Genomic DNA, 143,240 nt, shown 5'->3' with positions numbered 1-143,240 from the left:
CCTCTCAAAAAACAGTATGAAGAAAATGACTGATTTAGTCCAACTCCCTGTGCCTCATCCTACAGATGTCCCTGAAGCAGATTTCCCTGAAATCCAGGGAAACAGTAACTAGCTGCTGTCACAGTGTTCCTTAGTAGCTAGAGCGAGATCTACAAGGGAAGTTTCTAACTGTTCTGCTATTCAATGATCTAGTTTGAGAGTCCCCCTTCATCCCCTCCCATCCAACTCCCTTGAGGGCAAAAGCACTTACAGCCTCAATCTCTTCTTCTTCTTCATCAATAGTAGACACAGTCACAGAGCTGAACTTGCCCATGTCTTTAGTCCGCTTGGTCATCATCACCTGGAGGTGCAGGAAGAGGAACCAGTCTAGTTCACCTCTCTGAGCCATGTGTGCTCGAGTGTGTATGAGTGTGAGTGTGCAAGTGCCCAAGCCTGGGTGTTGGGGGAAGGAGAGGGATTGTTGGGGAAATATCCACCTCTTTGGGACAGGCTGGCCTATCTAAAAATGCCCGTCTTTTAATCTGCCCTATCATTTCCTAATATTTGACATCAAGGGTTTTCAAAATATATTTAAAGATTAACTTTCTGCATTCCATCTCTAATTGCTCACATTGGAAAAAGAAGAAATTTCAAAGGAAGTACATGTGAATAAAAGCCATACAATTTCCAACTTTACTCATAAAGCAGACTGTAGGAAAGAAAAAAGAACACACGGTAGGTGTTAAAATTTTCTAACATCTGCTTATACAAAAATGGCATCCTCTTAATAAAGAGAGCATACTCATGCACCATAATCTACAGTTTTAGGACTGCATCTGTAGCTCCATTAACCCATCTGTCTCCTTCAGTGATAATTACCTTCTTAGGAGGCTCTTGTTTCTGAGTGTATATGTTCGTTTTCCCAAAACCCTGGCCAAACTTGACCACTGCTCCATCCACAATGAAGGTCACAGGAGCATTCTTGGGCTGGGACTGGTAGAAGAGCGGCAGCCCACACCTACAAATAGCAGAGTGAATCTCAGGCAGGCCTCAGGATCCAAACCCCCAAAACACTGCTTCGTAAAGTGGGCTCAGACTCTGCAACTACATGTGTTTGTGGCATCAACTAATGATCAGCTCTTCCCGATGTTCCCCCAAAAACTACTTGATAAGAATCACAGAGGGCACTTGTTACAACTGCCAATCAGATTCCAAGGTCCCGCCCCCAGGGGATCCTGACTGAGCTACTCTGGGGGCTGAGGCCCGCAAATGTCTTTTAGCATCCCATGCAGTTCTGATCATTAGAAACACTAGTGGCAAACCCTGGCTCTTGCTGCTGATTGCTTTCCAGTCAAAACTGCTGCCATTCTTCCCAGAAGTCTGGGGAACTAGTGTGGGTTCTGTCTTGTTCTGTTTTAGCAGGGTCAAAAAGCAGCACAAAGGCTCCACTGTGGCTGGTCCACCAACTAAATTCTGAGCAATCAAAACTAAGTTCACAGCATATTTTCTGTGCTTGGTCACTTCTACTATACTTTTTCAGCTAAATGAAGTAGACCCACACCCATAAGATATGATTAAATTCATCCAACAAATCTAATGTGGCTGTAAACTAAAACGTCCTCTTAGCCAGTTCCCTGCTTTAATTCTCCTAGTCTGAGTCTTCTGAGAGCCAAGTTCAGTTCAGTTCAGTCACTGAGTCGTGTCCGACTCTTTGCAACCCCATGAACCACAGCACACCAGGCCTCCCTGTCCATCACCAACTCCCGGAGTTCACCCAAACCCATGTCCATTGAGTCGGTGATCCAAGAGTGAACTGTAATTACATCAACGAGATTAAACTTGTTAAAGTTTAATATTCTCACTGCTGACAACCTAAAGCTGGAAATCATATGTATCTTTAAATAATACTCTCTAAAGTTCTTGGGTCTGTGGTCCTGTAATAGACTTTATAGACAGGTTTGGATTACACTACACAATGTTAGACTGAGCAACTCCACTCCAAGAGAAAATACATGTTCCCACAAGATTTATACTGGAATGTTCATAGCAGCTTTATTTGTAATAGCCAAAGCCATTAACAACTCAAATGACCTTCAATGGGTCAATGGTTAAATGAACTGTGGTGCGATGGAATACTACTCAGTGATAAAGAGGAACAAATTACCGTTACACATAACTTGGATGAACCTCCAAAGGATCATGCTACATGAAAGAAACCAGATGAAAGAGATACACATTGTATGTAGCAGAACACACACTGCAGAGTTTATGTCACATTTTAGAATAGGTAAAACCACAGCAGCAGAAGGTAGGCCAGTGCTAGCCAGGGGAAGGGGGACTGACTGCAAAGGAGCCCTGGAAATGTACTATGTCACAGGAGGGGTGATGTTATGTGGCTGTATGCTTTTGTCAATACTCATCAAACTGTCCACTTAAGAAGGCAAATTTTATTATATATAAGTTACACCTCAATTAAAAAATAATACTATGTTTCAAAACCCATTTTTTGTAGCCAGTTGGTCAGAGATGTAATTTGGCCAACTGCAGCTCTTCAAGAAGCCTACCTGCATAACTGAAGTCTGAAGGCAGGTTACAATTATAAGGATAAAGATATAACAGAGAATTGTCCCCAAATGATGCTTTTCCTAACACATCATTACCTCCACTTTCTTATGCTCGCGGAAACCCACACTGTTAATACTTACTTTGCACATTTTTTCCTGTACTGTCGTTCAATGCCTTCAGGTCTGCACAGAAAATGGAAGTTAAAAAAGATACGAACAAATCTCATAATCTACCAACCTCACTTGCCATTTCCTCAAATGTTAAAATGGCTTTTCAAAAGCTTTCCTTTCCTAGATCAGCTGTTGATTTACACATGTATTTATTTTAAAGCACTTCTTCCATCCACAGGCACCCTCCTGACAGACGAGGCAGTGTGGTAGTAGTTACAGTCACAGAAGCAGTTGGGTTCACAGTAACAATAACACCAACAATAACAACAGTGGTAATCACTTGTATAGCTTTTATTATGTACCAGGAGCTGTTCTAAAGTGTACGTGTATTAAACTCTTTAATCCTTACAACCACCCTATGAGGTAGGCCACGTTATCATTCCCATTCTACAGATGAGGGTGAAGAAGCACAAAGCAGTTACACAGTTTGTCCAAGGTCACAGAGCTAGGAAGTAGAATAGGTTGAACTCAAGCCCTAGGTTGAACTAAGGTGGTCAAGATCAACAGCCCACACAACACTGCCTTAGGTAATCAACTGGGGGGTAAAGACTCTTCCATTCATGCGGTTGCTTCATAGAAACCTGGGACTCGTCTTCTCTTTCCCTCGTCTCCCACAATCTACTTCATCCACAAATCCTGTGGGTTTTAGCTCCAAAAAAGGTCTTGAACTTACTTTTCTCCACCCTCCTGCCACCATCTCAGCCCAGACCACTAGTATCTCTTCCCCAGATTATTGTCCCAGCTACCCCCGTCTCCTCCCTTCCCCATCCTGTTTCAACTTTTTAAATTAGCAGTATGTGCAGATGGTATAGAAAAGAGTATAAAGTGAAAGGTAAATATCCTCTCCACTCATCTTCCACGCGCCCGGTTCCCTCCCCCAGCCCCAGAGGCAAATACTGTTACTGGCAAATACTGTTCCTCCCTTCCTCCCAGAGTTGATAACACAGCAAAGTTTTCTCTTCCTTTTTAGACAAATGTAGCCCACCTGTTCACTTACAGTGAAACAGCCTCTCTGTTCACTTAAAAATGTATCTTGGTTAAAAAAATATGTGATCCTTCCCAATCAGTTGAAAAAGAATTGCCTCATTGTTTATAAGGACTCCATTCTATCTATTTGTATGAATGAACCAAAATGTCTTACCTGATGGGTAAATCCTCCGAGTGTATCCACTTCGGATTCTGATAGATAACAGCCAAATTACTCTGCACAGAAGCTGAACCACTGTATACCCCACCACCAACGTGAGACTTCCCGTTTCCCTACAGTCTTACCAACACAGTATGTTATTAAAATATATGACGACCAATCTGGCATGTGAAATATGAGATCTCAAAATTTGCATTTCTTTTTTTTTTAAAGAGTGAAGTTAGGCATCTTTTCATATATTTAATAGACATTTGTATTTTCTTTTTTTTTGATGAACAGTCAGTCTATTTTTGACCTACTGAGTTGTCATTTTATTCTATTTTATTCTTATTGTTTTGTGTTGTGTTTTGACGGAGCTGTGCAGCACGTGGGATTTTATTTCCCCACCAGGGATCAAACCTGCGCCCCCTACAGTGGAACCGTGGAGTCTTAACCACTGGACCACCAGGGAAGTCCATCTCTTTATTTTATATTAAGGAAACTTGCAAATGTTAAGGGTTCTTGCAAATATTTCTTCTCCAGCTGGACATCTGTCTTTGACTTTTCCCCCCACGTGGAAATTTTAGACTTTTGTGTGATCAAATCAGTCGTGTATATGATACTTAGTTAGGACTTCACCACTCTAAGTTCATAAAAAGAAAAATTCTGAGCACTTATTCTAGAACCTGCTTCCATTACTATCTCATTCTTAATCATTCTCCAAAGAGAGTCAAGAGTGGCTTCCCAGGACAGCTAGAATAAAACACAAACTCCTCACCGTGGCCTTCTAGGCACTGGCTGGGCAGAGAATCCGGCCCGGCCGCATCTCCTACTTTCCTCCCCGCTCACTGTGACCTCTCCACACCAGCCTTCCTCTGTTCTTGGAATAAACAAGTGCTTTCCCATGTCTGATCTTTCACACTCACTCTTCTCTCTGCCTGGAATGCACTTCTCACCTGTTGCATTCTCATCTTTTTTGGTGTCAGTTCAAATACCACCTAGTTATAACAGCCTTCCCTGAACACCTTTTTGAAGAGGTTCTCATGTGATCCTGAATGAGCCCTTTGTTTCATTCGTATGACTTTCCATAATCATAATTACTTTAGTTTTTTGTCGTCCCACTAGACTGTAAGATCCATGAGATCAGAGATCAGCAGAGACCATGCCTGTCTGTCTCACACTCTATTCCCAGAGCTGAGCACAGTACTGCAATAAATACTGACTAATTGAATTCTTAAAAGAATTTAAGTTTAGTGAGGAAAATTATAACCACAGAGGTAAGTTCTTAGATGGAGGAAAGTGAACAGGCTGACAGGAACACAGAGGTGGCAGCACCAAATCTGTCTGAGGCAGTTATGGAAGGCTTCGTGAGGTGATGTCAGCAGTCCTGATAGAAAAATGGGATTTCAAGCAGAGGGGCAACTCTGTGCAAAAGGTAAAACAGCAGAGCATATTCAGAGAATTACAAATAGTCTAATGTTCTCGGGACCTAAAAAAATCAAGGGAGTACTACTGATCCGGTAAGACATAAAAAAAAGATTTTAAGATCATACTATGAATAACTCTACACCAACAAACCAGATAATCTAGATGAAAAGGACAAATTCCAGGAATGATAGAATGACACAAACTACCAAAATTCACTGGAAAAAGAAAATCTGACTAGACTATGACAAGTATAAGGAGATTGATTTAGTGATCAAAAAACTTTGCACAAAGAAAAGCCCAGGACCAGTGGCTTCACTGGGGAATTCCTCCAAAAGTTCAAAGAAGAATTAATACCAATGCTTCACAAACGTTTCAGAAGAGGAAGAAACACTTCCCAATTCATCCTGTGAGGCCAGTATTACCTGAACGTCAGACAAAACTATCACAAGAACAACAAAAACAACAAACTAGAGATCAACGTTGCTTAAAATTATACAGACAAAAATCCTCAAAAAAAAAAAACAAAAAAAGAAAAAACCGAATCAAGCAGCATATAAAGGATTGTACCACATGGCCAAGCAGAATTTATCCCAGGAATGCAAGATTGGTGCAACATACAAAAAAATCAATCAATGTGATACACTATAATAACAGAATAAAAGAGAAAAAACACATGATCATCTTAGATGCAAAAAAAGCATTTGACAAAATTCAAAGCCCCTTCAATATGTTAGAAAGAGAAGGCAACCTCCTCCTCCTTATAAAAGGCATCTATGAAAAATTCCTATCTACTAAGCCACATAAATGAACATCATATTCACTGGTAAACAACAAACCTTTCCTCTAAGATCAGTTGACAATTCCAGTTACAACAGCATCAAAAAGAATACAATACTTAGGAGTAAAGTGAACAAAAAAAGTGCACAACCTGTGCACTGAAAACTACAAAACATCACTGAAAGAAATTAAAGAGCTAAGTAAATGGAATGAAGTTCCATGTTCACGGACTGAACACTTAATGTTGGTAAAATGGGAATGCTTTCCAATGAATCTACAACTTCAACATAATCCCTAGCAAAATCCCAGTTGGCTCTTTTTTGGCAGAAATTGACAAGCTGATCCTAAAATTCACATGGAATCGTAAAGAATCCAGAATAGCCCAAAAACAGTCTTGAAGAAGAACAAAGTTGGTAGACTCACACTTAATTTCAAAACTTAATACCAAGACACCATAATCAAGACAGGGTGGCAGTGGATGTGGAGAGTGACAGGTCACAGGGCACGTGTTAGGCAGACCGCCATATTTTCAGGAACCAGGGCCCCCACATTCAGCTGGCTAAAGAGCAAGGGTACGATCACACTGAAATGTTGCCCTGGCTAGGAAGGGAGCATGCTCAAGTGGGCCCTTGGAAAGACTGTTCATGATTAGAGCAAGAACTATGTCAACCAAGGGGGAAGTCTACCATGCCTTGTTGGTAAACTCTGAGAACTCTGGCCCAAGAGAGGCACTTGGCCAGAGACCACTGGCCTGGGCAATACCGGGCACTAAGGCTGGACCCAAAGCTGGCTCACTCCCAGGATCAGGCTGATTGGATTCCAGAGTTGCCACTGCAGTCTGGGGCCACCCAGTTTTCTGGCCTAGAGGTGAGGGCATCTGCCTTATAGTGCCACAGGAGCCTGTGGCTTAGTTGTGTTGTTAGATTACTGTCTGCATTAACTAATATAATACATGTAATAAATATTTCAATAATCCTAAAGACAGTCAGTTAATCATTTTCAAAATCAGAAACCCAAATAAAGGTTAACCGAGAGAGAAAAAGCACAAGAGAATGAATTTGCTTTAGACAGAGCATGTTATTTACAATCTTCCCCAGTGTTACCTGGGGGGCCTTCTTTTGTGAATTTCATATGTTTTATAATCTGCACCCTCCATTTGTATATTGTATATAACCGGTTTTCTCTTCAACTGCATAAATCTAGCCTGATTTGGCACTGAATGTTGCCTAGCAATAGTTTCTAACTCTTTTCATCAGTGTGGGCTGGTAACAGTTCGGTTTCTTAAATACACATAGCTAGATGTCAGCTGGTAGCTTTTTCTGGTTCAACACTAGAATATAAGCTCTGTAAGGGCAGGGTTCTTTGCTTGTTTACTGGATGTAGTGTATTGCCTATAGATAAAATCCAAACTTGTCTACTTTAGCATTTTATTCTGCCCCTACTCCAGGCTCCATGAACCCCTTCTGGTAAAGTAACCTGGGCTCTAGCCACAAGGGACTATTTAAATTTCCCAAGCACACCATATTTGATGCTTTTAATGCTTCCATAGTCCTTCCACTGGGAATGTTCCTCATCTACTTGGTGAAATCCTAGTTCAAGGCCAAACACAAACGCCACCACCTTCTGGTGTCTTTCCTGACCACCAGGCAGGCAAGATGACCTGCTTCTGTCTGTTTTCCCAGAGCCTTCTGTTCACACGAGTATTTTATCATATAACAATAGGTAGTCCATTCCCTTGTTGAGCTATGAGCTCTTTAATGGTAAGGACGGTGCCTTACTCATCTTTGCAGATCCAGTCCTTAACACAGTGTGCCCTGGTCTGCTCCAAGAGATTACAAGTTGAATAAACTCATTTTACTTGAAAAAACCCCAAATTACAGCTATCAAATGACAATAGAATCACATTTCACCATTTCACCATAGCACAATAAAAACATGTATTCTGTATTAATAGAAGTTGAGAACCACCACAAATGTCAAAGTATTGGGCCCCAAATACATGACCTATTCGATACTAGATGGGGTATTTATACTTCTCAGAACTAGACCCCAACACAAGCAGAAAATCCTAGACAGAACATCAACGTCTTACCTCCGAAGATATATAGTCTCCTCGTCTTCGGTGTTACAAAACTTGTGGGCGTGTTTGGCACCATCAATCACACGGGACCGGTCCCGGGGCCTCATGGGCAACTTCTCTAACTGACAGTCTAAAGGAATGAAGAAAGATTTGGTCACAAGAATCACTGAAAAATTCCCTGAGGCAATCAGAACTTTTCAGGGGAGGCCCTTTGCACTGTAATTTTTACTACAATTATCACATTTATTGAAGGCTATTATTAAATTTTCCAACAAAAAATGACTTGGTGTCAGAAGACCTGGATTTTAGCTCCTGCTGTGATACTGGTGATCTTCGGCAAACCCCTTCCTCTTTGGGAGTCTTTCCCCTTATTTGATTATATTACCTCAAAAGTCCTTCCCAGCACTGCCTTTCAAGTTTTCTATGGGTCTTTCTGTTCCTGGAATATATGCTTAGGAAAGGAGGGGCTTGGACTAGAGTGGTAGAAATGGAGGTGGTAAGTAGTAGTCAGATTCTGGATAGCTTTTCAAGGAAGCACCTGAAGAATGTACTGATGGGCTGAACGCAGAAGTCAAGAAAGATTCTGAGATACTGGGTGAATAGTGGTACCACTGATGTGATAGGGAAGTCTGAGAGGAACAGTGGAGATCAGAAAGTAGGGGATCAGGAAGTTAATTTTGAACACGGTCTCTTTTTAAAAATTTTATTTAAGTATAGTAGATTTACAGTGTTGTGAGAACATGGTCTCTTTTGAGAGGCCTATTAAACATCCAAGTGGAGATGCTGAATAGGCTGAAGTTTAAGAGGTGCAGGTTAAAGAGGAACATTTGAGAGTCATCAGCATACAGATGGTATTTAAAGCTTGGGAATGGTTGAGATCACCTAAGGAGTGAGTACAGATTGACAACAGGGAAGAGGAATGAGCCACAGGGCCGTGCAATGCCTCAAAGTCTGAGACAGAAAAGAGGAGCCAGACACTGAGAAGTGTGAAAATCGAGGTAGGAGGAAAATCAGTAGAGTGCAGAGTCTTGGATGCAAATGAAAATGTTTCAAGAAAGACGGACTGATCATCTCTGTAAAATGCTACTGAGAGGGGGATTTAAATGGGCATTGATAACTGAGCACTGAAACAGGTAACACGTTCGTTAGTACTTTGACAAATAACGTTTATATGGTTAAGTGAAAAAGTGAGGGCAAGAAGGAATGGGAAATGATGCAGAGACAGCCCACAGACGCAATTCTTTTTAGAAATTTTGCTACAAAAAACGCAAAGAAATGAGGTTATAGCTCGAGGAAAACGTAGGCTCAATGGGGAGGAGTTCTTTTCACTTGATAAAAGCTATTACAAAATCCTTGTACCGGGCAGAAAGGTCACAAAGTTTCTAGAGGCAGAGAGGGAGAATAGGGAGTATATTTTTTCTAAAGGAGGAATTTCCTTTTGAAGGCGGTCTGCATACAGAATTACAAGATGAAGCACAATACAGAAAAGCTCCCTGGAGTGAGGCGGCGATGGGTACGGAGGATTTTAATGGAGGGGAAAATCTTCAAAGAGACGCGGCTCTCAGATCACAGCCAGGGGAAATCCGCCCTCGAGAACCCGAAGTTGCACTCCTTGCAGACTACTCACCCAGCACCAGGACCATCTGGCCGCACAAACAGTAGTAGACGTGAAGGGGCTTCTCGCCGTCGTCATATTCCTCCCGGTCCCGGGTGTCAGAGCAGACGACGGACCGGGACACTACTTTAGGCATACTTCAAAGCGGCAGCCAGGAAACGCTAAGCCAAAATTAAGGGTCGCGCAAAAGTGACGTCACACACGCGTCACAGCTCTCTCCAACGGAAAAGTTGGTCACGTGTCAATGGTAGTCACGTGAACTTCCGGGCCTTACCATTAGTCTAAGATCCACGGGGGGGTTCCAGGTGTCTGCCAGAACCTCCTTTGCCTTGACCTAAGTTCTGGGGGGGAGCTTCCCTGGTGGCTCACTTGGGACACTCTTAATCATTTAAATTATTAATTTATATTACTATACACATTATATATGTATATACATATATGTAACTAGAAATAAAAAAGGGCTATTTACACATTATATGCATAATACATATTTTAAATGTGCCTCTAAATGTGATTTGATTGGCCATCTAAAGGAGCTCAGTTCTGGGTGTTCATTGGAAGGATTGATGTTGAAGCTGAGACTCCAATACTTTGGCCACCTGATGCAGAGAGCTGACTCATTTGAAAAGACCCTGATGCTGGGAAAGACTGAGGGCGGGAGGAGAAGGGGACGACAGAGGATGAGATGGTTGGATGGCATCACCGACTCAATGGACATGGGTTTGGGTGGACTCCGGCAGTTGGTGCTGGACAGGGAGGCCTGGCGTGCTGCGGTTCATGGGGTTGCAAAGATTTGGACACGACTGAGCAACTGAACTGAACTGACTGATTCAGGATGAGTACCTAATGAAGTCGAGGAATCTTAGAACTTGAGATCTAGTTCACATAACATATAATTCACCGTTTCAAAGTGTATAAATCAGTGGGTTTTAGTATATTCACGAAGTTTTGCAACTATCACCACTACCTAATATTTTCATCATTCCCCAAAAGAAATCCCTTAGCCGGCACTCTTTCCACCTCTTTCCCAGCCCCTGGCAACCACTAATCTAGCTTTCTGTCTCTCTGGATTTGCCTCTTCTGGAAATTTCTAATGAATGAAATCATACAATATGTGGCTGTTGGTATCAGGTTTCTTTCAGTTTTGTTTCCGAAGTTCATCCATGTTGTACCATGAATCAATCAGTTAAAATAATGAATCACTAAAAAGGAACCTCATTCCTTTTTATGACTGGATAATATTCTGTTGTATGGATATAGCACATTGTGTATATTCATTCATCAGTTGGTGGACAATTGGGTTATTTCCACTTTTGTAATATAATGAGTACAGCAGTGCTACTATGAACAGTGGTGAACAGGTTTTTGTAAGAACATATGTTATACTATTATGTTTTGTGAGGGCATATGTTCTCTCAGATGTTTACTGAAGAGTGGAATTGCTGGGTCATATGATAACCTTATGTTTAACTTTTTGAGGAACTCCTAAGAATGTTACCCAAAGCAGGTTTATTATTTTACATTTACCACCAGCAGTGTATGTGGGGTTCTGATTTCGTCATGTCCTCACCAATAATAATCTTTTTTTTATTATTATAGCCATCCTAGTGAGTGTGTGGTGGTATCTCATTGCCATTTTGATTTGCCTTTCTCTGATGGCTAATGATACTGAGCACCTTTGCATATACTTTTTTTTAACATTTAAATATCTTATTGGGAGAAATGCCTACTCCAATCCTTGCCCATTTTTAATTAGGCTATTTGTTACTGTATTGTTGAATCATGAGACTTCATTATATATTTTTGGATACTCTATGCTAATCAGGTGATTTGCAAATAGAGACACCTGAATGATCCCGTTTGCCACAGGTTTAGGGAACATCTTCCCACCCTTCTTTCCTCAACCCAGAAACTCCCCCAGAATGCTCTTTGTGGAGGACCAGAACCTGGGGCCACCCAGAATAAGGACATTTAGACAGCTTACATTGGATCATTTCAAATGATGACACCAAAATAGTGGATTTTTAACAGAGAACTTACTGAAGAAAGCAGGAGCTGGTGACCAGAAAATTAACAGAGTAGATGGAAGAAGAGTAGTGTTCTAGATACACAAGATGTAAACCAATGGAAATTTAAAGCCATCTGCTAGCCTTCAAATGAACCTGAGTTAAAGCATAAAAGAAGTATCAAGTCTTTAAGACTCACAGCATTTTCTCCTTAGGTCTTAGTGCAATGTCATCCCTATAAATCTATGTTATTTAGTATTTCTTTATCTTCTACTGTGTGCAGGCAATGCGCTTATTAATACATACTGTTTGCATAGTGATCAGTTATAAATAGTCTCCCTCCCTCATGTGGCTTAGTCTAGTTCAGGGATGGGCAAAGGGCTAGAGAATAAATATTTTAGGCTTTGAAAGCCAACAGGCAAAATCAAGAACATTATGTAGTATTTATATCACTAGAGAAGACAAATTTTCACAAATGTTTTATCAATGGAATTCAAAATATAATAATTGAGTATAATTTTTCATAATACAGATCTGCTAGTGAGAGGAATGACATTCTTTTATGAAGAGGATAATATTTCACTTAATTAGCATTCAAAGTGAGTGTTTCCTATTATCAAAATCAGTTACACTTTTTTTTGTTTTTTGCCACACCTCGCAGCATGTGGGATCTCAGCTTCCAACCAGGGATGGAACTCATGCCCCCTGCAATGCAAGTGCAGAGTCCTAACTACTGGACCACTGGGGAATTCCCTTTTATTTTTTTAATACATTTTTAAAGGTTTATAAATTGTTTCAATTTGTCAAGATTGCTAATAATCTCATTTTTAATCTGTAATAAAAACTTACAACTTGATTTTTTCAAAAGAATCGACAAATTGCAAGCAACTGTTAATAAAGCTCTTAATAAAAAATCAGCTACAGATATTTATCTGTTAATGCTTATCTGTAGTAATGAGATTTTATGTATTTCATCTTTGAGAAAAATCTTAACACAGATAAGTACTGCCACATACTAATATCAGTCCACAAGCATCTGAGTTTTAATCGAGCATATTCATCTCTTGGGGCTTCCCTGGTGGCTCAGCGGTAAAGAATCCACCTGAAATGCAAAAGATGCAGGTTCGATCTCTGGATTGAGAAGATCCCCTGGAGAAGGAAATGTCAGCCCATTGCAGTATTCTTGCCTGGGAAATCCCATGGACAGAGGAGCTTGCTGGGCTACAGTCCATGGGGTTGCAAAAGAGTCGGATGCAACTTAGCTACTAAATAACAATTCGTCTCTTAGATAGCACTTACAGAATTCTATCAGATACTTCTCTTGATATTTGCATTTTAGCATGTTGTTACACTGTAGAATGATCACTTCCAATTGATATTTAAGTGGGAGTTCCTCAATCCCACAGTTAAACTGCTTTTGAAATACAGAAATTTCCTTTGCACTCACATCAGGGTCCATAAAACACCATGGATTTTATGCTCAGAAAATATATCCACAGCAAATTCGTGTGGGAATGCAAATCTAGTCTGTTTTAACTTTTAACAGCACAGGAAGTGATTAAGTAACTAGACATTACTTGTGGTTCAAAAAGTGTCAGTTGTCATTGAAATGATTTCACTGCAGCATAAATGTCACATGTAAGAAGCATTTTTGCTTTGTAATTTTAGGTTAAATTTATTAAGTAACATTATTAAGTCTCCAGCAAAAGCTAATTCCATTCAGTATTCAATAATAGTGGTTGAGGGTGGTTCTTCTGGCTCAGAAAAATTTCCCAATTCCAGCCATGAGCTATAAAAATACAAAAACAAACAGATGAAACAACAACGACAAAAAACCCCTTACAATCACTAAGCTGTTGAACTGCTGTTGGTGGGTCAAGTTAGAATATTCAGCCTCTATATCTGACGAAAATTCCTGAAACTGACAATGTTTAGTCCATGAGAGTGAATGAAGTTCACTGTTGACACGAATGGTTGAGTAACACAAGATAGACTAAAATATTTTCCTGTGAAGTACCTATTGTTCAGTAAGATAACAAATGACTATAGGATTTAAACAACTTCCATTTTTGCAAGTTTTGTACATTTGCCCAACTTAGCCTTTTTCTCCTTCATACATAGTCGAAATGCATCTTAGCAGATTCTACTTCAGGTTGTATTGAACTAGTGCTTTCTTGACTTTTTTGAAAATATTCTCATCTGCAGTCATCTACAGGCTATCTGTATTCTTGGGCTTCCCTGTGGCTCAGCTGGTGAACAATCTGCCTGCAATACTGGAGTCCTGGGTTCAGTCCCCAGATTGGGAAGATTCCCTGGAGAAGGGAAAGGCTACCCACTCCAGTATTCTGGCCTAGAGACTTCCATGGACTATATGGTCCATGGGGTCGCAAAGAGTCGGACACAACGAGCGACCTTTACAGGCTATCCATACAGGCCAATTCTTCCATCATTTTAAACTCAGCATTGACCCTCTGAGTAAACAACAACAACTGAGGAGTATTAAGATCTGTCACCTTATCAAGAGCCAAGGGAAAACACTTGAAACCATTTGCCCTGTTTTTTAAAACTTACTATTGGTGTTACTTCTAATGTCCTCAACTTCTGAGCCACTGTTCTTGGTGAAAGCTGAAAAAGTTTATTTTCCCTCGACACATTTCTCTGGCTTTTGCAATCAAACACAATTTAATTAACTCACCACCAGTAAGTAGATGGTTTTCTTTGCTTGGCTAACAATCCAACCACTCAGAAACTTACTTTGGCAGCAACCTCATTTTCATTTTTCACTTTTGTGAAGAATTCTTCTATGATAAGATATTCTATTTTAAACTTTCTAATTTGCCTAACCATTGCTTTCCTGTGAACTGGGAACATTGTGATGAGTACTTAGTTTGGTAATGTCGAGGTATATTGTATTCTTTTAGCCATGCTATAGCATCACTGTGTAATCAACACAGTGTTTTGACATCTAAATTGATGGCCAAGTCATCTACACTCCACCATGCCTTGAAAGCACAACATTTAAAATCCACTTTCTTATTTTCTTGTTTTTACATGCTAGGCATGCAGTTGTAATTTTTTTAAAATGCCAAAACATGGTGAAAGAAGTGGTTCCCAAAACACTGTTGCATTACAACCATGTCACTGTGATTTGTAGTGGACTGACCAACAGTGGGAAGTGGTGAGGGCACCACACACGCTTTCTGTCACAGCTCCTCAACTCTTTCATTGCAGCACAAAAGCAACCATAGTGAAACTTTATTTACGGACATTGAAATTTGAACTTCATATCATCTTTATGTGTCATGAAATATGATTAAATACTATCCTCTGTCCATGGGATTTTTCAGGCATTGCTAACGATGCATGCTCAGTTGCTCAGTCATGTCTGACTTTTTGTGACCCTATGGACTTTAGCCCACCAGGCTCCTCTATCTATGGGATTTTTCAGGCAAGAATACTGGAGTGGGCTGCCATTTCCTCCCATAGGGGATCTTCCCAACTCAGGGATTGAACCTGTGTCTCCTGTATTGCAGGCAGATTCTTTACCCCTGAGCCATCAGGGAAGCCCACATCACTGACAAACTTGTCTTTAAATTGAAAAAGACTTCTAGTTTCTTGACCCCTGTTATTGGGAGGGAAGAGGGGATACTTGCCTGTGAAGAAGGTATTTCTTCAAGATATCAAGGTGGGAAGGAGGGTGGAAGGAAGGCTTGGCCGTCTCTGCTATAGTTAGTACATTCCAGTCCTATAACCGTCTGTGCTAGAGAACGATCTTCTGTGTGCTGCTTGCTATGACAACCCTGCTTCTGATGTGGAATGTGGGGGCACAGTGTTCCTGCAGTGCAATTCCACTATATAGTCAGGCAATGCTCTCCCCACACCCTGGTGCCCTGGGGCTCCCAAAGAGCTACTCCTTAGCTATACAGCAAAGGAGTTTCAGAAAACAGACAAGCCCACAACACACTCACACGCATCTCTAGCCTTCAATGAGTTTCAGACATTTATCAGATCAGATCAGATCAGTCGCTCAGTCGTGTCCGACTCTTTGCGACCCCATGAATCGCAGCACACGGGGCAAGAGGAGAAGGGGACGACAGAGGATGAGATGGCTGGATGGCAGACATTTATACCCAGTCCCTTATATCCAGAAACCTCCCAGACCTCACCTCCTCTCCAGTATACTATATACCATTTCTCAGTGGGATGTTTTCAGTACATCTCTCTCAGGCTCGAACACCTATAAAAGCTGCCTAGCAAGCCTGAATTCCTCATCCTCATATTTGAGGGAATTTAATCAACTTCTGTCATCCTCACTTTTCCAAGTCAAGGTCTTGTCAGTCTGCATTAGCCTCTCTAATCTGCCCACTATCCCCAGATCCTGGTTAAGCTCCATGTCCACGTTTGTGCTGTTTAGGAACTACTTGTGTTCTTCCCTCCCTAGCCCTGCTTTCATCTTTTCTGAAGCAACATTGAAATAAACCCATTTCAGGAAGCTTGCTCTAACCCCACCAGATTGATGATTCCCCTGCTGTACAGATTCTTCAGCGTCTGTTGAATCACTTGTTTCTGCTCTGCAATTTGCTGCTGCTCTGGAGGCAGAATTCTAAGATGCCACCCTCTTCCTCAAGATTTCTGGTCACTTCTTCGAGCTATTCAGTCAAATAGTAATCTGAGTTCTGCTATCAGGCAATTTTGCAGATGTAATTAAGGTGCCAAATGAGATGATTTGAAGATCAGGAGACTATCTGGGGTGGGCTTGACCTAATCAGATAAGGCCTTAAAGTGAGCTGGGCTCTTCCTAAAGAAAGAGATTCAAATTGTGAGAGGAAAAGAAATACATTTTTAAAAAGTGTGACAGGGATTTGATGGGAGAGAAATTCTCTGCTGCTGGATCTGAAGATGGAGTAGGCCACATGGCAAGGAGTGTAGGTAACGTCTAGGAGCTGAGACTGGTCCCTGGCTGGCAGCCAGTAAGGAAATGGGGCCTTCAGTCCTGCAACCACAGGAACTGAAGTTGGCTAACAGCTTGTGGCAATTTGTTAAACATCAATAGAAAACTAATGCACTTGCTTTCATAAATCTTGCCTTTGTTGATTCCGTATGTGTATATTAGTAGACAGCAAGCTCCTAGGTGAGAGGAAAAGGAAGTTTTTAAATTTATTTTTGTATCCCCTTCCCACCACAGCCATAATGTGATGGTATATTAGGGAGATTTGCTTTAACTGATATATTAGAATTAGTGAGAGATATAAATCCTTGGCCATGAGAGTACCTGTTGTAAAGCAGCAGGTAGAATCATTACCATTGTCAAGTGCCTCCTGTCTCCCATTTTAGAAACAAATTCCTGCACATCTATATCTTTTGGACATCCTCAGGTAGATGTCTCACTAGTCCCATGAACTCAGCAAGTCCCCAGATTTTCTCTCCCCAAACTGCCATTCCCCTCTCTTTTCCCTAATTCAGGTAATGGTGCTTCAAACTCCCAGTTATCTTGGGGGTTAGAACTTGAGCCATTGTTTAGCCACACGACACTTGGAGGCTTGTGGGGATCTTAATTCTGGGACCAGGGGTTGACCAGTGTCCCCTGCATTGGAAGCACAGAGCCCTAACCCATGAACCACCAGGGAAGTCCCCAGAACTTGAGCCTCCGTAGACTCCCTCCTCTCTCTTGTCCCCACGTTCTGTTGGCAAGTCCTGTCCGTTTTTATTGTCGTTACCTGTCACTACCTCTCACCTAGAATACTTCAAGAGTCTTCTAGTTGCTGTCCTGGGACCCGTCTCCAGTGAGTACAGCTCTGATCATGTTGCCTTTCTGCTCAACCAACTTCCAAGGAAGCCATTAGCTTGGCATTCAAAACTCTCCCTGCATGAACCTAAACCTACTTTTCTCATATTTCCAAAAAATTCTTAAATGAGTATTTTGCCTACCTTCTATGTTATTTGGAGTTGACCTTTTTAAAAAACATTCTTTAAAACTGTTATTGCTTTTGCAGGTCCACATACTAACTGTGACTCTTCCCTGCAACCTACAGCTTTTTCACGTGCATCTTACCGTTCCTTTTACTTCAGACTCACTGCTCTTCCAATTCTCTGCAATCGGATATTCTCATACCTTTGGACTCTTCTGAACATATAGTAGCCACTTGGCTTGTTGAACTGTCAAGGGGAAATGTGGTTCCAGAGCCAAATTGTGAGTGTCCAAAGCTAAAGCCTCATTCTGCTTGCCTCCAGCTCTCATTCCCTCCTCCAGGACACACACCACCATTTCATTCTGCTTTGGGGGTGATCATCGGCCTAAATGTTGGGGCCCGCACATTCATCCCATAGAGAAGGGACCCTCGACCTCACCGTCGAGGTCGATTTACTCTTTGGATGTTCATTGATTTTGACCAGTCACACAGCTTCCTCCCCAGTTTCCCGTGTCCGTAGGAGGTGTACCCCCTAGAGTTTTGGCTTTAGGAGAACTGGTTTCGCCTTCTTCCACTCTGTCCTCATTGAGATTGAGACTTCATCCTCAGCCACTGTGCGCACTTTAATAAGTGATCTGATCTAAAAAAAAAAAGAAGAAGAAGAAAAAGGAAAAACAGAAAAAAAGCTTCCCATGGTTCGTCTTAGAAATGGAAAGTGAAGGTGGACCGATTCCACCACCGGATCCTATTGAGTTCCCAGCAATTACATGAGGCCCGCAGCTTGCTTCTCACCCTCGCTCCCAGCGTCCCTCAGGGGTTTAATGACCTAAGCAACTTTCGTCCCCCCCCGACCCCTGTCCCGTCTTGGTACGGCCCGTCCGGCGTTTGGCATTCCACCCCCGTCTTTTCCTCTCAGGTTGGTTCAGCCCCGGTCTACTCTGGGGTGGTGCTAAGCCGGCGCCAGATCGACCCTCGACTGAGGAGAGGCAGTGCGGTTCCTCTAGGCGCTTCTCCGTTGGTTCCTCCGGCTTCCTCAGCCTCCTCACCACCCGCGGGGACCCGAGAGCTCGGTGTATGCCCCACCCCTGACCCCGCTAGAGACATGTCCACCCCGGCTCGGCGGCGTCTCATGAGGGACTTCAAGAGGTAACCCGCCCGGGACTCTAGGGGCCGGGGGCGGCAGCCGGGGTTCAGGGCGGGGCCGTCAGGGGACCGGCGGGCGGCGGGTACAGGATAGCGGGAGGTTCCTCTGCTTTTCCCTGTAGGTTGCAGGAGGATCCTCCAGCCGGAGTCAGCGGGGCTCCGTCTGAGAACAACATCATGGTTTGGAACGCGGTCATTTTTGGGTGAGTCTGCGTTCCGGATGGTGGTGAGGGCTGGGGGACCCGTGTGCCCGTTGGGACCGACCCGGTGCGGAGGCGGGGACTGAGCGAGAAGGTTTGGGGCTCGTTGGGCCTAGGCGCCTCCCCGGAGCCTGTGCCTCGATTAGCTCGGTTCCCGCTGCCAGGGGAACCGTTTGGGGTTCGGAGGGGGCGGGGCGGGGAGCGGTGGCGCTTCGGCCTGCCTGGGGTTTCTGAGCCCCAAAGCTCTATTGGTAGTGGCTTTTCAACCCGGGAAGCGGTGGTTTACCAGAGGTGGGGCGAGCAGATGAACCGGGGAGAGAGGAGCCCCCATGAGGGAACTGACTTGTTTCTCTCTCTGTTGTAGGCCTGAAGGGACCCCGTTTGAGGATGGTAAGAGAGTTTCTTTACCCACCTTCTGGGACCGTGATCTTCTGGGGAAAGGGTTTCCCAGTCAGCCTAGAAGTGCCTCCTACTTAATAACCCGCTTCTCCCTAGCCTCTGCCTGCTAAAGGCTTGAGAGGAGTCCAGTCTGTGGCAGGTTGTTCTTGCTATTGTCCGCTTGACTAGAACTGCACCTTTTTTCCTGCTGCTTAAAAAAATCTGAGTAAGGCAGTCACTTTTTAAAAGGAGCATGATACCACTGATGTTAAGTGTTTGTGAGGTTTGGGTTGTGATCCTGCTAAATTCAGCACCACCACCCCCTCCATCAGGACACTGAGTTAAGATCAACCCAACCACTTGCTGATCCACTCGGAGACCCCAGGGACTGTCTGGTTCAGAATTCTGTCCCAAGGGTGGGAACTGTGTTCAGCAGGTGCTTCATGTGTGTTGTTGGATGTTGAATGGATGCAGGCATCCCTTGCACACAACTGTCTGGTTTCTACAATCTGACATTGAGTGCTTTTCAGCCTCACTGCTTTAAGATGGTCTTTAATGGCACCTTCAATAGCCAGTTTATTGTTTCTTATTTTTAAATGAGTTTTCAGCATGTGCTTTTATCAAGACTTTATGATCAGTCATCTCAAGGCAGTTTCACAATCGAGGGGAGCCTTAATGTACTCTCTTACCAGTGTCCAACCTACTTCAAGATACTACACATACTTATAGGTACATGATTTTTAGGTTTAGGTTTGACTTTTAAAAACACACTAAGTTGCTTTTTAAGGACTTTTTAAAGCTTCTTGTTTTGATATAGATTTGTGTGGAGTTGTAATTAATAATACAGAGAGACCTTGTGTACCCTTCACCTGTTCCCCCCTCTCCCTTGGTAACATCTTGAATGACTATGCACAACCAGGAAATTGACATTGATATAGTTTTATGTGCACTCAATTGTGTGTGTATGTGTGTGTGTAGTTAATTGCTTTTGAAAGCTTAATGCATTTAAAAAGATGATTAAAAGTATTTGAACTGCTGATTGACATCTTTAATATTTGAGGTATTTTTAAACAGAAAAGGGCCTTTCTGTTATTTATTTTCTTCTCAATGCCTTATATTCCTTTGGTCATATAGCATTTGAGGGAGATCTGTACACATATGCACACACATATGCATACACCTCCATTTGAAGGTGGCAACAGAAGCATTTCTACAAACTACTCAGTACAAGCAAAGTTGTCAAGTCAGATTGCCTTTGGATGTTACCAACCACAGCATGTTGTGAGGTAAATGAATACAAACCAATTCTAGGATTTGTCTCAAACACTCAGATTTCCCTAGCAGATTGGAAACAGTAACCTAGATACTTTGTTTCTTCTCTGCCTTCACCTCCCGGGTAAATATCACTGTTCTTCAGTGCTTTGATAAAAAGAAGTGACAGCAAGGGAGTGTGATCCTGAAGGCATACTACTTTGGTGCGCGAGGTAAATCGTTTGAACTGATCCTGATCCATACAAAAGCTAGCTAGGCTTAGTTTTCCTCCATTAGATTGGTTGCTGGTTCTTCATACTTAAGCTTTATGTGCAGATTAGCTGTGTATTTGCTTTAGCTCCAGCAGCTTTATTTTCATTGGCTTCCTTTCTCCTCCTGATTTTATTCAGACTGCTTTATGCTGGGCACAACTTTATTAATAGTACATCGCTTTGCTAGGGGTTGGCAACGTAAATATTTCAAGGGTGCTTCTCTCGCTTTAAGTGGTATGAATTGGAAAAGTACTTATGGAATCCATTATCTACCTGGACCTTCCCCCTTGACATTACTGGTTCTATTTTTGATGATGTGTCTCTCCAACCTGACATTACTGAAAGGAATTACTCAGGCTGAATGACAGTACCCTTTACTGATTCATTCTTTTGAGCAGTCTGCTATCCATGAATGCTTCCTCAGGTGTCTCGAACACTAACCAAGGTTACAAGAATTTTTTTGACCGTTTAAAAATACCTCTTATTTACACCTAGGAAATTTACTGGAAAGGCCCAATTAGGAACAAGTGGCATAGTTGATTTTGCTGTTGCCAATGTATGATATAAATCAACAGCTTCAGAACTACTTTTGCTGATTCCTCGTAACCATCTGGAGCAGACGTTTCCAGAACAGTAGCTGCTGCTGCTGCTGCTGTCACTTCAGTCGTGTCCGACTCTGTGCAACCCCATAGACGGCAGCCCACCAGGCTCCCCCATCCCTGGGATTCTCCAGGCAAGAGTACCAGAGTGGGGTGCCATTGCCTTCTCCGTCCATAACAGCTAGGTCCTAGTTAAAGAGCTGAACTTTTAAAAATAGGAACTCTTCAAGGTATTTCGATTTAACTTCACACAATTGAAGTAAGAGAGCTATGTTCCCAAGAGCTTACACTACCAAACAAAACACTGGGGGTAAATGCATCCTCATAAAATATCTTAGCATGTATGCTGAATATGAAGGTTAAGAAGCAATGTATTCTCCAGCGCATCATCTGAAAATTGTTAATAGAAACAGTAAGATACTAGTATTTGATTTTTACAGTGGATGTATTCTTAAGAATTTGGTGTCCTTTTTTAAATGAATCACTTAAAAGTCCACAAGGGGTGTTCTTAAGGTACATAAATCCTGTAATGAAGGTTGGTTATTATCTTAAAAGTCAGACTTTTTCAATCATCAAAAAAATTTAAGTGTATGTACTTTGCTTCCTCCTCAGGGGTCACAAACTGGTGGCTAAATGGCAGAAAACACCTACAGAGGTGCTTTCTTTTGCCAGTACAATATTTTCAAAAGTTGAATTTGTGACTGTTTTTAGGCAGAACATACACTAACCAAATCACTCCCTATTGCTATACACCAGCCATTTAACACATTTATATAATTGTCCAGGTCCCTAGGTATAGATGGATTAATTCCTACTTTCCTTACAATGTTGTGGCCTCCTCAGGAAGATAAAAAATCAGTACAGATTGTGTACAACAATGGTGAGGCTCAAGTTTTCAATTATTTTAAAGCCTAGCCTTCTAAATATTCAGAGGATAAGCTTAGGCTCAATTGCATAACATTAATTCTAGGATTTTAAATATCCTTAATGTTCGTTTTGGATCTCATTGCATTGAAAGTTGTACTGAAGAGGTTCTCATTGTTTAATGCAGCTAAAAGTATGAAGAAAGAAAGAAAGAAAAAGTAGCTCAGTTGTGTCCGACTCTTTGCAACCCCGTGGACTGTAGCCCACCAGGCTCCTCCATCCATGGGATTCTCCAGGCAGGAATCCTGGAGTGGGTTGCCATTTCCTTCTCCAGGGGATCTTCCCGACCCAGGGATCGAACCCTGGTCTCCCGCGTTGCAGGCAGATGCTTTAACCTCTGAGCCACCAGGGAAGCCCTAAGAGTATGAAACATCCCTTTAAATGTGTACTTTGAGTAAGATGTGGGTAAGTCCTACTAATTTATATTAATATTGACATAAACAGGTGGTTTCATTTCTCAAGACATTAAGTAAGCTGTTCTAAAAGACTTGATTAACTTCTTTGGTAGCTAGCTAACCACCTTGTTGAACTTTTCAGCAAGCAGTAGGCAGAAAGCTCAAGTCAAGGGTTTTGTGAACCACCAGCATATGTTCTCTACTTGCGTTTCACTGTGCATGTTTGATGTAGGTCAGAAAGAAAGTACTATCTAGTATTTGAATTCATTAATTGTATTTTTCTTACTGATAATGGTTTGGATTTTGGGGTTTTGCCTCCTTCAACTGGGTCTAGAGATGTGAAACTGTAGAATTATTGTAACTAAAGTATTTATGAGGCACTTGTTTTATATCACTATGCATCTTTTTCTCTTTTAAACCTCATAACAATGTTACGTAGTGGGTATTATTATTAACCCATTTTACAGATGAGGAACTTGAGGTATAGTCAAGTTAAGCACGGAGAAGGCAGTGGGCACCCCACTCCAGTACTCTTGCCTGGAAAATCCCATGGATGGAGGAGCCTGGTGGGCTGCAGTCCATGGGGTCGCAAAGAGTTGGACACGACTGAGCAACTTCACTTTCACTTTTCACTTTCATACATTGGAGAAGGAAATGGCAACGCACTCCAGTGTTCTTGCCTGGAGAATCCCAGGGACGTCGGAGCCTGGTGGGCTGCTGTCTTTGGGGTCGCACAGAGTTGAACACGACTGAAGCAACTTAGTAGCAGAAGCAGCAAGTTAAGCAGCTTCCCCCAAGGTTTCATAACGAGCAAGTAGCAAAGCAAGGATTTGAACCCAGATCTGACTTTAAAGCTTCTGCTTTGCCCCACTTTTTGACAGTGGAGCCTGGTGGGCTGCTGTCTTTGGGGTCGCACAGAGTTGAACAAGGCTGAAGCAACTTAGTAGCAGAAGTAGCAAGTTAAGCAGCTTCCCCCAAGGTTTCATAATGAGCAAGTAGCAAAGCAAGGATTTGAACCCAGATCTGACTGCAAAGCTTCTGCTTTGCCCCACTGTTTATACTTATGCTTGCCTTCTGTGTGGCTTTACCACCTTTAAGAACCATATTTAATGATCGTTTTAATTTAAAGTACCTGGGAGCTCTGCATACTATTAAATCTGCCCAATTTTAGAGCAATTTCTTGATGATAAATCTCTAAGCTATAATTTAAGTGTATATCAACACTGAGCCAAATGTGTTTATACTTGAGATACATAAGGAAGCTCAAAGTTTTGAACTAACTCTCATTCCCACTTTTTCTTGCATATTATAATATTCAGTTCAGTTCAGTCACTCAGTCGTGTCCGATTCTTTGTGACCCCATGAATCCCAGCACACCAGGCCTCCCTGTCTATCACCAACTCCCGGAGTTAACTCAGACTCATGTGCATCGAGTCGGTGATGCCATCCAGCCATCTCATCCTCTGTCGTCCCCTTCTCCTCCTGCCCCCAATCCCTCCTAGCATCAGAGTCTTTTCCAATGAGTCAACTCTTCACATGAGGTGGCCAGAGTACTGGAGTTTCAGCTTTAGCATCATTCCTTCCAAAGAACACCCAGGGCTGATCTCCTTCAGAATGACTGGTTGGATTTCCTTGCAGTCCAAGGGACTCTCAAGAGTCTTCTCCAACACCACAGTTCAAAAGCATCAATTCTTCGGAGCTCAGCTCTCTTCACAGTCCAACTCTCACATCCATACATGACCAATGGAAAAACCATAGCCTTGACTAGACAGACCTTTGTTGGCAAAGTAATGTCTCTGCTTTTCAATATGCTATCTAGATTGGTCATAACTTTTCTTCCAAGGAGTAAGCGTCTTTTAATTTCATGGCTGCAGTCACCATCTGCAAATGATTTTGGAGCCCCCCAAAATAAAGTCTGATACCATTTCCACTGTTTCCCCATCTATTTCCCATGAATTGATGGGACCAGATGCCATGATCTTAGTTTTCTGAATATTGAGCTTTAAGCCAGCTTTTTCATGCTCCACTTTCACTTTCATCATGAGGCTTTTTAGTTCCTCTTCACTTTCTGCCATAAGGGTGGTGTCATCTGCATATCTGAGGTGATTGATATTTCTCCCGGCAATCTTGATTCCAGCTTGTGCTTCTTCCAGCCCAGCATTTCTCATGATGTACTCTGCATATAAGTTAAATAAGCAGGGTGACACTATACAGCCTTGATGTACTCCTTTTCCTATTTGGAACCAGTCTGTTTTTCCATGTCCAGTTCTAACTGTTGCTTCCTGACCTGCATATAGATTTCTCAAGAGGCAGGTCAGGTGGTCTGGTATTCCCATCTCTTGAAGAATTTTCCACAGTTTATTGTGATCCACACAGTCAAAGGCTTTGGCATAGTCAATAAAGCAGAAGTAGATGTTTTTATGGAACTCTCTTGCTTTTTCCATGATCTAGCAGATGTTGGCAATTTGATCTCCGGTTCCTCTACCTTTTCTAAAACCAGCTTGAACATCTGGAAGTTCACGGTTCACGTATTGCTGAAGCCTGGCTTGTTGAGCATTACTTTACTAGCGTGTGAGATGAGTGCAATTGTGTGGTAGTTTGAGCATTCTTTGGCATTGTCTTTCTTTGGGATTGGAATGAAAACTGACCTTTTCCAGTACTGTGGCCACTGCTGAGTTTTCCAAATTTGCTGGCATATTGAGTGCAGCACTTTCACAGCATCATCTTTCAGGATTTGAAATAGCTCAACTGGAATTCCATCACTTCCACTAGCTTTGTTCGTAGTGATGCTTTCTAAGGCCCACTTGACTTCACATTCCAGGATGTCTGGCTCTAGGTGAGTGATCACACCGTCATGATTATATTAGTAGGACTGAAAAAGAAGAACTATGCTTTCTCCCTCAAAAATAGGAAGAGTTATGACCAGGTGGTGATAAAGGTGAGGTGTGTTCTGATGGACTGTAGCATGTTTATCCATTTCAAAATACTATACCGTTTGTCCTTAGTTATAATTCATAGTATCTTTAGATCTGACTTTAAATTTTAGGGAGTAAAAATAGTTTGAAGAATACGTCTCCATATGTTGCGTTTTACATTATTCTGAAACTTTGGGACACACGTTCATACCAAGGGCACCTTTGTTAGCAAATTGTACTGTCAGTTTGCTGGTAGAAAACACATTTTGGTATTGTTATATGTAACATCTAGGAGTAAAATGATTGTGATCTTTTTTCTTAAGTGGAAAGGCAGAATGGAAGCAAGGAAGAAATAAATTGCTAACTCTGAAGGAACCAGTAACAGATTATAATCTTATCTGAAGTGTGGTCTATTGTATTAGAATAAGTAATGTATTAAATGGACCAGAGTAATATAGTGGAACATGTATCACCTTATACCAGATAGTAACTGATTCCTTAAGATTACTTGAAGAAATTTCAGTCAGGAAAAAACAGTTGCCCAGTTGTTTTCTTGAATTTATTAAAACCAACTAAAAATAACATCTTGAAGGAAATAATCTCCCCAAATCACAACTTCCAACAATTCTTTTTTTTTTTTTTGGCTGTGCCTCATGGCATGTGAAATGGCAACCCACTCCAGTGTTCTTTGCCTGGAGAATCCCAGGGACAGGGGAGCCTGGTGGGCTGCCATCTATGGGGTCGCACAGAGTCGGACACAACTGAAGCGACTTAGCAGCAGCATGTGGGATCTTAGTTCCCCAGCCAGGGAATGAACCCACATCCCCTGCTCCCCTGCAGTGGAAGCATGGAGTCTTAACCACTGGACCGCCAGGGAAGTCCCACAACAATTCTTGAATTAGATCCAGCTTGTCCATTTCTTATAAGTTTCTAACCTAGTATGTTTTAGGGCCTCCCGCGACCTTAGTTGACACATATTCAAGAAAAATAATTTGTTTCAGTGGTAGCGTAAACAAACATCATTAGAAAGAAATTTACTGGAGACATGAATGCAATCTAATGTGATTTTTAAATTATTTCTGCCATTAATTCCCTCCATTAGTGTGAATTATTGAGTTGGTTTTATAGTTAAGTACCTTGTGAGTCATACTTAAGGGTTTTTAAGAGAGACTGTGAAGTTTTTTCTGGCTTACATTCAATTATGTTTTCATCATAGAGTTGCTATTACATGAAAAGGAGCCAGGGAACACTTTTATACTTTTTCCCTGCTGTTTTAAAAATAATTAGATTGTTGATTTGTATTTCTAGCATTGGTTTTTGAACCTTTGTGCTCATTCTTTCTAGTCCATTTAAGAATCACTGGAGAGTTTAAGATGACAGCTGATGAAAATTGGACTTTATTAAGGTCTTTCAGTCTTCTAAAGGAGGAAGGCCAAACTTTGGCTGTAGTTGCTTGTCATTTTAAGGATGTCTTCAAAATGTACAGGGGCTAAAGTTATCCCGCAGGCAGTAGTTTTGAGTTTAAGATAGCTGTATTTAAGTTTGGGAGAGAATAATGGAAAAACAAAAAATGAATCACTTTTGAGTGGTGGTTCTCACACTGTTCATTTTTAGGGCAGTTCCTAGAGCTGTACCTCTTACCTGGTCTCTTTCCTACTCTGTATCTTTGTATTATTTCATATAATACTTGAAAAACAAGTCATGTAGCATTAAAAGCAAAGTACTACTGAACAAAATGATAAATGTCTTCTTAACCCTTGCTCTTCTAATTACAGGAACCTTTAAGCTTACAATAGAATTCACTGAGGAATATCCAAATAAGCCACCAACGGTTAGATTTGTCTCTAAGATGTTCCATCCAAATGGCAAGTATCACTTTTTAATAGAGTATTCTAAACTGCTGTACTGTTTATTCCACATTTCCTATTTATTTGTCTGTAGTACATGAGTATTTGTGTAGGAATCTTGCTGTTTTCTGAAAGCTGGTCTTGCTCATGGTGGCCTATTGCTGTCTTGGTTTAGGTCCTAGAATGAAGCCGGGAAGGGACACTGCGTTTGTTTGGAATCTGAGAGCCTTCTGGTTTTGATGATTTTATAATTTGCTTAATAAACAAAAATAAAGGTGTCCTTGAGGTTTCCTTTTAATGTAAGGCCAGATTTGGGTAGTTTTGTGTTGTAATTATATTCACTAGCATTTAAAACAACCGTTCTCAGCTTTGGTTGCATATCAGAATTAGCATGGAACATTTAAAAGCTATGGATGCCCTGGCCTCACTCCAGACCTGCTGAATATCAGATTCTGGTTGAGGTTCAGGTATACAGTGTATTAGAAAGTACCACAGGTGAGTCTAACCTAGTACTTCACTTTTCTCCCTTCCTAGTAGCAAGCCTAGAACAACTTGCCTTTTATTCAGGTTAATATTTCCAGGGCATCAGATATTTTTATCTTCATGCCAAAACGAAACTTTGTGAACTCTGAGCTATCTTTTGTTATTTCAGAGAAGAGGTAGTGTTTAGAAATTTGGTGGAATGAATTTCCCATACATCTGTGGATGACTAGGAACCCTGTTTAAAAAATATGTGTGGTTTCCTGGATAACAGGACAGTCTTTTCAGAATAACAAGCACTAAGTATCTTCCAGTTTTACACAAATTATATTTGACATTCTCTGATCATCCCAGTTGTTTCACTAGTAGTGATTATGACACTTCTTTTAGGAATATAATTGAGAAGCAGCTTAGGAATCTTTTTAAACCTCCAAAGCAAAGTATTCTTGACTCTATTTGTCTTGACTATGATGTTAAAACCTTAATGGTTTTATTATGTTTAACATAACCTACTTCTATGCTTTTAGTCTATGCAGATGGTAGCATATGTCTGGACATACTTCAGAACCGTTGGAGTCCAACCTATGATGTGTCTTCCATTTTAACATCCATACAGGTGAATTTTCCTTAATGTGACTATCCTTTGATACATTTATATTAGCAATTGTTTTTTGAAAGTCATAAGTAAAAAGTAGGTCATTAAGACCTAAGCCACCAGAAAACATATTTGCCTAGCTATAGCAGACTAATGTAACTGAAGATTATTATGCTGAGAGCAAATTTAGCTGCTACCTAGGATAATTCAAGTGATTATATCTAGGCTTGTTACAAATTGTCTCTATAGTCTCTACTGGATGAACCCAGTAGAGGAACTGAGGAACTGACTTGTTACAAATTGTCTCTATAGTCTCTACTGGATGAACCCAGTAGAGGAACTGAGGAACTGACTTGTTACAAATTGTCTCTATAGTCTCTACTGGATGAACCCAATCCCAATAGTCCAGCAAATAGCCAGGCTGCTCAGCTGTACCAGGAGAACAAGCGGGAGTATGAAAAACGTGTTTCTGCGATAGTAGAACAGAGCTGGCGTGACTGTTGACCTGGGTGGAAGAAAAGCAGCAGCAGTCATAAGGAAAATATGTATTGATGTGTCTGTTCTTCAGTGTCATTACATTTACTTTATTAAAAGCAAAATAGCTGTTGTGCTGTTTCCATTGTCCTTTGCCAAGCTTTTCCTATCCCTTCTACCTTCTCCTTAAACATCAGAGAACACCCTCTATGAGATCAAATGTACTGTACCTGGGTTACGTGCAAAAATTACTAATGCTTACTTTCCCTTCTCTTGTATCTTATTTCCAGTTTTAGGGCAGTTTTGTGTTATTCTACTTTACACTAAGCTTTTAAAATTGTTTTACAAGTGGTGCTTATGCATAGCTTGATGACCGGAATGTTTTTAACAAAATGATTGCTGAAGCCTTCACCCTGGCTGGTCCTTCACTTGTGTTAGATTTAGAAATGAATTTTTGGAATATGGCATGTAGAAAACAGGGAAACAAATCCTTGTAAACATCCACTTTGAAAGAGCAGTGGCAGCTTAAAAGGCTATGATACTAAGAGTTAATCAATATGAACTATTTTTTACTGTAGGAAGGAGAATTTAAAAGACTTGGCCAAAGGAGTGCCACAATTATGATAACTCACACATTCTCTCCTTGCAAGATACTCACTGGACACACCCAAAGTAAGTTTCAGAATACTGCAGTCTTCTGGATTTTCACTTTTTAAAGAGGTGTGGGAGCAGAGGAATGGAAACAATCATTAGTTTTTAATTAAGCTAGGAAGGTTGGAGAAACTTTAATCTTTTTAAAGGAGCTGTTCTGCCCTATGTAAACAAATTTATAATCCCACATTGTTTTTCTTTTAATTAACCCAAGGAAGGGAACATATCTGTGGCAAACTATTTTCCACTCAAATCCTCAGTTAATGCTGCATGCTTTAGTTTCTTCTTCCCTTTCAGTATTATAAGAACATTAAAATCAATGTTTGCAGTCTTTTCTTTGAATATTTATACTTTTAGACAGACAGTACCCTTACGTAGCAGTGTGGGACAAGGCTTGTAAATGTTTGGTCTGATGCTCCATTGACACCTTTTGTGCATTTATCACTCTTTTAAATCTAACTTTGCATAAGTAACCCATGTAAAAAATGTACATTTTTCAAAACTTGTAAATAAAAATAACCTTAAAATTTTGTAGTCAACGTATAATTACGTTTTAGCTGAGTATGAATACAGATCCTGGGAGAGGGAAAAGAGAAGATATTGCTGGAGAGGACCTTTATTCTTTTCAGTCTTAAGTATTTCATGCTTTTTAAAACATTCTAACAGAATGTAAAACTATTCAGAGTTGTTTCAGCATATATTATAGGCAGTTAAGGGAGTGAAACTGCTACGTGGGGAGAATTAACCTGGAGATTTACCATCATCCTAAGAGACCAAGGTCTAACATTGATCCTGACATTCCACCTCTTAAAAAAAGCCTTAGCTTAAAAAAAAACTACTATAAAATGGTATTTTAAGTCTCAAGTAAAGTTTGGGAATACAGGTATCATCAGTGTTAACCTTGTTTAAACAAACACTTTCTTCTGAGGAGCAACCTAGTTCATTTTATAGAGACGAGGACAATGACTGGAAATTCACTTCTTCACTTGGTGGGAGGTGGTGATAAATGAAATCTAAGTCCTTCTGGTGTATTTAAAGGAGCTTCAACATGAGGGGGCTCATCCTACACTGAACACACCAACTGGTTAGATTCACCTGGGAACAACATCCTAAGAAGCAGTTCATTTCTGCTTCTTAGTAGAATGACATTAAATCAGTCTTTATTTGGCAGAGTAGTTTTACATAAATTTCTTCATCCTACTGTGGCTGGGTTGTTTTTTTTTTTTTGACTGTGCCACATTGCTTATGGGAGCTTAGATCCCTAACCAGGGACCGATCATGGGCCATGGCAGTGAAAGTGCCCAAGTCTTAATCGCTGGACCACCAGGGAATTCCTGTGGTTGGGTATCTTGAACATTGACACTGTTACTCATACTTGAAAAAATTAAGGTGAGATTGGGAATATGCATGTTTATTTTTTTTTCTTTCGTATACCTCCTGAGAAACACTATTCCAGTATCTTTCATGGGATAATCCTTTTAAAATCTTACAACAGCATCAACAAACTGACTTCCCCAAAGCATCATATCCATGGTCAAAAGCACCACAAATCATTCATTTCAAAATTTAATACAGATTTGCCTTTTTTCTTTACAGTTTTTTTTAAACAAATGCCACAGGCTAACAACACCATACACTAATTTATAACAATCATAAATTTAAAACATATATGTGAGGTCCCCTTTCAAATGGCAGATTGAACTTGAATCTTCAATTCTGCACCTGCATGTATGGCAAAGGGGGTATGATGAAGAGCTAGAGTTGTAATTAAGAGTCCCTTATTTAGAACCCATCTCCAGCTTCAAGAGTTACTCATAGCACAGTGAATAATGTACTGTATACTACTTTTAAAAGAATCCCAACAATGCATGAAATTTCCATTCATTTTGTAATCAAAGGGGAGGGAAAAAAATCTAAAAAGTAGATCTGTGAGCCTTAATGCTATAAATATATATGTAACTGAAAGCAGAGTTAGTTCCTCAGTATAATTTATTCAAACAAAACTTAGAGCTGCTCATGTACCTGTGCAGGTTTTATAGCAAGGTAACAGTACTGGGTTAAAAATGCCTGCTGTCTCATGTCTCAAAGAAAGGGAAAATATAAGAACCAACAAAAAGGGGACACAATAGAACAGCAAGGTTGTCAGCAGCTCATTCTTGCCAACCCCATTTCTCAACATATTCTCAAGCAGAGTTAGATGATTTAAATTTCATTTATCACCACCCCTCCCACCAAGTTAAGAAGTGAATTTCCAGTTAGATGAATTTCCACATTAATACCAAGGCTGATCCTAAGAAGTTAGGAAATCTGGACCCTCAAACCGAGAACCAAATATATACTTGGCCCCATTGTTTCAGAGCTTAACTAACTACACTGATATTCTATTCGTTTTAACTTATACAAATAAACCAGATTTATATAACATTACCCTACTCCTCTGGCCCCTGAATCATTTTGGGAAGAGGAAAGAAACGTAAAGCGAGGAGTTTTTACACTCAACCTCCAAAGCCACCCTTACCCAAGAGAGGTGAAGGTGGGCTTTTCTAATACACTAATTGAACCATAGCTTCTCAAAGTTGGCATGAGACTAGGAGGTAAAAAACATAATCCTAAAAAATCTATGAACATTTTAGGTTAGTTCCCTTTGCCACTGTTAAAAGATTAAGGGCCAAAATAAAACGCACACCTCATTCCTCATCCTACTAACATGAAAGGCCAGACACTGTAGGACAAAAGTTGGTGGAAAGCAAACATCATACACTGTGTTATCATTGTAGGTGACTGAAAGCCATAGAGATCCAGGCATAAAAGAAAATCCCCTTCTATTTTTAACATATTGATTTAAGTACAGTGGACAGCTTCTTAATGCAAAATATACCTAAGAAGGGAAAGGAAGTTGTTCATTGTGGGCCAATGTCAAGTTTGGTGCTAAATGTTTTAAGTCACTGTAAGCACCCTAACTGTTCTAAATATGAAGTCACTGGAGGTGTTTATCAATATTCACCTCTGAATATTAATACTTGATTTACCTGAGATACAAAAAACAAAATCATGTAAAAGCAAACAGCCTAAGGTTTGGCTGCAGCCAGCATGTTGGTCCCCGGGGAAAACACGATGGGTCGCTGACTGGCTGTTCCTATCTGCTAAGGCATCATGTTCATCCACATGTGTTCTAGTGTTGAAATGTTTTGTGCAAACACCACTTCTCTTCTCCAAAGACTCAAAGTGTTGCTACCAGGCTGCTTCCCAGAAATGAGCACACCACCACATTGATCAACTTTGGCTCCTTTTTATTCAGGAAGCATACGCTAATTCTTTTTATACATTTTTTTTACATTCCAGAAATAAGCGAAAATAGCAGTTTTAAATATGTTACAAAGTTGGCTTTGGGGGCTAAATAAGCTTTTCGAGAGAGAACCAGCCAACTGACCTTTTCATCAAAGCACCAATGTATCTTCAGTCTTTCACCAAGCTCTGCCACAGCTGTGGCCACCCTGGATGTGTTATACATCCAAGCCACATGAAAGCTGTAACGGAGAGTTGCTTCGAGTCTCTCTGCAAGGCACCAAGAACAGACAGTTCCAGCTTCCTTTCTTCAGACTGAATCAAAATTTTGGAAACTTTTCAATTGCTCTCTCAAGTAGTGCTCTCTCAGCGTGAAGACTAGAATTGGTTAAAACCCCTATCACAAGATACAGTAAATCACTTCCAATATTCTGGAAACCACATGGAAGAGTTATAAATAAATGGACACTAAAATTACTTTAAGAAAGTTTTACATCATTTAGTTGGTAAGGACATTTACACATACAGCACAATTTACTGTTAAACATTCTATAACTGGCTTCACATAAAGATGAAAATAGATAATACAAAACGATCTGACATTTTCAGTTAAGTTGGAATTAAGACTCTAGGCAACCCACTCCAGTACTCTTGCCTGGGAAATCCCATGGACGGAGGAGCCTGGTGGGCTGCCGTCTATGGGGTCTCACAGAGTCGGACATGACTGACGCGACTTAGCAGTTTTATTGTAGTCAACGTCAATTTTACATATTGTTGCAGATTGCTGTGCTATGCCCTTTAAAATGGGAATTTCTTTCTTGGGGTGAAATTCCATTTGGATATGTGTTCTTGCTTTGTAGAAACCACTAAAATCTGAGGGACACAGCAATATCAAAGACATAAACAGTAACTGCACAATATTATCTGCTGGATTAAGCTAATACAAGTGGACAGTATTCTTCAAATTGCAATATCTAATAAAGCACTATATGAAATGAACAAGGTGAAACATCGTAAGAATGAATATACTCTGCAACCAGTACATGTAGCATCACTTCTTTAATTCACAAATCTGCCTCAGGCATCTGCACAATAAATTAGCAAGATCTCAATTTGCTTGAGGCATCACCAGCTCATAATGCCCTACTTGGCCTTCCTGTTTGAGCTGGTCAAGTAAGTCCTCCTTCCGTCTTTTTCTTCCTACCACCAGGTACCTGTCGTGGCCCACCCCATGAGACTTACTCTTAAGACCATACTTCTGGGCGATCTGATGTATTTGCTTCCTCTCATCATTAGTCAGCTCTGTAGAGAAAGTTAAATCCGTGTGGCTCTCGGAGCGGGCATAGTTTCTGATGATCTGTTCAATATCTCTCTTGGCAATTTTATTTACCCTCTCTACATCAAGGCCAAGCCCTTCCCGCTTATGCTGCTCTTTGACGGAGATTGGCTCCCGAATGCCCTCGCCAGATTTACCTAAACCACCACCTGTCCAACCCATCTTTCTCAGCAGCTGATTCCCAATGTTATCTTCTTTGATTTGTTGTTTATAAGCCTCCTCTGCTGAGCGGCCCTGAATTTCATTTCTGGAAATCACATCTTCAATAGCTCCTTTCTTCAAGTTGTTAATAACAGTCGGTTGGGTCTTTTTGAGGGTTTTCACAGCTTCCCCCGCAGCTTCATATTTGACAGTTTTCTTCACTCCAACTGCTTCTGCAATTACTTCACTCTCGAGAATCACCTTGCATTTCCATCGGAGGCCTGTCATTCTTTCATAGACGTATTCAACTGTCATTCGGTTAAACTGAGCTGTGTCATTCAGTGTGCACACAGGATTGGAAGAATTCTCATAAACTACAAGATCCTTTATGTCTTTCTTCTTTCCAGATCCCCTGGGTGAAGAGCCTGCTTGGCATTGTGAACTTTTGACAGATGGATAAGTGGGCTGTGTTTTTTGAAGGATTTTCAAAGCCTCATCAGCAGCTGCATGTTTACTTGTTTTTTTGGTTCCATAACCTTCAGCTAAGCAGTGATCTTGCAAAAACACTCGACAACGCCATGTACGATTTGGCATCATCTCATATTTGTATTCAACAGACATTTTGTTGTATGAGGCAGAATTGTTAAGGATACCAATTGCATCGTTTGCATTTTCTGTAAGGATAAAATTGGTCCAGTGTTTGGCGGAAGCATTAAAAATCGGCTGCCCAGAAGCATCTTTAGCCAGCACCACCAGCTCTTCTGGTGGTTTCAGAGCTGGAGGAAAGTCATATGAAGGCATGCCAATCTGACACACCACAAGGTCCTCTCCAAATGTGTGCTTGAATTTCCGTCGGATAACCCTAACTTCAATACGTTTCTGCAAGAGTTTTACAGCTAGCTCAGTAGCTCGATCCCTGGACCCATTCTTGCTGCCAGCATAGCCTGTAGTTAAGTAGATGTTCTGGCATCTAACTTCACAGGCATAACCATCTGTTAGAAGTTTTTTATTTTTGGGGATGTCAGCAGGAGGGATTTCTTTTAAAGGAGCGTATATATATTCAGGATTTGTCTTACATGCCTGAATACAACGAGTTAACATATAGGTGTAATTAATTTTATCAGATCCAGAAGTCATCTCTGGATTAGAAAGGTTCTTCCAGATAGTTGCTGTTAATTTTTCAATAAAATACTGCTTCTCAGCTACCACTGACTCAGGAAATGTCTGTGATGGTGAAGGCTCAGGAGGTGACTGAGAGTCTGCCTGCTGTGATGTGCTGCTGGGGGCAGGGTTCCCACTGTCAAAATACATGTTGGCTGTGACAGGCTTGTCTTTTGTGAAAATAAATCCTGATGAATCACAATACTGAGAGTTCCCATCTTGTATACTGAAAGAGTCTTGAGTATAATCTTGGTAGATGTCTCTTGGCATGTTAGCAAAATGTGTTTGTTCATTTCTCTCTTTTGCTTGAGGGCCATAAGGATCTTCCTGTCTTTCGTCTTTTGAACTACTAGCTACAAAATGTACAGGCTCAAAACGAGGTCTCACATGGAATTTGGAACCGGCTTGCTTTTTAGGAGGATTTTGACCTATAGAATGAGTGAAATGTACAATTCATTAAAAAGGGATATTTCAAAAGAACCAAGCAGGAAAACAGTACCAACCACTTTTTTTTGCAAGCTGAACTGCTGGTAAAAGTTATGTCCCATCACAAAAACTTCAGCTCATTTAGGTGAAGGGACTCAAATATCAATGTAAGATTCCAGCATAAGGAGAGATGCTCCCTGTCCTTCCACGTGTAAGGGAGGAGACTTGACAGAAAATATGCCATTGACTCAACTATGCAGGTCACCACCATGCACGATGGGTAGATGCTTCTGCATCGAATGAGTTAAAGCACAGGTGAAGTGTACTGAGTAAGAGGATGTTCCACTATGATCTCATACCACCTGTGCTGAAAAGCTCCTTCTTAAGGACTGCAAATGGAACAGATGGCTCTAATGCAACAGAGATGATGACCAGAGGCGTTTACAAAGCCTCTCTTTTGTACCAGAAGTGACCGACTCTGTGATGGTGCTTTACATAGTTGTGACTAAAAAAAAAATCAAATAAAAAATATTTGTCAAAAGATCCCGAAGATTTTCAACTTCAAAATTTTAGTTCTGACTTATTCTGCACAAAAAGATGTTTGCTACATTTTATTTCTAGAACAAACTTTGGCTGGAAACTAATGATTTATAGCGGATATCAAATTTAAAGCTATGGAAGAACTCTCTGAGGCTATACCAGACACTAGAGCTTTCTCCCTATAACACTGTTTAGTAGAAAACTGGTCTACCACAGACCCATCCGGGAGGATTTAGTTACTTAGGCGCCTAAGGGAGGTTCCATGCCATGGAAGCATTACCCTTCAAGGACAGCATTATAGCATGAATTCAGTAGTCTTAGCTTTCACTTCTATTTAGCATCCTCAAAAAAAAAATGTACAAACTGAAAGTTAAAACTTTTACAGTGTGTAAGATCTGATGTTACCAATGTTATTTAAAATCATATACCACACTCATATCATTAAAAAAGAAGCTACACTGTTTCTTCAAATCCCACCTTCCGGAAACAGCATACTCACCATCACATGTTGACAGGTGACGTTTTTGACCTTTGGAGGCCTTGGATAGCATCAGATCATATGAAGGCATCTCCCCAATATCAATACCTTCAGCCATTTGGAGAATTTTTTCCATCAAGCGTGGGCTGTACCTATTTAAACGAATATAATCTACAGTTAAAACAGCAAGAATGCAGTTTTTAAAAAAGCTTCTAGATGACCCATCTTATAATTGCTCCCACAGGACTTTACTAACAGAGTGTCTTGGCTATAAAACTGAAGAATCTGCCCTAAAATAGTTATGTATCAAATGAGCAATTATGTTACTGTCATTAGAAGACATACAAACACAAACATTAAGAAATTTAGGTGAAGACCATATCTTTAATTTGAATTAAAAGTATCCATATAAACTCGTAATTTATTTTTCTCTACATATATACATATATGATGTATATCGTGTATACATATATGATAACAATAATGTAAAAGTACTAAGAATGTTAATAAGAGATGGATTGTTAACATCCAGATTGTGGTTTCTATCATTTCCCACCAAATGGAATCAGAGTCCTGAAAGAAGTGGCTGGATCCAAGTCTGGGCCAAGAAATGTAGAATCTGGGAGATATTTTCATGCCTGGAAACAAGGATGCTGTCAAAGACCTCAGGGGTTGTTGTCAAATAGACTCAGAAGTGAGCCAACTTGAATATCAAGAATAACCACAGTGGATTGAAACACATCAAACACGTTAAAAATCCATTAGTTCACAGTAATACTTACAAATTCATTATTGGTCACCTTTGGAGAATGGTGGGGAATCAAGTCATTATTCCCAAAACAAGCAACATTAAAAGAAGAAAGCAAGCATTTATCCAGCATTTCCCTGTACAAATTGTACCTCAGAGAAAACTAAAGAGTTGATGAAGAAAATCTCCTTTACAGAAGCATTCCAGCTAATAAACGAAGGAATGATAGATTCCTACCATTTTGCAACCCATAATGCAACAATAAATGATCATCAATGGCTGCTAAGTTTAACAAGGAGAGATAAGAACACCTTCCTAAATGAACAATGCAAAGAAATAGAGGAAAACAATAAGATGGGAGAGACAGAGATCTCTTCAAGAAAATTAAAGATACTAAGGGAACATTTCGGAGAAGGCAATGGCACCCCACTCCAGTGTTCTTGCCTGGAGAATCCCAGGGACAGGGGAGCCTCGTGGGCTGCCGTCTATGGGGTCGCACAGAGTCGGACACGACTGAAGCGACTTAGCAGCAGCAGCAGCAGCAGCAGCAGCAGCAAGGGAACATTTCACGCAAAGATGGGCTCAATAAAGGACAGAAATGTTATGGACCTAACAGAAGCAGAAGATATTAAGAAGAGGTGGCAAGAATACACAGAAGAACTATACAGAAAAGATCTTAATGACCCAGATAACCACAATGGTGTGATCACTCACTTAGAGCCAGACATCCTGGAGTGAAAAGTCAAGTGGGCCTCAGGAAGCATCACTATGAACAAAGCTAGTGGAGGTGATGGAATTCCAGTTGAGCTACTTCAAATCCTGAAAGATGATGCTGTGAAAGTGCTGCAACTCAATATGCCAGCAAATTTGGAAAACTCAGCAGTGGCCACAGGACTGGAAAAGGTCAGTTTTCATTCCAATCCCAAAGAAAGGCAATGCCAAAGAATGCTCAAACTACTGCACAATTGCACTCATCTCACACGCTAGTAAAGTAATGCTCAAAATTCTCTAAGCTAGTCTTCAACAGTATGAGAACTTCCAGATGTTCAAGCTGGATTTAGAAAAGGCAGAGGAACCAGAGATCAAATTGCCAACATCCGTTGGATCACAGAAAAGAATTCCAGAAAAACATCTACTTCTGCTTCATTGACTATGCTAAAACCTTTGACTGTGTGGATCACAACACACTGTGGAAAATTCTTAAAGTGATGGGGATACCAGACCACCTTACCTGCCTCCTGCAAAACCTGTACACAGGTCAAAAAGCAACAATGGATTGGTTCAAAATTGGTAAAGGACTAGGTCAAAGCTGTATACTGTCACCCTGCTTATTTATCTTATATGCCAAGTACATCATGTGAAATGCCAAGCTGGATGAAGCATGAGGTGGAATCAAGATTACTGGGAGAAATATCAATCACCTCAGATACGCAGATGACACCACCCTTATGGCAGAAAGTGAAGAAGAACTAAAGAGCCTCTTGATGAAGGTGAAAGAGGAGAGTGCAAAAGCTGGCTTAAAACTCAACATTCAAAAAATGAAGATCATGGCATCCAATCCCATCACTTCATGGCAAAGATGGGGAAACAGTGACAGATTTTATTTTCTTGGGCTCCAAAATCACTGCAGATGGTAACTGCAGCCATGAAATTAAAAGATGCTTGCTCCTTGGAAGAAAAGCTATGACCAACATAGACAGCATATTAAAAAGCAGAGACATTACTTTGCCAACAAAGTCTGTCTAGTCAAAGCTATGGTTTTGCCAGTAGTCATGTATGGATGTGAGAGCTGGACCATAAAGAAGGCTGAGCACCAAAGAATTGATGCTTTTGAACTGTGGTGTTGGAGAAGACTCTTGAGAGGCCCTTGGACTAAAAGGAGATCCAACCAGTCAATCCTAAAGGAAATCAGTCCTGAATATTCATTGGAAGGACTGATGCTGAAGCTGAAACTCCAATACTTTGGCCACCTGATGTGAAGAACTGACTCACTGGAAAAGACTCTGATGCTGGGAAAGACTGAAGGCAGGAGGAAAAGGGGACAACAGAGGATGAGATGGTTGGATGGCATCACTGACTCAATGGACATGAGTTTGAACAAGCTCCAGGAGATGCTGAAGGACAGAGAAGCCTGGCATGCTGCAGTTAATGGGGTCACAAAGAGTCAGACACAACTGAGCAAGTGAACAACAGTAAAAGCTTATCAGGTGAAAGTTGATGGGGAAGAACCTAGAAATAGACCCACACAGACATGCTCAATTGTTGATAAAACTAAAAGCAATCCAATGGTGGCAGGACAGTCTTTTTGTCAAATGGTGCTGGACAAAGTAGGCATCCAACCTAAACACACCACCTCAACCTAAACCTCACATCATATACAAGAGTTAACTCAAAATGCATCATAAACTTAAATGTGAAACTAAAAAGTTTTTACAAAAAATACAGAAGAAAATTTTCAAGATCTCCAGCTAGGCAAAGAATTCTTATACTTAACACCAAAAGTATGATCCATAAAAGATAAAGTTAATAAAATGGACTTCATGAAAATTAAAAAATTTTGCTCTCAAAAGATCCTGTGAAGAGGATGAAAAGACAAGCTACAGAGAGCAAGAAAATATTTACAAACCATATACTTGACAAAAGACTGCTCTGCTGCTGCTGCTAAGTCGCTTCAGTCATGTCTGACTCTGTGCGACCCCATAGACGGTAGCCCACCAGGCTTCCAGTCCCTGGGATTCTCCAGGCAAGAACACTGGAGTGGGTTGCCATTTCCTTCTCCAATGCATGAAAGTGAAAAGTGAAAGTGAAGTTGCTCAGTCACGTCCGACTCTAGCGACCCCATGGACTGCAGCCTACCAAGCTCCTCCGTCCATGGGATTTTCTAGGCAAAAGTACTGGAGTGGGGTGCCATTGCCTTCTCCGGACAAAAGACTAGTATCTAGTATAAAGACCTCAAGACCTCTCAAGTCCAACAGTAAAATATATACACATATATTATGTGTATATATGTGTATATAGTATACACAGATATAAATGGACAAAAGATATGAATAAAACATTTCACCAGAGAGGATATACAGATTGCAAATAAGCAGATAAAAAGAAATGTTCAACATCATCAGCCACCAAGGAAATGCAACTTAAACCACAATGAGATATTATTCCATATCTATCAGAGTGGCTAAAGTGAAAAATGGTGACAACACTAAATGCTGACAAGGATGCAGAAAACCTGGATCACTTGTATACTACTTGTGGGAATATAAAATGATATGGCCACTCTGGAACACAACTTGGAAGTTTTTTATAAAATTAAACATGCAATCACCTCATGACCTTGCAACTGCACTTTTGGGCATTTATCTCAGAGAAATAAAAGTGTACATTCACACAAAAAAAACGTACACAAATGTTCATAACAGCTTTATCTGTAACAGCCCCAAACTACAACCAGCCCAGATGTCTTTACCACACACCATGGAACACTGCTCAGCAAAAAAATGAATAAACTCTTGATACACGCAGTATTGGGTATGAGTGGGAGGGAAATGGATGTGGTTATAAAAGGGCAATGTAAGGGATCCTTGTGGTACTGGAACTGTTCAATATCTTGATTATGGTTGTGGACATGCAAACCTACATCTGTGATAAACTGTATAGAATCACACACACAAGTATTAGTAAAACTGGAGGAATCTGTGTAGACTGCAGATTGTAACAATGTCATTATCCTGATTATGATATATGAACTTTGCAAAATGTTGTCATTGCGGGAATTGGGTAAAGAGCACAGGGCATTATATTATTTCCTACAATTACAGGTGAATCAATAATTATGTCAATAAAAATTTCAATTGAAAAAAGTTGGTGGAGAACTTTATAATCTTAATCTCACTAAAAATGGGACAACCAGACATGTGTCCCCGATGTGATATGACAGGGCAAAGATCTACAAAGTGTTCTTGACCACCAAATAATTGCACGCAAACCTAATCAAGCCCCTAACTCCTAGAAACATGTTAAGCACCACCACAAGAATACAGTCAGTCAAATCCATGATGAAGGAAACACTATGTGACAGTCCATTTCTTCATCCAATAAACAGCATGAAAATAAAAGGAGAGGGAATGGTTATAGGTTAAAGGTGACAGATCAATCAGATATGTGTGGACCCTGTTTGGACCGTGGGTCAAACAAACCATTCTGAGACAAATGGAGAAAACATTATTGGATCATTTTGAGAAATTATTAATTTTTCTGAGTATGAATAATGGTATTATGACTCTATTTTTTTAAATTATCTGGTACAGATACATACTAAAATATTTGCAAGAGAAATGATGTCAAGGTTTTCTTTAATATATTCTGCCTTGCACAAAATACTGGGGGCAAGACGAAATGAGAAGGGTAGCATGACAGACTGTTGATAATTGCTGAAGTTGAATGATGCATGCATGAGTGTCCACTGAACTCTTCTACTTTTTGTGTTTGATTTTCCTTAATAAAAAGCTTTAAAACATACAATACAATATTGTAAAGTAATTAGACTCCAATTAAAATAAATAAATTTATATTAAAAAAATAAAAAGGACTCCTTATGAAGTACATTTGCCCTTGACAGAATATCAATTTCCTGCAGAGAAACAAAACTATGGGCTCAGTGAAGTTTTGGTTATCATGGGATCTACTCACTCTTCTCACCTTCAGAGCCTTTCTAACCTAAGACCAAAAAAGACTTCTGGTGGTGTGTGAGAAGAAAGTTCTTCTTCGGGCAGGGGCAGGGGGCATGCTGTGCAGCTTAGTTCCCCAACCAGGGACCACTGGACCACTAGGAAATTCCCCAAGAAAGTTGTGAAAATGAGAAACGAGCACGCCTCTACATGAGTAGGCTCTGAACTTGAAAGAGGATAACATTTTCCATTTTCAACACAACAGGTCCTGCACCCATCAGACGTCTTCCCTTGCAAAGCAGAGAAGTGACATGGTGGCCATCTCTGACAGATGACCTGGAAGCTAGCCCAGATGTAACCCACATTTCCCACTGATAACTGCTGCTGCTAACACCAGCATTTAAATGCCATGATTTATTTTTATTTACTCTTATGTAAACATCAAAAGGAGAAGGCAATGGCACCCCGCTCCAGTACTCTTGCCTGGAAAATCCTACGGACGGAGGAGCCTGGTCGGCTGCAGTCCATGGGGTCGCTAAGAGTCAGACACGACTGAGCCACTTCACTTTCACTTTTCACTTTCATGCATTGGAGAAGGAAATGGCAACCCACTCCAGTGTTCTTGCCTGGAGAATCCCAGGGACGGGGGAGCCTGGTGGGCTGCCGTCTATGGGGTCGCATAGAGTCGGACACGACTGAAGCGAGTTAGCAGCAGCAGCAAACATCAAAAAGCATAGCCTAAAATGTCATACATTACATATATCACTTTCATTAAGATTTGGGAGTGGGGACTTCTCTGGTGGTATAGAAGATAAGATCCTCCTGCCAATGCAGGGAACACAGGTTCGAATCCCTAGCCGGGGAGTTCCTACATGCCATGGAACAACTAAGCCAGTGCACCACAACTACCGAGCCCACATGCTGCAACTCCAGAAGCCTGCGTGCCTAGAGCCTGTGCTCTGCAACGAGAGAAGCCAGCGCAATGAGAAGCCCACACCACAGCTAGAGAGTACCCCTGCTGGGCGCAGCTAGAGTAAGCCAGCACACAGCAACAAAGGCCCAGTGCGGCCAAAATCAAATAATTTAAAAAAAGACTTGTGAGCACAATTTCTAAGGTATGAGATGAAAACAAGAGATTATGAAAATGAGATGAAGTCTACAAATCTTAAACTGGTACTGCCAATTTTGCTACCAAAACTGGTACTACAACCAAACCACTCACCTTGAATTCCAGTTAAAATTCTCCAAACCTTATAGACTGATTCCAAACATGGTATCCAAGTGTAATGGCATGTATGCCATTCAGTGTGCAGGAATGATGCATTTGGGGCCCACTCCATTCACATTCACTTTTTCTCTCCGGTTTCTTCCAGCATTAGTAATGGTTATACCTACTTACTGTTCCCTATTCATTACATCTGCCACAAAATTTAACATCACCCATAGGCTATAAAAGTAAGCCAGAAGGAAAAACACCAATACAGTATACTAACGCATATATATGGAATTTAGAAAGATGGTAACAATAACCCTGTGTACGAGACAGCAAAAGAGACACTGATGTACAGAACAGTCTTATGGACTCTATAAGAGAGGGAGAGGGTGGGAAGATTTGGGAGAATGACATTGAAACCTGTAAAATATCATGTCAGAAATGAGTTGCCAGTCCAGGTTCGATGCACGATACTGGATGCTTGGGGCTAGTGCACTGGGACGACCCAGAGGGATGGTATGGGGAGGGAGGAGGGAGGAGGGTTCAGGATGGGGAACACATGTATACCTGTGGGGGATTCGTTTTGATATTTGGCAAAACTAATACAATTATGTAAAGTTTAAAAATAAAATAAAATTTAAAAAAATAATAATAAAATAAACCTTTGTGTTGGTTGCCAATACAGTCATCTTCTCAGCCCTTTATTAGGGAGTCATAACACTGAAGAATCCCAACCAGCTGGAACAATAACGGAACAGACTGTGTAGTGCCTGCTGCTGCTGCTGCTGCTGCTGCTCAGTCACGTCAGTCGTGTCCGACTCTGTGCGACCCCATAGACGGCAGCCACCAGGCTCCCCCGTCCCTGGGATTCTCCAGGCAAGAACCCAGGAGTGGGGTGCCATTTCCTTCTCCAATGCATGAAAGTGAAAAGTGAAAGTGAAGTCGCTTGGTCGTGTCCAACCCTCAGCAACCCCATGGACTGCAGCCTTCCAGGCTCCTCCGTCCATGGGATTTTCCAGGCAAGAGGACTGGAGTGGGGTGCCGTTGCCTTCTCCAGTGTAGTGCCTAACACTTGACTATTCAAAGAACAAATACTAATCTTTACATTAATCTTTAATTAATCTTTACTATGAAGACCACTAGGATTTCAGTCTTATTTCTAAAAATTCTCCAAAGAGTACCTACCCAGGGATAAAGTGGTTCCACAAATCTGAAATAAGCCAAGGCAGTAAATAAAGCTTTCATCACTCAGTTTTCCATAGTGCATTTTTTTAGTGGATTTAAAAAGTAACACTTTTACTCCAGAAATTTTAGAGAATCCATCAAGAAAACGCCTACAAACCCAACCACTGATAATTTCATTAACATTTTGGGGTTTATTTTTTATTCCTTTTTCTATGCTTCCCATACCACCTTCTCCCCACCCCTGCAAAAAAAAAAAAAATCACTATCAGATCATCTATGTTGATTTATAATCTGCTGGGATTCTTTTTTGATGTTTTTCTTAATTTATTATGTCATAAGCTTTTTCTCCATGTCATTAGCACATGACTTTTAATGGCTATACAGTATTTTATCTCATGGAAGGATCATGATGTAAAGTACCATTAAGGCAAGTCCAACAAAGTAATTTTAAGATGTATGCATACTATGCATTTACAACCCATTTGGTTGTAAATGCTTAAAAAAGAAAACCAAAAAGCCCCAGCTGGTCTTTAAGGTTTTCCAAGGTAGTTTATCATGTATCAAGCTTTTTGGAAATCACAACTGTGCCACCATACCTACCATACAAAAAGATGATTTCTAATGGACAAAGACATCTGACTTCATGAATCTTACATTCTTGAAAAAAGACACGTGCTTATAGGTGTATACTTATGATATACAATGGCACCTGAAATTTATTAAATATTCAGGAATAGATGCTTTCTTTCAAATTAAAAAAATTATCAAACTGCTCTACTAGGTCCAAATTTAAAAGGTGAGGTTTGAAAACTAAGCAAAGGTTAGGATTTCCAAATATAAAATTATTTATGCAAACCTATTCAAAAGACTCCTACATAGTGAATAACATACAACTAAGATTACTGATACAGCTTTTAAAAGCTCCCACTCATATTTCATCAGCTGGTGATTGATGCACTCTACCTACTATGTGCAAAGTTAGTTTCACAACATGAGCCCAGTCAGCATCTTCCTTCCAAACGTCAGTCTCACATCAACAGGAAGAGACAAATAATCAAGGTGGCAAACTGGATTCATTTTAGGATATATTTTCTCTATTGATTAATATCTCACCAAAAGTCAATAGATCAGGATTCTGTTTCTTGTTTTTTGGATTCTGTTTCCAATACTACTGATGAAGAATGATTGGAAAGCTGAATGCCCCAGTTAACCAAACATTCTGCTTTATTAAATATACACGCACTATCAAAAATTTTAAGTAAAAATTGCACAGGTCCCTTGGAATTCATATGAACAATTATGTCTGTGCTGTACATGAAGTTGATAAGACTGCACTAAATTTTCATTAGCCACAAGATATATGTTAGAAATGGCCTACAGAAAAAAAAAAAAAAACCTTGACACGTTGTTTATTTTTATGAAACACAGAAGAAAAGTTGAAGAGAAATAATTTCAGCTGTTTGGGCTTCCTGATTGCCTGCTGCTGCTGCTAAGTGGCTTCAGTCGTGTCCGACTCTGTGCGACCCCATAGATGGCAGCCCACCAGGCTACCCCATCCCTGGGATTCTCCAGGCAAGAATACTGGAGTGGGTTGCCATTTCCTTCTCCAATGCATGAAAGTGAAAAGTGAAAGTGAAGTCGCTCTGTCGTGTCTGACCCTTAGAGACCCCATGGACTGCAGCCTACCAGGCTCCTCTGTCCATGGGATTTTGTAGACTGAGGGAAAAAAATGATCAAAAAGCAGATTAGAAAACATTGTTTTATTTATCCTGTAAGACAACGGTTCTCATAGTGTAGTCCCTGGATGAGCATCATCCATTACCTGGGAACTTGTTAGAAACACAAATTCTAGGGTCCCACCTCATACCCACTGAATCAGAAACCCTGGCAGTAGAGCCCAGCAATCTGTGTTTTAAGAAGCCTAAGATTCTGATGCTGCTTAAGTCTGAGAAACATGTTACAGATGGTCAAGAAGATATTAAAACTTGTTCTCTGAGAATCGCCACTATCACCAAAAGGGATTGAAACATGATTTGCTCCCCTGCTCATGTGAGCTCCTCCTGGCTTGGTCTTATGATCAAGGATTTTTCAAAGCTATCCCTAACCTAGGAGTTCTTTCAGTCCCAGCTAAATTAGAACACACAAAGTCCTGCGAGTGGGAAACAAAATGCAAAGAGTTCTCTTCTGGCTACTGTTTATAATCTGTTCTAAAAGTCAGGGGATGGGCCTTCAAAGACAAATTAATGATTTCAGTTTAGAGTGGGCTGTGTCACCATGCATTCTGCAGTCCCCCTGGGAGAAAAGATGAGTCTTCTGTCACAGAAAAATAGACCAGAAAAGAGAGCTCTGCCAACACCGACGTTAACAAGTACTGGAATACAGATTTTACTCACCTGAAGATGACAGCTGACATAAAGCCTGCCTCAAGTGGAAGATTACACTTGGTTCCTAGTTTCCATGATTCTTTATTGCCCCTTCCCTTTCTCCTATATCTAAGTTAACAGATAGAATGTAAACATTACTCTTCAGTTAAACTATTGGTTAACATTATAGCAATTCTTTAAGTTTTTTTCTTAAAGGATTCAGATTTCCCATGGCTTCTGTGATATTAAGGACATCTATGATTATAGGATAAAGGTACCATTCCAATTGCCAGAACAATATTGTTAAGTGCAGGTCAGTTAGATTTATCTGACTTGATTAATTACTGAGGCTTCCCCAGTCACAACCAGTTCCTCCAGTGAAATAGTCATTATCTCTGGAGGCAGAAAAGTACACTAATCTAGAGAAGACAGAAAAAATATTTTTGTGTTATGGAAGCAAAACAAGTATCACACTGGATGCTATCTATGTTCAATAATTAAGCATTAACCACAGACAATCTTATTTATCTGTATGTTACAATCATTCCTGGAACTGAACTGGTTGAATTTGATCTGATCATTTTTCATAATTTCTCATCCTTCCTAAAAAATTTGCCCTGAAGCAAGTGTCAAAAAAAAAAAAAAAACCCTATCAGTCTATCAAAGGAATGATTAGTCTAGTATAGGGCCGATTTGAAGGTTCTGAAGGACAGTGGCCAAGTAGTCTGTTTAAAAAAAAAATGCGTTGGAACCATACTGCAGTCTCCATTGAATGCAAAGAGCTTTCAAAGAGGCCTGTTCAGAACAGGCACTAGGTTCTAAGAAAGGGGAGCGGGGCGGGGGCGGGGTGGGGGGGTGGCGACAAACACACACCTAAAACCTTACTCAGAGGCCAAATGTTAATCCTACTGATCACATTTAAGGTGAAATGAGGGCAATCCGCTTTTACAGTAGATATAACCATTTCTTTGTTTGCGTCCAGACACATTATGCGCAAATCTACAAGCAAGGCGGACCCTGCGGCTGAGACCTCATACAAACCGCCTCCCCAGGAGAAGACAGTAAAACCCAGCTAGGGGGCTGCTATTTAATCTAACGGGAATGGAAAGAGAGAACGCTCAGGAGACTAGGATTAGAACCGCAGAGCCCCTCTCTTCTCCCCCCATAGACCCCGGAACCCCGACTGTCGAATATTCTCTGCGGATACCGCATCCCTGGAAGGTCCTACGCAGGTCCGAGGTTCTGCTATTCGTCATTTCCCACGCCCTCCAAAACACCATCACAATGACCACCTCTCGGCAATCCTCTCCCAGGCGCTATTTCATCTCCATCCCTGGTCCTGGACAGCCTCTCCCGCGATCCCCGCACCTTTCTAGCTGTTATGTCATCTGCAGCCACCTCGCTCAGCCAACCGCCCCCGTCCCCGCCCGCCCGCCCTGGGCCAACAGTGGAGTCCTCCAGCACCTCCAAATCTCCAGTCTCTAAACACTCATCCATACTCGCCCCCTCCTTCCCTATCCCGACCCTCTTCACCGATCCCCACCCCACCCGGGTCCCCAGCCCGACCCTCACACCTTACTCACCTGCAGCCCAAGAAAACGTGGTTGGTCCAGGCAGCGGAGAGCGCGAGGAGCTGGTCTAGGGCAGCCCCGGGATAACTGTGCAGGTGCCGACAGATGAAGCTGCGCCGCAGAGCCCACTGCCAGTCACTTTCGTGGCTATAGCGCCACTGCTCCAGCACTGGCTCGGGCGGGGGCGGCGGGAGGGGCGGCGGCGGCGGCGGCGGGAGGGGGGGTAGCGGCGGCGGCGACAGGAAGTCGCCCCCCAACAGCAGACGTCCGCCAGCCATCTTCTCCGCCCCCAAGCAGGGACCCCAGGGATGAAGCCGACTCCTGATCAGGAGCAAGCGGGAACTGGAGGTTGGTGGGAGGGACCGGGTGAGCAGGGGCGCGCCGGGGGCACGAAGACCAACTCTCAGGGGACTGGAGTGTGTACGTGAGGGGCGACCGTTAAAAAGGGAAAGGCGACCACAAGCTCCTGTCCCGGCAACCCGGGTACACGCCCGCTGCACTCCTGCAACTCGTGGAGGAGCACGAGGGCACCCGGCACAGTCACTCGCGCGCCGGGGAGACCAAGCCAGGCCCAGCGCTCCGCACCTCCGGCGACCCTCAGATTCACGCACTGCGCTGGGAAAGAAAAAAAAAGACACCTGCACGCTCTGCTCCCCCTTCTCTGAGTTCTAGTCTACCTACCCGCGTGCCGCCCTGAGGTTGTGAGGCCAGTACGCGTGCGCTGCGGCTGTTCCCTAACTTCAAAATCCCGTCGCTGAGTCTCGCGCGACCTACGTTTTTTTCCCTTCTTATGACGACTAGGGGTCTTTGACGTACTGTGGTCGCAAGCGTGGGGCGGGGCTCCGGGAAGGGGATTTTTTGAAAGATTTTTCTGAGGTTTGGGACCATGGTTCCGTTAACTCCTTAGAAGGCTCTCTCAGGTGAGTGTTGGCAGCAATAGGTCGCCTTACGCTTTCCCCTGGGTTTCTGACAGTGGGAGGGACTTGGGTTTGAAATGGATAACACACTTTTTTTCTTCTTAATGTAAGCTCTCCGAGGCGCTCTTTCTTCAGAGGATAGCTTGAAAAGCTATCTGTGCGTCGTACACCATTAGCTTTGTTTTATTGTGAAGTAATAGTAAAAACAAAATACTTAAGAAAAAATCATCCAAACCCACTTATCCATACTCCATCCCAGTTGCTGACAAATACAAGCATCGTGTTCACACAGTTCTGATCACGGTTTCAAATAATCCTGTATTAACTGTATCAATTTAAAACGTGCAGAATATTACAAAATACAAAAGGGGCCCCCAAACTAAAAGCTGCACAGCACCAAATGGCTCACTCTGTAGGCAAACGTTTTCACTAGACCCGCGGTCTGCTCCAGCCCCTCAATCACTGTCTGCCCGTCTGTGCTATGGAAGTAGTTAATGAGTGTCAGCGGGAATTTATATATCTATTTTATATAAGGTTGGGATTGGCATCTTTCATGTAAACAATTTTATGTGTTTATTAATTTGGCTGCACTGGGTCTTCCTTGGGGCATCCAGGCTATGTCTAGTTGTGGTATCTTAGTTCGAGGGCTAGGAATCAAACCGGGCTTCGCTGCATTGGAATGCAGATTTTTAACCACTGGACCACCAGGAAAGCCCCCGGTCGGTAGGAATTTACACAGCACTTACTGTGTGCTCAGTATAGTCAATACAAAGGAAAAAGAAACTGGATTTTCTCTGTTGTCCTGGAACTAATTATTGGGTTGGTGGGGAGAAATAGTCCTGCCTAGAACTCACTGTTCCATAGCAGGAGGACTGTTGGATGAAGTGACTTTTATCCGTTGTCCCCTTTTAACTGTTTTCAGATCAGATCACATCAGATCAGTCGCTCAGTCGTGTCCGACTCTTTGCGACCCCATGAATCACAGCACGCCAGGCCTCCCTGTCTATCACCAACTCCCGGAGTTCACTGAGACACATCCATCCAGTCGGTGATGCCATCCAACCATCTCATCCTCTGTCCTCCCCTTCTCCTTTTGCCCCCAATCCCTCCCAGCATCAGAGTCTTTTCCAATGAGTCAACTCTTCCCATGAGGTGGCCAAAGTACTGGAGTTTCAGCTTTAGCATCATTCCTTCCAAAGAAATCCCAGGGCTGATCTTCAGAATGGACTGGTTGGATCTCCTTGCAGTCCAAGGAACTCTCAAGAGTCTTCTCCAACACCACAGTTCAAAAGCATCAATTCTTTGGCCCTCAGTCTTCTTCACAGTCCAACTCTCACATCCATACATGACCAATGGAAAAACCATAGCCTTGACTAGACGAACCTTTGTTGGCAAAGTAATGTCTCTGCTTTTGAATATGCTATCTAGGTTGGTCATAACTTTCCTTCCAAGGAGTAAGCGTCTTTTAATTTCATGGCCGCAGTCACCATCTGCAGTGATTTTGGAGCCCCAAAAAATAAAGTCTGACACTGTTTCCACTGTTTCCCCATCTATTTCCCATGAAGTGATGGGACCAGATGCCATGATCTTCGTTTTCTGAATGTTGAGCTTTAAAGCCAACTATTTCACTCTCCACTTTCACTTTCATCAGAGGCTTTTTAGTTCCTCTTCACTTTCTGCCATAAGGGTGGTGTCATCTGCATATCTGAGGTGATTGATATTTCTCCCGGCAATCTTGATTCCAGCTTGTGTTTCTTCCAGTCCAGCGTTTCTCATGATGTACTCTGCATATAAGTTAAATAAGCAGGGTGACAATATACAGCCTTGACGTACTCCTTTTCGTATTTGGAACCAGTCTGTTGTTCCATGTCCAGTTCTAACTGCTGCTTCCTGACTTCTTGAGAAATTTAACTGTTTTAGGATGTATTTATCATTATGTGACATATTTATACGTAGGGCTGTTTTGGACTGACAAGAGCAGAAGATCACAGCATTTTTCACTTTAATAATGATTTATTTTCATGCCTGTCTCTCCCATTCCACAGGGAGTGCTGTCTTTGACTCTGTGGTAGGTACTCATGTTTATTGAAGTAATGACAGTCTTTGAACCATGAAATCAAAGAAAGTGATACTAGAAAGGAAGCTTTGAGATCATAAATTCAAATAATTATTGTATGAGTGAGAAAAATAAGGCCAGAGAGGTAGAGTGATAACTGAAGTCTGTAGAGGCGGGTTCTGGCAAAGCTGAGATCAGAATCTAGGTCACCTGACTTCTCATCCAGTGCTCCCCACTCATTTGCCATTATATTGCCCTGTTTTTTTTTTTTTAATTCTTCACAGTATGTACCACCTTTTGAACTTCAAAAAAATTTTTGACTCCTCCTCACCCCCTGTGACAGTGCCATGAGAGCAAGGAACTCATCTGTCTTGCTTTTAGCAACTACATTTGGCTCTTGTAGGAACTCCATAGATATTTGTTGAATTAAATGAATGACTGAATGAATGAAGGCTCTTCCTGTTGTCTCAAACTTGTGAAACTCATTTTCTTAGGGCCTACACTTTAAGCTGGTTTTAAGTTAGATTAATTTCCGCCTAAGCTGCCAACTTTCATCAGAATCAGCATTGCAATCAATACACATCTTTCCTAGAAAAGGAGTTGAGAAAAGAAAAATGCCTTCCTCTCAGATTGGATGAAAATTCTTCCATCATATAGGAACAAATAATTCCAACCTGGCTTTTGCATTTGGATTACAGAGTGAAAGGTGATAAAATTGATATTAGAGGCCATTTGCTCTGGAACAGCCATAGCTGGAGTGCATTTATAAATCTTGCTATGGAATAAGCAGTTTCATCTCTAGCAAGCAAAACAAAAATTCCCATGATTCTCCAGGACCTTCTTTCTTTGGTAATCCTTCTGATCAAAAAATCCTTCAGCCAGCCTAGCTCAGTCCATTCCCTTCTCACACATCCCAGATGTTTTCTCACTGAGCAGGAATTGAAACCCCTAAGCAGAAGTAAATTATCTGAATAATGGATGAAGAGAAATGCAGGAGGGAAGTCTGATAATGGCAACCACTGCCATCCTAAAACATCCAGAAACCTCATGTAATCACCTGTCCTCCTCCCCTCCATCATCTTTCTCTGCTCTAACACAGGCTCCCGCCATGTTTTTACATGAAATATAAACACACACACACTCATACACACATAGTCTGTCAGCTCTGAGCTTCCTTCCCTTCCCTTTCCTGTGGGGGAGCCAGTGAGTGAAGAAAAGAGGGAAACCTGGAACCTGGCTCAGCACCAGCCTCATAAATTATCCCAGAAATCAGATCACCAAAATTTCTTGACCAGAGTATTCCGCACTGCAATATCCTCTTGAGGAATGGCCACTAATGGACTAAAAGCAATAGGTAGGAGCTGGCCAAAGCCTGGTAATTTGAGCACCCAAATTATTAAGGACAGTAATGAGCCTTTGAAAAAATAGGAAGCCGAAGTCTACAGTGAGACCAAGTAGATAAATAAGGAGGGAAAGGGGAGGGCCTTTGCTTACGATAGCATACCATGTGCTGACTGGTAAATATGAAGGGAATGCTGGAGTCAGAAAATCATCATTGGTTCAGGTAAGAATTACCAGTAGATGCTAAATCTAGGGGGAATTTTTTGATGAGGAAGATTTTGCATGGACTTACAGTTTTCTCCTCACAGATTGTTTATTAGTAGCAAAGAAGAGGAAAAACAATAATTATATAGTGGAGAAATTGGGCAACACCTTGACCCAAAATGACAACAATCTTTTTTTAAAAGTGGCACTTCAAAAATATCAGTATCATGAAAGACAAAAAAAGGCTGTTTCAGATGAAAGGACACTAAAGTAACAGGACACAGTGCATGATTCTAGAGCCAATCTTATATGGCAGGAAAAATTGGTATAAAGTATACTATTCAATGGGCTTCCCAGGTGGCTCAGTGGGTAAAGAATCCATCTGCAATGCAGGAGTCACAGGATCCTCGGTTCCATCCCTGGGTAGGGAAGATCCCCTGAAGGAGGGCATGGCAACCCACTTCAGCATTCTTGCCTGGAGAATCTCATGGACAAAGAAGCCTGGCAAGTTACAGTCCACAAGGTCACAGAGTTGGACACAACTGAAGTGACTGAGCACACACACATACTATTCAATAGGTTAAAGTAGTATAACAAGGTTAAATTTACTGAAGTTGGTAACTGTGGCTATGTAAGAGAGTATCCTTATTGCTAGGAAATACCCATTGAAATATTTAGGAGTAAAGGCCAGAATACCTGTAAATTATCTTCAAATGGTTCAGAAAAAATGTTATGTATCTTTCTCTATCTATTTGGTTCCAGGGGAGGGGGAAGGGGGCACCTCAATGTAAATGACAAAGCAAATGGGGCAAAATATTATCAGTTGGTACATCTGGGTCAAGAGCATGTGAGTGTACTTTGCACTATTATTATTTAATCTCAAAAGTAAATTGTTTCAAAAGTACAATAGCTCCCTAAATTGGTGAAGAATCGTCATCTAGTTACCTCTTAATCGCTCTTTATTGTGTGTCCGGCACTTTCCTGGGCCCACTGGGGAGCTGTAAATGATGTTTCTACTCTAAGGAAGCTTAACATCTCTTGAAGAATGAAGTCTCTCAAATGAGAAGCAGAGAAGATTAAACAATTTCAGCCAGGAGGTTTTTGAAAAGGAAGAAGAGATCAAAACAGGTGGATGGGGTCAAGAAAGTCTTCAAGGAGAAGATAGGCCTGAAGCTCAGTGGCAGGATTTTTTTAACTTTTAATTTTGTATTGGAGTATAGCCGATTAACAATGTTGTGATAGTTTCAGATGAACATCAAGGGGACTCAGCTGAGTGGGGGCTTTTCAAACACAAAAGGACACTGCTTAACTTCAGTTGCTTACAACTGGAGCCCAGGTTGCTTAGCCATTTTGAAGGTATTAGAAGCCTGGTTCTGTCCCTAGAAGCATTTGGCCTTCTCACTGCTCAGTAAGTCCCTAGGAACTGGCTCTCAGCACCCCAGCAGACGCTTGCCCCCATCTATGCTCTAGCAAAATGATATACAAATTTTAGTTAACCAAGCCCACTTCCCCACCAACTTGCATTAAAATATCAGCCATTTGTCTTCATTTCTGATTTCTTTTGACCAGCCAGTCACTTCTAAGACCTTTAGGCTTTGTGATGCATTCATCTATGCATGCTCAGTTGTGTCTGACTCTGTGACTCCATGGACTGTAGCCCACCAGTCTTCTCCATCCATGGAATTTTCAAGGCAAGAATACTAGAATGGCTTGCCATCTCCTACTCCAAGGGATCTTCCCAATCCAGAGATCGAACCTGTGTCTCCTGCTTTGGCAGGCAGATTCTTTACCACTAGCGCCACCTGTGATGTGTTAAACAAGCACCAAAATGCATTAGAAGTGGGGTCGACAAACGGTGGCCCACAGGCCAAATCCAGTCACACTCCCTGTGTTTATATGACCCTCCCATGGACGGAGGAGCCTGGTAGGCTGCAGTCCACGGGGTCTCGAAGAGTCGGACATGACTGAGCGACTTCACTTTCACTTTTCACTTCATGTATTGCAGAAGGAAATGGCAACCCACTCCAGTGTTCTTGCCTGGAGAATCCCAGGGACCGGGGAGCCTGGTGGGCTGCCGTCTATGGGGTCGCACAGAGTCGGACATGACTGAAGCGACGCAGCAGCAGCAGCAGCAGCAGCATGCTAAGAATGGTCTTTAAATTTTAAATGGTTGGAAGAAATATAAATAATAATAAGTCAGGACATGTGAAAATGAAACCCACACATGAATTTCAAATTTCAGTGTCCATAAATGCAGTTTTATTAGTGCACAGTCACGTTCATCCTTCTATGTATTATCAATGGCTGGTTTTGGTCTGTACTGAGCAGTAAAATAGTTTCTGACACCATGTGGCCTGTGAAGCCTAAAATATTTGCCTGCTGGCCCTTTACAGGAAAAGTTTGCTGACCCGTGGCCCAGAGCAATGGTTCTTAATTTGGGGCAATTTTGCCCTCCAGGGGACATTTGGCATTATCTGGAGACAGTTTTGTCAGAACTGGGGATGGGGTAGTATAGTGTGCTACTGACATCTAGTGGGTAGGGATGCTACAATGCACACGTCGGCCTCCACAACAAAGAATTATCTGGTCTCAAAAGACAATAGTGCTGAGGGTGAGAAACCATGGATTGGAAGAACCTAAGATACTTCTAGTAAAGGGGAAACTCCATCCTTAATAGGAATTTCCTTTAGTGAACACCCACCTCCTTAGTTTACAGTAGCTCACAAAACCGTTGCAATCATTGCTGCAAGGGAGTTGTTGATATTCTTTACAGGGAGGTTTTGACCACAACTTGCCCCCAAACACACACAGCTAGCAAGTCTGTCTGGCTCCAGAACCGGTATTTTTCCACACCTCCAGGATGCCGGGGGCTGTGACATCATGGGCGAGTGTTGTCCCGCTCAGCTGCTCTCTAGTGTGCGAGTTGCACAGTGCAGGCCAGCGTCATTTTCCCTGGTACCCCTTCTCTTCAGAGGTCTCCAAGGGCTTGGTGTGGAGAGGGTACCAACCACCTTCCGGTCTCCAACATCTGGCTATTTGGGAAATGAAGGCGAGGAAAGGAAATTCCACGTCGATTGCGGCCAGAATTATGAAAACTGACCACTGTCCCTCTTGCCCACTTGAATACTGGGAGGGACAAGGAAGCTTCCCTCTCTAGTAGACCCTATTTATAGAAGGCTTTTGGAGTCATGCCCATGAATTTTCAGGATGTTCACATCACAGTAATAATAAGAGAAGCCATGCAGCACAGTCCTTTTCCTTCTGGAATTAAAACTCAACCGACTCTTATTCTTATTCTATAGGATCTGGCACTCCACTTTCTCCATCTATTATCCTAGATGAGCTCAACGAATCAGTGAAATCCATGCTAATGAAGAAAAAGTAAAGGACTCCCCCCACCCCCCCCCCCCCGCAAGCCCAGATGGGGGGTGTGGTCACAGTAGCCCACCCAGGAAGGTTGCAAACGGGCTGATGGTGCCTCCCTGAGCCCCTCAAATCACCCCCTTGAAAGGAAGCCACCCACTCCTCCTAAGGCAAACTCCTCCTAAGGCATCACCTAATAATCACACAGCCACTGAGCATTTCTTTGAATTTTATTGAAAATTGACATGGACATTATAAAGGTATCAAGCTAAACAGTGCTGGTTTTGGGATGTTTTTCCTGGTGAATGAAAGCCCCAGAGGGGCAGTGACGGTCACATCTCTGAGCAAAAAGAACAAAGGAGAAGAAAGGAAGAATGAACACAGATTTTGGAAAACATGCAAAGAGGCTCTCTCAAGAGACACGGGACAGTGGAATGGCAATGGTCGTAGGGCTATATGGGGATGAGCACACTCACATGGTATTTCGATCCAAGTTAAACCAATGAATTCGGGGCAGATTTATCAACATCAAAGCTCTCCCTCCAGGTCCCACATTGAGCAGAAACCTCTCTCAAAACCCCAACTGGCCTTGGAATGCTGAATGGAGTAATTTTGTTCTCACTAAGCTTAAACTCCCCCATCTCTCCTTTCCTTTCTCCACCTGAATGTTAGTAGATCGACTTGCCCCACTTGCTGAGGGGATCTGCAGAAGGTCTGTGAATGCTGAAGAAGATATGAATGTTGCTTGACTTCCTCATCCATATTCAGAAATGTTTAATAGTGGCTGTAGACAATCAACCCATTGAACCAGAGAAATGGTGTTTAAAAGGAAAAACAGAAAACTCAAATGAAAAACTTGTGAACAGTACTTCCACACCCACAGCTGAGGTCTCCTGCCTCAGTCACTTACACTTGGGTGAGTCATCCTGCAGTTGTCTCTCTGAGGTTACATTGGGTCCATTCTGCAGCTCGGACGGATCTTTTCCTGCCTTGTTAGGTTAGGACAAGACACTTCCAGTTAAAATACCATGTAAGTTGGAAGAGAGCTTCTTGCCTGGACACATGAACACTTGTTGAGAGAGAGTGTGTGTGTGTGTACGCACGTGAGCACACAATTTGGAGGGAGAGGGAATTGGTTGGTTTCTGGTTTGAGACAATATGGAAACCCTAACTCTTCTATAATGGTAGTCTTCTCCTTTAGACTTAGTGCAGCTGCTGAAGACAAGATTAAAAAAAGCTGGAGAGGGAAAGAGAAAGAAAACATGAAATTAGCCAAAGAAAAAAGACATTCAAAGTAAGACAGGGTCAGGGAGGTGGGCAGTGTGAAGTAGCACAGATTATACATGGAGAAGACAGGTGAGAAATGGGGTCATGATGGGCCATCACCACTGGAAAATCTGCTGAGAAGGTTTTAAGAACACCACACACCAGTTTCAAGCTTCTTGTTTTAATAATTAAAAAAAAAGCGCATATTGACAGCCACATGTGAATGCCAAATGATTAAAACAAACAAACAAAAAAAAACAAACTAAACCAAAAGTGATCTATCCTGCATCTAGGAAAAGCAAACTTCTTGGCTTAAGAGAAATGAGGCGTGTGTGTGTGTGTGTACATGTAGGGATTTTTCAGGAAAACCATTTCAGTCTAGGGTAAGGGTGGGGCGGGACAGAGACCATTTCTAATGACTGGTTTTGTTTCACCAGAAGTAAACAGAGTATTAGGGTAATTTTTTTAATAGTAACAATTATACCCAGTAAAAAATCTTTTCACTGAAGAAGGAAAAAAATCTTTCTGTTTACAGTGAGACAAGATACCCGATAAAATAAGCATTTTAATTATTTTACATAGCCTTGGTTGACTTTATAAAGGTCTCATGTTCACGCACAAGTTAGATTTTTGTTTACCAAACTTCCTTGATGACAAGGGTCATCTCTGGCACCTGTTAAACTTCCGCACTCACAAGCCTCATTCCAGACTCCCAGGAAAGCTGAGCAGCTAACAGGTGTCCATGACTCTTATCGTCAGCAGAAGCACTCAGTTCAGCAGTGGGACTAGAGTCCTCTGCTTTGCCCATCCCTGCCCACCCCATCCTCGAATATTTTTCTATGGGATAAAAACCTCAAAGGCGCTCTAATGCTAACTATTCATTTTCTCCTGAACATCAAAAGACTTGTCTCTAGAAATGAACATGAACAGATTGAATCCATTTGTGAAAAGTATCGGGTCTCAGAAGACACTGAATTTAGCCTGACTTTTGCCATGAAACAGCCCTGGGACCTCTGGCAAAGTCCCTTCATTTCTCTGCGCCTCAATTTCCTCTTACAAAAAGTGCGTCCTACCTGTCTTCTGGACCCAAATATCTCCTTTCATACAAAATTCCTGCCCAGTCTCTGAAGGTCTCTCAAAGGCTGGGTGGCTCTAATACCTTTTGAAGTTTTCAGAACCACTCAAACCTCAAGTAGTTAATCTGTAAATAAATGTAAATGAGGGGACCTCCTATTTGTGATGCAAATAATTACTGGGGGCGGGGAATGGAGACCGTTAGTTGTTTAAGTTTGGGATTCTTGGGAAGCAGCTGTGAAACTGGTCAAATAAGGCTGCAAATAAGAAGCCTTTCCCATGGAGACTTGACAGCCTTAACTTAGCATCTCCCTGAGCCAAGCTGAGGATCCAAGCTTTTTTTTTTTTTTTGGCTTTTAAATCTCCAAGCATAGGGTCTCCTAAAATGCTCCACTGTGTGACTTGGATTTTCTCAAGAAACTAGCTTCTGCTTTGGCAGCATCACCTTCATTCATACTTGCTTCTGGCCACTCACCAATCAGTGACTCACCAAACAATACATCTCAAAACTGCCCTCTTGCTTTGCCAACAAGAAAAGATAAAGTGTGTGCATTCGTTTGCTTTCCGTTGTTTCTACTTTTTGCTTCCTGTTATTATCTATTATTGAAAAGAGAACACCCCCTCCCCATTCTCAATACTTCAAAAAGGTCTGAAAATTTGGCATAGCCTTGTTCGATTGTGTGTTTTCAAAGCAAGTGACCAAAAAATAAAAAAGAAGGTCATGGTCAATGCCAGTGGGACTGTGAGGCAGAAATAGAAAGAAGAGGTGGGGCTTGAAGTGGAAGAACATGGCAGGGGCCGGGGACCCGGCTGCCTGGCACCCCAAAGGAAAACTGTCAGTTACAATAGGAACCTTGGCTTAAAAGGCTAAGTGGAGTCCAGTCCAGCTGTAGCGGGGAATACTATTCAGTACACAGCCATGGATTACTGCAAAGGAAGGGTAGAGAAACGGCGTGTTAGCCACGGATCATTGCCAGTCACCGCCAGCTCTCCCTTTCTCACTGGTCTAACACCAAAGTCCAGTGTGCCTCGTGGCCCTGACAAGAGAGGGCTCTCAACTTCAAAGGGGTTCCCAAAGCCACTATCAGAGAGGCCCCATTATACAAATCCGGGCTAGAAGTTTTCAAATATCAAATCCTTAGAGGCAAAGTTAGGGACCTTCCAAGGTACAACATCTCTTTTCTCTTCTCCGACTGACAGTCTCACCTCCTCTTCTTATTAGGAGACACATGCAAAATACAGATTGAAACTCATCATCATCAAATTCACCAAATAAATAGACTGGAAGATTCCTCAAAGCCAAAGTAAAAACACTGATTCTTGAACCACTCAGTCTGGCAGTTTACGACACAGGATGCTTACACCTGCTACTGACCCTGCCTTGTTGGGATGGTGTGGCATCCTCAGGGAAATTACAGAGGAGATGCAAGACACCTCATAACAATTCCATAAGACACTACGCTGGTACTAATATTCAGGTTTATTCTCCCTCCTGCATCTGTAGGGTACTTAGAATTACAGAGAGGGACATTTACGCTATTTTCTTCAGCAGTTGTCTTGTCTGGGAAGGGCTGGGTGCAAATAAACTCATTCCAGGTTCTTAACAGAGTTTGAGTGCAGTCACTTTTGAGTGAATCAAAACTGGAAAGGGCTGGGCTGACCGAAGGATCTCCTTCTGGAACCCTCTGAGGAGAGGCTGTGGTTCCTGTCAGGGGCTTAGTGGTGGTTGGGGAAGCCAAGTGACTGCGGACTAAGGGGGAAAGCCCTGCTGACTGGTGCTCACCCAGCCAGGCTGGATGCAAATACCTCGGGGGAACAAACAGCATTCGGAATTGGAACAGGGAAGCCGGTGGTGCCGTGGAGCAGGCAGAGCCCCTGCACGTGTTACAGTCAAAGATGGGGCGGGGAGTGGCCGGCGGGGGGCGCTGGGAGGGGCACTGGGATGCAGGATGCAGCTTTAAACCACGTGACTGCTGGCTTCTTGCCCAGAGGCCAGACTCAGTCCTCAGACTCTCGGGCTTCTATAAACCTTGGCAGGAAGAAAGGGGAGGGCACGGGTTGTGTGCCCCACAGACGTGTTAAGGGGGAATTAGAGAAAGGGAGGCCCAGCTCTGTTGCGCAGGAAAAGGGCGTCTACAGGAAACCCAAACTGAAAATGAAAAGAGAAGTTGGGTTAATGAATGGATGGATTAATGTAAAAAACAAAACAAAGGTTAGAATTGTCATGATGACTGATGGATAAATTAGAATACAGCTATGTTAGATGGTCTTAAGGTCTTACTGCATTGGCTTCTGGGAACATGCTTTCTCTCTCATTCACCCCCACACACCTCTGAGTGGCGACTGTCATGGCATCGGCTAGTAAAATAATCAAGAGCCACAAGAATCCTTTTTCTCTCTTCTTAATGACTAGGTCCTGACTAGGGCGCCCGACCCTGACACCTTGTACAGGAACACCTTCAGCAAATCTCCAAGTGGCTCAGGCCACAGCACAGAGTGCCAGGCTCTCAACCAGTGATGGCCTCACCCCACAGCGAATGCCGAGGGGGTAGAGGTTTCACCTTTGAAGAGCCCCGGTCCACTAACTGGTCCCCCGGGGCAAGATCTGTCTGAGAAGTATCTGGGGGTGGTGACTGGCCTCTGCACCAGGGTCTAACCACAGTCACCTGGAAACCTGAACAATGGAAATCCATTACTGGTTTGTGTTCACTCTGCACTTTGAACTTTCTCCCGTTCAAACTTCACCCTTGTGACATAAATGGGGACAATTTCCTCATTTGACTTATGAGGATGCTGAGAACCACTGCGAGGCCAACTGACTTGCCCAAGGTCACAAAGAGTCACAACCTACAGGAGCAGAGCCCAGATCCCTGGGTTGCTTGATTGTGACTCTCCTTCACACCACAGTGTCCCTGAGAACTCCTTGCCTGTGGACCCAAGCCCCTTGTTTTATTTTTTTTACCTGAACACATTTCTCTCATTAAAGATATTGGGGAGGGATAGTTAAAAGCATAAGCTGAGTCTATCTGTACAGTCGCTTCCTCAGAGTGAATACAAACACACACACACACACACACGCATGAGGATGGCAGTTTATACCAAAACTAGTTTTGTGTTCTCATTCCAGTTCTGCCAATAACTCCCTGTGTCAGCCTTGGTAAGTCCCTTAACCCCATGCCTCCATTTGTTCATCTTGTGAACTGAAGATCAGCACCTTCCTCCTCTGCCTCACAGGACTGTCATAATGTGAAAATAAGATAGCGTGAGGAAAAACACTTTGAATAGTATTAAAAGGTCCTACGAAAGCTCAGCTCTCTTGTTCTTCCTTGTCTACTTCCCAGGGGAAAAGAAACCTATAGAACACTGCAAGGGCTTATGTCCTGGGCGGCCTGGGAAGGCTGAAATATTTTGCTAGGCGAACTGCCCATACATCATACTCTGTCCCCTTGCCAGAGTACCTACAACTGTGTGTGGGTCACAGAGGAAGTGTTTTGTTACAACTACAGATGGCTACAGACGGCAATCTCTATTTGGTTTGGAACTGCTCTTGTGGTCTGCTGGGGAGAAGCATGCCAGAAAAAGCCAACCTGCTTAGGGTCGGAGTTGGCTGTTCCCACTGTTTGCCAATTGACTCTTGCTCGTTAAGTCTGGCTTTAATTATAGTTTTGAAAAAATTCCTTTTAGTAATGGCCACTACCAATGATTTACTCGGGGAAAGCCGAACCAAACTGTGTCAAACCACGTTAATCTGGGTTTCATGAACTGAAAGCTAACTGAGCAGGATGCATCTTTCCTATTTTCCTCCTTGAAAATAGGGGAACCGAGGAAATACACGTGAACCGAGCATCAGCCACTCTGCTGGGCACTAGGACTGCAGCCATGGACATACACTCCAGAACTGTGTCTTCCTAGGTTTCATTCAAGTCAATGCACAGGGCTCCAAGTCTTGCCTTTAAGCCAGACAAGAAATCATTTCATTGTTCTTTTAGGGTTGTTTCCTTTGGCCCAATTTCATAGGCCTTATGTTTCAGAAGCCTCTATGGACTTCCTCTTCGGGATTTGCTTCAAAGTAGGATGTTTTGCCAGCTGCCCAAAGTCCCCGGTGCAGTAGCTGCAGCAATTATTTTGGTGACTAACAGCAGGTTCTCCATTTAAATCATAAACTCCATGGTGAGTGTGGAGAACTCTTCTCAATATTGTATATTCCCCGATCCAAACAAACCAAATGTAAAAGGCATTTATGAGACAACCAGGGTATTCTGAACCCTGGCTAGAAATTTTATGTGAATGAATTGTTAAATTTGGAGGTGTGATAATGGTGGCATTGTGGTTATTTTTTTCAAGAGTCATTAGCTCTTGGAGATCCATGCTGAAGTAGTGACAGATGAAATGAGATGCGTTTTGCTTTACAATAATCCAGCCAATTTGGGGGCAATAAATGAGACAGGACTGGCTTATGTTGACAGTTGTTTGGGGGCTGGGGGTTGGGTACATGGGGCTCCACTGTATTATCCTCTCTTCTTTTGTTCCTGTTTGAAAGTTTCTATGGCAAAGTTTTAAATGGCAATACGCCTAATTATGTTAGATTGAAAATATTTGTGTTCCTCTCCACTCACTACCTAAGTTTAGTAAAATAGATGGAAGCTTAATCACTGCTGTCATCAACCTATAAACTATGCAATGCCAGGGGCTGCTTTATTTACTCCTGTTGACATAACACCTCGCCCTCAGGAATGCATCTTACCTGCTTAGCTCCTTATCAGAGGTGTTCATGAAGTCGGTACTTGTAGATAAGAGTATAAGGAATTCTCTCTAATATCTAACTCTTCCCTTTCTTCCCCTTTTATTATGGTTTTGGGAGATTACATAGCCAAATGAAATTAGAAAATTTGAACCCCTCAGATAAGAAACAGCCACCAGAGGGAAACAGAGAAACAAGTTTCCATTGACTTGAAACCTTCCCAAACCTGGGGCTCAAAGCTGACTGTGACATTGCAGGACAGGGCTTGTGAATCCAACAGTTCCCCTCATCACTACAGTTTAGTTCATTTTGAAAGTAATGATGAAGTCTCCTTAAGAAAAAAAAGTGGCTAAAATGGAAACCTCAAATACCTATCACAGGTTCCACCTAGGCTAGGTAGAAAAGTCGGAAAACACCCCACTTTTAATCAGGAAGGCAAATATTGCACATGTACACTTGGAATCAAACTAGACTATTTCTTAATATTATAAGTCACAAGAGAAACCCGGCTAGAACAATGAGGCAGCTTCTTTGATATTAGGTATGTGTGTTCTAGAAGCCACTGCCAGTTCTATTTAGAGTTAATAAAGCTTACCAGGGCCCTGGGTATCATGCAGCATGCAGCAAACAGCAGAGTTAACTGTAAAACAGTAAGAGCTGATGAAGATGGAGTGAGCTTGGGGAGAAATCAAATATTATGAATTGATGCAAATAATGAAGAGTTAGAGGTCAAAGGAGATTAGGAGGAGTGGGGAGGGGAAGGTGGGAGGGTGGGCTGGTAGGGATCCCCTGAAACAACAGTACTCTTTCTTAACTTCTTTAAGGGCAGCCAAAGAAAATTCTCAGTAGGTGACTCTATTAGATCCAACCACCGTCTCTCCAGAAGAAATGCTTCTACCCCCACTTTCGCCCTTCACCCACCCCCGCCCCCATCATCACCATGGGACCAGAGTGACACTGGGCTAAAGACAGGTCTTCCGGAGGTTAGGCAACTGTTCAGGGAATTACGTAAGAAGCCCAGACCAGCAGACACATATATCTGAAAGTATAGAGGACAGTAGGCTGTTTTGTCAGGCTCTCTTGTTAATAGGATGTGCCTGGTGTGAGTGAGGTTTTCACTCATCTCAAAACTGGAAACGGGTGCCATCACCAGCTCCAAATATTCCTAGAAGACTGGAGAGACATGTCTCCTTATGTGGGGTCTTCGGCTAGGGGTGGGGGTGGTGGTCAGTCAATTGGAGGCAACTAGGAGAAAGCCTGGTCTGGGAAGAACTTCCACCGAACAGCTCAATGGGGACTATTTATATAGTTGAGTGTCAGTGGGGTCCCAACAAATGAATCTCCTAATTCCAGCCAGCAGGCTGTGAAACTGCCCCAGGGATCCTGTTAACAAACACCTTGGGACTGTGAAGGCAGCAGGTTAGAGCTGGAAGACTAATTTAGACTTTTCTGATCTTAAAAATAGGAATCCATTCCTGCTGCTACAACTAACACACCATCACAGGTCAGTTAATATAGAGTGTGTCCAAAGAGGCTTTGTTCAGGGTAGTTGAATTTTATCATGTAATACCAAAAAAAAAAAAGAGAGATCATCAGTGACTCTGACATACAGTGTTGTGACTCCGTGACAAAAATCTCTGAACAAATTGGTGAAAATGCCCAAATGACACTTTTGAAAAAAGAATGATCAGATGGCAAAACTTAGTGCCTTCAAAGTTAAGATATTTTACTGTTGCATTTTATTCTTGGTGAAATGTGGTACTGTTTTATTCCTAAGTGATGAGCCAGGGGACAGAAGAAAGGAAGATGTTTCCTCCTTCTGGCCAGTAACTAGCAATGGAGTCCAGCAAAAAGTGGCTAAGAACAGAAGGCACTGATGATGGCCATGTTGTAGAGCCTCAGACCACTTCAGTTTGGCTCCTCCGGTCACACTGCCCAAACAGCTAGAGTGCAAGGGACCACTACATGTTTTCCTGCTGTTGTACAAGTCCCGTCGGAAATGTTTTTCTCTTCTCTGGTTCTGGGATGAGGAATAGGTAACCCCAGCAAGCGAGGCCAGGGCTTGGGTCAGCATTCTTGACCCAATGGTAACCAGGAGCCCATACGTCCTGTGTCGCCAAACCCCAGGGGAGACAGACGGACGGTGCAGTCGTTCCCCAGTGGAGGGTGGGCCTGCAGAGGATATTAGCATCTGAGGATTCAAGTTCCCAGCCAAGTTCCCAGCACCCCAGGCTGGGGACAACTAAGCACCCAAGAGGGAGGGACAGGAAAGGGTGAGAAATCAGGACCGGGCTGCAGCCTTCAGTGGCAGTGCTTAAACTCTGTTAGGCACAGCCCTTAGAACTGAGGGGGGTGAGGGGGGCTCCAGGGCTGAACCACCTCAGGCATAGGATGAGCAAGCTGGCCTGGGAGTCCTTCCAGCTCCCACCTCCCGGAGGGAGAGGAGACCCAGAGGCTTCTGCTATCCTCTCTCTGCCCTTCTTTTTGTTCATCTCTTTCTTGTAACTTTGCAGGTTCTCATCGCTTCCGCCTTTCTTCTTTCTACTTTCTCACTTGCCTTTTGCTTTTCCTCCCTTTTCCCTCCCTCTCCTCCTGCCTTGAGTTGGCAGGACTTTACCAAGTGGGCGGAGCAGAGGGGCTGGTCCTCTGAGGCCACATACAGCCCTCGCCTCCTCTCAGCTCCCCAGATGTAGGGAATCTGTGGGGCCTGTGGGGACACCGAGACCAGGTCCAGGGGCCCAAAGGAGCCTATCAGCCCACAGCTGGCCTCTATCACCGGCCTGAGGGGATGAACAGGAGCAGAAAGAGGCCCTCACCCCAGAGCAGCCTGCCACTTACTTTTTCTTCTCTTTGTCTCTTTTCAGAGTCTGTGAGCCTCCAGCCTGGGAGCCCTGGGACTGAAGCAGCTCAGCCGCCGTCTTCCTCTGTTTGAAAGCGTTCACTTCGTCATCCAGGGATTTCTTCTTATCCTCCAGCTTCTTCTTCTCGTCCTGGTGTAGTTTCTTCAGACGGTCAAACTTCTCATGCAGCTGGCAGGGAAGCACAGGGGGTTTGGGGAGAGCAGAGCTCAGCTGAGCAGAGTGCGGGTCGGGCGGGGGGAGGTGGGGGGATGGAGTGGGGGTGGGGTGGGGATGGGTGGGCTCGTGACCATGAAGGACCCTGGGATCCAAGGAGACATTTCTGCCAGGGACAGCTATAATGTCACCAAAGGGCATCATGTTCTGAATGGTTCTCTTCTGCCATTTTATCTCCACATTTCTGCTCCTGAATATGGTCAGGGAACCATGCATTCTGTCTTATCAAGCATTTTATTTAAAGGAGTGCCCATAGTTACTACATATGAAAAATAATAACATCAGTTATAATGTAGAACATGTATTGAGTGCTTATTGTAGGCCAGATACTGGCTTTTCTAAGCATTTTATATGTATTAACTCATTTAATCATCACAACAACCCTATGAGGCAGGTTCTGTTATTATCTGCATTTTATGAGGAAACAGAAGGTATGAGAAGTTAAGGAATTTGCCCAAGGTCAACGCATTCTTTAGATGATCATATAATGAGATCTCTCAATAGGAAAGGGGCCTGTGCCTTTTCTTAGCCTCTCCAACCAGGGAGGCTCATTGGAGATTGCAGAGAAAACTTCGACAGTGCTGAAGCTGGTCAAAGAAAACACTTGTCCGTGGATGTGGAAGGAAAGAAAAGAACTTTAGAAAATGAAATGAATGTGGAAACCTCAGCTTTGATCAAGGGGAGGCTCAACTAGCCCTGATTAGAGTCAGAAACCCAAAGGAGAAGAGCAACAATGTTCTAGCATGTTACCGTGATAAGTGGATCAGGGGAATTAAGGGTGTGTGTGCATGCATGCTCAGTCGTATCTGACTCTTTACACCCCCATGGACTGTGGCCCGTCTTCTGTCCTTGGGATTTTTTTAGGCAAGAATAATGGAGTGGAGTGCAGGTTGGATCCCTGGGTCAGGAAGATCCCCTGGAGTAGGAAATGACAATCACTCCAATATGCTTGCCTGGAGAATCCCGTGGACAGAGGAGCCTGGTGGGCTACAGTCCATGGGGTCACAAAAGAGTTGGACACAACTGAGTGGCTGAGCACACACACACTGGGGGTGAAGGTGACTAACAAACTGGAATGTGATAACTATACTGAGTAGTAAGAGCAGCTCAAGCATCATTTCAGTATCTTTTGAGGGTTCAGGAAGGAATGGAGGGTTCTACAGCCCTCACAGCACACCGTGGAGGAGGCTGGGTGTCCTATAGGTATCTGGGCCTGTCACCAAGTAAGGGGTGGTGGATGACAGACTTGTTGGGTCAGCCAGCTTCCGCTAGTCACTCAGGGTAGGCTGCTGGTAGAAGCTCTGCTGATCAGTGGTGTCCACCTGGCTTTTGCTTACTGGCCTTTCATTCATTCAAAGGATCACCTTCCCTCTCTTCCTAAAAGTACGGGGTGATATTTTTCTTTTGAAAAGTGAAACTGAAATGAAGTCAATACTCTTGCCACGGGCTTTGGCAATAACACTGGAGAGTCTTGGCAGATTAAAAGAGGAAGAGACTTGGGAAGTAATTAAGTGCTCCTTTCTTTATGGGTTTCAAGGCCTAGAGAGCTGAAGCAGTTGCTGACATGACCAAAACTGTGGTTGAGGCCAATTAATCTGGCAGCAGTAGGGGAATCAGTAGTGGGACCTTGGAGGCAAGGCAATGGTGTGAGGGCTAACTGCAGTCTATTAGTCATGGCTTAAGTAAAGTCCAGATAGACCATCAAGCCTTAGTTAAAAACTCACTAGAGCTGCACAGATGTTCTTTAGCAGTAGCATAAAGTGGAACGGAATACTCAAGTGGGTGGGGAAACACACCAGCTGTCACTGGCTTAAGATTCAACACGGTACCCAGGACTCCCTGGGACCATCTTTCCCCATGGCCATCAGAGCAGGCAGGATGGGGCAGGACCGCCAAGAAAGTGATCAACTGTCCCGTCTGAGCTATGAACTCCCAGAAAGGGGGGCACAAAAATCAGCCTCCCCCGACCTCGAGGGGCAATGTCAGGTCCCGAGTGTTGAGTGGCACTGCCCAATAGAACTTTCTGTGGTGATGGAAATGTTCAATATCTCATAGCCCCGAGTTGCATGAAGACTGAACATTTAAAATATGGTGAATGCAAATGATAAATAGAGTTTTAAACTTTATTTAATTTCAGTTCATTTAAATAGCTACTATATGGGACAGTGGGGGTCTAGAGAATTAAATAACAAAGAGTGAGAAAATATCCTGGCCTTGGGGACTGAGGGATGGAAAAGACACAGATCTCACAGCCTCTCTGTGCCGACCAAGGCAGGGCTACAGATGCTGTGTCCCATTCCTGCCTGAGGCCCCAAGGTTCCCCCAGCTGCTCTCTTGGGGCAGAAATCCTTGTCTTGCCTAAGTTCAGCCTCCTTTTCCTTCCCACCTAGCATGCCAACCCACATTTTACCTCTTTCTCTGCCTCTTTAAGTTCAGCTTCTTTCTCTTTGACTCTCTGCACAAACATCTGTCTCATCTCCTCTTCTTTTTTCTGGAGCTCCCCTAGGAACTCGTTCCTTTTGGCCTCATATGTCTCCTGTAAACTGCGAACACGGTCAGGTTAATTCCCCTGCCTTTGGAATGGCTCTTGTTCAATGAAAAACAGCCCCAATGATCCTCCCTGGGTTCCCCCACCCTCCTTTCCTCAGTTCTTGGAGACGTGCAAAAGCAGAAGCACAGAGCTGTGGGCACCTGGCTTTGAACTTGGAGTGACTTGGAACACCTGCTTCTATACCCTGATTCTACAGATAAGGCCCAGAGAAGTGAGGTGACTCGCTCAAGATCACACAGCAAGTTAGAGGCAGAGCTGGGACCGGATGCTGGGTTTCCTCTCATAATCTAGGTCCTTCCATCTGCACTATGCCGCCAGGTCCTGGCTCTGAAACTGACTACATTAATGAATGAGTTCAACAAACACTTGATGAAATTCTACCACATGCTGGACACAGAATTAAGTGATACTATGCTAGTCACTCAATACCTGGAGCCAATAGCCACTGTGCCTGCCATCAAGGAACTCACAGTCAGTGGGAGATGCCTAGGTTATGTCTCCCTGCCCACATCCACTCCCCGGCTGGATTTAGTTTTATAGAAATAGGCGTTAGCCTGGTAAAGAAGAAGAGGGCGGGTGCTCTGAAGAGGGTACCCTGTGGAAAGGAACATGTGGAGAAGGAATGGCATATACCTGGGGTGTCAGGCATGGCCCCATGTGGCTGGGGTAGTGGAAGATAAGGTTCCTGAGAGTGGCAGGAGACAGCAGGCGTTGGCTGCCATGTTAAGACTTGGGCGTTTTAAGCAGGGCTGACTTGATCCAATTTGAAAATGGGAAAGACCACTCTGGGCATTGCATGAAGGACAGACTTTCCGACAATCAAAGTAAGAAATGATGGGATCTTGGGACCTCCCTGGTGGTCCAGTGGTTAAGAATCTGCCTTCCAGTGCAGGGACATGGGTTCAATCCCTGGTTGGGGAACTAAGATCCCACATGCCTTGGGACAACTAAGTTCATAGGCAGCAACTACTAAGGCTGCGTTTTCTAGAGCCTGTGCATCACAACCAGAGAGGAGGCCTTGAGACACAGTGAAGATCCTGCATGCTACAATGAAGACCCGATGCAGTGAAAGAAGGAAAGAAGGGCTCTTAATGTGAAGGCTGGAAGGGAAAGGGAGACCAGTGAGGGAAGCAGAACTCCAAGGACTCGGGAGGAGTCAAAGATGATTCAGGTGAATGGAGAATGAGTATGTTTAAGAGGGAAGAGATGAATTAAATTTGAGACAGCTTGAGTTTCAGGTACATCCTCTACGGACGGCCAAGTGAAAATATCCAGTAAGCAGTGGGATCACTGGGTTTGAGCTCAAAAGTAACATTTTAACTTGGGAGTGATCTATTTCTTTAGGACTGTGAGAGCAGAAAGAACCAGCCACAAAGAGAAAAGAGAGTGAGAGTAGCAGAAGCCTTCAGAAAGAACACAAAAAGGAAGAAGTTGAATGAAACAAATCTGCCAAAGAGGCTGAGAAAAAGTAAAACAGTGTGAGAGAGGACTCTAACCAGACAGACCAATGCTAGAAAAGCCACCCACAGAGAGAATTTCAGGAAGGAGGCAGTGGGAAGGAATATCAAGCGCTGTGCTGAGATTTTTAACAAAAAGATGGGGGACTTCCCTGGTGGTCCGGTGGTTAAGACTTTGCTTTCCAATGCAGGGGGTGTGGGTCTGATCCCTGATCAGGGAGGTAAGATCCCACATGCCTCACAGCCAAAAACCAAAACATAAAATAGAAATAATATTGTAACAAATTCAATAAAGACTTTAAAAATGGTCCACATTCAAAAAATTCTTAAAAAAAAAAAAGAAGATGGGGCTCAGAGATCACACTGGAATATGTGACTGCTGACCTAGAGGCCTCTGTACTCAGTGGCGTGGTGGAACAGAAGCCAGTAAATACAGAACCATTCTCTCTCCTTCCCATTGCAGCCAAACTCCTTGACAGGGCAGAGGCTGGTGACAAGGAGCAGAGTGAGGGAGAGGTTTTTAGGATAAGAATGTCTGCCCACAAGATGGAAAGGAGCCAGCAGAGAAAGCATGCAGAAGGCAAAGATGTGAGAATCAGAGGTAGTCAGGATGGAGCTGAGGAGGAGAGGAGGGGGCTAGAGGACACCTCTTCCTCCACAGATGCATATTAAAGCAGTCTGAAGGGTAGAAGGGAGAAAGCTAATGAAACACCCATCAGAGAGACCAACACGTTTTCCTTCAACTCCAGGGGCTCCAGCGATCCCTGTCCATGAAGGGCAGTAAACTTACCCCTCCGGAACCAGACATCCCCAAAGGAATGGCTATTCTATGCCTCCAGGCTGGCTTTCCGCTGTGAACAGGTTTTGTGGGATCTGAGAGGCCATTTGCAGGCCTTCTTATCCCACAAGCAAGCCCTTTACTTGTTTATCAAGGCTTGACATTTCCTGAAATGTTCCAGTACAGGGCACTACATGTGACATGGTAATTTACAACGTGAGGCTTACATCACATATTATGCATACAGATCAGACACTTATTCACATAGCTCCCAACAGCATAGTTATTTGAAAGCGTTTGAAGCAATGCTTTCAAAAACTTTCCTCTTTTCTGAAAGCATCTTAGATTCTGATTTGAGGTGTCAACGATTATTCACATCTGGTGGTCAAAACAAACCTTGCACTTGAACACAAACGCTAAAGGGCAGTAACGAAGAGCTGGAAGTTCATCAACACGTGTGTGGTGACTGCTGCCTGGTCCCACCTGGTTTTGATCATGAGGAGGGGGTTAAAGAACAGACTGGAAACCTGACAGAGCAGCAGGAGCCCAGTGAAGAATGTGGGTCAGCAGGCAAGCACAAACTGCCATGTTGAGGCACAAGGCCCAGGCTCAGGGCTCACAGCTACTATGCGAATGCCTGTGGCAGTGAGATCATTGGCCTTGCCCATCCCCTGGCCTCCTCCCCACCCCCATTCTTATAAGCACGGCAGCAGGGCTTACCAAGCCCACCATGCCACAGCATCCCCTGGCAGGTGTGCCAGGGCAGAGAAGGGACAGGCAAATGGAGCTGGTGAGTGACTTAGCCTTCCAGCGCTAGGTCTGGGATCCTGTGTCTCGCCTCCCCTGTGAATTCTCCGGGGCAAGGCCTCCCCACTGCCCCCGGGTGGGCTGAGTTGAGCTGGGCAGGGCTGGTGGGAAAGGTACCTGAAGGGTTTGCTGTCAGGGTCGGTGTCCTTGAAGCCCATCTCCTCCAGCTTACAGCGGCGGTACAGCTCATAGTGCCGGCTGTGGGTCTGCTCTCGGAGATCCTCCATGTTGACTCGGATCAGCATCTCCCGCAGCTTCACAAAGTCACAGTGGGCTTCATTTTCAACTGCATGGCAGGGGTTGAGGTATTGAAAGTCCATTGAAAGGAAGGTCAGAAGAAGCAGAAATGGACAAAACGAGAGGTGAAATGTCTAACGGTGACATCACCTTTTAACCTGTGTATATAGAGCTTGAGATGTTGCCTTCTAGTTGGCTTTTGTACTAAAAAGGCAGATGAAAAATTATAAGAGTGACAGTAATGGAAAACAGCAATACCATAAAAGTATCTAAGAAGACATCTGGTAGACATTTAGATTCAACTCAAATTTACCCATCAGACACTCACAGGAATGTTTGCTTCACACGACTTTTAGGACAATGGCAAATGGACATTCAGCCATCTGTCTGATAAGTACTTGCAGAATCTTTGTTCCCAGGATAGTATGAGGCACTGGGAATTCAAACACATGGGGTCTTGCCCATAGGAGCTTCCAGTTTAATGGAAGAACAGATGCAAACACACAAATGTAACACAATGCAAATCACAGGACCCCAGAAAAGGGAGTCCTGAGAACTTCAGGGAGCATGAAGACTTTACTAAAAAGGGGACAGACCCCTAGGATGACTCGTGAAGGAAGACTAGGAATTCAGCAGGCAGATAAGGGACTCATCCTTGCAGGGTCTCACTGAGGTTAGGCAATGTTACAGCTAGAAGTCGCAGGGTTAGGATTCCAATCCAGGTCATCTAAAGGAGAGGCAAAACCTATGACCAGGTATCAAAATCCACAGAATAAGAGTGTAGAACTAGGACATGGCTAGATGGTTGTGACAAGGAGGGATGTGAGCCACGAGTGTGGCCCATTTGGATGGTAGATGCTTCAAAACAGGTGTTTTCAAAAGGTGAATAATGGCCTGATGGCAGCAATGGTGACCAGGACAGAGTGTCTCTGGGCGCGGTTCCACCTTGCTGGAATGGGGGTGTCTGGCCTGACCACATTGGGACAGTGGCATCTGAGATGAACAGGCACAGTTACCCCAGATTCTGTTTCACAGGTCTGGGAGAAGGTCGTGGGGGCCGTGGGGGGCGGTGTCTGGACACGGGATGAGTTTATGGTAAACCAACCACCCTCTCACGTATAGTAACCCTGACTAGTACCAAGGGTACCTTACTGCAGACTGCAAAAGGAATTGTCTCAAGCCTATAGGCAATAGTTTGTTTTTAAATTGCAAAGTAATCATACAAACAAAAGAGTGCTTGAAATGTACAGTTTAAAGGATCAAAAAAAAAAAAAAGGACACCACTGTATCTATGGCCCAGGTGAAACATTACCAACTCCCTAGACATCCTTTCCTTTTTTTTTGGTAAACTTTGGCCACACTGCAGGATCTTGGTTTGATCTTAGATTGGACCTGCATCCCCTGCTTTGGAAGGCGGGGTCTTAACCACTGGACCACCAGGGAAATCCCCCTTTGTGTCCCTTCCTGATCACATTCATGCCTCTCCTTCCCTGCCACAAGACTTAACCACCATCCTGACTTGGGGGTTTATCCTTCCTTCGTTTCTCTTTATAGTTATACCATTTACGCATGAATTCCTAAAGTTCAGTTTTGTCTTACTTTTGGATTCCATATAAATGGAATCATACAGCTTATATCTGTCTATGATTTACTTAGCTCAATGTGCTGTTTGTGAGATGCATTGCTGTAGATGTACAGTCCATCCATCTTCACTGTTGTATAATATTGCATTATTTGAACATTCTGCAACTCACCCAATCTATTTTTAATGGCTCTGGGTTGTTTCTACCTATTTGCTATCATGAACAACACTGTTGTGGACATTCTTGTACGTCTTGTACACTCAAGTGGTACACCTGCTTTCTCACACTCTTTGTCCTACCTTACTGCAAGTATATTTATTTTTGTTTTAGGAATGCTTTCTCCATTGGAGACAGAGAGCTTGCTCAGTGCAGAGAATCCAGGTATGAAGCCAAAGTTTGCCTGCTGGTGACCCCTAGAGATGCCTGAGGCCCAAGATGAATGAGTAGAAACTGGGGACAAGCAAAGGGACAGATAGAAGGGGACTGCTGAGTGTAGCCCCTCTCCGGGAGATTCACTCACCTTGCACAGTGCCCCAGGGGTACTGCCGAGCTTTCATCATCTTGTTACCTATCTTTAGTTCTTCTGTGCTGCCAATGACAGCAAATGGCAGGTGGGCCTGCAACAGGAGGCAGACAAAAGCTGAGAATTCTGGGTAAAGGCACTGAGTGACCCCAGTCCCGCTGCTGCTCATCGCGAGGGCCTCGGCACCCCCGCCGCAGTGTCCCTCACTGCCGCCACCATCAGGAGGCATTTCATAAGCTCCCAGGCTGTGTAGGGAGAAGAGGCCTACTCCAAGCTTTGCATGTTCAGAAATTCACAATAGAAGGTAACCAGGATATGGCCGAGTGCGTAGGGAACAAAGACAGAAAATAAGCAGAATAATAAGCAGATACACAGATTAGCCAGCTATTCAGTCTTCATGGTTGCTGAGGCGAAGCCCCTTCGGAAGGCAGGTGAGTGGGACACAGAGGGCTATGTGTGGAGAGAGAGTAAAGGAGAATGGAGGGGGCTGGAACCACTGCTCCCTTTCCCCAGAGTATGAGAGCCCAAAGAATAGACACGCACGGAAACCACACTGCTGACTGAGGTGGACGCACCTGGTCTCATACTATCCTGGAGCAAGAGCTTGTCCTGAACTCTCGAGCCTAGAAGTCAAGTCCCCACGTGCCCATCACTGAGCTGAGTTCTGTTTTAGGGGCTTTAAAGGGAAACAAAGGGAGTAGAAAATTCACTCCCTTACCCTCTGGGAGCTTACGATCTGGTTAGCGAAGACTGAATTCCATACCTGAAATCACAGAAGACAGAATATGCCCAAGGGCTCAAGTGTACAGTCTGGCACCCCGCACACAGTAGGTGCTTAATAAATACTCCTTGAATAGCCATGGGAATAGCAGGGGAAAGAAAAGTACAAATGGGGTGTATGGCTTGGTGCTTGAGATAGAGAGGGATAATAAGGCACAAGGCCCAGCTGATGAGGCTGCTTTCATGCATCAGAGAAGAGGCAGGCGCCCCCAATCATACTGTGAGGCCTGGGACACGCTCACAATGCTCCATTCCACGTGAAGTGCTGAGTCACCACTGGCCAAATGGAACCACTGATTAAATACTGTTTACAAGCCAGGTAGAGCTTTACTCAGAAGGGCTTTACAGAGAAGCAAAAAGTCCACTGAAACAAGCTTTCTTAGCCTGCTTGGACAAACAGGCCTTGATCTCAGATATTTTGACCCACTTGATAGTCAACAAAAGAGTCTGAAATGCAGTACTTAGATGCAATCTCAAAAACAACAGAATGATCTCTGTTCGTTTCCAAGGCAAACCATTCAATATCACAGTAATCCAAGTCTATGCCCCAACCAGTAACGCTGAAGAAGCTGAAGTGGAATGGTTCTATTCTATGAAGACCTACAAGACCTTCTAGAACTAACACCCCCAAAAGATGTCCTTTTCATTATAGGGGACTGGAATGCAAAAAGTAGGAAGTCAAGAAACACCTGGAGTAACAGGCAAATTTGGCCTTGGAGTATGGAATGAAGCAGGGCAAAGGCTAATAGAGTTCTGCCAAGAGAACACACTGGTCATAGTGAACACCCTCTTCCAACAACACAAGAGAAGACCCTACACATGGACATCACCAGATAGTCAATGCAAAAATCAGATTGATTATATTCTTTGCAGCCAAAGGTGGAGAAGCTCTACACAGTCAGGAAAAACAAGACTGGGAGCTGACTGTGGCTCAGATCATGACCTCCTTATTGCCAAATTCAGACTTAAATTGAAGAAAGAAGGGAAAACCACTAGACCATTCAGGTATGACCTAAATCAAATCCCTTATGACTATACAGTAGAAGTGAGAAATAGATTTAAGGGACTAGATCTGATAGACACGGTGCCTGATGAACTATGGACGGAGGTTGGTGACACTGTACAGGAGACAGGGAGCAAGACCATCCCCAAGAAAAAGAAATGCAAAAATTGCTGTGAAAAGCAGAGAAGCAAAAAGCGAAGGAGAAAAGGAAAGATATATCCATTTGAATGCAGAGTTCCAAAGAATAGCAAGGAGAGATAAGAAAGCCTTCCTCAGTGATCAATGCAAAGAAATAGAGGAAAACAATAGAATGGGAAAGACTAGAGATCTCTTCAAGAAATTAGATACACCAAGGGAACATTTCATGCAAAGATGGGCTCAATAAAGGACACAAATGGTATCGACCTAACAGAAGCAGAAGATATTAAGAAGAGGTGGCAAGAATACACAGAAGAACTGTACAAAAAAGAGCTTCACGACCCAGATAATCACAATGGTGTGATCACTCACACTCACCTAGAGCCAGACATCCTGGAATGTGAAGTCAAGTGGGCCTTAGGAAGCATCACCACAAACAAAGCTAGTGGAGGTGATGGAATTCCAGTCGAGCTACTTCAAATCCTGAAAGATGATGCTGTGAAAGTGCTGCACTCAATATGCCAGCAAATTTGGAAAACTCAGCAGTGGCCACAGGACTGGAAAGGGTCAGTTTTCATTCTGATCTCAAAGAAAGGCAATGCCAAAGAATGCCCAAACTACCGCACAATTGCACTCATCTCATACACTAGTAAAGTAATGCTCAAAATTCTCCAAGCCAGGTTTCAACAATACGTGAACCGTGAACTTCCAGATGTTCAAGCTCGTTTTAGAAAAGGCAGAGGAACCAAAGATCAAATTGCCAATATCTGCTGGATTGTCAAAAAAGCAAGAGAGTTCCAGAAAAACATCTATTTCTGCTTTACTGCCTATGCCAAAGCCTTTGACTGTGTGGATCACAATAAACTGGAAAATTCTGAAAGAGATGGGAATACCAGAACACCCAACTTGCCTCTTGAGAAACCTGTATGCAGGCCAGGAAGCAACAATTAGAACTGGACATGAAACAACAGACTGGTTCCAAATAGGAAAAGGAGTACGTCAAGGCTGTATATTGTCACCCTGCTTATTTAACTTATATGCAGAGTACATCATGAGAAACGCTGGGCTGGAGGAAGCACAAGCTGGAATCAAGACTGCCAGGAGAAATATCAATAACCTCAGATATGCAGATGACACCACCCTTATGGCAGAAAGTGAAGAACTAAAGAGCCTCTTGATGAAAGTGAGTGAGGAGAGTGAAAAAGTTGGCTTAAAGCTCAACATTCAGAAAACTAAGATCATGGCATCTGGTCCCATCACTTCATGGCAAATAGACTGGGAAATAGTGGCTGACTTTATTTTTTTGGTCTCCAAAATCACTGCAGATGGTGAAATTAAAAGATGCTTACTCCATGGTAGGAAAGTTATGACCAACCCAGACAGCACATTAAAAAGCAGAGACATTACTTTGTCCACAAAGGTCCATCTAGTCAAGGCTATGGTTTTTCCAATGGTCATGTATGGATGTGAGAGTTGGACTATAAAGAAAGCTGAGCGCTGAAGAATTGATGCTTTTGAACTGTGGTGTTGGAGAAGACTCTTGAGAGTCCCTTGGACTGCAAGGGGTTCCAACCAGTCCTAAAGGAGATCAGTCCTGGGTGTTCATTGGAAGGACTGATGTTGAAGCTGAAACTGCAATACTTTGGGCCACCTGATGTGAAGAGCTGACTCATTTGAAAAGACCCTGATGCTGGGAAAGACTGAGGGCAGAGGAGAAGGGGATGACAAAGGATGAGATGATTGGATGGCATCACCGACTCAATGGACATGAGTTTGGGTAAACTCTGGGAGTTGGTGATGGACAGGGAGGCCTGGCGTGCTGCGGTTCATGGGGTCACAAAGAGTCGGACATGACTGAGCAACTGAACTCAACTGAACTGAACTGACGTCCTGCTGTGTGCCAGGCATTAAGAAGAATACAACATTGAAAAAGCTCAGAGCCTAGCCCGGCAGAGCTAGGAGTGGAATACATGTCTCTCTGATTTCAAAGCCCACCCCTGCTGGTCTGCCACTCCCTTTGGGGGTTCGAGCAGCAGATCAGGGGAGCACTCTAAATCCAGGGGTTTAGAGTGAACAGGTGAACTGGCCAGGCAAGGCCAAATTGTAAGAGGCAGTTTAAATCTGACCTCACAGTCAATACTTCCTTTCTGTTCTCCTCTAGCCCTGAACGCCAAGAATGTTCTTCAGAGTGGAAGAACACAGGTGTCAATTGGGAGCTCAGCTCCAGCACATCTGCTAAACCACTCCCCCAACCCCGCTGAGGTGCTGGGCCTTCACCCACTCTCAGTTGCTCTCCGATGATTATCTCAGGTCTTGCCACATCCCACTGCTATGACTCTCCACAAATAAGGGACAGAGGAAAGAGAGAAAGACAAGGCTATGGATATGCAAAGTGGGCAAGGGGTGGAGGTGGGAAATGTTTTGTCAGTTCTAATAGGGCCATGGAGGGAGGCGTGAAATCCTGGAAACCCTGCCTAAAGGCCGAAGCATCTCTGATCTCAGCCAGCCAGCTTTCAAGGTCAGAAGGGGCGGGCGTTCAATTGGGCACAATTCATCCCCCCTCAGAGACCCAAGACATGCCGGCAGCCTCCAATTAACCCGCAAACACTTTCCAGGAAAAGGCTGCCCCACCTGCAGAAACCTCAAAGCTTCAGTCACTCGAAGGGGCAGCCATGACAGAGGGCTAGACCAGGGGACTGGTGGTGGAGCATTCCCACACATCCTGGGCTCTCAGCTGAAAGTGATGCAGGAGGAGGGTATGTGAAGTGGGAAGTACTTCTCTGGGCTTAAGAGCAAAAGAAGAAAAAAAAAATCCAGAAGAGAATAAAGGCATTAAAAAAAAAATGTCAGTATTCCCTTGGGTGTGTTATTTTTATCTCCAAAAGACATTTTCAGTTAGCATGACAGGGTCACTTGCTTCCCCCTCCTCTTTAAACTGCCGTCACTTTATCCCTCCCTGCTCTGAAACACACAGTCCCCGCCATGGCAGCTTCAGAGGGCTCCGAGACCTCCCCTGGCACACTCATTTCCAACTGGCATCAAAGTCTGTTCTGATAAGTTTCTGCAAGGATCTCGTTTCCGAGTGCTCCCAGGCAGATTTCATTTGATTCTACAACAGCCTTCCAGGGCAGTTATTATAAGCCCCACTCGTGATTTGGAAAACTGGCGTACAGACAACTGAAAGGACTTGCCCAGGTTCCTACTTCCCATGCCCAAATCTTCCCAAGGAGCAGTGAGGACACCACGCTATAGCTGCCAGCCTTTGCCACCACCCAGGGTGGCAGGTCAGTTCAGCTTTAACCATGAAGGGCAGGAAATCGTGGGGTCGGCTCTGGCCGCCTTGCTGCTGCTCTTGAGAGCCTGGTGGCTCTGACAACTAGAATAGAGTCAAGCAGAGCAGGGAGAAGGTAAACCCTCCAGTCCCCACCCCCTACCCTCCTGGGGCTGGCACTTTGTAGGTGTGGGCCCTGGGAGGAGACTTGAAAGACAGCACTGCTGCTGAAACATGGATGGGTTCCTATGGGGATTCCATGTAATTCTCACTCACCCGAGACCTCAGATGCCCCTGTCTCAGAAAACTCCAACAAGGGATAGTCCCAAGCCTCCTCTTGGGAGTCTGTTCCCACACTCACTATCTTTTTTTTTAGAGTGAAAGAAGGCTTATCCAGGGAGGAAATACATTCCGTAGACAGAGTGGGGGCTATCTTGGAAGGCAAGAGAGGCCCAGGGTTATGGGGTTGTAGACAAAGTGATAGGTAAGAAGTGGATTTATTCAGAGAGAGACACACTCCACAAAGCGTGGGCCATCGCAGAGGATGAGTGCCCAGGCTCACTATCTTTATGGCCTCATATGTCCCTTAAATTCCTCTTGGTCCATTTAAAAGTGTTTGATGAGTCAACCAGCCTGAACTATTCTATTCTGTTTCTAAGACACCCATTCTATTAGGGAGGTTAGATGACCATCCCCCTTAGCCCAGTGAAACACATTGTCAGGACCACTGATTCCTCATCTGATAAGATCTAGAGTGGGCATAGCTTCCTCCCAGGAGGACAGTATTTCCCAGTTGTGGGGCTAGTTACACTGGCCTTCATTCTAGCCTCCTACTGACCACCGAGCAAGAGAACTGTCGTTTACCATCTGAGCCATCAGGAAGCCCGAGAGCATTGACTGATCCTCCCAAGTTCACCCTTGGTGGTGACTCACACACAAATATTGCCAACTGTGGAAATGGCACTGCTGCCTCGGGGTGGGGGGAGACAGGCTTGTACCTATGGGTCTCCCTGTGACCCTTCTGGCCACCCATATGCTCTCACTGGGCCCAAATGCCTTTGTGGGGGCCAAATCCAAGAGCTCACAGGCAGCCAGCTGACTGAGCCAAGTCGAGTAACTGGGCCTATGCCCTGCTCCCTGGCCGTGGTTTGAACCATTCAAAGAACATTAAATTTGAACAACATAGCAAATTTTGGGCTTCCCGGGTGGTGCTAGTGGTAAAGAACTTGCCTGCCAATGCAGGAGACATAAGAGATGTGGGTTCAATTCCTGGGTTGGAAAGATCCCCTGGTGGAGGGTATGGCAACCCATTCCAGTATTCTTGCCAGGAAAATCCTATGGACAGAGGAGCCTGGCAGGCTACAGTCCAAAGGGTTGCAAAGAGTCGGACACAACTGAAGCGACTTACCACAGCACACCAGAGCAAATTTTAGCACTGAAGTCTGCCACCTTGAGAGCTATCAGAGTATAGGTGGAAAGTGGCATACAGCAAGACCTCTCCCCCTCTCTTTGGAGCACTCTGAGTTGAAATAAGTGTTTTCAGAGCCACCCAGGAGCCAAGAGGGAGGCTAGACCTCTTGACTCTCATTTCCTGCCGTGAAAATCCCGAGTGGGGAACTAAGGGATGACTGAGCAGCCTTCTCCACTTGAGCAAGAGGCTTCTTCCAGGCTGAGACTGTGGGGCTGGGGTCAAATCCAGAATTGAGAGGCCAGCATCCATTTCTCCTACCACCCAACCCTGGCTCTCTGACGATGCTGCTTCACAGGCTACAACTTGTCTGGAAGGCCCAGTGTGACACAGTTGCTCCAGGGATAGTCAGGCTAAGCAATTCTCTGTACGTATTTCATAGCACCTACTCCCCCCGCCTTCCCCCATCACAACAAAAGTAATACACAGTTTTCACATGCACGCCCCCTCCCTTGCACATGCCCACTTCAGGCATGCTAGCTGTAAGCCACCCCTGTCTTGAGCTATCTGTCACATACAAAAAAGCCTGGGGGAACGCAAGAGAATGAGTGCTGAGGGATGTTGCAGGGATAACCCCGGATCCACTCAAATAAGGTTTTTCAAAGTGAAGCATTGGCACACTGGGACTATTTATTGTAAAAAAAAAAAAAAAGACCCCAAATCCCTTCACAGGTGAAGCAGCGTAGTTGAAGACTACTGCTTCATAGCACGGGAAGTTTCCCACCTTGAGGCCAAGGCTGCCCGGGCTTCAAGCAAGGGCCCAGAGGTAAGCTGAAAGCAGAGCCCAAAATGATGGTCACTCCTGACCCACCACATAGTCAGAGGTTGTTCTGTGTGACACCCTGAGATTGCTGAGGACTCTTCAACCGTATCCATATCCATCCTCAGCCAAGCAAACCACCAGCCTGAAAGCTGCCTAGTGACTCAGGGAATCCATGTTCGGAAGGGATCCATGGGGCCCGATGTTCTGAGGTGAGTAAGAGTTTCCAGACCTCAGTGTGGTGACACCAGATGACGCTTCTCTCTAGGCTCCAGTTTTCTGGAGATAAGGTGCCCCTTCGGGTTTTCTTATCCTAGCAGAACCTAATTTTCATCAAAATGTCCTGGCAGCTGGAGACGATATGCAGTAACCTTATTTTTTTTTTATTTAGTTTTTCAATATTCAGGCCCAGTCAGAGAGGCCACAACTCCACCTCCCATGATCCACACAGTTCTATCCTCCGGCCAGGTTTGTCAAAGATAACCAAGGGCCTCTCATCACAAACGTATCTCTGGTGCGCTGATGGGCAAAAAGGCAGGCAAGACAGTGATTTGCTGCCCCACTAGGTTAATTTGTTGGCTGATTCATAGGAGGTGGTAGCTTATGCGTAATGATGACTTAGGGGGTGGTGGCAGCAGGAAAGTTTTCTAAAAATGGCTTTTATTATAAGGCTTTCCTGCATTTGGCTATATTCAGGCATTATGTCATTAGGAAAAAACTGATGACTCTCAATAGAGAAAAAGAAATCTGTTCCAAAGCAGAGGCTTTCTGCAAGCTATTAGCTGTCTCTTTGAAATCACAACATTGAAGATTTCACAGCAACAGCATCAACACATTGTAAAGAAGCATGAGGAGCCATTTGACTCCCTGCCTCCTTCATTACTCATTCCTCTAGGAGGGGAAATGGGGGAGTGAGAGGAAACATGGCAAGTGGTTGGTTGTTTTTTTCATTTTTTCCCTTCGACTCATTCACACTTAATAAAGCAAAACATAATCATGAAGTTTAAAAATAACATTTCTCTAGTCACCAGAAAAATTGGAGACTACATATCATTTTTCCTCCCGGGGGCAGAGGGCTTGATTATCTGAGTCTCCAAAGCCAGCCAACTTTCTCACACTTGCCTTCTTTTGCTGCATCAACTGTCAAGACATTTTTCTGGTCTGAGACAAAGACTGTTTGCCTTTCTGGCAGTCCCACAGGGGCTGCCTGGCCTAGATGAGACAGGAGTCAAAGAGGAGGGTAGGAGAGGTCAGAATCCCCTGGTCGAACCGATTCCTGGGGTCAACCATTCCCTCCTTCAGTCTCTGGCTATTTATCTCTACATGTCTGAGGAGGGAGGAGCTGTTTGCCTCTAAATTCTTTCTCACAAATACCTGAGACTCAGATAATCGAGTTGATTACACTAAGATGGATGGTGAGGTGTCACTGCTATTTGGCAAAATAATAATCCTAAAGAGCAAATGGCCAGAAAATTGAAGCCCTGTGTGAAGCCCACTCACGTTCATGGTTCCGTTGATCTCTGCCACGGACTCATCATCTGTAGGGAATTGGTAGATCTGGACTCCGTTGTTGACAAGCTCGCTGGTGATTTTGATTTTGAACTTGGTTAGCTCACTCTTAGAAATGGCATCTGATTTGGCAATGATGGGGATGATGTTCACCTAGAGAAGGGAAGAGCAAAGGGGCATCATTACTGGAAATCTGCAGCTCAGAGTAGGTGACCTAGGACTTCTACCAGCTGCCAGAGGGAGCAGTTCAACCCAATAGCCCAGGCCTGGCCACCTCCATAGCCAAACAGCAGTATAATAAATGACGATGAGTGCTTTCTGTTTGCCGGGCACTGAACAATAAGTGCTTTACATGGATTAACACAATTAACCCTGGCAGAAAACCCTCCCAGAAGGTATTAGTACCACTATTTTACCAAGGACAAACTGAGGCAGAGAGAGGCGAAGTAGCTTGTCCAAGGCCACAGAGCACACACATACTGGAACTGGGATTCAGATCCAAGTTGAACCTCATTTTTCAGTCTGTAGTCTTAACCTACCAGCTCAGATCCAAATCGATGAGCTGCGTGATATCTTAATATCAAGGTCATTGCTTTGGTGATTTTGAAGCAGAAGGATGACAATTGGGAATCTGAGGTGGACAGGGGGGGAAGAGGCCACTCCTTTCCAATAGTCAACTGTCCCAACCCATCTTGTGGGGGCTAGCCCTAAGCCAGGTGAAAGAGACCCATGTGGGAAGTGAGGCAGGGCAGGGCTCCATGAAGATGCATATACGGCCCTCTTTCTGGAGCCAACACTAAGGAACCAGCCCACTGACGTGAAGACCACCCTCTGTTACTGATTTGATCTGTGCTGTGCTTAGTCGATCAGTTGTGTACAACTCTTTGTGACCCTATGGACTGTAGCCCGCCAGGCTCCTCTGCCCATGTGGCTTCTCCAGGGAAGAATACTAGAGTGGGTTGCCATGCCCTCCTCCGGGGGATCTTCCCAACCCAGGGATTAAACCCAGGTCTCCAGCATTGCAGGAGGATTCTTTACTGTCTGAGCCACCAGGGAAGTCCAAGAATACTAGAATGGATAACCTATTCCTTTTCCAGAGGATCTTTCTGACCTAGGAATCGAACTGGGGTCTCTTGCATTGCAGGAGGATTCTTTACCAGCTGAGCTATCAGGGGAGCCCAATTTGATCTGAGACTTAGCCAAAAAGAGCCTCACTGTCAGAGTCTCCTGATTAATTTCTGTGTAAAGAAAGCAGAAGCAGATGCCCAATTTTGTACAGATGTAGGAGGAAGGCCTGATGCTGCCCTGAAGTTCAATCTACCTGAACCTTAATCCTTGAAATTCCTCCGAGAAGGGACAAGGCTTTTACTGCTGGAAGGTCAAGCAACTGGAAAGGGATGTGCCTGAGTGAGACAGAGCAGAGCCAAGCTCAAGTTCACACAACAAGCACAGCTGGTCCTGCCAGCACACTCCAATGGGCTGGTGTGGATGGTGCTTGGGCCCTGAAAACAGCTCAAGACTTGAAATTTTCCCCTTCTTTGCTCTTTGCCTTTGGAGAGCCTCTCCAGGCTGACGCCGCAGCTTTAGGAGTTGGTCAAAGAAAGACTGGACCTTGGCGGCACCTCCCTTCAGGTCTTTGGGGCATGGAGGTTGAAGCCCTTGGCGAGGTAATGCAGCAGGCAGTCAATTCTTGTCTCTTTTCACCACTTCCCCCATCAGCATGCTGTAAACATAGGCTGAACTTTGCCTACCTAATAGCCCACCTAGCAGGCTGCCTACCACATGGCTCCGTGCTGCCTCATTCAAGACATGCAGGGCATGGTGACGTTTCCTGAGCAGCACGTTACTCGTGGGCGGAGAACTCATTGCTGTGAAAAATGACAAATTGCTCCTCTTTTGATGACAGCTGAAACTGAGTGATTATAGTGAAGGTGCTACTAAACAACCACATTTAAAGATTTCTTTTTTTTTTTTTTTTGTAAAATAAATTCCCTGGAGTTAGAGAGAGCTTGGTCTGCATCGCAGATCCATTACAAGTTGTCTTGAGCAAGCTATTTGACTGTGCCTCAGTTTCCTCATGTGTAAAATGTGAATAATAATAATACTTACCACACAGGATTATTGGATGAATGAAATAAAAACAATGCATATAAAGGACTCATCACAGTGCCAGGTACATATGAGATGTTAAGGGAGGAAATGGACTAGTAATGAGACTTTTTAAAGAACCCCATGGTCAATTATCTTGCACAACTAATAATCCTTTAACATGAAGAATCATTGTCTAATTTATATCTGATGTGGGACTTGCATTTTTCCGTTTATCTTAAAGCGGGATGTGCCTGAATCCCACAGCCATCTTCCTTGGGTGTGGAGGCAATGTAACCTGGCACCACAGAGCCGAGTTCAAATCTAGGCTTTGCCAGGAGCTGGCTCTATGACAATGGGTGTCTCCAAACCTCTTAGAGCCTCAGTTTTCTCTTCTATAAAATAAGAGTAATGATGGTGTTTGCTTTACTGGGTTGTTGTGAGGATTCAATGAGACACTCCACAAGGCACTTTTACAGTGGTGACATATAATAAAGGTTTAACAAATGTTAGCTGCTATGATAAAATTATTATTGATAATAAGAATAATAACTTTTGAAGTCAGCCATCTGTCCTGCATCCACCTTTATTCCCAAGAGGGATCAGGGCAGAAAACAGCTCAGTGCACACTCATGCCCAGTGCTGGGAAAACATCACAAAGCATACGACTCAGGCGCTGGAGCAATTAACACCATCTTTATGGAGGGACAGGGAGTGAAGCGGAGGATGCCAATGCCACAGAACCTCTGCCGGACTCTGGCATCAGTGTGGCACAGGAGATCACCAGGAGAGGTCCAGCAGGCCCCACCTCCCACCCACCCTCGCCTCTGCCTCCTTACCTTACTGTCCAGCTTCTTCATTGTCACTAGGTCCAGAGACTTCAAGGAATGACCCGTGGGGGCGATGAAGTACAAGCAGGCGTGGATGCGAGAGTCATGGTAGGTGTGCAGTACCCTGCGGATCTTCAGCTCCTCCTGCAGGTAGGCCTCAAACTGGGCATCGATGAATTCCACGATGGGCTTGTAGCTACAGGGGAGAGTGGGGAAATGGCCAGACCCCTTCAGACACCTGGATTTTGTTAGGTTTCAAAGCTCTTTTTGAAGTGCAAAATACCCTCGGTAATCTGACTCCTCCCACCTGACTGGATTTCAGTGGGCCTCTACTCCCGTCAGACTAGCCACCTATTTCATCCCCACATGAGCCAACTGTGTGTTCATCAGTGTGCTTTCTCTCTGGAATGAGCACTTCTCTCTTCTCATCCCAATCTTGCCCTCCCAGGCCTCAGGACTCGGATGAATGCCCATCTCCTCCAAAATTCCCCAGTGATGCCAGAAAGCCCTTCTGGGCCTCGCGAGTGTGACAAAGAATTATGCTATTGGATGGTTTACTGATGCTTCACAAGGATTAGTGTCCCCTCAAACAGACTGTGTCCTTGTGAAGGGCAGGGACAGTGAAGGGCCCTTCTCTGCCTCATGGGTTCCAGATGCAGTGTGGAGCCCCCTGGCAGCATCTGTGGATGAGCGGATGGTACCCCAGGCTGGGCTCATGTCTTTGCTTCCTCTGTCTCCCCTGCATCAGCTAATAGTCGAGCTGGGTACCCAGGGGTGGTCGGGATGTCTCCTTGACCCACTGCTGGGGAATCTTCCAGAATGTACTGGGTTCTTCTCAATCTTTCTGGGTTTGAGGCTCCCCTAAAATATTTTTCTGTTCTCATTTCCTCTAAGGTCATGATTTTTTTTTTTCTGTGGCCACAGGTCATGCGGGGTCTTAGTTCCCTCACCAGGGACTGAAGCCTCGCCCCCTGCATTAAAGTGCAGAGTCTTAACCACTGGACCGCCAGGGAAGTCCCTAAGGTTGTAACTTTGAAAATTTGAAACTTTGAAAATTTGGTAGAGTCTTACACACACAACCTCAACACGTGTGCACACCTCCCCACCCCCAAGCTCACTGAGTTCCCAGGCACAGAGCTCCTGTGTGGCTCCAAGTCTTGCTAAAGAGTCTTAGCCAAGAGTCAGTCCTCTGTTCCTCTCTGTCCTGGGAAGCTTCTTTCTTCTCTATGGCCCCTACAGCCTCTTTCTGCTCTAACTAGGTCAGCTTAGCCTCCGCCCTGCCTCTGTTCTCATCTCCCTGTCTGTCCGCTGCCTCTCCATCCGGGGCTTCCTCCCTTCAAGCAAGAAGAAGTTTGCTATCTGGCCCAGGGCAGTGGTCCCTAACCATTTTGGCATCAGGGACCGGTTTCATGGAAGACAGTTTTTCCAAGAATGGGGCTGGAGAAGCAGGGGGGCAGGGATGGTTTCAGGATGATTCAAGCGCATTACATTGATTGTACATTTTATTTCTATTAATATTATTATTACATCAGCTCCACCCCAGATCATCTGGCATTAGAATCTGGGAGGTTGGGGACCCCTGCCAGATGGGGAGTCTGCAGACACCACTGCGGGAAGGGAATGTGATGGAAGGAGGAGCTGGGCTCAGCCAGTGCCTCTCAGCTGCAGCAGCCCCCTACCTGAGCCTTTTTGAAAGATTCCCCTAGTAGAGAAGAGAAAAGAGCTTTTTAAAAAAGAAATCACAGAATTCTAGATTCTGAGAGCTACATACAGAGAGAGCCAGGTGCACGGTACCTCTGGAGCTCCAGAGAAAAATCTAAAAATATAGTCCTTTCTTTCTTCCTTTGATCCCTGTGAGCCAAACACTATTCTGAAGGGTAATATCATCAAAGGATCACTTGGTTGCAGGGATCCTTAGAAGGTTCCTGAAGAATTAGTGGGGTTGGGGGGGAATACATCTCTTAGGTTTGTTTAATTAATTTTTGGGTGACTGGCTCATTTGAATGATCTAAAGACAGCACGCCTATATTTTTTCCTCCATTATATAACTTTTTTACTTTATTTTTTGCTCTACAGAAGGGACCCAAGGAGGACACAAAGCAATGCATTTTTAGCTTTTTACCCCCTGCATCTCTAGTGACACACTGGGTCTTTCTGCTAACGCCTCTGGCCCTTAGGGTTTCTGAAGAGAGGCATCGTCAGAGCAGCCAATCCACCCACAGGATCTGGTTCAGTCTAATCCTAAATGGATGACTCATCTTTGTCTTATTCTTTTTTACCCTTTTTCTGACATTTTGATTTTTTAATTTAGTTTTATTGAGACCTAAGTGACATATAGCACTGTATAAGTTTAAGGTATACAGCATAATGATTTGATTTACATACATCATGAAGTGGTTATCACAATAACTCTAGTAAACATCTATCGTCTCACATATGTACAAAATTACAGAAATACAAACAAAATTTCCATTTTGATGAGAATTCAGGATTTACTCTCTTAACTTTCATATATAACATACAGCCATGTTAATTACATTGATCATGCTATAAATTACATCCTTTGTATTTATTTACCTTAGAACTAGAGTCTTATTCATCTTTTTATCCTCAGTGTCCCACATGGTAGCTGGAATATAGTAAGGGTCCCACTCTCGCTCCCAATGGCTCATCTTCCCTCAATGGCCATCTCTCCCATCCCACTCGGTCATGCTCACTGGACTCCAGTCCCTGGTAAACAAAATCTCTTACTCCCATAAGCAACCGTGTCACAAAAATGCTTCCTTCTTAAAAAAAAAAAAAAAAAAACTGCTTCCTTCTGAGGGACACCTGGCTCCCCTTCAAAGATTTTGCTTCCTTCATATCCTTATCAACTGGAAATCTCTACATCCCTCATACCCCAAGGCAGCTTTTTTCCAGTCCATTTTCCCTGGCTTACTATGATCTGCTAGAAAACCCAGCTCCAATATATTCTATCCCTCTTTCTCACAACTGTTTATCTTTTACTTTTCAGGGTAGAAATTCCTTTTTATCTTTTGGCCATGCCACATGGCATGTGGGATCTTATTCCCTGACTAGGGATCAAACCCATGTTCCCTGCAATGGGAGCTGGGAGTCTTCACCACTGGGCCACCAGGGAAGTCCCTTCAGGGTACCTTAGCCTGGGGTCCACAAACCTTGAAGAGGTCTATGGATAGAATCCATAGGATCCATGAACTTCGACAGGAAAAAACACATCTTTTTCTCTAAGCTGTAACTGAAGTTTAGAGTTTCTTCAGGTACAAAAGTAGGTAATGGAAAGGAAACCATAAACAAGACGAAAAGACAAACCCTCAGAATAGGAGAAAATAATTGCAAACAACCCAATCAAAAAACGGGCAGATGACCTAAACAGACATTTCTCCAAAGAAGACATACAAATGGCCAATAAACACATGAAAAAATGCTTAATACCGCTCATTCTTAGAGACATGCAAATCAAAACTATAATGAGTTATCACCTCAAACCAGTCAGAATCATCAAGAAATCTACAAACAATAAATGCTGGAGAGGATGTGGAGAGAAGGGAACCTTCTTGCACAGTTGGTGGCAATGTAAATTGATATAGCCATTATGGAGAACAGTATGGAGATTTCTTAAAAAAGAAATGGAACTGTCATATGGCCCAGCACTCCCACTACTGGGCATATACCCTGAGAAAACCATAATTCAAAAGACACGTGTACCCCAGTGTTCACTGCAGGACTATTTATGGTAGCTACGATATGGAAGCAACCTAGATGTCCAGAGACAGATGAGTGGATAAAGAAGCTGTGATACATATACACACAATAGAATATTACTCAGCCATGAAAAGGAACAAACTTGAGTCAGTTCTACTGAGGTGGATGAACCTAGAGCCTGTTATACAGAGTGAAGTAATTCAGAAAAAGAAAAACAAATGTCATATATTAATGCATATGTATGGGATCTAGAAAAAATGGCACTGATGAACCTATTTGCAGGGCTGGAATAGAGACGCAGACACAGAGAATGGGCTTGTGGACACAGCAGGGGAAGGGGAGGGTGGGAGAAATTCAAAGAGTAGCATTGAAACATATATGTTACCATGTGTAACACAGATAACTAGTGGGAAGTGGCTGTATGATGCAGGGAGTTCATTCCAGAGCTCTGTGACAACCTAGAGGGGTAGGAGCGAGTGAGGGTGGGAGGGAGGCTCAAGAGGGAGGGGACATATGTATACTTATGGCTGATTCATGCTGCTATATGGTAGAAACCAATACAACATTGTAAATCAATTATCTTCCAATTAAAAATTTTTAAAAAAAACCACACTGAGATATCACTTCATACCTATTAGTATGGCTACTATCAAGAAGACAAGAGAAAAAAGAAAAGAAGACAATTTTTGTCCATTGATCTGTTGTTCAATATTTGGATTGTTTCCATGTCTTGGCTGTTGTGAATGGTGCTACAATGGACACAGGAGTGCAGATATCTCTGAATATCCTGTTTTCATTTCTTTTGCAATATGTGCTCAGAGGCAGGACTGCTGGATCATATGGTAGTTCTATTTTTTATTTTTAAAATTGTTTTCCATGATGGCTGAGCCACCAGCGGTGCACAGATATTCCTTTTTCTTTACCTTTGCTAACACTTGATTTCTCTTTTTGGAAACAATATAAGGTGTCTATCCACAGATGAATGGATAAAAAAGATGTGTCCAATAAAGTAATTATACTCCAATAAAAAAATAAAAGTCATTCCAGCAAAAAACAAAGTAGGTAACAGTTTACAGTAACTTCAGCAGTGCCTGTGATTTCATAACCAATAGAAATTACCAATATTTTTCGTTTCCTATTACAATTGTTGCAAATATCTCAAAATAGCATTTATAATCATGACCTCTAAATTATAATAGTTATTAGACCTGCATATAGCTATTGTTATTTCAGAGATTAGTAGAGAAGGACACAGATTACTATATCACAATTTTAAAGTATTTTGGTAACTGTATTTTTTTGGTGGGCTTCCCTAGTAGCTCAGCTGGTAAAGAATCCACCTGCAATGCAGGAGACCCTGGTTTGATCCCTGGGTCAGGAAGATGCCCTGGAGAAGGGATAGGCAACCCATTCCAGTATTCTTCAGCTTCCCTGGTGGCTCAGCTGGTAAAGAATCCGCCTGCAATGCGGGAGACCTGGGTTTGATCCCTGGGTTGGGAAGATCCCTTGGATAAGGGATAGGCTACCCACTCCAGTATTCTGGACTGGAGAATTCCATGGACTGTAGAGTTGATATATTTTAGGCAAGTTATTCTGAGCCCAGAAGCCTCACTGGTTTAAGGGGCCAATAGCACAAACAAGCCCAGTCTAGACACTATTTCTTATTCATTTCAGATGGTGATATGTATTATGAAGACAATAAAATAGGACAATGGGATGAAAAGTGACTGAGAGCTCAGCTACTTTACATACAGTGATCAGGGAAGGCTTCTCTGAGGATGTGGCGCTTGAGCTTCAAGGATGCAAATGACAGTCATAAAAAAAATGGGAGAAGAGCATTCCAAGCAGAAGGAAAAACAAATGCAATGGTCTTGAGGCAGAAACAAGCTTGACAAATCTGAGCAAGAGAATTAGGGAATGAGGAAGAGCAATATACTGTTCACAATTGCCAAAGGTGGAAACAACTCAAAAGTCCATCAACTGATAAAATGTGGAATATCATACAATGGAATATTACTCAGCCATGAGTAATATTACTTTTCAGCCACGAAAAGGAAGAAAATTCAGATACATGCTGCCACATGGATGAACCTTGAAAACATTATGCTAAGTGAAAGAAGCTAATCACAAAAGGACAAATAGTATATGATTTCACTTCTCTGAAGTACTGCTGCTGCTGTTACTCGCTCAGTAGAGTCCAACTCCCTGCGACCCCATGGACCGCAGCCTGCCAGGCTCCTTTGACTATTCTACGAGGTACTAGAATAGTCAAATTCACAGAGACAGGAAAGAGAATAATAACTGGGAGCTGAGAGGAAAGGGTAATGGGAAGTTATTGTTTAATGAGTTTCCTTTGAGGATGATGAAAATGTTAGGGAACTAAACAGAGGTAGTGATTGCACAACACTGTGAATTTATTAGATGCCACTAAATTTGTTCACTTTAAAATACTTAATTTTATGTTATGTGACTTTCACTTCAAGAAATACAAAAATAATAAGAGATGAAGCAAGTGAGGTAATGGAGACAGATCACCTAAGGTCTTGTGGGTAAGGTTATAGTAAGGGTTTTTTTGTTTTTGTTTTTGTTTTTGTTTTTTTTTACTGTGAATAGGGTCTTCTGTTCCATACTGCTTTCTAATTGGTTGTTGTCAGATAAGAAGTCTATGACTTTCTGCATATTTATTTTGAAATTAGCTACCTTGTCTTTAAGTTGATTATATTGGATTTTGTAAATAAAGATATTACAGAAAAGTAAGAGTTTTATCTTTCAATTGTTTTCTTTCTTGATAATGTTAGCCGTCCCTTATTGAAATACTGTCCTTTGGCTTCACTGCTACCATTAGCTCCTACCTCTATAAGAACTCTTCTTTCTCACTCACCTTAGCTTCAATTCTTGGCCTGTCTCTGAGGTTCCATCCTGGACCATCTTTTGTGGTCATTCTGCACATCACAGGCACGTTAGCCCTGGGTGCTCCTGTTCACTGTCATGGCCTCAGTTACCACTGGCTCCTATCACACTTCATAGACACCCAGAAGTCACCCCAGTCTCCCTCTCCCACATGCCAGCCCTCTGTGTAAACACAGCTATCAGAAGCTCCCCTGCTGGAAACCCAGAAGACCTGGTCACAGACATCATACTCAAACAGTACCATGTCAGGCATCAGAGCCAAGATATCACATGGTCAGGTCTCCTGGAACAGCGCTCAGAGTGACAACACCTCACTTACTCCATCCTTCCAATCACCTCTTTCCTCTATGCTCATCACTATTCTGCTCTCTCCTCGTGGACTCACTATCCCTCCAAACTATGTCCACTGTGCCCTCTGAAACTCCTGAACCATGGTGAACAAAACTGCCACTCAGAGTGTGGTCCCCAAACTGGCAGCACTAGCATCACTGGCAGGCTTGTTAGAAATGGAGACTCTCCAGTCTCCAACCCAGACCCACAGGATCAGAATCTATATCTTATTAAGAGCCACAGTGGCTCATATGCTACTTTAAAGTCTGAGAAGTAGCATATGCCACCTTCCTCTTCATAGCACCTGCCTATCTCTTCATGCTACTGGAAACCTAATTCTCTCCTGAGGATCCCACTGCCTAGCAGCCCCCTCCTGTGTAGGCTCCTCATTCTCCCACAACCTGTGTACGCTGGGCTCAGTGCAGTGGGCATCCAGGCAGACCCTGAGCACTTCTAGACCATTACTCCTCTGCCTCTGTGTAAAACAACACTCTCCATTTGAGACCTGTTTCATCCTCTTCCGGAGGCGCCTGACCCAGTCTTTCTTCCTGTTCCGGGTGACTGCAATGTGCTTGTGGACAAGCCATCAGCCTTCAGCCTCTTTCTTCCTTGATGGCCTCAACTTCCCCCACCTCCAGACCCTTCTACTTCAGCCACCTTCACACCAGACCATTCGCCAGGCCAGCCTCACCCAAGATAGCCTCTAACACTCCGCTCTCTAACCATTGCCACACATCTTTCCAACTCTCCTATGTCTCTATGCGCCTAAACTTGATCTTTCACCTCATAGAATCCTCTGGTACCTTGGTCTCTTCATTATCTTACAGGCTATCAGCCGCTCATGGCCTCATCTTCTTCTTGGCCTGGTCTGACCCCCTAATCAATGGCCCCAAACACTCTTTTATCAACTCCTCTCCCATTGCACCCTCCTTGCCTGGCTGAACTGCTGGACTGGATATATTTCAGTATCTTCCCTCTGCTCGTAGACCACTGCCGCTGAATTTGACTAGACGCAATCACAAAACGTGGGGTCTTGGCGCCCAAATTCCTGGCCTCCAACCTCACATACGCCTTTAAAACAATATGACATCCCTTTGCTTGGGCTCAATTGGCTCCTTCCCACTGCTTTCACTGACCAGGCCAAACTGTCCCCACTTTCCTCAAGCTCCAAAACTCATCTGTGACCCTTCCCTCTCACAGGACCGTGTCACCTGCCACTTTATCAGCACAATCCGGGTCACCAGGCTCATACTACCCCAACCTGCCTCACTCCCTCGCCTTCTCTGTGTCCTCTAGCCTCTGAGGACAAAGCATCCCTCATCCTGTTCAAGGTCCATCAGCCCCTGTGCACTTGATCTCATTCCTTTCAGGCTCTTTTGAGAACCTGCTATCTATCAGCTCCTCACCTCCTACTGATCACTCCCCCTCCCTGAAACCTATGAACAGGCTTATGTCTTCCCTCGTCTCAAAAAAAAAAAAAAAAAAAAAAAAGATCTTCCCTCAGCCAGTCCTCCTCAACCACACATTTCTCTCCAACTACGGCCCTGTGTCTTCTCTTTCCTTACCAGTCAAGTCTCTCTTTTGCACCTACTACAGGGCCTGACATATAACAGGCGCCCCATAAATATTTAGTGCATGGATAGAGATGTTTTTTGAAAGGACAATCTACTCATTTATTTATTTTTACTTCCTCTTCATTCCTCAACACATTGTAGACTGGTTTCCACCCTCACCAGCATCCGAGTTAACACACTCAATGGATACTTTGGGGATTTTTGTTGTTGTTTGAAGTATAGTTGATTTACGTTGTGTTCGTTTCAGGTGTACAGCAAAATGAATCAGTTATGTGTATATATGTGTGCATGCGTGCTAAGTCACTTCAGTTGTGTCTGACTCTTTGCAACCCTATGGACTGTAGCCCGTCAGGCTCCTCTGTCCATGGGATTCTCCAGGTAAGAATACTGGAGTGGGTTGCCATTTCCTTCCCCAGAGGATCTTCCCTACCCAGGGATTGAACCCACGTCTCCTGCGCTTCCTGCATTGACAGGCAGGTTCTTTACCATTTAGCGCCACCTGGGAAGCCATATATAGATATATCTATAGATACAGATACCCTGATGCTGGGAGCGATTGCGGGCAGGAGGAGAAGGGGACGACAGAGGATGAGATGGCTGGATGGCATCACCGACTCGATGGACATGAGTTTGGGTAAACTCCAGGAGTTGGTGATGGACAGGGAGGCCTGGCATGCTGCGATTCATGGGGTTGCAAAGAGTTGGACACGACTGAGCGACTGAACTGACTGACTGACTGAGAGATACAGATATATCTTCTTTTTAAGATCATTTCCATTACAGGTTATAACAAGATATTGAATATGGTTTCCTGTGCTATACAGTAGGTCCTTGTTTATTTTATATAGTGTATATCTGTTAATCCCAAACTCCTAATTTATCCTTCTTTGATGACCATAAATTTGTTTTATATGTCTGTAAGTTGCATATTTTTAGCCTTTTAAATTTTATTTTATTTATTTATTTTGGCTGTGCAGGGTATTCATTGCTGTGTGGGCTCTTTTCTAGTTGTGGAGAACCGAGGGCTACTCTCTGGTTGCGGTGCTTGGGCTTTCTCATTGTGGTGGCTTCTCTTGTTGCAGAGCACAGGCTCAGCAGTTGTGGTGCACGGGCTTACTTGCCCCAAGGCATGTGAGATCTTCCCTGATCAGGGATCGAATGGTGTCTCCTCCATTGGCAGGCAGATTCTTTACCACTGAGTTACCAGGGAAGCCCCTACTTTACATTTTAAATCATGAAAAGTTAAGAGGTGTTTATTTTCCCCATCAATGTATATATTGATTCATCATTCATTCAACAAATGTGTATGCTGGCTACCTTGTACTCAACTTGCAAAACTTGAAAACTTAGCCCAGTCATTCCTGATCACCTCCTCTCCCCTTTCTGCATCCTCCAAACTATATACTCCCACCACCAGGCTTGACTGCCTGTTCCCACAGTTCTTCTCCACACATCTCTGTTACTGTACTTACCATATTATGTAGAATTTGTGCACATATATTTGCCCCTTCTACTAAACTGTGAGTTCCTTAATTACAGATTATGCCTTATTTCTTAGTATTCCTGGCCCTTCACACTGTACCTGGCACACAGTGGTGGTTTAGTCACTAAGTCATGTCCAACTATTGCAATCCCACGGACTGTAGCCCACCAGGCTCTTCTGTCCATGGGATTCTCCAAACAAAAATACTGGAATGAGTTGCCATCTCCTTCTCCAGGCATACAGTAGTCATTCAGAATTTTATAACCTGAACTAGGTCCCCCATGTCAACTGGTTACTATATCTTATGGATTCTTTCTCTTACATCAGCCTCTTCCTATCTATCCTTGAAGTTTCTGCTCCTGTTCAAGCCCTTTTCATCTCTTCCATCCTCATAAAACTTACCCATGACCTCCCTGCCTCCCTCTGGATTCTGCTTTATCTTTTTCCCAGCTCAGAAAAGCTTTTTAAAGGAGCAGTCTACACCCACTATATCTGCTTCCTTTGAAATTTTTTCAATTTTTTAAAAAATTTATTCATAATCATGCAAGCAATACGTGTACTTAATCTACTATTCTCAGAGGTAACTACTATTTTTAGTTTGATTATTCATACAGACTTTTTTCTATGTCTCTATAAACAGAGAGCGGAGAAGGCAATGGCACCCCACTCCAGTACTCTTGCCTGGAAAATCCCATGGATGGAGGAGCCTGGTAGGCTGCAGTCCATGGGGTCGCTGGGAGTCGGACACGACTGAGCGACTTCACTTTCACTTTTCACTCTCATGCTTTGGAGAAGGAAATGGCAACCCACTCCAGTGTTCTTGCCTGGAGAATCCCAGGGACGGGGGAGCCTGGTGGGCTGCAGTCTATGGGGTTGCACAGAGTCGGACACGACTGAAGCAACTTAGCAGCAGCAGCAGCAGCATAAACAGAAAGAGGGGCAGGGAGGAAAGGAGAGGGGGAGAAAGGGAGAAATGTTTGTTTTATTGGGAAGGGGTAGATTTATACAAATGGCATCATGATCTGTGTATCATTCTTCATCTTCTTGTTTTCACTTAGCGACCTGTTTATGTGAGTATGTATAGATTTAACTCGTTCTTTTACATGGCCAAGTACAGGTCCATGGTACGGCGGTTGGTATGGCGGTACTATAGCTCATTTCGTTGCCCTCTTGGTGGAAATTTAAACTGCTTAAATTTTTTTCTCATTCCATAACCAATGATACAGTGAACATCCTTTCTGTGGGCCTTTTACAAACATGTGCAATCATTTCTCTAGGCCATATATGTAAAGATGGACCTGCTGTATCATAAGATACTCACATTTCTTTTTTTTTTTTTCATTTTTTATTTTGTTTGGAAACAAGAGTTCTTTTAGAGTGAAATGTTTTGATGGTTAAAGAGTAATTCATTTTGAGACTCAAAAACTTGATATCTACTGAATTTAAATTTTGTTTTTCCTGTTCTGGGTCTTCGTTGCTGCCTGGGCTTTTCTATAGTTGTGGAGAGAGGGGGTTACCCTCTAGTTGGGCTTCTCATTGCGGTGGCTTCTCTTGTTGCAGAGCGCAGGCTCTAGGGCATGTGGGCTTCAGTTGCAGCTCTCAGGCTCTAGAGCACAGGCTCAATAGTTGTGGCACACAGGCTTTGGTGCTCTGCGGCATGTGGGATCTTCCCGACCCAGGGATCAAACCTGTGTCTCCTGCATTGGCAGGCAGATTCTTTACCACTGAGCCACCAGGGAAGCCCTGATATCTATTGATATTGATGGTTGTATTAGTCAGGGCTCTCCAGAGAAACAAGATCGATAGGATGTATATTTATAAATAGAGAGAAATTTATTTTAAGGACTTAACTTATCACATTTAAAATTTTAATAGATACTGTCAAATTTACCCTTTACAAAATCTGTATCAATTTACACTCCCAGCAAGATGAATGAAATTAGCTGGTATTAATGGATGTTGTATTTTTATGTTTCATTTTTGCAAATCTGATAGATGAAAAAAATACTTCATTGTTTCATTTCACATTTCCCTGATCACTGAAGAAGCTGAATGACCATCATTTTATATATTGATGGTCCACTTACATTTCCCCTTCTGTCAACTACTTGTTTATCACTGAATTGCAGAAGCTCTTTTTACATTTTAGAAAAACACTTTGTCTGCTTTATGAAAAAGTGAAAGAGAAAGTCACTCAGTCATGTTCGACTCTTTGCAATGCCATGGACTATAGCCTGCCAGGCTCCTCTGACCATGGAATTCTCCAGGGCAGAATAGCGGAGTAAGTAGCTGTTCCCTTCTCCAGGGGCTCTTCCCAACCCAGGGATCGATGTCTGCTATATAGGTTCCAAGTATTTTCTCCCCATCTGTAGTTTGGTTTTGCTTTTGCTTATAATATCTTTCAGTAGACTATTGACTGAAAAAATGCACAACCTAAAAGCTGATAATTATGTTTTATTTGGTGAATAAAACTGAGGACTTAAGCCTAGAAGACACCTTCTCAGCTCTAAGGGACTGCTCCGAAGAGGTAACAGAAGAGACAGATATCCAGCGGGTTTTGCAACAAAATCCAGATAGTCAGACCATCAAAAGACTACTGCTAGTTAAAGAAAACCAGACATCTCAAGTTAATGAGTGCAGTGCTTTTCTATGTATGGGAAGAGGCAAGAGTCTGGCGGGGCTCACTGAAATCATGCCTTTGATAGGCATCTTAACTGTCCAGGGCCAGTATTCTGCTTTTCTCCATCCATCCTGAGTCCGCCCGGAATGCACTATTGTGGGTGGCCTCAGTGGACGCTGCCTTGATGCAACATCCTTTGTTTATTGATAAGGCAGGTGACAATTTTCATCCACAAGACAAAGGTTTTGTTTTGCTTAATTTTTAACGAATTTAAATCTGTCAGTCTTCTCTGACTTCTGGACTTTGCATCACAACTAGAAAGGCCTTCTCTACCCTCCAAAGTTACAAAAATATTCTGTTTTTGCCTCGTATTTTTAGAAATTGTTTTTAATCCAACTGGAATCTATTTTGGGGACTGGTACTTGTGTGGGAGGGTCTCATCTTATTTTTTCCTGATGGATGACCTATTTCCCCAGCACATTTTCTTGAATAGTCCATTCTTTTCCTTGCTAATGACAAATGCTAAATTCTCACAGAAACAGGAATTTGATCTTGGACTCATTTTTCTGTTCAATCGCTCTTTCTGCTAGTCTGATGCCTGTACTTCCTTATCTCCTTAAGTGTATTTATTAATGACCTCCATTCATGTTGCCAAACCTAATGAAGATTTTTCCTTTTTTTTTTTTGGCCACACCAAACGGTTATGTGGGATCTTTAGTTCCCCGACCAAGGATGGAACTTGTTGCCTCTGCAGTGGAAGCTCAGCCTCTTAACCAGTGGACCACCAGGGAAGTCCCAATATTTTTCAGCTTTTATCTTCCTGGACACTATTTATCATATCCTCCCATATGCTACATGATACAACTCTCCCTTGATTCTTCTACCAATAAAAGTCATGATCATAATAATATCTTCTGTTCATTAGTTACCCTGTGCTGTTTAAGCATTTCTTACATGTGGAGTATGCCTCACCCATCACCCTCTAGGTAGATATTAGTTGTTTTTTTTTTTTTAAAGTCACACCATCCATGCTGATACCCTGACAACCCCTACGTGACTCCAGAATCAGCCAGGCCTCAGCTTGCCTGCCTGGAGATCCCAGTCACACAGCTTCGTGTCTCCAGGGCAGCTCGCAGGGTCCTGACTCCAACCCTAGATATTAGTATTATCATCATCTCCTCTTTACAGAAAACTGAGGCATGAAGAATTTAAGTGCCAGACTTCCCTGGTGGTCCAGTGGTTAAGAACCCATCTGCCAATGCAGGAGACATGGGTTTGATCCCTGGTCCAGGAAGATTCCATATGCCTGTAAGCTGCCAACTACTGAGCCTGTGCTCTGAAGCCCGTGCTCTGCAACAAGAGAAGCCACCGCGACTAGAGAGTAGACCCCACTCACTGCAACTAGAGAAAGCCTGAGCTCAGCAGAGCCAGCACTGCCAAAAATACTTACAAAAAAGAATGTGTGCCGAGTTGTCGTGTGAGCCCTGACAGTTGTAACTTGCATTTTTTTGTAACTCAAGTGCCTGATTTAAGCTTTGATTTCAGAGGCATCCACTTCAATAAGACATTACCTCAAGGACGGCTATCTCGAATAAACACATTGCCAGCCACAGAAAGATAAGGAACGAGCCTTCCCCACCCCCTCACCCCTCCACCACAGGCTTCTTTGTTTTAAAGATCTTGGTGAATTTCTATAATTGACCATTTGAGCCACTTGTTTTCTCTCTCACGTTTTAAATTCACCAATAAAGAGCAAGCCTGCAAAACTACAGGCCACCCAACCTCACCCACCCTTGATCCCAGGGAAATCAGAACCCCTGGCCCAGGTCCTCTCTCTCTTTCTCTATCCTTGACCCTCGACCTTGCTGTGTGGCCCCAGGTATGCCTTCTCCTTTCCAGGACCTGTGAGTAATAAACTCCTTTTCCCCTTCAAGTTCCCTGATGGTTATTACTGAGGGTATCTTGCAATCATAAGAACCACAACACTGGTTATGGATAGATAGGCTGAGACCTGAACAAAACACATCCCGTGCAACATCCCTGAATTAATAGGTAGCAGGATGGGGCCAAACCCAGCTCTGTCAGAGCCCAAAGCCTAGGTTCCTAAGCACACCCCGTTTTTCCAGCCTGTGCTCTGTCTCCCCCTCCAGTTCCTTTTGCTCCAGCGTCTTTCAAGTGGTAGCCTTCCCATTTCCATTTCCCGTGGATATATACTTAGGAGTGCTCTTGCTGGCTTTTATGACAAGCTTGTGTTTAACTTCTGAAGAGACTCCCACACTCTTTTCCGAAGTGTCATGAGGGTTCTGATTTCTCCACATCCTCACCCATACTTGTTGTTTTCTATTTTTTGGTTATAGCCATTCTAGTGGGTGTGAAGTGATAACTCGTTGTGGCTTTGATTTGCATTTCTTGAATGGCTAATGATGTTGAGCATCTTTTGATGTTTTTATGAATCATGCATGTATATCCTTTGGTGAAATGTGTATTCAGAACTTTTGCTCACTTGTTTAATTGGGTTGTTGTCTTATTTTGGAAAAGCAAGCTTTCTTAAAATACTCTGGTTACAAGTCCTTTATAAGACATATGATTTGCAAATGTTTTCTCCCTGTCTGTGACATGTCTTCTCAATTCCTTAATATTGTGAATCTTTTTAATATTAATGAAGTCCAGTTTATGGTTCTTTTTCTTAAAAAATAGTGGCTTTCCCCAGGCTCTAGCCTTAGTCCCTGCTCTTCTCAGTTTACCTCCGCATCCTGGTAAAGCAGGGCTTTCTGATGCTCTATTTTAGTGCAGCTGCACTGACCTATCTATCCCTTCGTGGCCTTGTCAGAATGGAGTGGGACTCACTCTACTCCTGTTCCCCAGCCCATTTCCCAGAGGCGTCTCATTTCTACTTATTCGAGTTTGTGTTATTCGATATAAGCATGTATCATACTTATAATTAAGAAAAACAGTAAGCATACTAAAAATATAAAAGAAGCAGATTAGCCTCTAAGGGGTTCTATCAGTTCAGCCCTCCCAAACCATCATTATCCAGACATTTTCCAATGTTTGGCGTGTCAAACGTATGTTACTGAGAACCATAAGATATTTAATTGAGAAGATGCTGAGCAATCTGCAGCTGAGATTAATCACTCATATTGTGACCCAAATATCCCCTTTTTATTCTCCCCCAAACAAGATTAGCACAATAAGCAAGCCTATAAAAAGCAGAGGTGTCCTTCATCTAGAATTGCAAATGGAAAACAGAATTCAGTTCAAATCTTAAGGAGCTAAATATATCTATTCATTATAAGGAAATGAGTCCGGCTGTTGTTATTTTAAGGGAAAGACAGAAAAATTTGGGATACAAATTTGCTAAGAAGCAAGGGGATTCTCAAAGGATGAGCAGACACTTTGCTCAAAATGATGAATGACCTTTTCTGTGAAGAGCATGTGGGATTACATGTGATTTTTAGTTAAATGCAGATGGTGTCTGACCCCTTCCCACCTCAACCCAGCCCTCATCCTGTCCTCATCTGAGCCTCGTTCCAGACCTCCCTGGCACACCATTTTCAACCACCCACAGTCTCTCCTCCCACCTCTTTGCTTATTCCAGCTCAGTCTCTTTCAAGGATGTCTTTTCCTCCATCTGCTGACTTAACATCCCCAGGCTTTTGTTTTTAGCCCAGTGTTCACCTCGCTCAACTCCACTCCCTGGATGATCTTACATATTTCTCCGGCTGGAACACAGTCCCTCTACCTTGATAACCCAAGTCTTTTGCCAGCACAGACCCTTTCCTCACCTCGAAACCCTGCACATTCAGCTGCCAACCAATTAAGGGCACCTCCTCTCCCAACAGGCCACGGGCATCTCAAGCGCAGTGTCCAAAACAGAGCTGGTTCTTTTTAAACCTGGTTCTATTTGAGTTCCTCTTTCTGAATGCCAACACCATCTGTCCACTCTCCAAAGCCAGAAATCTCAGCCTTATTCTAGGTTCTTCTTTTGCCTTCCCGACCTCACACCAAGCCTCTCTACCAAGTCCTCTTGAGTTTACCTACCCAACAGTTACCCCAACTGTCTCTTCTTCCCTGTTTCACCGCCGGCCTCCATCAAATTGGTCCAACAGTCTCCTAGTTGGTCTTCCTGCTCTCCAGCCCATGTCCATACTATCCCAAAGCCCCTTCTTCAAAGGCCAGTCCAACCACATCATTCTACTTTATAGAGCTTTTCAGTGGCCCCATATCCACATATTCTATTAACCCCTCCATGATCCGGCCCCTTCTTACCTCTTCAGGCTCATCTCCCCTTACTTTTCCCCCAGTTGATGCCAAGCACCAGCCCAGGGACAGAGTGGCTATCACGGGGACCTAAGCTTATATGATTTGAAGGGCCCTCCAAGAAAGAGCAAACAACACAATGACTAGAAATTAGTTCCAGGGCTTTGGAGGGTCGTGGGCAAGTGGCGGTCCTGAAACAACCTTCACTAGCTTCACCCCTGGTCTAGCCAAACAGAACAAGTGCAGTCCCCTAGAGTATGCCATGGTCTTCCACAGCCCTTGCCTTCATACAAGCTGTTGTACCTCCCTGGAATGTCCTTTCCAAACTTCCCTTGTCTGTCCAGCAAAATCATTCACCCGTCAAAGGCCAGGTCAGGCACACCTCCTCTGTGCAGGCCTCCCTGAACACCCCTCTCCCCACCCCCTTCCCCACCCCACACCCTGCCCTGAGTGGAGCTGACTGTTCTCTCCTTCCCGTTCTCATTTAACATTGTACCCTGTCCTTTACAGAGGAGGTCATGCTCAAAGGAACTTGTTGATTTAAGACCAAGCTTCCCTGTGACTGCCTCGAGGTCAGAGACAAGGTCATTCTTCTTTAGATTGTTAGAGCATGGCAGTACCTGGCACAAGGTAGGAACTCAATAAATGTTTGCTGAATGAAGGAGAAAGACATTCTCCTTTCAGCAGAGCATGTGGAGTAGAGCACTGAAATAGACAGGAACCCCAGCGGAAGGCGGCGCTAGTGAGCTCTCTGCTGACAGCCTGTGTCATTTGACAGGAGGTTTGGCAAGAACCTAGTGGTGAACTCCTCCCCGTGGGCTTCCCACCCGCCTCTCCACTCCACTGCCTCCCTTACCTGTCCTCCTTGTTGATCTGGTCCCCGAAGCCCACCGTGCTAACAATTGTCAGCTTTAGCCCCACGTTGCTCTCTTGAAGGTCATAGGTATTGGACCGGAGCTGGACACCTGGCTGTGTGTGGGTGGCTGGCTCCCCCTCGAACTTGGTGTTGAACAGGGTGTCCATGAGGGTGGACTTGCCCAAACCTGTCTCTCCTGAAAAATGAAAGAATGAATGGTGATGCATTCACGCATATTTCGGTTGTGTATTCACTGACATGGAAGACTATACACAGTAAGACACTAAGTGAAGAGCACCTAGAACTAGATGGACTAGGTGATCTCAGTTAAGTGAATAGGAGTCTAAGGAACTGCAGCAACGTATTAGCGGTAGTCATCTCAGGATAGTGAAATGGGGGTAATTTTCCTTTTAGTCTTCATGTTTTTGTACTATTTGAAAATTGAGCATGCATTGTTTTTACACTCAGAAAAAGAAACCGTGTTAAAAGGCGGTGATGGAGAGGCAGAATCATGCCTAGGAAAAGACTGGAAGGGCATACAGTGTACTCTTACCAAATAGTCATGTCTGGGTGGTGGGGTTGTGTGTGGTTTTCACTTCCTTCTTTATGCTTTTCTCTATTGTCCCAGTTTTCTACAAGGAACTTGTATAGCTTTGATAAGAAAAATTTAAGGGCTATCTTCAAGTTTAAAAGAAGGGACAGAAGTCCCTCCTCAAATAAATATTTTCTCCTCTCAGCACCACCCCGCCATTCCCTGCCAGACCCAGACAGCAGGGGATGGACATCCCAGTGGGGAGACCATTTTTAGCTAATGGGGAGGGAATTCAGCAGGCCACAAATTATCCTTCCCTTCAGATTTCAAACAAGCCAGTCATTTGTTTGTTTAACTAACAGGCTTCAGGATACTAATAAATTCAACCACTGGAATTTCAAAGTCTTGGCTTTCACACTAGGGAGTGGGGGCAGGGCTGTGGGGACTGGTGAAGGTTCTTGGAGGTTATTCCTGAGAGCCAAGAGCCGCAACGGATGTTAAGCCACTGCCAGGAGCCAAGGACTGCGCTTTGGAGACCTGGGCTGCCCCGCTACCATCACCCCTCTGCTCCCCTTCCCTGCTCCCATCCCTTGAGATGTAAGAATTGACAGGTCTTCCGGATGGGGAGCAGTGGGGTGGGGGGTGGGAATGGGTTTGCCCTGGGCAAATCCTGGCCTGACACATCCCTCTTTGTGACCCACAGCACTGTCTCCAGGGCAGTCCAGGGCTGGAGTTATAGCTGCTCAACCCATAACCCATAAATGGTCCATCTCTCCTCCACCCTCTGGGTGTGTCTAGCTTTGCATCTTGCAAACCTCTTTCATCCCGAATAATGAGCTATGAATACAGGAGGTGCTTTTAAAAATATTTGTCTCTCACAGACAGGGAATAGACTTATGGACATGGTGGGGGGTGGGGGTGGGTAGTGGCAGAAAGGAGAGGGTAGGCTGAATGCAGAGTAGCATGGAAACATATATACCAATATATGTAAAATAGGTGGCCAGTGGGAATTCGCTGTATAACTCAGGGAACTCAAACCAGGGCTCTGTGATAACCTAGAGGGGTGGGATGGGGTGGGAGGTGGGAGAGAGGCTCAAGAGGGAGGGGACATATGTATACCTATGGCCAATCCATACTGATGTAGGGCAGAAACTAACACAACATTGTAATTATCCTTCAATTAAAAACTAATAAATTAAGAAAAAAAATCTGTCTCTGCTGAGCGCTCTCTTTGTGGAGAGATTGGTGAGACAGAGAGGGAAAACAAGGAGAACATTCAACTCAGCCTGGCTACCCGGCCCCCCAGCCCGATTTCATAGCCAGGTCTGACTAATGCGGTTGAGTGCCGGGGTGCAGGGAAATGTTCCTCACACAGATCACATTTCCAGCCAGGATCTGCTATACCTATTAGCAGCAAACACTCTCTCAAAAGAGGCCCTTTCTTTCCGTCCCTAAGAGCACCAGAAGTATTTGCGTCCCCAGAAAAATTTGGCGAGGTGAGGGGCCTCTGCCATGGGAGGTGGAAGACTTAGCAGAGCAATGGCACACAACATCCGCCTCCCCGCCCTAAGTGGGGCGCAGCTCCACTGTAAAGAGGCCAGCACCTCTGAGCTGGGAAACCAGGGTGGCTCCTCCCCCTAACTCACCTTCCCTCGGGCACTGAGGCTCAAGCTACATTTTAGCCCCTCTTTGTTCATGCGTAATAAATCGTCCCTCTACATCCCCACTTTCAGACCCTTTCTCCTGTTCCGTGAGCTCTCTGCTGAATGGCCTGAGACGTGGTAGGCCCTGTCTCCCCAGCACCCAGAGCTGGCCCCTGACTCCCTGATCCTAAGACTTCTCTGAGAGCAGGGCATGGGCAGCTTCTAGGACTCCCTGGAGTGCCCAGCAGAGGCTCACACAGAGCCCTCAGGAGCAGTAAGCAGAGGGAGGGGCCCACCCTATTTGTGCAGCTGGAGAAAGGGAGGCTGGGCGGGCTGGGCAGGGCAGGGCAACAGGGAAAATGACCATCCGGATCCCTGCCAGCGCAAAAGGGCTGTGGAAATTAGACACTCAATGATGAGTGTCTGGAAGAAAAGACCCAGCGGGTGTCTAGGGAATTGTGATGAATTGCAACACGAGAAGAGGGCAGAAAATCAAGAACTGGTCCCATTGCTCTCAGTGCTCCCACCCAGGTTGCCATCAATGTGGAAACTGGTGGGGGCGAGGAACTCTCTCCCTCTCCATGGCTGGCACAGACCCAGCCTAAGCCTGGGATGCTGTCCTGGGCTGAGCATTGAGGATGGGAGGGGAGCCTAACTCACATCAGGTCAGCAGATTCCACGCCCCTGCAGAAAGGTGGGGACTTGGCCGTTACATTCCAGCAGGAAACCTGAGGAGTCCCCAGGGATCAATTTCTCTCTCCTCCTCCCTCCTCAAGAGTGGACAGCAGGCTTTCTTAACCCTTTTTAAGTCATCTCCACCAGTAGAGAGGATTTCCTCTCAATTGGCTTAATGTAGATAGGAACCTGGAAACACTAGATTTTTTTTTCAAGATTTCATTTTAAAACATGGAATATGAAATCTGCTTTTTCAAACTATATTCCTTGGGATAGTCTGGTGTTGACCTCTCTACCCTGAGTTCAACACCACTGTGACAACGAAAAGCTTAACGCTTTTCCTCATCTGCAATTAATGTTTGCATCCTCTGGTACCTTGTGCAATTCAGTTGTTGCAAGTGATTAAATGCAGAGTCCCAGGCGGGTTATCACTAAATGACTGTGTCACCTAAACTGAGCCCTTCCCCCTTTTCTGGATTCCAGTCTCTTTTTCCATAAAACAAGCAGGTTCAAGTAGTAATAATAAAAGTTATTGCTTCGGGAGCACCTGCTTATGTGGACACCACTGAAAATAAATACCTTACATATATTTTCCTCTGTATTCCCCCAAATAAGCCTGTGCATTCAGTTTCAGTCCAGTAGCTCAGTCGTGGCCGACTCTTTGTGACCCCATGGACTGCAGCACACCAGGCTTCTCTGTCCATCACCCACTTCCGGAGCTTGCTCAAACTCATGTCCATTGAGTTGGTGATGCCATCCAACCACCTCATCCTCTGTCATCCCCTTCTCCTGCCTTCAATCCTTCCCAGCATCAGGGTCTTTTCCAATGAGTTGGTTCTTTGCATCAGGTAGCCAAAGTATTGGAGCTTCAGCTTCAGCATCAGTCCTTCCAATGAATATTCAGGACTGATTTCCTTTAGGATTGACTGGTTGGATCTCCTTGCCGTCCATGGGACTCTCAAGAGTTTTCTCCAACACCACAGTTCAAAAGCATCAATTCTTCGGTGCTCAGCTTTCTTTATGGCCCAACTCTCACATCCATACATGACGACTGGAAAAACCATAGCTTTGGCTAGATAGACCTTTATTGGCAAAGTACTGTCTCTCTGCTTTTTAATAACTTTGTCTAGGTTGGTCATAGCTTTTCTTCAAAGGAGCAAGCGTCTTTTAATTTCATGGCTGCAATCACCATCTGTAGTGGTTTTGGAGCCCCAAAAATAAAGTCTGTCACTGTTTACATCGTTTCCCCATCTATTTGCCATGAAGTGATGGGACCGGATGTTATGATCTTAGTTTTCTGAGTGTTGAGTTTAGAGCCAGCTTTTTCACTCTCTCTTTGTTCACTTTCATCAAGAGGCTCTTTAGTTCTTCTTTGCTTTCTGCCATAAGGGTGGTGTCATCTGCATATCTGAGGCTGTTGATATTTCTCCCGGCAATCTTGATTCCAGCTTGTGCTTCATCCAGCCTGGCATTTCACATGATGTACTCTGCATATGTTAAATAAGCAGGGTGACAATATACAGCCTTGATGAACTCCTTTCCCAATTTTGAACCAACCATTGATCCGTGTCTGGTTTTAACTGTTGCTTCTTGACTTTCATACAGATTTCTCAGGAAGCAGGTCAGGTGGTCTGGTATTCCCATCTCTTTAAGAATTTTCACAGTTTGTTGTGATCCACACAGTCAATGGCTTTGGCATAGTCAATGAAGCAGAAGTAGGTGCTTTTCTGGAACTCTTGCTGCTTTTCCTATGATCCAGCAGATGTTGGCAATTTGATCTTTGGTTCCTCTGCCTTTTCTAAATGCAGCTTGAGCATCTGTCAGTTCTCAGTTCATGTACTGTTGAAGCCTGGCTTGGAGAATTTTGAGCATTACTTTGCTAGCGTGTGAGTTGAGTGCAATTGTGCGGTAGTTTGAGCATTCTTTGGCAGTGCCTTTCTTAGGGATTGAAATGAAAACTGATCTTTTCCAGTCCGGTGGACACTGCTGAGTTTTCCAAATTTGCTGGCATATTGAGCGCAGCACTTTCACAGCATCATTTTCTAGGATGTGAAATAGCTCAACTGGAATTCCATCACCTTCACTAGCTTTATTCATAGTGATGCTTCTTAAGGCCCATACTATTTGTCCTTAATTTACCCATGAGTTAACCAAATCACTTCCTATCTGCGTGCATCTGCCCCTGCTCTTCAGTCTCTCTGCACCTCACTTTCCTCATCTATAAAATGTGGAGGAAGAAACTGACCCAGGGTCACAAAAGTAGGATGTGACAATGCCCGCATTTGACTGCAGGCAGTCTGACACTGGAACCCATATATGCTCCAGTGTCCAATAGGTGCGATATGCTGGTTCACTCAGTCAGTCAACAAATCTTTAGAGCCTCTAATAGGAGCCAGGCACAGATTTAGTAGCTGGGGATAGAGCAATGAACAGGACAGCCACAATCTCTGTTGGCATGGAACTCAGTCGCATGGAGCTTGTCTCTTCTGGCTCCGAATGTTGGAAAAAGCCAAGAGAGATGTTTTTGAGTTCAACCAGGAGGTGTCCAAAAGGAAACTCTCCAGGAACTCCTGTTGGCCAAGGGAGCCTATGGACGGGGACAGGGTCCTGCCTGGCTCTGTGACCTTGTCTCTATGCCTTCCTCATCTTGCAGAGACCTGGCAAACAGTGGTGTGCTGGAGCCTGCTTGCCCGGTTTCCTGCAGCTCTTCCCAAGCCTGCATGCAGTGACGTCAAGTTGGCAGTTTAAAACCAGCTATGGTGAAACTTAGCAGCAGCAGCAGCATGGTGAGAATAATGACAGCTGGGAAACCAGCAGATGCTATAAAAGATGGCAATGTTTCTCCTGAGAGTGGACTGCTCGATGCTGACCAGCACACTATCACTGGCAGCCTTTCTTAGACAAGTGGACAGCTGCCTCTCCCAGAGACGGTGGGCTGAAACCATCAGCCCCTGACCTTGAGAGAATGCTAGTTGCCCTTCCCCTCCTTCTGCAGAACCTCAATCCTGCTTCTCTTGTATGTTTTCTTCCCCCCAAGTTCAACAGAGCCCAGTTGAGCCTGGAATCCTGAGCAGCTTCAAAGTAAATATTATCATTATGATCCTTTGTGCTCTTCACAGGCATTCTCTGTTGCTGGCACATTCAGAGGGTTGAATCTCTTTGGGGTTCCTTCCCAGTCGAATGTTTGCACTGCTGACTCAAGTGGTTCCTCCAAGGCTTCCTGTACTATATCTAGAATCCTGGGATCCTAGTGATTTCTAAAGCTAAGGGACTAGTAGATTTTTTAGAGGGGGAGGGGAATCTCACCCCATTCAGTAATTATTGTATTTATTGTCAACTGTTGGAAAGGAGACATAATATGCTCACACCATGTGCCTGGCCCTCTAAAAATAATCGTAGATGTTATTATCAGGGCCCTTGCATAAAGACTATGCTCTTGATTCATAAAAATTCTCCCTCTCAATTCCATACTGGAGTGGGTAGCCATTCCCTTCTCCAGGGGAGCTTCCTGACCCAGGGATTGAACCCAGGTCTCCTGCAGGCAGATTCTTTACTGTCTGAGCCACCCACCAGGGAAGCCTGTTTTCATCACACACATGTGCACATATGCGTGTAGGGTACTCACTCTGCTGCTGGCAGAGTAACTAGTAACTCCCCTTTTAGCCCTGCGGGTGCACCCCTTGCATGCACCTGCCCAGATTGGGTTAATTTCAGATCAGAGCCTAGCACCAGATAAACACTGCTGTGATTAAAAAAAAAAAGCTGGAGAAGGAAATGGCAACCCACTCCAGTATTCTTGCCTGGAGAATCCCAGGGACGGAGGAGCCTGGTTGGCTGCCATCTATGGGGTAGCACAGAGTTGGACACGGCTGAAGCAACTTAGCAGCAGTGATAAAAATATCCTAGGTCTCTGTTAATAACCGAGGCTGGGGTTAGCATAATTTTACATTTACTTAATATTTATTTAAAATGCCTGATCAGAAAAGAAAAGAAAATCCTTTGGGGAAACATACCCTATGCAAACAAAATGGTTTTCTAGCCATCATTAAGGGAGTAAAACTGACCGTTATGCACAGGCAGTAGGCATGAAAGTATGGTCACTGAAGGTTCTGTGAGAGAAACAATCACCTTCAGCGGCCAAGCCATGGACCCTTCACCAAGTCAGCAACAGCACCCCGCCCCATGGCCAGGCTGAGATGGCAGCCGAAGAGCCACTGTAAGCCACTCGTGACTTAGGGCCAAAATGTGGGTTCTCAGAGCAAGGACAGGCTTGGGAGCCCAGCCAGAGACGGGGATGTATGAGTTGCAGGCTTTTGTGGATCAGGGATGGGGAATGAAATTAACCCAATCTGGGCAGGTGCATGCAAGGGGTGCACCTGCAGGGCTAAAAGGGGAGTTACAAGGGCAGCCATTTCCTGAAACTTCATCAGTAGGGAGAGGAAGAGAAGGGGTGACTCCTTGGGTGTAAGGGTCTCCTTTCTCCCCTTCTCCTCTTGGAGGGTCTGTCCCCGGCAGTTGAGCAATTCTATCCCCGCAGGTGCACAGTGAAGCAGTTACAGTTGTAACTGCCTGGGTGAGTGGGGGTTTACTATTTCTCCCACCCACTTTGCCTGGAGCTTGGCTGCTTCTTTCTCTGGGCCCTAGGAGAGCCTGTGTTCTGAATGGCCAATTACCCCACACTTAGGCTCTCCCAAAGCTGTACCAGCCACCCAACTGCAATTGGTTTGAGAGGTTGACATGGGTGGGCCTTCACTTTTCATCCCCTAGACTTCAGCACAGGTCATCCGGAGCTCTGGGAGGAATGCCAAGGGACTCCATCATGTTTGTGCAGAAGTTTTTCAGTAATCAAATATTATGTGAAATAAGTTGGCCATCAGCCAAAGATGGGAAAGATCTGGCAGTGCTAATATTGGATGTGATGGCATTTGATCTTGATGTTGATCACCACAGCTGCTGTTTGTTTTGTATCCCTCTCCTAATAGAACTTCATCATAACCATGGGTTGACTTTTGGCATTTGAAGAATTAACAGCTTAGATGTGGATTTTCAGGCCCCTGATAAGTAATCTGTGAAGCATGTATTTTCATCTCATAGACTTCAGAGCTGGACAGTGGGAGTGAGTCTTGTCGCTACTGAGTGAGCCTAGCTGACCACCTGTCCCCCAGATGTAGAAGTGGCCTTGTTTTTTCTGCTTGTCTTTGAGGGTGCAGTTATTCTCCTCCACAAAATGATCTGAGGAGTGCCAGGGATGGAGACAAAAAAATAAAAGAGTCCCATAAAAAGGAATGTCCTTAGTTAGAAAACATCATTTTAGACTACATTAGAGTAAAATATGCAATTCAGTTGTGGTTCAGACCCTCAACATGAATGAACTCCCTATAAGTTCTATACGAAAATAAGAAAAGGCAACTAGCAAGTGTTTGAGTGTTCTAATTGGCATGAAAACTGCCATTATTATGGTATTTATACAGTCATTAAGGTTTGAGGTACGTCACTGAAAATATGCAGGTATGCCTTACTGTACTGTATAGTGAAAATTATATGGTGTGATCATGTTTGTAAATCTGGGATTATTTAAGGTCTCAGCCAAGAGTTGGACAGGACTGAGCACAGCACAGCAGCAAGGTCTAAAGAGAGATTCTTAAAGAATTTCAGGGAACTGCTATTCCTCAGATGTGTTTGGTTGGAGCATGACAGTTTCCAAAACGCTTCTGGGTTCTCAAGAGGTGTTGCAGGAAGCGGTTACAGAAGCAGTGGGAGGAACAAAGGGTCAGGCAGACCTGGGTCCTTGTCATGGCTCCACCACTTATCCTGTGTGGACTCAGGTAAGTCCCTTATCCTCTGGAGTTTCTTGGTCTTCATCTGTTCCTTGAGGCTATGAATACCATTTGCTCTGTTCACTTCCCAGAGTCCTAGTAAGGACCCAAATTGCTAACATGGGAAAGTGTTTGAGAAGTATAGTGAGTGGTTCCTGCAGGGATAATTCGTTCATTCATTTCATGTACATCATTGAACTCTCTTTGTGCTGTGATTAGCACAGCAGAGGTGACTAAGACATGGTTCCCACACTTGAGACTAAAGATCCAGGCACACATACACTTAAAGGGAATAAAAGAACTTGTCACACAGCTGTGTGGTCCCTGTGCTTAGGCTCAAACTGTACCAAGCACAGCACGGCTGCAGAGGAAACAGACAGACCCAACCCACTGCCCACAGCTGGGAAGCAGGCATCTTTCCACAGCCGTTACCTCCCTCCCAGTTCTGCCCTGGCTCTTATTCTCTACAGTCAGAACAAACCTGACAAGAGCTGGTCAGCTCCCTCACAGAATTTCCAGTGGGTGTCACACAGCTCAGCTCCCCCCACCCCCAAGGGATGGCCCCACATTCTGGTCTGGGCAGAGAAAAAAGTGTAATTACAGCCAGCTGCTCACAAAACAAGCAGAGGGATAAAAGAAGAGGGGGAAAAATACTCTTGCAAATAGATCAGAACGACACACTACGGAACCTAATTACCTGCCAAGCCACATCCAGCCATTAAGGATCCATATTCTGTAATAGAATTTCCTGCTATGGAAATACTCACCCACGCACAGGATGTTGAAGCAGAAGCCCTGGCTGACTGACTTATTCACCAGCTGGTCAGGCAAGCTGTCAAACCCCACATGTCCAGCCAGGGGGACCGTTCGGCAACCTTCACCCTAATTTGGAAACGGAAGAAAATGAGGACGTGCTTACAAGCAACCTGGGTCACACTTTTCCCATCCCAGCGCCCTCTGTGCTAGGAAGGAACACACACTCGGGGAGTCAGGCTCATCTCCCCTTAGTAGTTCCTGATCCAAAGCAAAATGACCCATTAGCTTACAAATCATGGATTCTTGGGTTCCAGAATCCTTGAGGCTCCATAATGAAAGTCAATACAGTTCACACGCAGCCAACTACAGAGAGAGCTTGTACGGCGTGGGGGGGTGGGGTCAGAGGATGAGAACACTGGGGCCGGAGGGTCCCATTCTTGGGTTAACTCTGTTGGAGACGATATTATGTTACAGGTGATTGGGAGACTCAATATGCTAACACACATGTAACAAGCTTAGAACAAAGCCTGAAACACATATAAGTGTTCAGCAAACATGACAAAGAAACATCACAAAAGCAATTTCCGGGGCTTCCCTGGTGGTCCACCATTAAAGAACCCACCTTCCAATGTAGTCATTGCTCTGTGGACAGGGAACTAAGATTCCACATGCCAAGGGGCAACTAAGCACAAGGACCACAACTAGAGAAAGCCCACACTGGGCAACGAAGACCCAGGGCAGCCAAAAAAAGTTAATCAAAATTTAAAAAGCAATTACTCCTCTCTCTAGGGCACTTTTGGGGATCTAACCAAGGTGGCACAACATACAGCTTAAAAATCAGGCAGGTCTGAGTGGGAGTCCCACATTCTCCACCTCCTGCCCTCAGACAAATTTACTGAACTTCTCGAAATCTCCGCATGTGTAAAACCAGACAGTAGTAGTTACTACCTCGTAGGACTGGTGTGAGGACTGGATAGGATAATGCTCTTCAAGCCCTGAGCATGGGGCACAGAGTGTGATAAACACTCCAGCAACTGTAGCTGCAGCTCTTACTGCACTGTGACGTTCTCCTTCCCCTCAGACCCTCAAACAATAGGCAATGCCATGGAACACTTTGTGATAGTCCAGACACACAGCTGCCCTCAGCCTGCCCCAGGTTCCCTGGTCTCCATCGGGGTCAGGTAAGCCATTCCCAGCCCTGGAAAGCAGGGGGCCTTCGCTCTGCCTGCAGGTCCCAAGGGTTCTCAATGTTAGCAGTTCTACAAAACAGGGAGAACCTCACACTGAGGAAGGCTTCCAAGGAGCCAGGGGGCAGGACCGAAGGGGTCTGCTTGTACTCAAGAAGCCGGCTAAGTGCCGGCGGCCCCAAGGGAGGGGTGCAGAGAGGAAAGGGGAAGCGGGGGACAGCTGAGCTAGACAGGAGGGGTGGGCTACAAAGGGAGTCAGACTTTCTGTTTGGTGGAGTCCACCGAGATTTCTGTACCCAGAAAGGTGCCAAGAGCAATCCAAAATGGACACAGGAGGTGCCAGGAGTCCTGTCCCAGCATCACCAGCTGTGCTAGCAGGCACCTCTCAGGCTGGACGGGCCCTGCTTTTCGACTCAGACCATTAGGGTAAACTTTTGCACTGAGACAGACAGACTGCTTTGGCAGGGGAGCCCTTCAGCAGCTGGCATTGTCACCACTGGCTCCCAGACAGCCCTCCTCCCAGCATGGGATCTAACTCTCCTCGGTGTCACCAGGTCATTGAAGAGCTAGGACGAGTGCCCGTGCCTGCCATCTGGCAAGATGGTTACCCTCATACATCCCACCCCACACACTCCCAGCAGAGTATTCCCAACAGACAACCATATGCCATCACTTGGTCCTGGCTGGTAGATTCTGGACCCCAGAGGGGTACCTGAAGACAGCTGAGTTTCATGAGTGGCCCGCATCACTCAGGGCTTGTTCTACATCTGCCCCTCTTTGCCTTCCCTCACCCCTTTCTCCTTCTTTTTATCAAAACAATCAAAGAGAGATATAAGTTTCCCACCATTCACTCTTGGTCCTCAAGGCTGCAGGAGAGACAGAAACCTAAGAGCCCATCTGCTTTCTTGATGGAGCCCCCTACTTAGCAGATCAGAAATTGGGACGGACTCAGAGTCAAGGTTTCCTGAGCCTATTTTATCGCCCCTGGTTGCCTCTTCCTGTCTCCAAATTCGGCACCATGAAACTTCCAACTGCTCCAAGGCCTCTGGTCCAAGTGCCAAAAGGTGAGGAAAGGAAATTTTCAAACTGAAGATAGTGAAGGGCAGTGGGGAGGACTCTATATCTTATTCTTGAAGATTTAGTTCATTGCCAAAACCTCACCAAACACCCCTCAAATGGCCATAGTTATCTCCCACCTAGCCCAGTGCTATGAGTGCCCTAAATAGTTGAAGAAAACATGGCCTTTATTCCCCAGGCAATGGGGTTTCAAAGGGGCATTTTGAGTGTTTTGAGCAGGAAGGACCATGACACAAGTGGTGTTTTCAAAACATCATTCGAGCTGCAGGGCACTTGATCAGTGGGAGGAGAGAGAGGGCAGGGGCAGGAAGACATATTAGGGGGTGACTCCAATAACGCTGAACTGGCAGAGTGACAAGCAGGCGCTGTGACAATAAATGCTGGCTGAAATGAACTGATCTGACTTGGGACTCAAGAGAGAGGAACAAATTTGAGAGCCATCCTAAAGGAAGAATGAGACTCAATGAGTGTTGGGGCAGAGAGTAAAGGAACAATCAAAGCTGTCAGGCTGCAAGGTCCTAGGCTTGGGAGCTTGGATTGATGGCACCAAGGGCAGAAAGAGGGAAGCCAGGAAAGGGTGTGTTAGTGGAAAAGTCGAAGATTCTCATTTTAAACAGCTATTATTTTTAAATTACATTTATCAGATTTTTATAAGAGTAATCAATGTTCACTGTAGAAATTTTAAAACATATGGAAAATTATAAAGAAGAAAATAAAAATCACTCATAATATCACTCTTCAGAGATAATCACCACTAATATTTATGTGTGTTTCCCTATAGTCTATATACTTCTTTCTCTATCTCCTTTTTATTTTTTATTTTTTTATAAAATGGGATAAATCTGTATATACATTCCTTTTCATCACCTGGCTTGAAAACCTGACACTTAATATAGTATGGATGTTCTCTTGAGTAATTAAGTATATTCTAAAACAATACTTTTTTGGCCATGTAACATTCCATTGTAGGAATTTACCACATTTTCTCAACCCATCTCCCACTGCTAGACCTTTAGCCTGTTTCCAAGTCTGCAACCATTTTAAGTAACAATTCATGTTCTTACACGTTTGCATAGTCTCTGATTATTTCCTTAAGCTAAATTCCTAGAATTAAACCCTGCTGGGTCCAAGGGCACACACATTGGAAAGACTTCGGTACACATTGAGAAATCATTCAACAGAGAATATTACAAATGTCTATTTTCAACACCAGTGTGTGAGCATGTCTGTTTACACATACTTAGACTAGCACTGAGCTTCTGAAACTTTTTAACCATCATGAATTTTGTCACTGGAAAATGGCATCATGTCACTTAATTTGCATTTTATTAGTGAGAGTGAATATTTTTTTATTGTTCAACTGTGTACGCAATTGTGTCTATGTATATGTGAGTTGCCTATCCGTGTCTTTGCCCATTTTGTTAAAATGGGTGCTTGTCTTTCTCTTCTGGATTTGTAAAAGCATTTTCTATATTAAAGAAAATGAGATAGTTTTGATTTTATGGTGACATATCCATCTCGAAGAAGTCCAGTATGTACTTAACAATATGGAATTGCATGCTCAGGGAGAATTCAGGACTGAGACAAATTTAGGAGTAAGAAGTATGAAACTGGATGTGTTCTTCAAGAGACAGTACAGGGAGAAAAGAACTAAACATTGAATATAAGAAATGCCCACAAGTAAGGAATGGGAAGATGAAGAGAATTCTCCCAAGAGGGAGGGAAATGATCAGGAAAGTAAGAGATGACCCAATTAGTTTTCTATCACCATAGGCCAAGGTTTAAGTCAGGAATTATTACAAAGAAATAACCATTGGTCTGGATTTGGTGAAGGCCACTGGTAACTTTTAGAATCCTTTTTTTTCCCTGTCTTTTTATCTGGTGTCCAGAACTAGGAACTAGGGAACGTGGGATCTAAATAATGTGTCTTTCTTGCTAACCAAGATTTAAGCAGTAAATTGCATGTCTCAGTCCTTGTAGCTGATAAAGCTTCAAAAATGAATTTGTAAATGCAGTTCCTGCTTTAGGAAATCCTGTCTGGCGAGCACCATTCACTCCTGCTTTGATGAATCTTAGAAGATGTCAAGGTCACCGTTATGAATATCAGTCCCCATTGTTCAGAGGTAAATACATAGAGGTGAAAAGGACAGGATTTGGGCTGAGTGGACACTGACCCTATGACAGCCCCCGGAAGTTTCTCCACCCCCCCTTCCTCTCTAAACCTCTGGTAGTTTATCTCTCCTATTTCTCCTTAAGGTGGCCTGATTAACTGAGGGCCTGATTACTTTGATTGCAGTTCATTGAATGTCCCTGGATTACAAAGTGCACAACAGGAGATGGAACTGGCAACCTGGCCCAGCACATCTGTCACTAAACTCTTACCATCTTGAGTATCAGGCGGTGCCACGTCTGAGGCTTTAAACTGAGATGCTAGAAAGGACAGAGACACCAAAATGTTCAATGGCTCATTTCCCATGACCCTGCAACCTTCCCTGAGAATCTACTCTACAGAAACTCACATACCTATACAAAGATCCATGTACATACAAGACAAGGAACTTCATTACAGTATTATTTATAATGCTGAAAACCAGGGGAAAAAAACCTAAATAGCCGACAATGGGAAAATAGTTAACTAAATTATGATAAGTGCACATTCTGGAATATTCTGCAGCCATTAAGAAGCATGCAGTAGGTCTAGAAATAGAATTACAGATCTAGAAAATAAACTTTTGGTTACCAGGGAATAAGGAGGGGCAGAGATAAATGGGGAGATTGGGATTGACATACACACTACTACATATATTAATAAAATAGGTAACTAACGAGGACCTACTGTATAGCACAGGGAACGCCACTCGATACTCTGCCATGACCTATATGAGAAATAAATCTAGAAGAGTAGATATATGTCTAACGGAGTCACTTTGCTGTACACCTGAAATTAATACAACGTTGTAAATTAATTATGGTGGTGGTAGTTTAGTCACTAAGTCTTGTCCAACTCTTGATACCCCCTGGACCGGAGCCTGCCAGACTCCCCTGTCTGTGGAATTCTCTAGGCAAGAATACCAGAGCGGGTTGCCATTTCCTTCTCCAGGGAATCCTCCCTATCCAGGGATTGAACCCACATCTCCTGCATTGGCAGGCATCGCAGGTGGATTCTTTACTGCTGAGCCACGAGGGGGGCCCAAAGGTCAAGAAATCAACCGTACTCCAGTACATAAAAAAGAATGCAGTTGGTCTATAGGTACTGATGGGAATATCTGAGACATATTATAGTGGAAAAATAGAAGCTGTGGAACAGTAAGCACAGTATTCATGTGTCGATACATGCAAAAATCCTTACATGTGTGTATTGACACATACATGTATGTGAGTGCAGAGAAAGGCAACCAAAAAGACACCTCTTAAAAACCCAGAACTCAAGCTACCTCAGGAAAGGGGACCGGAACTAGGGGCTTACTCAGGGGCGGTAGTCAGTGTGCTTCTGCGTTGCTTGATTCTTTTACAGCATGAATGTATTCACACATTACCTGTGTAATTTAAAAACATCTTTAATACATGAAAAGAGAGATCTCACTCAGCTTTGCAGCAGGGGTAATTAGGATGCAGAATCTGAGAGGAGCTGAAAGGAAGGCAAAAATGAAAGTGTGCTCCTGAGAATTGCGGGAGCCCCACTCCCCTCCCCAATTGCATTTCCTGTTTTCGCCTCATCTGCAGGCACCTGCGGTTTTGAAATACGTTATACCACATTTCATATCACAGGCAGAAACACCGCTCTCTTTCTCTTCCGCCTCCTCCCCTGAGAACACGCCAATTTCGTGTTTGAATTGAATATCCGAAGGATCACGTTATGAAGGACGAGTGAAGGCGGTTCCAGCTGTGCATCAGTTTCCCCTTGCTGTGATTCTGAAAATAAAGAGTCCCAAAGCACCCAAATGGACCACTCCTGTCCCCTCCTTCAACCTTTGTGGCATAGGAAAAGGAGGGTCCATCTGTCTCCATTTCAAACTGGGGTGGGAAAAAAACCTGGGGTGGCCAAGTTAGTACCTGTCATTCTGAAGGATAAGACCAAAGCAAAAAGTTTGGAACTCATGGCTGATAACCGGGCTTGCCCTTGACTTTCTTCCTCTGGCCTTGGCATGGAGATGCTAGGAAAGGACAGAAACACGGAAATCGGATTCTCTCTGGCAGCCTCATGTATCACTTCGTGGTGGGCCTGATTTCTCACACCTTCCCTTTCTCTACATCCATCCCCAGCTCTGAATATTGACCTCTGAGAGACCCTGAAAATCTTCAGGATGTTCAAACTCAATGAATAGTTCAGTGATGCATGATGGACTATTAAGCGGATGGTAAAAAAACATATTCATAGTCAAGGCTATGGTTTTTCTAGTGGTCATGTATGGATATGAGAGTTGGACTGTGAAGAAAGCTGAGCACCGAAGAATTGATGCTTTTGAACTGTGGTGTTAGAGAACACTCTTGAGAGTCCCTTGGACTGCAAGGAGATCCAACCAGTCCATTCTGAAGGAGATCAGCCCTGGGTGTTCTTTGGAAGGAATGATGCTAAAGCTGAGAAACTCCAGTACTTTGGCCACCTCATGGGAAGAGTTGACTCATTGGAAAAGACTCTGATGCTGGGTGGGATTGGGGGCAGGAGGAGAAGGGGACGACAGAGGATGAGATGGCTGAATGGTATCACCGACTCGATGAACGTGAGTTTGAGTGAACTCTGGGAGTTGGTGATGGACAGGGAGGCCTGGCGTGCTGCAATTCATGGGGTCACAAAGAGTCGGACACGACTGAGCAACTGAACTGAACTGAAAAAACATATTCTAAGAATATTTAATAGCATAGGAACATGATCACCAAATACTGTTAGGTGAAAAAAACAAAACCTTGTATATACAGGATCATCCCAATCATGGGGAAAATAAGTATATATGCATTTTTAAAAGCTTGGAAGAATATATACCAAAATTGTGACAATGGTCGCTTTGGGGTTGGAGGGGCTGTAAGAGTTGGTGCTTTCCTCTGTTTTCCAAACTTTCTACAGTAGGCATATTTTAATTTTATACTCAGAATTAAAATGTTATTTTTTAAAAGCACCTATGATGATATTTTCCTAGGCAGGAAAGTAGCCTCAGATAGTTTAACAAAATCTTTAGTTACAATGAAAAAGTTGCTTTCTGTACAAGTAATCAGACAATTCAGTTGGTGCTTTCCTGTTTTCCAAACTTTGTACAGTAGGCATATTTTAATTTTATAATCAGAATTAAATTTTTATTTTTTAAAAGCACCTATTATGATATTTTCCTAGGCAGGAAAGTAGCCTCAGTTTAGCAAAATCTTTTTTTTGTTGTTGTTTATCAAAATATTTAGTTACAATGAAAAAGTTGCTTTATGTACAGATAATCAGACAATTCAGTAAAGTATTCAGCTTTCAGGCTGTTTTATTGTATATAAAATATTTATTTTACCAATAATACAATAAAACCTCATTATTTTCCTTATTATAACATAGGTGCATGCATACTAAGGTGTTTCAGTTGTGTCCAACTCTGAGACTCTATGGACTGTAGCTCCACAGGTTCCTCTCTCCATGGGGATTCTCCAGGCAAGAATACAGGAGTGGGTTGCCATGGCCTCCTCCAGGGGATTTTCCCGACAGGTTCTTTACAACTAGCACCATGTGGGAAGTCCCATTATATATATGTATATATATATAAAACATTATTGTATAGTATATTGTTGTTTATTATATAGTATATTGTTGTTGTTTAGTCGCTAAGTCGTGTGTGACTCTTTGCGACCCTATGGACTGTAGCCAGCCAAGCTCCTCTGTCCATGGGGTCTTCCAGGCAAGAGTACTGGTATTGGTTGCCTTTTCCTTCTCCAGGAAATCTTCCCAACCCAAGGATCAAACCCATGTTTCCTGCATCGGCAGGCGGATTCTTCAGTGCTGAGCTATCAGGAAAGCCCCGTTATGCCTTATTATTATAAAGTATAATGGGGACTTCCCTGCTGGTCCAGTGGTTCAGTATCTGCCTCCCAATGCAGGGGACATGAGTTCAATCCCTGCTCTGGGAAGATCCCACATGCTGCGGAGCAACTAAGCCAGTGTGCCACAACTACTGAGCCCAAGCAGCCTCTTGTGCTCTGCAACAAGAGAAGCCACCGCAACGAGAAGTCACCATAGCTAGAGTAACTGCTCGCCACAACTAGAGAAAACCCACAAAGCACAAAGTTGGTGAGGACAACAACAACAACAACAACAAGATTCATGTGAAGCGGGAGGCAAAGTCAAATCGCATAACCTGATGAAGCAATCAGGTGGATGCTAGCCCTATTTGCTGCCTCCAGTGTTGTCAAGTGCGTGCATGCCAAGTCGCTTCAGTCGTGTCTGACTCTGCATGACCCTATGGACTGTGGCCTGCCAGGCTCCTCTGTCCATGGCAGGTGGGTTCTTTACCTCTAGCAAGTGACATAAGAGATGCAGGTTCGATCCCTGGGTCAGGAAGATTCCCTGGAGGAGGGCATGGCAACCCACTCCAGTATTCTTACTTGGAGAATCCCATAGACAGAGAAGCCTGGCAGGCTACAGTCCATAGGGTCGCAAAGAGTTGGATACAACTGATAGAGATAATCATGACCTGCATTATCAGCCATAAGAGTGCAAAGCACTGATAAGTTCCCAGAGATTAAAAACAAAAACAAAAGCAAAAAACTCCAGTATGCCTAACACATGAAAATCAGGATTTCCCTGGCTCTGATTAAGCTGGGCTGAGGAAACTGACAATAATAATAATGCCCTAACTGGAAGAGAGAAATTTGGGGGCCTTTTGGACGAGACATAAAGCCTGCAAAAGCCAGCATCACACCCTGGGGGCCCCAATGCCTTTCGGTGGGGGAGTAACTTAGGGGATCCTGGGGAAGCACACAGGAAACTATGCCCCCCATGGAGACAGAAGGCCCACCTGCGGCAAATCCAACTCTGGGTTTAATACACTGGGTCAGCTCCGGAGTGGCTTTTCCTCCTGTAAAAGGATTCACAGCAGGACTCTATTAAATAGCTAGCCCTCCTAGTGCATTTAAAAGGGGATTCCATAGACAAAAATTCAGCTGTCATGTACCTTTATAGGAAGACAATAGCCATATAGACCTACACGGATAGACAGACAATATCTGAAGGGTCGTTGCTTTCCATTCCAGTTCCAGGGACCCTGCTGAGCTAAAAACCACTGGCTTGCTTTCTCTACAACAGTCTTTCCACCCAGCTCAAGGAGTCAAAGCAGGGAAAAGGTGGACTTAAATTCTGCCATCTCATTTGGAAGCAAAAGCAGTCAAGGACCTGAAAGAAATTAGGCCAGAGGACTAGGAAACACAAGAACCCTATGCTGTTAGAGCTGGAAACAGCCTTAAAAGAGCACTTCATCCAACCGGCTCATTTTACAAAAGGGGAAACAGAGACTCGGAGGGAGGAAGTGACGTGTCCCCAGTCACACAGTGATTTCGAGGCAGAGAACGGTGAGGGGACCCTGACAAGCAGACAGGCACTCTCAAATGGAAAGGCTGACTCAAGTGGCACAGAGATTTCTTTCTGCTGCTAGAATTCCAAGACACGGGGCTTGGGGCTGATGCTAGTCAGGAGGAGAAGGGTGGTGGAACAGGCTCACGAAGGCTGGTGCCCCTCTTCTGCCTCTTCTCTCCCACCTCCAGCTCCCAGTTCCCTCTCTTCTGACTAAGGCCTGAGCCTCAGTTTGGCCTCTAAGAGCTCCAGGGCTACTGAAGCCAACCGGCCAGATTCTAGGTAAAAGATCTCCTCCACCTCAGGCCAGGGGTGACCCCTGCCCAGGGTGGGTCAACTTTCCCACAAAAGCCAGACAGCTTCGCTTCCAATCAGGCCATTTAAACAGAGTCTCCTAGGTGTTCTGGCCATTGTTATCTCCAATCTGTTAAAAAGAGAAGAAAAAAAAAAAAAAGGTTTACTCACAGGCCTCTGGATGAATGCCCAACTGTCCTCTGGGGAGCCTGAATTTGCCTCTGCCTCCATCTGGTCTCATTTAAAGGGGATCTGAAAAAACCCAGTTCCTGCCTCAGCGCCAGTGCTCAGAGCTGGGGCCTCTGCTGCAAAAGGAAACCGAACACGACCTCACACCTCATCAAGGCCGTGAAAGCAAGGCTCGGCCCCTGCTACTCCAGCGCTTTCCTTGGGGATCAGAGAAGGCCCTGGCCAGAGAAACCTGAGCCCTGGGCCCTGTCCCTGAGAAGGCCCGCAAATCTTTCCCGCAGTCCCCTTTATGTGAGTGGAAGGAATGACCCGACTCTGAGGCCAGTGGCGAGCATGCTGCGTAATTCAGCAGATGGCTGCCTCTAATGAGAAGACACTGCAGAAGCGCGAACGTTATTTCTCCCCCTCCCAAGCATGTGGCCTCCTTCCTCTGTGCAGGCAGCAGAGAAAACCCACGGTTTCAAATCCCAGCAGCAGAAGCCTCCTCCTGCCAAACCAAGGAGGAAGGGTCTGTGTTTCTAATTCATCCTGCGCCCCCCCCTCCAGTTGTTACTTAAAATAATCCATCATTACATGGCTGGTGGCTCCAAGATTTTTATTTAAAGCAATATGGGAAAGAAGAAAGAAAGCAAGCCCACACATAGCCATGACTGTGCTATCTGGGGTTTAAGCCGAGAATCTCTTTTTAACATCAGAGCATCTCCCAAGCACCCAAGTATAGTCTTTCTTGACCTCTATGGTTAAGTGTGCTGGGGGGAGGGGGAGATTCAGTGAACAAAGGGGGAAGAGGGGACATGTCAGGATTTTTATTTCTTGGAATCACGATGACAAGGCCAGGGTTTTTTAAAAACTGAATTTGTATCATCTGGTAGATGTTTCATTGCTTCATCCACTGACCAGCAATAACACTTTGGACTAAGTCGTTTGGTCTCCCTGAACCCATAAAATGAAAAGAACAATAATACTCGTCCAAGAAGCTGTTGGGGAAAATGAAATCATACAGATGGAAGCATTTTGAGATCATTGAAAGACACATGTTACACTGATCCACGGTATTCTTTTTCTTTCTTTTCTCGCTGGTTCTTTCTCAAATGTGGTTTTAATGTACACGCGACTGAAAAGCGGTCCTCAGTTGTTCATACTAATATGAAACCACGGCTCTGATAATCCAGAAACCGAGGAAAGTCCAGAAATCAGTCCCATTTAGTTCTGGAATACCTTTTCCCAGGGGACTTAGATTCCTAATTAGTTTTGCTCAGGCTAATGCTATGGGTTCGCTCCCTTACAGCACACAAAGGGAGGGGCAGTGCTGGGTAACAAAGCCAGCAATTAATAGAAAATTTACAGCAGAGACTCTACAAAGTAAATGCTGTGCACAAGACTGCAGATCAAAATCTCATTATACTATACAGACAAATTGCTCAGTTGTAATGCAGTTTTGTAATAAGAACGCCACTGACACTCACATTTCCGGGTTTTAGGATATGAAGAGGGCTTATTCTGGCCTCTCATCTGGAAGCTCTGAGAGGGCTGTCGTGTGGGCCTTGCCCACCACTATATTCCCAGCACCTGGCACAGAGCCTGGCAGTCAGTGCCCAATAAACACATGCAGAAGGAATGAATGAAAAAAAAGTGTGTGAATTAACAAAGGAAATGTTCCCAGCCTGGGAGCAGAAGTGAGTTCTCCCCCATCTTCACACCTATCCTTCTGGTGGTTAAAGTCCTCAGCAAGCCTTTCCTGTCACCCACCACCACCGACCCCCCAACCCCGGCCAGGGCTGGATCAGGTCCCCTTGTAATGAATTATCCTAGCAGGCAGTAGCTCACCACAGGGATAATCATAGTTAATCGTGTCTGCCTCCACTACTAGATTGTAAACTCCCCGAGGGTAGGGGCCATGTGGCATTTGCGAGGAGGAGGACGGACATTCACATTGCCCTACAACTTTTAACTTTGCAAAGTCTCAAGCACACAGAAAAGTTGGAAAATAGTACCATGATCATCCACAGACCCTCGACTTAGATTCATGAAATTTTACTATTTGGGGCCACGCAAGTTTTCTTCAGTGCTGTACTTGCATATGCTGTATTTGCAGAGATATGGGTGAATGTTACAGTTTTCCTCTCCCTGCTTGGGGTAGAATATGACTTTTAGTTGGAGGTGGTAGAGATGGCTGAGGCAGGGCACTGCAATGGGCATCAAGGTTAAGTGTCATTTGATAGCAAGACCAGAGTGCAGCCACCTGTAGGTGGTACCCTGGCAGCATTAGGCCCGGCAAGCTCTTTCTTAGGGAGAAAGACCATTATCTGGCTGCCACCGAAGGAAAGTATCATTGTCCACATCCTGGGATTGGTTCATATCAGAATCAGTAAGCCCTACTTTCTATGGGTCAGCACTTATAGGCTGGACCCTAAAAAGCAACATTGAAAGAAACAACTCAGTGCAAGAGCCAGCAGCTGTGGCCTCTGGTGCCTTCCTAGTTACCCTGGACAAGACATGGAACCTCGCAGTGTGTGTGTGTGTTTGTGTGTATATACATATCAGTTCAATTCAGTCACTCAGTTGTGTCCATCTCTTGTGACGCAGTGTGTGTGTGTGTGTGTGTGTGTGTGTGTAAACATACCAGTTTGGTTTAGTCGCTTAGTCATGTCTGACTCTGCGACCCCATGGACTGCAGCACGACAGGCTTCCCTGTCCATCACCAACTCCTGGAGCTTGCTCAGACTCATATCCATCAAGTTGGTGATGCCATCCAACCATCTCATCCTCTGTCATCCCTTTCTCCTGCCTTCAGTCTTTCCCAGCATCACGGTCTCTTCCAATGTGTCAGTTCTTCACATCAGGTGGCTAAAATATTGGAGTTTCAGCTTCAGCATCAGTCCTTTCAATGAATATTCAGGACTGATCTCCTGTAGGATGGACTGGTTGGATCTCCTTGCTGTCTAAGGGACTCTCAAGAGTCTTCTCCAACACCACAGTTCAAAAGCATCAATTCTTCAGGGCTCGGCTTTCTTTATGGTCCAACTCGCACATTCATACATGACTACTGGAAAACCCACAGCTTTGACTAGATGGACTAAAGTCAATAAAGACTTTAAGAAAATGGTCTACATAAAAATAAAAATAAACCCTTAAAATATATTTGTGTGTATATAGTCTAGTGGTTTTCCCAACTTTATTCAGACTTATATTGAAGAAAGTACGGAAAACCACTAGACCATATATAAACATATTTTTAAGGGTTTTTTATGTAAACCGTTTTCTTAAAGTCTTTACTGACTTTGTTACAATATTGCTTCTGGGTTTTTCTTTTTTATGTTTTGGTTTTTTGGCCGAGAGGCAGGCGGGATCTTAGCTCCCCAGTCAGGGGTCAAACCCACATCCCCTGCACCGGAAGACAAAGTGTTACCCACCGGACCACCAGGGAAGTCCCATTAGAGTATATATTAATAGTAGCCCAAGCCACATCACAGGCAGGGGCTGGAGATGGGAACATCCCAAGAATCTTCTGTACTTCTCGAATTATTTCCCCATGTACACAATTAGTCTCTCCAACTAGACTAGAATAAGTGTAAAAGCCAGGAAGTACGTCTATTACTTTTTTTAGTATCCTTGACCAGGGCTAGCCATAGTGCTGGACACTTATTAGTCAATCAAATAAACCCTGTGGACACGATAAACAAACAGTTTTGTCACAAAGAATCTTTACGGTGTTCATTCAAATAGGGTGGGGTTGTGTTATGGACACAAAAGCTGAGCTTTCAAGTTGCATGTGTGCACAAATAAGGGTCCTACCCAGGAACTCTAAGGTCTGTTTTTGTCACTAATGATGTTATCCTACAAGCCAGAGTGACCCTCAACTGACTCGGGAGAGGCCAGCCCATCCCTCACACACACCAGAGCGCTACTTGCATGGCACTGTATCTCAGAGCTCATTAAAAAGAACTCCTAGGCTAGGCACACTTAGGTTTATACTCTAGTCTTCTTTTCCCAAACCCCAAATATGCCTTTGCTGAAAGAAACAATCAGCAACCAGACGTCCAAGGTCTCCCAAGTTAATTGCATCTTCCCCTGGTGAATTACAACTTCTTACAGACACAAAGGCAAGCAAAGAGACAAATGACACAGAAACAAGAGCTTCACTGACTGGGGGAGGAGGGGGGCCTGGAGAGTGACGTCAGTTTTCCCAGCAACCCATTTATCACGATAACAAGGTCTCAAGGGCTCTGGCTGCTCTTTCAGCTTCAGGATCTGGCATACAATTTTGTTCTTCGTTGTAGAGTAAGGCAAGGCCACCCAGAGCAAACTGGAACCAAGCAGAGCAATCCAAGTGGCCCTAAACCAACCCCCTCCATTTTTAGAACAAAGGGGATCTTTGGGTAGCCCCAGGTGAAACACAACCTTCTGGAAGGTTCCGCTTTGCTACATCTGCCCTGCAACCCTGATTCAGGCTAGAGGGACTGGTGAGAGAGTATGGGCAGGTCAGTGCAAATTCATTAGCGGACAAGAAAAATCATTAGCGTCCTTCTTGGTCACTAAGGATGGAGCAAGTGTAATCTAGGGGACTAAATCTTCTCCTTAAGGCATGCCATCGCTAAAATAGAGGAGCAGAAAGGCACTGAGGGAGCCCTCAAAACACTAATGCAATACATATTAGAGTGCCAATCTTGGGGAGAAAAGAATTCTCTCAAACGCCATTATCACAGAGCATGGTCTCCCAAGGACTCCTAGTCCTTCCACACCCTGAATGCCTAAAGAACTCCAGGCTGGGGTCTTGCAGGGCAGTAGGGGAGGATCCAAAGAAATCACCTTGCCCTTCCCAACAGGAACAAGACGGTGGAATAAACTTAGCCGTATCCTGTAGAAAAAAATACTACCAGATTCTGGATGCAGATTTTGAAAACAAATCAATTTCAATTACACCAAATACCTAGAGGCTATATATATATTTTTTGCACTAGAATTGCATTGCATGGACTATTTCCCTAAATAAGTATGACCCTGTGTGTGTGTGTGTTTCAGAAATTTTCATCAAGTAGTACGGATGTTTACTGTCATGGAATCTGACCTAGCTCTACTTCAGTATCCTTCCTCACTTCAGGGTACTGGTAACTGTGGGCTTCTTAGAAATCCCAGACACTCAGGGAGGAATAGAAAGGCCAGGTTGTTCCCTCAAGTGGAAACATTCCCCTCCCTTTGCAACGAAACTTCTGGTCTAAAAAAACAAACATGGAGCCTCAGGTCACTTCAGTATAATTTCTCTGCACATCCCAGGCTAGAAAACTTCAGTTCGTTAAACGAAGATTTTTTTTTTCCAGAGTCGGCTGCCAACAAAAAGAGAGAGACAGCATCGCTTTTGCAAGCGTCACACTTATTTTCCTGAGTCCCATGACAAGAAGGCAGCGCCACAGGTTTTGGCACACACGCCCAGTCACACCGAACTCGCACCGGAGACAGATCCCACCACCCCCAGGGTCCCGCAAAACCCGGGTCAGGTGTCAGAAACGCGCCAAAATACGCAGCCAGCCAGCACCTACAGGCCAGCGGACTGCAGCCCACACAGACGCACAAATGAGACCCAGAGGCACACAGCACAAGCAGACTGGGAGAGAAGCGTCCGGACCCAGAGACACGCACCAGGGAGCTGAGTACACTCCCAGAAACAGGCGGACGCATCAAGGGTCACAGACAAGCTGGGCACCGGCGTGGTCCGCCCGGGGAGGCACGAGTGCGCGCGCACGCACTCACACGCACAGTGATACACACACACACACACACACACACACACACACACACACACACGCAGTCACATATGTAATGCATATGGAAAAACCCTACCCCAGCCAGTCACCTCCCCGCCCCCCTCACCACTCGCCGCCTCCTGCCCCAGGCTCACCCCAGCCCCACGCCCCTCTGGCTGAGGAAGCCCGGGTCCCGGCGCGTGGCGGGGTGCTGGGGCGCGGCCCGGCCCCCCGAGGGAGCGAGGCCAGGGTGCCGGGGACCCGAAGGGCCCGGCGGCTCCTGCGGCCATTCATTCGGCAACGCCCCAGCGGCGGGGCCGCAGCTGCAGCGAGGGCGGCGGCGGCGCCGGCTGCAGCTCTTGGGCAATGCAAGTTCAGCCGCCGGCCTGCAGCCTGGACCAGTCCCCCCGCCTCCCCCACCCGCCCGCCACCACGGTTCTCGGGGACGGAAGGCTGGGGGACTGAGTCGCTGACCCTAGGAGCAGAAGTCCTGCCGCGCCCGGTCTCCTGGATGGTGCCCACTGCCCCTCCTTGCGGCGGTGGTGACGGCGGCCAGGTCTCCTCGGCTCTTCCGAGGCCCCCGGCCCCGAGGCTGGCACCCAAGCCCCGCACTCACCACCTGGCGAGCTATATCGGTCGCTGCCATCGTTCCTGCGTCCGCCAGGGCTGCCACGGGCGCCGCCGCAACGGGAGCTAGAGCACAGGAAACAGCGGAGCTCCTCCGACAAAGAGAAAGTGTTACACTTTGGGCGCAACCAAGTCCGGCGGGGGGAGGTGCAAGGGAGGGGCCCCTTCGCTGCTGCTCCAACCCCGACCTCTCCTTTATCGCCCACCCCCTCGGAAGTGGGGTGCGGCGTGGGGGTGGATTTAACGCGCCGCTTCCCTCTCCTGCGAGCAGGGTTCCAGCTCTCCCTGCAACCTCAGTTGTAGGCCTGTGCGAAGGGAGGCGGGGGCTCCCCTCGGTGACCCAGTCCTTTGCCCGCCCCCCCGCCACTGGGCTCTGTGGTACGTCCCGACCTCTGCTGAATTGTCACACCCCCCTGCTCTCGCCTTACATCCCTGAGTCCCCAGACCCCTGAGGCTGGAAGGGAGCCCCCGCCCCTACCCCCCGGCGCGCACCGCTCGGCGGCTGACCCCTGCGGTCCTTCTCTTCCTCCTCCCTGCATCCCGGACCCCCTTTTTCTCCCCACCGAAATCCCAGGGTGCTTGGAGGGGAGCGGCCGCCGCTGGAGTCTCGCTGCTCCACCACACCTCCCCCACCCCGGCCCTGGAGGGCTGCTGAGGCCGGTGGGGGACCCGGAGGGAGAGAGCTGTGGCAGGTGCCGCTTCCCAGCAGAGCTTAGAAAGGGGGCGGTTGGGGGAAGCCGCACTGCGGGCCCCGCAACTGAGATGTGACATGCGGTGTCCGAGGCCAGGGGTCCTGACACGAAACGCCCCTTCTGCCCTGGGGTTTCCACGCCTCGGGTGCTGTGGGCTGTCATTTCCAAGCTCACCACCGTTGGGTCCCGCGCCTCCTCTCCCCACCGAGCCCTAGGCGATCGGCTTGTGAGCGGAGGCTCGGACGACTTACTCCCCTGTAGAGCCTGGACCGCTGGCAACTCTCAGAGGAGGGGCCGGGGGCTGAAATCCCAGCTCCGTGGAGCGGAATTTCGCCGAGGGACGCGGAGCAGCCTCCGGGGGCTCTGTCCCGCCCCCTGATTTCCCCTTAACCTTGGGTCAACCCGAGGCTAGGCGGCCGCAGTGAGCAGAGGGAGACCCTCCGAAGGCAGAGGCTCTGCCCGCCTGCTTTCCTTTTCCTCTCGGCCCTCCGTCGCCGCGGGTCCCCTCCCTTCCCCTCAGCACTTCTCCCTCTCTTCGGCCTGACGCCCCGCAATCCTTCTCCTGGCCGTGGACCCTGCTAGATCCCTGGCGTGTCCGAGGCCGGAGCGGGAGGGATCATCCACTCCACTCCTTAAAAGGGCAGGCGCCCTGGTCTCTGAGAGGGACTCGGATCCTCGGGTGGAACCCGGGACCGCGGGGGGAGACAGATCCCTGGGGGGAAGCCCGGCCGGAGAGGGGGCCGGGATGCGGCGTGGGAGCTGGCCCAAGGCGGGAGCGCCTGAGGTGGAGAGGAAGGAGGGAGGAAAAAAGAAAAACGGGAAGCACTGAGAGGGAGAAGGGACCCGACCCGGAGGCCCGCGCGTGGGGAAAAGGGCAGGCAGAGAAACTGGGGTGGCTATAGGAGGCGCTCCCATGGCCCTTGATTCCACCTGCCGGGACAGTGCGTGTCACACGGTCTCCGGAAGCTCTTCACCTGCGTGTGAACGTTGAGAACAACGACTCCGCAAAATGCATCCCCAGAGCCTACTTCGGGGCCTGGCATCCACCAAGCGCCCAATTAAGCATTTCCTGAACCGGCGGACAGAGGGTTTGGACTGGGGCGGGTACAGGAGAAGGAAGAGACACAATCCGGAGGTGGCTCTGTAGGGACAGAAAAGCAAGGCTCTGGAGGTGCCCATTGTGCGGGAGACCCAGGAGGGGCCGAAAGAGAAGAGCCTGGCGCAATCAGGGAACAGAACTAGGAAGCTCTGTGGACGGACAGCGCTGGCCGGAAGGGCAGATGGTGGTGGCAGAGAACCGGGGCGACTATCGTCACCGAGGCCCGTCAGGGCGCTGGGGCAGGGCCTGGGCGAGGCGCCAGGCCCTGTATTCGGGTGGCCGACACGTGCAGGACCAGGCTGGTATTTGCGGAACCGTCGTAAGGCTGGGCCGGGACCGGATGGGGGCGGGGAGCAGTGGGGGCGGGCGGCTCTCAGACCCGGTGTCTGGCCGGCAGACAGGTCTGCACTGCAAAGGCTGGGGCGTGGAGAGGCTGGAGGTCATTAACTCTGACCTGGATCTGCGGTTTGGTGGGTGGCGGGAGCCGAGCTGTACATTTGGAAAGCGGAGCTGAGAGCTGATACCCGCAGCGTCGGCGAGCAAGCGGAGTGCCCGGCGGAGCTGGACTGGCCGACTGCGGGGCTCCCTGGGAACCCTGCTGCCCACTTCCAACATCACCCCGCTCCCGCCTAAGCGCTCCTCGCCCACCAGAGCTCGAGGCATTTCCACCCGGCGCAGGCGCTACAGAAGCGCCGAAACCTTGGTGCCCCGCCCATATGCCCCCCCCCCCCCGACTGCCCTCCTGTCCCTAGGAACCCTCCCAACCTCGCGGAGGCCTCCGCCTCCAAAACAATGGCCCTCGCAGACTGGAATCAAGTGTGTAACTCAAGTCTCCCTCAACCCTCTGGTCTTTGAAAAACCTGCCACCTGCGGCTGCAAGCGCCTCAGGCTTCCGGGTTTCCGCGGGGTGCGGTGGGTGTTGATGTGTGAGTAGGTGTGCATTTGTCTGTCAGTGTGCATCCGCTGTGTCTGTGTGTCAAGGTGTGTCAATGTGTGTGTGTGTACAGGCATGTATTTACTGTTTTTTTTATCTGCTACCGTGTGTGTGTTTCAGTGAGTGCGTCTGTATCGATGTGTGTGTCAGTGTGTACTTCTGCTGTGTATTGGTATGTTTGAAAAGGTGTGCATGCCAGTGCTGCGTGTGTGTCTGTCAGTCTGTGCATGTCAATGTGAGGGTCAGTATGGGTGTGCGTATGTGTAGAGACGCTCTAGCTTACTACATTCTGGGCTTTACATTCCTTGCCTGACTCCATGCAGGGGGCCCATAACTGAATGCTATGGATTACCATCCTTATTTCAACGAAGAAGTGGGGGGAAGGGAAGGAGAACAAAGAAATTCGGAAATTCCCTGAGTTCTATCTCCCAGTCTTTGGTCCTGGGTCACTAGCCCAGACACAGGGCGGACACAAAGGGCTGAGGCAGGAGGGCTCACTAGTGGTCAGTCACTTCCTTGCATGTCTGTCCCTGTTGAGGTCTCGTGGACCCTCGGGACCCATGAACCTGTCTTCATGTTCAATGTATCCTCGCAGGGTCCCTTGGGCCCTGCACAGTTATCTGGCAGGTGCTCAATCAATGTTTGTTGAGTGAATGGATAAACGGAAGCATGTAAATGTGGTGTTTTCAGTGTTTCCACTGTCTTTAAGGAAGCTGGAGCAAGCAGCAACTTCCGCAGGCCAGCAGGTGACTGTCATTAACTTGCTAATGTTGTTTGTGGAACCAGACTCCCCATGGAGGGGAAATGGCCATCCCTGCTAGATAGGAGGGGGCCCTAATTAAAGCCAAGCTTTAGAAAGGTCACCCTGATGGCTGGGGAAGGGGGTGCTCAGACTGGATGGGGGAAGGGGTCAGGGATGTGGGGAGAGAGGGAGAAGAGGGCAGTGGAATGGAACTAAGAGCTCAGGAAAGGGCTTTGTCCTGAAACTGGCTTTGCGGAAGAAGAAAGGAGAGTCACGTTGCTCTAAAGTGGAGACGCCGATAATCATCTGAAAAATAAAATCAGAAAGTTGGAGAAAGAGGACAAGGTGAAGCAGAGGGAAAATGACCTGAGATTAACCAAATCAGACAATGCTGATAGAATCAGAAACTCAGTGAAGGGGCTAAGTCAGGAGGAAATAAGGATTCCTTTGTGCATCATTACCTCCTGCCTCTGGTTTGACATCAGTTTATTCCAGTAGTTCTCAAAAGGTGATTTTTGTCTAACAGTCTCTGTGTCACCTGGGAAGTTAGAAATGCAAACTCTCAGGCCCCAGCCTAGACAGACCTACCAAATCAACCTCGAGCACTGAGACCCAGTGACCTGTGTTTGAACAAGTCCTCCAAGGAATTCTCATTTATGCTAAAGTTTGAGAACCACTGGTTTATCTGAAATCTAGCCATGGATGGGACACAGGAGTGAGTAAAGTTTGGCAGGATATTGAGGGAAAATTCTGAAGCCTGGGCTGTCATACTAATGGCAGATCCTGGTGGATTACTCCAGTGGGCAGCATGAGAAGACAGTGCCTAGGCTGGAAAAGGAGTGCCATAAAACATGGAGAGGGAACCCTGTAGGCAGCTGGAAGTTTCTAAAGATAAACTTTGCTTCCTTTGAAATTTTACTCTTCATTTCACGAATACAACCTAAGCCCCCACTGCACGTCAGCCACTGTGCTCAGTGCCGGAGGACTCAAGAAAAATGGATGACAAGAACCTCTGTTGTGACCTGAGGTAGCCCCCTGGCCAGTTGCCAGCTCCACAAACAACCAGTAATGGGATAAGCGATCCAATCAGGCAGGGGCAAGATCTTGGGAAGGTAGACACCCAGAGAGGTGAGGGAAGGCAACTCAAAGACCCATTTGGGAACTTTCCTGGTGGTCCAGTGGTTAGGGCGTCACACTTCCACTGCAAGAGACGTGGGTTCACTCCCTGGTCTGCTGGGAGGACTAAGATCACACAAGCCACGCAGCATGGCCAAAAAGAAAAAAAAAAAAAAAAGAGACCCATTTGGACTGAATCCTGAAGAAAGAGTAGTAGCTTATCTAGCCACCAAGGGGTAGGGTGAACAGTAGCAGAACACCATGTATAAATCACAGGAAAAGAAGGCAAGAACATTTAGGGAATTCCAACTCTTGGCCAGAGGGAATGGTAGAGGAGAGCACAGCAGTTGTAAATGAGGCTGAGAGAAACTGGCGTCAGAGCTTGAAGGGGCATGTTGGTCATGCCAAAGAGCTCAGCCTTTATGCCCCAGTGTCTGGAGTCTCAAGCTGTGCTCTCTAGGGCCAACACCTGCTCCATTCTGAAGCCAAGTGAGACGGATGCTCACAGTGAAAAAAATCAATTAATGGGTAGAAACTTTTCTATTTTAACTTTTTTTAACCATAAAGTTTTCTTCAGTCTTTGACAGATGCTCCCTCTTATCTGTGAGCAGGCAACAGAATGAATGAACATGTAGCGAAAGAATATTAAACAGACAGTCCCAGGACTGATCATGCTTAATTCAACAGTTTATTTCTTTTTTCATGGACATCTGTGCTTGTGGCTATGATTTTGTATCGCACTCACATTATGTAGATGTATTTTCTGCTAGCAGAAGTGTTCTTTTGAAAAGTGTTTGATTTCATATGGTGCCATGGAATATATCAATTACTTCCTGGCATTCTAGAAAGAATACCACAACTTCCAGCTGCCATGCCACCTGAACCAGCTGGAGAAACTGTCCCTTAGATGGTGAGGAGCCACCGAAGGGTTTAGAGGAGGGGAGCAGAATGAATGCATTTGCAATTTTGAAATTTCACTCTTGTTCCAGCTTGGGGAGGAGACTGGAGCAGAGAGTGATGAAAGCAGTTAAGACGCAGGAATTAACACACGGTTGTAGCAGTTCAGGCAAGAAATAATGGTGATAGTGACATGGGATTGGAGTGGAAGGGAGGGAACAGGGCACGCTTTAAAAAGGGCATCCATTATAAGGGCCTTGTGCACCACGTTAGAGATGCTAAGGTTTCATCCTCTAGAGAATAAGAGTCTTTGAAGAGTTTCTTGATGAATGGCTGCAGCAGAATCACCTGTCCTTCTTCTTATAGAAACAGAGGCCAAGAGGCCACCTCAGACCTGCCAAATCAGAACCTTTGTTTGGGAGGAGTATGGGTGTGTAAGAAGCTCTCCAGGCGGTTGTGAGGTGAATTACCACTGGAGAACCACTGCGTGATGGTTAGTGAGTGGCGGTATAGCAGTCAGATCTAGGTTTACACAGTGCACTCAAGACACCACGAGAAGAACTGATTGAATGAAGGCAAGAACAGAGACAGATAGCATTTGTGTTTGTTTTTGTTTAATTTGTGGACAAAGACTTACAGACAAGTGTGAAAGTAAATCCTCTTTTGCAACACACAACTCATTGTTCAGTATGAGTTTTGATACAGATAAGAAGGAACATGATCCGTAAAATGGGTGTGTATTGGTGAGCATAAAGATTGCTTCCAGGGCTGTAGAGTTAAATAAGCTTTTAAATTACCAGATGTATTGATCCTAGTACTCAGTTTTAATGTTGACATAAAACAAAGATGGGCTTCTTTTTTTAGGCTTTTATCTTCGGAATACAGTGTCTGGATTTTCCAAAGGTATTGGCATATCCCAATGATCTCTGTCAAGTTTTAGGGTGTGGTAACTTAGGAATTAATATGATTTGAACTTGATAAGTTTTTAGAGAACTAGACAGATCCCCGGAGAAGGCAATGGCACCCCACTCCAGTACACTTGCCTGGAAAATCCCATGGATGGAGGAGCCTGGTGGACTGCAGTCCATGGGGTCGCTAGGAGTCGGACACGACTGAGCGACTTCACTTTCTCTTTTCACTTTCATGCATTGGAGAAGGAAATGGCAACCCACTCCAGTGTTCTTGCCTGGAGAATCCCAGGGACGGGGGAGCCTGGTGGGCTGCCGTCTATGGGGTCGCACAGAGTCGGACACAACTGAAGTGACTTAGCATAGCATATCATAGACAGATCCCATCTCCTGACCCTAAACAGGATCCTATAGTAAACTGCTTGAGGAAATTGGATCTTGAAGATTACAGGTGGCAAACTTTGAAGTGCACTCTGTTGAAGATCAAAAAGGCCCAACTAAAACAACTATGGCAAGCATCACAGCTGTGGATTGAGCAGAACTTTTTGAAAGGGCTACGTTGAAGATGACAGCTTGGGAGGAGCTATGGTGATTGCCAGTGGAAAGAATCAGGATGTGTGAGAATCCTTAAAAATTTATTGACTTAAATAACTTTGCCTATGTTATGAATAGAAAGAAACCTTTGTGCAGAAAAAAAAAAAAAAAAAAGAACAGAGACAGGGAGAGCAGTCAGGAGGCTACTGCCATGGTCCTAGGCTGACTTTCCGCATTGGGCAAGAGCCAGAACTCAAGAGAAGGTTCGGCTCACCACCCCCATCAGGGATACTAGTTATCCTTAGAAATTTACCTGTACACACCGTTTTAGACAAATGGTACAATTTTATATTTTCCCGAACAATTCTTGTTTGCCACAGTTAGTCCTCAGTGGTCTTCCCAGAGTCACAGAGTTTGCCTAAGATGTATAATCATGTAAAATGCATGATGTACCTACCAGGGCACTGCACTAGGCACTGGGAGAGGTAGAAAGAAACATGAGCTATGGCTTCTGTTCTGAGGGAAGTTCCTGTCTAACTGAGGAAACCAGATATATACGCACTAACAGTAAAATGTGCTGTGCTGTACTTGTGTTTAGTCGCTCAGTTGTGCCTGACTCTCTGCAACCCCATGGACTGTAGCCTGCCAGGCTCCTCTGTCTATGGGATTCTCCAGGCAAGAATACTGGAGTGGGTTGCCATGCCCTCCTCCAGGGCATCTTCCCCACCTGGGGATTGAACCTAGGTCTCCCGCATTGCAGGCAGATTCTTCACTATCTGGGCTACCAGGGAATAGTGAATACCAAATATGTCATAAGGCAGTAACCAAGATGCAGCATAGACAATGAATACCAATGCTCTGTTTCTTTTCTTTTTTGTTTTTGTTTTTTTCATGCCTCACAGCTTGTGGGATCTCAGTTCCCCTATCAGGGATTGAACCCAGCCCTGGAAGTGAAGGCAGCGAGTCATAACCACTGGACAGCCAAGGAATTCCCCCAGTGCTCGATTTCTTAACCTAGCAATGGTCACATGGGTGTTTGCTTTATAAGTATTGATTTTTGCTTTATCTTTCTGCTTTAGGAATGCTTCAAGATATGTGTTACATTTCATAAGATTAAAAAAAGATTTACTGCGCACCCTAGAGCCCAGGCTCCTCAACAAGAGAAGCCACTGCAATGAGAAGCTGGCACACTGCAGCTAGAGAGTAGGCCCCACTCACTGCAACTAAAGAAAGTCAGAGCACAGCAATGAAGACCCAGCACAGTCAAAAGTAAATAAGTAAATTCATCAGTTAATTAATTTTTAAATAAGTTTAAAAAGACAATAAGTTCTGTGAGTTGAATGATATTCACCAACAGCCCCTAGACATGGTACAGAATCTAGAGAAACAAGGTGTCTACCCAGTGACCTTTCAGTCTTCCGCAGATGAGCCACCAGCACTGCGAAAGGATTGAAATAAGCCACAGAAACAGAATCAAGATGGTAATGACACCTCAGTGAGATACGTGCTTCACCATCACCACCATTAGTCATTGGTTTCGGGAAGATCCCCTGGAGAAGGAAATGGCAGCCCACTCCAGTATTCTTGCCTGGAGAATCCCATGGATGGAGGAGCTTCGTGGGCTATAGTCCACAGGTCACAAAGAGTCGGACACGACTGAGCGACTTCACTTTCACTAAGGTGCAGCTTAATTTTTTTTAAATCATTCTGTCAATGCTTTGAAAACACTTTGGTTTAGTTTTGTATCCATACACAAGTGCATACACACACAGAGTATCTTATTCCAAAGAATATTTTATGGGTCAATAAACTGGGAATAGAACATCATTATCAAAAGAGAGGATTCAGATATGCTAAATCTAGTGGGTTGATATAATTGCTGTAATTAAGTTTTAAATAGGACTCTCAGCTTCCTGAAAGCCATAACAATGGGAGAAATACTGGTTGGCTTCATTTTGTGTGGGGTTTTTGTTTTTGTTTTTCTGGCCGTGCCAAGCAGCTTGTGGGATCTTAGTTCCCTGATCAGAGATTGAGCCTGCACCCTCCGTAGTGACAGAATGGAGTCCTAACCACTGGACCACCAGGAAATTGCTGTTTTATGTATTTTCTATACATAAGAATTATTAGCCTCACAAATATTAATAGAGTACCTGAAAAATGAAAGTGAAAGTGTTAGTTGCTCAGTTGTGTCTGACTCTTTGCGACCCCATGGACTGTAGCCCACCAGGCTCCTCTGTCCATGGAATTTTCCAGGCAAGAATACTGGATGGAGTGAGTAGCCACTCACTTCTCTAGGGGATCTTCCCAGCCCAGGTATCGAACCTGGGCCTCCTGCAGGGCAGGCAGATTCTTTACCATCTGAGCTACCAGAGTACCTACTATATGCCAAGTCTTAGACTAGGTGCCGGAGATCAATGATGAGTAAAAACAAACTTGGTCCTTGCCTTCATGGAGCTTATGGTCTAGTAGTGAGCACAGATAATAATCAAATAGTCATATGCATAAATGAAGAACTAAAACTGCAATAAGAGCAATTAAGGAGATATTTATTGTGCCCTGAGAACCTATAATGGCAGAGGTGGGGGGATATAGATTTGACTCAGTCTAGCCTGTGAGTGTAGGGGGCTTCGTGGAGGAAGTGGTGTTTGAGTTGAGATCTATAGATTAAGTAGGAGTCAGCTAGGTGAAGGGAGAACTGAAGCTGAAAGAGGATTCCAGGCAAAGGGAAGAGCATGTGCCGAGGCTCCATTCAAGGGACAGAAAGGAAACTGGTGTGCCTGGAGTACAGACGGACTGGAGTGGAATGCAATGAGGCTGGAGACATGGGCATAGAGCCAAATCATTCAGGGCCCTTGGTCATTGTACAGAGCTGTTTGGAATTTTTTATGCTAAGCAATGGGAAGCCACTGAGGGATTTGAGACAGGAGTATGACACGATCAGACTCGTGTTTTGAAAAGTTCCCTGGCTTCAATGTGGGAAGCATGTTGAAGAGAAGAAAATGGAGGCAGAAAACCAGTTAAGGGAATTTCCTGGTGGTCCACAGCAGAGGCCACGGGTTCAATCCCCGGTCAAGGAACTAAGATCCTATGCCTCACAGCACAGCCCAAAATAAAGGAAGGAAGGAAGACAACCAGTTAGGGAGCTTTCCTGGTGACTCAGTGGTAAAGAACCCACCTGCCAATGCAGGAGACATGGGTTCAAGCTCTGGTCCAGGAAGATCCCACAAACCACACAGAAATTAAGCCCGTGCACCACTACAATTGAACCTGTGCTCTAGAGCCTGGGAGCCAGAACTACTAAGCCCATGCACCCTAGAGCCCATGCTCCACAGTGGTAGAGGCCACCACAATGAGAAACCCGAGCACCGTGGCTAGAGAGTAGCCTCTGCACACTGCAACTGGAGAGGGGACCACACAGTGGCGAGGACCCAGCACAGCCAAATAAATTAATTTAATTAAAAAAGGAAACCAGTTAGAAGGCTCTTTTACTCATCCAGCTGAAAGATCATGGAGGCTTGTACTAGGGTGGTAGAAGTAAAGATGGAGAGAAGAAAGCTTATTGGCTAGCTATTTAGAAAATAAAGACAACCTAGACTTGGTAATGTGGGAGATGAAGAAGACGGGGATGCCAAAGTTGACTCTTATGTTTCTGGCTTGTATGGTGGTGCTTTTTATGGAGATGGGGAACACTGGAGAACCTCTGGTTTGAGGAAGAGAGAGACCATCTTTAGCTCCAGTTTGGAACTAGCTTGAGTTTGAGATGCTTTTGAAACACTGAAGGGGAAAATGTAAAGAAGGCAACTGGAGCTCCCATAAAAGGTCAGGCCTGGAGACAAAAATCAAGAAGTCACTGGTGTATAGGTAATGTGAAAAGCCATGGGAATAAATGAAATGACCTAGGGAGGGAGTAAAGAAGAGGACCCAAGACTAATCCCTGGAAAACACCAGCATTTCTAGATGGGAAATGAGAAGAACTTGAGAAGGGAACTGAAAAGGAGAAGCTAGAGAGGAAAACCAGTGTCCTGTGCCATCACAGCCCAAAGACAAGAGAAGTTCAAGAAGGTAAATATCAACAGAATTCAATACTGCCATGAGGTCAAAGAAAGTAAGAGAAAACTGTTCATAGAATTTAGGGTTCATGGAGGTCATTGAGTTCAACAAGAGCTGTTTCAGGGGAGTGGTGGTGGCAAAAACTGGCTTGAGTATGTTGAAGGATGATTGGAAAATGACTAAATGAAGTCAGGAAATATAGTCAATTCTTTGGAGAAGTTTGACTGTGAAGAAAAACAGAGACAGAGTGGTAGCTGGAGGAAGATGTGGGGGCTGAGATTTCCTTAAAGATGGCAGAAAAGGCTTGAGAATGTTTGAATGTTGTTGGAAAGGATCCAGACGAGAGAGAGTCACTGAATATACACAGTGATGAGCTGGTAAATGTTTAACAACTGGTTCTTTGAAGGGGGGAAAAAAAACCCCGGATATGTAGCATTTGCTAATTTCCATCGGAGAAGGCAATGGCACCCCACTTCGGTACTCTTGCCCAGAAAATCCCATGGATGGAGGAGCCTGGTAGGCTGAGGTCCATGGGGTTGCTAAGACTCGGACACGACTGAGCGACTTCACTTTCACTTTTCACTTTCATGCATTGGAGAAGGAAACGGCAACCCACTCCAGAATTCTCACCAGGAGAATCCAAGGGACGGGGGAGCCTGGTGGGCTGCTGTCTATGGGGTCCCACAGAGTCAGACACGACTGAAGTGACTTAGCAACAGCAGCAGCAGCTGATTTCCATGGTATAAATATTCTTACAACAACTGATGTCAAACTGTCAATATGAAGTCTCAAGCCCTACCTGATGCGAAGAATTGACTCATTGGAAAAGACCTTGATGCTGGGAAAGATTGAAGGCAGGAGGAGAAGGGGACAACAGAGGATGGGATGGTTGGATGGCATCACTGACTCAATGGACATGAGTTTGAGCAAGCTCCAGGAGTTGGTGATGGACAGGGAAGCCTGGCATGATGCAGTCCATGGGGTCACAAAGCCTGCCAGTAGGCTTCAGCACACCACTAACAGCAGAAAGATTTATGTTCAGTTCTCAGTTATATTTTTCCTTTTATGAATTTCTCATACGTGTTCCTTGCCTACTTTTATATTGAAACACTTTTTTCTCCGTCTTTAGTCCTATAAGCTCTTTATATAGTGAGGAAATTAACCCTTTGTCATTAAGTTTATTTATAGTGGATTTTGGGGTAAAGAAGTTAAATTATTTGTATAGTCAGAATCTATCAATATTTCCCTTTATGATTTTTCCCTTGTAGTTCTGTATTTTTTGTCTATTATTAAATTGGCACTCTGCTTTATTTTTTGTGAAATTGGCTATCATGAATTAGCTTTCCTGAAGCTGAGGTGTTTTGTTATATTTCAAGTATTTCTTATGTAGACCATTTTCAAAGTCTCCATTGAATTTGTTACAATATTGCTTCTGCGTTACATTTTGGTTTTTGGCCACAAGATACTTAGGATTTTAGTTCCCCAACCAGGGATAAAATGTGCAGCCACTGCATTGGAAGGCAAAGTCTTAAGCACTGAACCACTGGGGAAGTCCCCAGCTGAGGTGTTTTAAACTGCAAAGGTGGTGAACAGACTGTGGCTCTCAGTGACTTCACCAACGTACTGCCATCTTGTGAGTTCTACTTGTGGTCAGGTAACACTCTAACCTCTTTTCAATTTATTGTTTTAAATACCATTATAATACCTATAAGGACATAGGCTTTCC

The 143,240-nt window shown here is 44.5% G+C and overlaps 4 protein-coding genes, 2 long non-coding RNA genes and 1 other non-coding gene across 38 annotated transcripts in view; 3 read left to right on the top strand and 4 right to left on the bottom strand.

Annotated features, from left to right (window-relative positions):
- The window catches only part of STEEP1 (STING1 ER exit protein 1), a 12,349-nt gene extending 2,441 nt beyond the window's left edge, over positions 1-9,908 (bottom strand). The window contains exons 1-5 of one of the 2 annotated variants that reach the window (XM_086389825.1): positions 9,753-9,908; positions 8,138-8,255; positions 2,685-2,726; positions 859-997; positions 251-340 (exon numbers count right to left, since the gene is read on the bottom strand). In XM_086389825.1, coding sequence (XP_086245951.1) covers positions 251-340; positions 859-997; positions 2,685-2,726; positions 8,138-8,255; positions 9,753-9,876 — 513 coding nt within the window. In that variant the 5' untranslated portion in view covers positions 9,877-9,908. The remainder of the gene's footprint in view (positions 1-250; positions 341-858; positions 998-2,684; positions 2,727-8,137; positions 8,256-9,752) is intronic. The other variant, XM_086389826.1, reaches the window with a different exon arrangement.
- An 8,682-nt stretch (positions 9,909-18,590) lies between these two features.
- UBE2A (ubiquitin conjugating enzyme E2 A) lies at positions 18,591-29,261 on the top strand. Its single transcript, XM_086389828.1, has 6 exons — positions 18,591-18,801; positions 18,921-19,001; positions 19,363-19,388; positions 27,508-27,597; positions 28,587-28,675; positions 29,030-29,261. Exons 1-6 carry the CDS (start codon positions 18,758-18,760, stop codon positions 29,156-29,158), a joined length of 459 nt encoding a protein of 152 aa, XP_086245954.1. The 5' UTR covers positions 18,591-18,757; the 3' UTR covers positions 29,159-29,261.
- Positions 29,262-33,052: 3,791 nt separating this feature from the next.
- Positions 33,053-49,652, bottom strand: NKRF (NFKB repressing factor). Of its 3 annotated transcripts, XM_086389789.1 has the most exons (4): positions 48,909-49,648; positions 47,356-47,454; positions 37,168-37,298; positions 33,053-36,130 (listed from the first exon to the last, which is right to left on the bottom strand). In XM_086389789.1, exons 1-4 carry the CDS (start codon positions 49,172-49,174, stop codon positions 34,173-34,175), a joined length of 2,454 nt encoding a protein of 817 aa, XP_086245915.1. In that variant the 5' UTR covers positions 49,175-49,648; the 3' UTR covers positions 33,053-34,172. The 3 variants fall into 3 exon arrangements, with proteins under 3 accessions (XP_086245915.1, XP_086245916.1, XP_086245917.1); XM_086389790.1 differs by lacking the exon at positions 47,356-47,454 and having other exon boundaries at positions 48,909-49,652; XM_086389791.1 differs by lacking the exon at positions 47,356-47,454 and having other exon boundaries at positions 33,053-36,633; positions 48,909-49,616.
- An 18-nt stretch (positions 49,653-49,670) lies between these two features.
- LOC147341551 (uncharacterized) lies at positions 49,671-57,050 on the top strand. Its single transcript, XR_015159857.1, has 2 exons — positions 49,671-49,816; positions 56,717-57,050. It is a non-coding gene; the product is annotated as an uncharacterized LOC147341551 (long non-coding RNA).
- Positions 56,990-131,842, bottom strand: SEPTIN6 (septin 6). 29 transcript variants are annotated; one of them, XM_086389814.1, is made up of 12 exons: positions 131,486-131,842; positions 130,532-130,634; positions 113,905-114,019; positions 104,472-104,667; positions 86,725-86,911; positions 83,789-83,950; positions 74,866-74,962; positions 72,643-72,811; positions 69,343-69,475; positions 66,697-66,887; positions 64,454-64,498; positions 58,209-61,266 (listed from the first exon to the last, which is right to left on the bottom strand). In XM_086389814.1, the coding sequence occupies exons 2-11, from the start codon at positions 130,559-130,561 to the stop codon at positions 64,495-64,497; spliced, it is 1,284 nt and encodes a 427-aa protein (XP_086245940.1). In that variant the 5' UTR covers positions 130,562-130,634; positions 131,486-131,842; the 3' UTR covers positions 58,209-61,266; positions 64,454-64,494. The 29 variants fall into 29 exon arrangements, with proteins under 29 accessions (XP_086245929.1, XP_086245938.1, XP_086245928.1 ...); XM_086389820.1 differs by lacking the exon at positions 64,454-64,498 and adding an exon at positions 114,184-114,341 and having other exon boundaries at positions 130,532-130,631; XM_086389815.1 differs by having other exon boundaries at positions 130,532-130,631.
- On the bottom strand, positions 119,934-124,115 carry LOC147341550 (uncharacterized). Its single transcript, XR_015159858.1, has 3 exons — positions 123,141-124,115; positions 120,211-120,311; positions 119,934-120,069 (listed from the first exon to the last, which is right to left on the bottom strand). It is a non-coding gene; the product is annotated as an uncharacterized LOC147341550 (long non-coding RNA).
- A 4,773-nt stretch (positions 131,843-136,615) lies between the features above and the next one.
- LOC147341548 (small nucleolar RNA SNORA40) lies at positions 136,616-136,742 on the top strand. Its single transcript, XR_015160014.1, has one exon. It is a non-coding gene; the product is annotated as a small nucleolar RNA SNORA40 (small nucleolar RNA).
- The last annotated feature ends 6,498 nt before the right edge of the window (positions 136,743-143,240 follow it).

The sequence above is a fragment of the Bos grunniens genome, chromosome X (assembly GCF_055505025.1).
Source record: "Bos grunniens cultivar Pamir isolate PY7600 chromosome X, Bosgru_T2T1.0, whole genome shotgun sequence".
Lineage (NCBI taxonomy): Eukaryota > Metazoa > Chordata > Mammalia > Artiodactyla > Bovidae > Bos > Bos grunniens.
This window is presented reverse-complemented; position numbering and strand designations above follow the sequence as displayed.

Excerpts from the sequence above, each read along its gene's own strand:
- UBE2A (XM_086389828.1), top strand. The coding sequence starts at position 18,758 with ATGTCCACCCCGGCTCGGCGGCGTCTCATGAGGGACTTCAAGAG. Across the intron at positions 27,598-28,586 it reads TAAGATGTTCCATCCAAATG|TCTATGCAGATGGTAGCATA; the intron begins GCAAGTATCACT and ends CTATGCTTTTAG. Across the intron at positions 28,676-29,029 it reads CCATTTTAACATCCATACAG|TCTCTACTGGATGAACCCAA; the intron begins GTGAATTTTCCT and ends TTGTCTCTATAG.
- NKRF (XM_086389789.1), bottom strand. The coding sequence starts at position 49,174 with ATGGCTGGCGGACGTCTGCTGTTGGGGGGCGACTTCCTGTCGCCGCCG. Across the intron at positions 47,455-48,908 it reads CACGTTTTCTTGGGCTGCAG|ATATAGGAGAAAGGGAAGGG; the intron begins GTGAGTAAGGTG and ends CTGTTAACTTAG. Across the intron at positions 37,299-47,355 it reads ATGTCAGCTGTCATCTTCAG|GTACAGCCCACGCTTGATGG; the intron begins GTGAGTAAAATC and ends TCGTTTAAATAG.
- SEPTIN6 (XM_086389793.1), bottom strand. The coding sequence starts at position 124,216 with ATGGAGGCAGAGGCAAATTCAGGCTCCCCAGAGGACAGTTGGGCATTC. Across the intron at positions 83,951-86,724 it reads TGAAGAAGCTGGACAGTAAG|GTGAACATCATCCCCATCAT; the intron begins GTAAGGAGGCAG and ends TCCCTTCTCTAG. Across the intron at positions 66,031-66,696 it reads AGAGACAAAGAGAAGAAAAA|GCCCACCCTCCACTGGGGAA; the intron begins GTAAGTGGCAGG and ends TATCCTCTGCAG.